This window comes from Theropithecus gelada, chromosome 20 (assembly GCF_003255815.1).
Source record: "Theropithecus gelada isolate Dixy chromosome 20, Tgel_1.0, whole genome shotgun sequence".
Classification (NCBI taxonomy): Eukaryota; Metazoa; Chordata; class Mammalia; order Primates; family Cercopithecidae; genus Theropithecus; species Theropithecus gelada.
Window position 1 is genome coordinate 72,002,195 of NC_037688.1, and position 101,574 is coordinate 72,103,768.

Consider the following 101,574-nt stretch of genomic DNA (forward strand, 5'->3'; position numbering starts at 1 on the left):
GTTAACACTAGACATAAATATGTAGATAATATTTTATTAATATAGTGATTTAACACTAGACATTATAAATATGTAGATGATATTTTATTAATATTATAGTGTATTAACACTGTGTTAACACTAGACATTATAAATATAATATAGATTATATTTTATTAATATTGTAGTGAGTTAACACTAGACATTATATTTTCTGGATATTTTATTACTATCATAGTGTGATAACACTAGACATTATAAATATCTAGATATTTTATTAATATAGTGTGAACACTAGACATTACAAATATAATATGGATGATATTTTATTAATATAGTGTGTTAATACTGTGTGTTAACACTAGACATGATAAAATCAGATATATTTTATTAATATAGTGTGTTAACACTAGACATTATAAATATCATCTAGATGATATTTTATTAATATCATAGTGTGTTAACATGACATTGTAAATATCTAGATAATATTTTATTACTGTCAGTGTGTTAACACTAGACATAAATAGCATCTAGATGATGTTTTATTAATATCATAGTGTGTTAATACTGCATGTTAACAGTAGACATTATAAATAGGTGATATTTTATTAATATAGTGTGATAACAATATACATTTTGAATATAATATAGATATTTTATTAATATGTATTAACACTAGACAGTGTAAATAAATGATATTTTATTCATATCATGGTGCATTAACACTGTGTGTTAAAATTAGGCATAAATATCTTATAGATGATATTTTATAAACATCATAGTGTGTTAACACTGGATATTATATAGATCATATTTTATTATTAGAGTGTGTTAATACTAGATATTATAAATATATAGATGATATTTTATTAATATAGTGTGTTAACACTGTGTGTTAACACTTGGTATTATAAATATCACATGGATATTTTAATATAGTGTGTTAACACTATTATAAATATCATGTAGATATTTAATATAGTGTTAATATTTGATATTATAAATATCATTTATGTGATATTTTGTTAATATAGTGTGTTAACACTAGATATTGTAAATATCGTGTAGATGATATTTTATTAATGTCATGGTGTGTTAACACTAGATATTATAAATATCATGTAGATGATATCCTATTAATATTATAGTGTGTTAACACTATGTGTTAATACTAAATACTGCAAATATCATACAGATAATATATATATATTTTTTGAGACAGAGTTTCACTCTTTTTGCCCAGGCTGGAGTGCAATGGTGCAATCTTGGCTTACTGCAAACTCCGCCTCCTGGATTCAAGTGATTCTCAGGCGTCAGCCTCCGAAGTAGCTGGGACTGCAGGCACACACCACCATGCATGGCTAATTTTTGTATTTTTAGTAGAGAGAGGGTTTCACCATATTGACCAGGCTGGTCTCGAACTCCTGACCTCAGGAGATCTGCCCACCTCAGCCTCCCAAAGTGTTGGGATTACAGGCATGAGCCACTATACCCAGTTGTTAACACTGTGTTAACACTAGATATTAGAAATATCATCTAGATGATATTTTATAAATATCATAAAGTGTTAACACTAGATGTTATAAATATCATCTAGATATTTTATCAATATCATAGTGTGTTAACACTAGATGTTATAAATATGTAGCTAATATTTCGTGGATATCATTGTGTGTTAACACTAGATATTATAAATATATAGATGATATTAACATCCTAGTGTGTTAACACTAGATATTGTAAATATATAGTTGATATTTTACTAAAATCACAGTGGTTTGACACTAGAGAAGATATAATAAATATCATAGCAATATTTCATTAATACCATAGTGTGTTGACGTTAGATATGATATGACGAATATCACAACAACATTTCATTAATACTATAATGCATTGACACTAGATATAAATATTACAGCAAAATTTTATTAATACCGTAGTTCGTTGACACTAGATATGATATCACAGCGATATTTCGTTAATACCATGGTGCGTTGACAATAAATATGATAAATGTCACAGTGAGATTTCATTAATGCCATAGTTCATTGACACTAGGTATGATATATGTGACAGTGATATTTCATTAATATCATAGTGCATTGACACTAGATATGTTATGATAAATGCCACAGAGGTATTTCATTAATATCATAGTATGTTGACACTACATATGATCAGATAAATGTCATGGCGATATTTCACTCATACCATAGTGCATTGACACTACATATGACAGTATAAATATCACAGCGATATTTCATTAATAAGATAGTGTTGACACTAGATATGAGAAATACCACAGAGATATTTAATTAATACCATAGTGCATTGTCACTAGGTATGATAAATAATCACAGCGATATTCCATGAATACTATAATGTGTTGACTTAGATATGATAACTACCATGGCGATATTTCATTCATACCGTGGTGCATCAACACTAGATATGATACATATCACAGCGATATTTACTTAATACAACAGTGCATTGACACTAGGTACGATAAATATCACAATATTTCACTAATTTCATTAATAATATAGTGCGTTGACACTACGTATGATAAATATCACAGTGATATTTCATTAATACCATAGTACATTGACACTAGATATGATGAATACCGTGGCGGTATATCATTAACGCCATAGTGCATTGACACTAAATATTGTAAGTATCACAGCGATATTTCACTAATATCACAAGGTGTAAACACTGTGTGTAAACACTGGTTACTATAAATATCAGAACGATATTTCATTAATATCACAGTGTGTCACTGGATATTATCAATATCAGAGCAATATTTTATTAATATTACAGTGTGTAAACACTGGATATTGTAAATATCACAGCAATATTTCTTTTTCTTTCTTTCTTTTTTTTTTTTTTTTTGAGATGGAACTTTTGCTCTTATTGCCCAGGCTCGAGTGCAGTGGTGCAATCTCGGCTCACTGCAGCCTTTGCCTTCTTTCAAGCAATTCTCCTGCCTGAGCCTCCCAAGTCGCTGGGATTACAGGCACGTGCCACCATGCCCAGCTAATTTTTTTGTATTTTTAGTAGAGACGAGGTTTCACCGTGTTGGTCAGGCTGGTCTCGATCTGCTGACCTCGTGATCCACCCGCCTTGGCCTCCCAAAGTGCTGGGATTACAGGCGTGAGCCACCACGCCGGGCCCTTCACAGCAATATTTCATTAATATTACAGTGTGTAAACATTGGATATTATAAATATCAGTGATATTTCATGAATATCACAGTGTGTAAGTACTGGATATTATAAATATCAGAGCGATATTTCATTAGTATCACAGTGTACAAACACTGGATATTATAAATATCAGAGCGATATTTCATTAATATCACAGTGTGTAAATACTGGACATTATAAATATCAGAGCACCATTTCATTAATATCACAGTGTGTAAACACTGGATATTATAAATATAAGAAGGATATTTATATCACAGTGTGTAAACAGTAGATATTATAAATGTCAGACTGATATTTCAATATTATCACAGTGTGTAAACACGGGGTATTATAAATGCCAGAGTGGTATTTCAGTAATATCACAGTGTGTAAACAATGCATATTATAAATATCAGAGCAATGTTTCATAAGTATCACGGTGTGTAAACACTGGATAATATAATAATATAAATAGAGTGATATTTCATTAATATCACAATATGTAAACACTAGATATGTATATATGAGCAATGTTTCATTAAAATCACAATGTGTAAACACTAGATATTATAAATATCAAAGCAATATTTCATTAATATCATAGCATGTAATTATTGGATATTATAAATATCAGAGTGATATTTCATTAATATCACAGTGTATAAATATCCTTGAGATATTGCTGCTCATATCATAGTGGGTGTAATCCTCTGTTATTATGCATAATTCCTTGAGATATTACTGTTAGTATCACCATGGGTGTACACCCTGTGATATTATGCATAGTGTCCTTAAGATATTACTGATAATATTATCGTGGGTTTACACACTGTGATATTATGCATAATATATCCTTGAGACATTACTGGTAATATAAAAGGGAATGTACACCCTGTGTGTGTACACCCGCTGTGATATTATGCATAGCATATCCTTGAAACATTACTGTTAAGATCAGAGAAAGAGTATACCCTGTTTGTGTACAACCCCTGTGATGTTATGTATAATATATCTTTGAGGAATTATTGCTAATATCATAGGGGGAGTACACCCTGTGTGTACACCCCCAGTGATAGTATACATAAGATATCCTCGATACGTTACTGGTAATATCACAGAGGTGTGTACACCCTGTGTGTGTAAACCCCTGTGATGTTATGCATAATATATGTTCAAGACATTAAGGCTAATATCACATGGGGTGTAAACCCTGTGTTATTATGCATAACATATTCTCGAAATATTACTGCTAATATCACAGGAGGAGTACACCCTGTAATATTATTCAAAATATTGTAGAAAGATATTACTTCTAATATCACAGTGGGTGTATACCCTGTGATATTATTTGTCATATTTTACGGCGATATTACTCATATATCACAGAGGGTGTACACCGTGTATACACCCAGTGGAATTATTTATAATATCAAAAACAGATATGACTCTTAATATCACAGTGGGTATACACCCTGTGATATTATTTGTAACATCATAAGGAGATACTACTCCTAATATCACGGTGTACACCCTGTGATATTATTCATAATATTGTAGAGAGATATTACTCCTGATATCACTGTGGGTGTACACCCTGTGTTATTCATAATATCAAAGAAAGATATTACTCTTAATATCACACTGGGTGTACATAATATGTGTATATCTTCTTACCCTTCAAACAAACAACCTAACACTAATAATTAGTACAGCCCTTATATTCGTTATCATTTTAATCCTAGGCTTAATTTATGAATGAACCCAAAAAGGATTAGATTGAGCTGAATTGATAAATAGTTGAAGTTAAAATAAATGATTTTGACTCATTAGATTATGATAGACCATATTTACCAAATGCCCTTTATTTATATTAACATATTAGCATGTACCATAGCACTGCTCTGGGAATATTAATCTATCGATCCCATTTAATATCATCCCTATTATGCTTAGAAGGCATAATGTTATCAATATTTATCTTAAGTACTCTTATAACTTTAAATATACATTTTATTCTAGCATCCATAATGCCCATTATCCTCCTAGTATTTGCTGCCTTACGAGTGGGCCTCGCCTTACCGGTTTCAATCTCCAACACATATGGCCTAGATTACATACAAAATTTAAATTTACTCCAATGCTAAAAGTTATTATTCCGACAATTACACTGTTAACCAATAACATGACTCTCAAAAAACTCTATAATCTGAATTAACGTAACTATTCAGAGCACATTCATCGGCCTCATTACTATTTTTTAACCAGTTAAACAATAATTCATCTAACTTCTCATTAACCTTCTCTCCTGACCCGCTAACGTCACCCCTTCTAATCTTAACAGCCTGATTACTACCTCTTATAATTCTAGCAAGCCAATATCACCTGTCCAGTGAATCACTTCTACGAAAAAATCTCTACATTTCCATATTAATTTCCCTATAAATTTTTTAATTATAGCATTCACAGCCACAGAACTAATTATATTTTATATCGTCTTTGAAACTACACTTATTCCTACCCTAATTATCATCACCTGCTGAGGTAACCAAACAGAATGCCTCAATGCAAGCTCATATTTCTTACTCTTTACACTAGTGAGATCCCTTCCCCTTCTTGTCACACTTATCTATACTCAAAATGTCTCAGGTTCACTAAGTATGCTAATAATGATGTTTACCACTGAAGAACTATTAAACACATGATCTAATAACATTATATGACTAGCATGTATCTTGGCTTTTATAGTAAAAATACCTCTATATGGACTTCACCTATGACTTCCCAAAGCCCACGCAGAAGCCCGTATTGCTGGCTCAATAGTACTTGCAGCGGTACTCCTAAAACTAGGCAGCTACAGTATCATATGGCTTACCCTTATCCTTAGCCCCCTAACAGAATATATAGCCTACCCTGTCCTCATATTATCCTTATGAGGGATAGTCATGACAAGCTCAATTTGTCTACCACAAACCGATTTAAAATCACTTATCGCTTACTCCTCCGTAAGCCATATAGCACTTGTTATTATGGCTATCCTCATCCAAACCTCTTGAAGCTTTACAGGCGCAGTCACCCTTATAATTGCCCATGGATTCACTTCATCCTTACTCTTCTGCCTAGCAAATTGGAACTATGAACGAGTCCATAGCCGAATTATACTACTTACCCAAGGCCTTCAAACATTGCTCCCACTAATAGCCTCCTGATGACTTCTAGCAAATCTTACTAACCTTGCCTTACCCCCTACTATAAATCTAGTAGGAGAACTCTTCATTACTATGGTTTCGTTCTCCTGATCAAACATCACCATTATGCTTATAGGACTTAATATGCTAATCACAGCCCTTTTACTCCCTGTGTATGCTAACCATGACACAATGAGGGACACTTGCATATTACGTTAACAGTATTAAACCCTCCTTTACATGAGAAAATACACTAATAGTTATACACCTTGCACCTATTTTTCTATTATCCTTAAACTCTAAAATTATTATGGGATTTGCATGCTGTAGATATCGTTTAACCAAAACATTAGACTATGAATCTAACAATAGAAGCCCGCAACTTGTTATATGCCAAGAAAGTATGCAAGAACTGCTAACTCATGCCCCTGTGTCTAACAAAATGGCTTTCTCAACTTTTAAAGGATAAGAGTTATCCATTGGTCTCAGGAACCAAAAACATTGGTGCAACTCCAAATAAAAGTAATAAACATGTACTTTTCCACTACTATAACAGTTCTAATTCCCTTAATCTTACCAATTTTTGTTACCTTGGCCAACTCCTGCAAAAAAGATTCATACCCATACTATGTAAAAATATCTATTGCAAGCGTCTTCATTGTTAGCCTCATCCCTACGGCAATATTTATTTATACAGACCAAGAAGTAGTTATCTCAAACTGACATTGATTAACAATCCAAACTCTTAAACTCTCACTAAGCTTTAAACTAGATTACTTCTCCACGATATTTTCCCGGTAGCACTATTTGTTACTTGATCTATCGTAGAATTCTCAATATGATAAACTCAGGCCCTAATATTAATCAATTTTTCAAATACTCATTTTCCTCATCACAATATTAATTCTCGTTACTGCCAATAACCTCTTTCAACTTTTTATCGGATGAGAAGGCGTAGGAATCATGTGCTTCTTATTAAGTGGCTGATGATATGGCCGAGCGGATGCTAATACAGCAACCCTCCAAGCGGTTCTGTGACCGCATCGGCGACATTGGCTTCATTTTACCTATAGCATGATTCCTCTTGTCCTCCAACACATGGGAGCTTCAACAAGCATTTATTATAGATTCTGCCACCAATTCCCTTCCGTTAATTAGTCTTCTCCTAGCAGCAGTAGGAAAGTCAATTTGGCCTCCATCCCTGACTTCCTTCCGCCATAGAAGGCCCAACCCCAGTCTCAGCTCTACTCCACTCCAGCACCGTAGTGTAGCTGGAGTTTCCCTGCTCATCCGCTTCTACCCTTTAATAGAAAATAAACTCTTAGTTCAAACCTTTACATTGTGCTTAGGGGCTATGACTACCTTATTTACAGCAATCTGTGCTCTGACACAAAAGGGCATCAAAAAAATCGTAGCGTTCTCCACCTCAAGCCAACTAGGCCTTATAATAGTCACAACTGGCATGAATCAACCACACCTAGCATTTCTTCACATCTGCACCCATGCCTTTTTTTTTTTTTTTTTAAAGCTGTGTTATTTATATGTTCAGGATCCATGATCCATAACCTCAGTGATGAACAGGTCATCTGAAAAACAGATCTACTCAGGACTTTACTCCTCACTTCCTCCTCCCTAATTATTGGTAGCTTCACACTTACAGGTATGCCTTTCCTCACAGGCTTTTATTCTAAAGATCTTATTATCGAAACCGTAAACACATCATATACCAACAGCCGAGCCCTCTCTATTACTCTTATTGCAACCTCCCTAACAGCTGTCTATAGTATACAAATTATTTTCTTCGCTCTGATAGGACAACCCCGCTTTGCAACCCTGATCACTATTAATAAAAATAACCCCTTCCTAATTAACTCAGTTAAATGCCCAATAACTGGCAGTATCTTCTCTGGATTCCTTTCCCCAACAGTATTATTCCTATGTCATCCCCCCAGACAACTATACCGCGTCACCTAAAACTAACAGCCCTAGCTGTAACCACCCAAATAAATTAAAAACACTATAAACCCCACGAAAGTTCAACACAATACCACAGCCTACAGCACCACTAACAATTAACCCTAAGCGCCTATAAATAGGAGACGATTTCAAAGAAAAACCTACAAACCCTATAACCAAAAGAATACTTAATAAAAATAAAGCATATGCCATTATTCCTACGTGGACTATAACGATGACTAATGGTATGAAAAACCATCATTGTACTTCAACTATAAGAACACTAATGACCAAAATACACAAAACGCACCCACTAATAAAAATTATTAAGCATTCATTCATTGATTTCCCCACGCCATCCAACATTTCCACGTGATGGAACTTGGGCTCACTTCTTAGTGCCTGCCAAATTCTCCAGATTATCATAGGATTATTTCTCGCCGTACGTTATACATCAGATACCTCAGCTGCTTTCTCTTCAGTCGCCCACATCAGCGGAGATGTAAATTATGGCTGAATAATCCACTATTTTCATGCTAACAGTGCCTCAGTATTCTTCATCTACCTCTTCCTACACATTGACCGAGGCTTATACTACTGGTCATTTATATTTCTAGAAAACTGAAATACTGGTATTATTCTCCTACTCACAACCATAGCAACAGCATTTATAAGCTACATACTTCCATGAGGCCAAATATCATTCTGAGGTGCTACAGTAATTACAAACCTATTATCAGCCATTCCATATATTGGAACTGACCTCGTACAATGAATCTGAGGTGGATTCTCAGTTGACAAAGCCACCGTTACACGATTTTTCACCTTCCATTGCATCTTACCTTTCATCATTACAGCTCTAGTAACTGTTTACCATTTATTCTTATATGAAACAGGATCTGACAACCCTTCAGGAGTCTCATCAGAGCCAGATAGAATCACCTTCCACCCCTACTGCATGATCAAAGATATTCTAGGTTTAATTTTTCTCCTCCTCCTAACAACTCTAACACTATTGTCACCTGACCTTCTAAGCAATCCAGATTATTACACTTTGGCCAGCCCCCTAAATACCTCACCCCACGTTAAGCCAGAGTGATATTTTTTGTTTGCATATGCAATTCTACGATCCATCCCTAACAAACTAGGTGGTGTACTAGCCTTTATATCCTGCTTTCTCATTCTAGCGATTATCCCATACTTCACATGTCTAAACAACAAAGCATAATATTTCTTCCATTAAGTCGATACCTATTCTGAATCTTAGTAGCTGACCTGCTCACACTCACATGAATCGGAGGACAGCCAGTCTACTACCCTTTCATTATTATTGGACAAACAGCATCCATTATGTATTTCTCCACTATCCTCACCCTTATGCCACTCATTGCCCTAATTGAAAAATAAGCTACTTAAACTATCCTTGTAGTATAATTCAATACTCTGGTCTTGTAAACCAGAAATGGAGAATTCCCTCCGCAGGACAACTCAGGGAAAAAGCATTCCCACTTCACCGTCAATTCCCAAAGCTGAAATTCTAATTAAACTATTCCATGTACTTTTCTCAGCACACATTTTAACTACCACATCAGTATTAATAAACTAACACTAATACATTAGTGCTTCTGTGTACTTCGTGCATTACTGTTAGTCCCCAAGAATAATATATTGTACTATATATGCTTAATCGCACATAGTGCATTCATATATTAGAGTACATAAAAAAGTTAGCCCACACACATATAAGGATGTATCAAAATTTCTTAATTAACTATAGAACATATACTATTATTAACTGGTCAATAAAATCTAGCCAACACGAATATTCAACCATATGAAGAACCCTTAATATTACATAGGACTATTACCCCACAATATAGTTTGCAATATCCTGGGGGGAAGATGAGGGTGATATTACTCTTCATATCGGGGGAGGTGTTCACCCACCCACGATATGGTTCATAATATCCAGAGGGGGAGGTGGGGTGATATTACTTCCCATATCACGGGGGGGTGTGATATGGTTCATAATATCCAAGGGGGGACAGGGAGGTGATATTACTCCCCATATTGCAAGAAGTGCTCACCCTCCTGTGATATGGTTCATAATATCCAGGGGGGAAGATGGAGGGGGTATAACTCCCCATATTGTGGGGGTTGTGATAAAATTCGTAATATCCAAGGGCAGAGAGGCGGGTGATATTACTCTCCATATCGTGGGGGGGTGTGATATAGTTCGTAACATCCAGGGGGGAGAGGGTGGTAATATTACTCCCTACATCGTGGGGGGTGTTCTCACCCTTCCGCGATATGGTTGGTAATATCCAGGATGGTAGAGGGGGAGATATTACTCCCCACATCTCAGGAAGTGTTCACCCCTCTGCGATGTGGTTGGTAATATCCAGGGGGAGAGGGCGGTGACATTATTCCCCATATCGCGGGGGGTGTTGACGCCACTGCAATGTGCTTCATAATATACCATACTGCATGGTGTATACCTTCATATGATATTGTTCATAATATCCAGGGTGGAGAGGATGACGTTGCTACCCATATTACAGGGGGTGTAACCTCCTTGCGATATTGTCGGTAATATTCAGGGGTGGAGAGGACGACGCTACTCCCCACATCGCAGTGGATGTACAACACCCTGCGATAATATCCTTAATATCCAGGGGATAGAGAATGATGTTACTTACCATATTGTAGGAGGTGTACACCCCCCTGTGATATTGTCTGTAATATCCAGGGTGGAAGAGGATGATATTACTCCCAATATCACAGAAAGTATACACCCCCTTGTGATGTATTTCGTAATATCCAGGAGTGAAGAGAATATTAATCCCCATGCCACAGGGAGTGTCCACCTCCCTGTACCATTGTTCATAACATCCAGGGAGGGAGAGGATGATATTACACCCAATATCGCAGAAAGTATATGCCTTGTTATGACATATTTCCTAATATCCAGGGATGAAGAAGATGATATTACTCCCCCTACCTCAGGGGGCGTACAGCCCCCCGTTTTATTTTTCATAATATCCAGGGAGGGAGAGGGTGATGAGGGTGATATTATTCCCAATATCGCAGGGAATGTACTGAAGACGATATTGCTCCCCATATCACGGTAGGTGAACACCCCCTTGTGATATTGTTCATAATATCCAGGGGGTGAGAGGATGATGTTACTCTGCATATCGCAGGGGTTGTACACCCCCCTGAGATATTGTCCAGAGTATCCTGGTGAAGAAAGGATAATGTTACTTCCCATATCACAGGGGGTGTATATAGTCCCTAATATCCAGCGGGAAAAAGGATGATATTACACCCCATATTGCAGGGAAATATTATTCTCCTAATATCACAGTGGGTGTACACACCATGTGTACACCCAGAAATATCCGTAACATCCTAAGGATATATTACTCTCCTAATAACCCAGTGGGTGTACACTTTAAGATTATATTCATAATATTCTGAGGAAATATTACACTTCTAATATCACAGTGAGTGTATGCCATGTTTGCTCACCCTGTGATATTACTTGTGATATCCTGGGGAAATACTTCTCTTCGAAAATCACAGTGGGTGTACCCCACGTGTGTGCACTCTGTGATATTATTCATAATATCTGAGGGAGATATTATTCATAATATCATAGGGAGATATTACTGCTAATATCACAGTAAATATACCCATGTGTGTACACCCTGTGATATTATTAATAATATCCTACGGAAATATTACTTCTAATAGCACAGGGTGTGTACAACGTGTGTGTACAGCCTGTGATGTTATTTGTAATATCCTAGAGAGGTATTTCTCCTAATAGCACAGTGTGCGCACCCCTTGTGATAATATTTGTAATATCCTAGGGAGATATTACTCCTAATGTTTCATTGAGTGTACATCCTGTGACGTTATTCATAATATCTTTGGAATATATTACTTCTAATATCACAGTGAGTGTACACCTTGTGATGTTATTGTTAATATCCTCTGGAGATATCACTTTTATATCACAGTGAGTGTACACACATGGTGTGTACTTTGATATTTGGTGTAATATCTTTGGAGGATATAATATCATAATATCATAATATCCTCCAAAGATATTACACCAAATATCAAAGTAGGTGTGCACCATGTGTGTACACTCTGAGATATTATTTGTAATATCCTCAGATTTTTTAAAATATCACAGTGTGTGTACACTCTGTGCTATTATTCATAATATTCTTGAGAGATGTTATTCCTAATATTGCAATGGGTGTACACCATGTGTGTACACCGTGGGATACTATTTGTAATATCCTTGAAAGATATTACTCCTAATATCAAAGTGTGTGTTCAACCTGTGTGTACCCCCTGGGATTGAATTTGTAATATGATGCAGAGATACTACTTACAGTATCACAGCAGGTGTACAACATGTGTGTACACCCTGGGATAGCATTGGTAATATCCTGGAAAATATTACTGCTAATATCACAGTGACTTGGGGAGATATTACTCCTAATATCACAGTGCATGTACTCCATGTGTGTACACACTGGTATAGTATTCATAACATCCTGGGAGATATTACCCTTAATATCACAGTGGGTGTACACCATGTGTATATATCCTGTTATTGTATTCTTAATATTTTGGGGAGACATTACTCCAAATATCACAGTGGTTGTACATCATTTGTGTACACCCTGTGATAGTATTCATAATATCCTAAGAAGATATTTCTCCTAATATCACGGTGGGTGTACACGATGTGTGGGATAGTATTTGTAATATTTTCTGGAGTTATTACTCTTAATATCACAGTGGGTGTACACCATGTGTGTACACCCTGGGATATTATTCATAATATCCTGTTGAGATATTACTCCTAATATCACAGTGGTTGTACACTCTAGGATAGTATTCATAATATCCTAGGGAGATATTACTGTTAATATCACTGTGGCTGTACACCATGTGTACACACCCTGGGATAGTATTTGTAATATTTTGGGGAAATATTACTTTTAATATCATGGAGTATTATTCGTAAACTCCTGGGGAGATATTGCTCCTAATGTCACTGTGGATGTACACCGTGTATTTAAACCCTGAGATAGTATTCATAACATCCTGTGGAGATTAGTCCTAATATCACAGTGTGTGCACACCATGTGTGCACACCCTAGGGAAGTGTTTGTAATGTCCTGGAGCGATATTTCTCCTAAAATCACAGTGAGTGTACACCATGTGTGTACACCCTGGGGTAGTATAGTATTTGTAATATCCTGGGGAGCTATTACTTCTAATGTCACAGTGGGCGTACATCATGTGTGTACACCCTTGGATAGTGTTTTTAATAAACTGAAGAGATATTACTCCTAATATCACAGTAGTTGTACACTATATGTATAGAGCCTGGTATAGCATTCGTAATAACATTGGATGGTATTACTGGTGATATCACAGTAGTTGCACACTATGTGTGTACATCCTGAGATAGTATTCATAATATTCTGAGGAAATATACTACTAATATCACACACATGGTGTACACCCTGCGACAATATCCATAATATCCTAAGTGGATATTACCCCTAATATTATGGTGGGTGTAAACCATGTGTGTGCACCCTGGGATAGTATTCATAATATCCTGGAAAGATATTACTCCTAATATCACAGTGGGTGTACACCAGATGTGTACACCCTGGGATAGTGTTCACAATATTCTGGGGATATGTTACTCATAACATCACAGCGGTTTATGCTATGTGTGTACACCCCCAAGTAGTATTCATAGTATTCTTGGGTGATATTTCTTCTAATATCACAGTGAGTGTACACTATATGTGTACAGTAGGCATAGTATTCTTAATATCCTTAGGAGCTATTACTCCTAATATCACAGTGGTTGTATACCATGTGTGTACACCCTGTTATAGTATCTGTAATATTTTGGGGAGATACTCCTCCTAATATCACAGTGGGTGTACATCATGTGTGTACACCCTGTACACCCTCGTATAGTATTCATAATATCCTGGGAAGATATTACTCCTAATATCATGGTGGGTGTACACGACATGTTGGATAGTACTCGAAATGTCCTCAAGAGAGATTACTCCTAATATCACAGTGGGTGTACACCAAGTGTCTATACCCTGTAATAGTATTCATAATATCCTTGGGAGATATTACCGAAAATATCACAGTGGCTGTACACCATGTGGGTACACCCTGGGAGAGTACTTGTAATATCCTGGGAAAATATTACACTTAATATCACAGTGGGTGTACACCATGTGTGTACACCCTAGGATAGTATTAGCAGATATATCCCTAATATCTCAGTGGATATACACACATGGTGTGTACATTATTTGTAATATGCTGGGCAGATATTTCTCCTGATATCACAGTTGGTTGACACGATGTGTGTACACCCTGGGACATTATTCATAATATCCTAAAAAGATGTTACTCCTAATATCACAGTTGTTGTGCACCACATGTGTACACCCTGGGACATTATTTGTAATATCCTGGGGAGATATTACTCCTAATATCACAGTGGGTGTACCCCGTGTCTGTACACCCTAGGACATTGTAATATCCTGGGAAGACATTACTCCTAATATCAAAGTGGGGGTAGGTACACCATGTGTGTATACCCTGGTATATTATTAGTAATATCTGGGGTGATATTACTCCTAATACCACAGTGGGTGTACGCCATGTGTCTATATCCTGGGATAGTAATCATAATATCCTGGAGAGATACTACTTATAATATCACAGTTGGTGTACACCATGTGTGTACACACTGGTATAGTATTCGTAATATCCTGAGGAGACATTACTCCTAATATTACAGTGGATGTACACAATGTGTGTACACCCTGGGATACTATTCGTAATATCCTGGGGAGGTACTACTTTTAATATCATAGTGTGCGTACACACTGGTATAACATTTGTAATATCTTGGGGAGATATAACTCCTACTATCACAATGCTTTGACACCATGTATGTACACCCTGGAATAGTATTAGCAATATCCTGGCAATATATTACTCCTAATATCACAGTGGGTGTACACCATGTGTGTATACCCTGAGATAGGATTCATAATTTCTGGGGAGATATTACTTTTAATATCACAGATGGGGTACACCATGTGTGAACACATTGGGATATTATTTGTAGTATCCTGAGGATATATTACTTCTAATATCACAGTAGATGGACACCCTGGGATATTATTTGTAGTATCCTGCAGAGATATTACTCTTAATATCACAGAGGGTGTACACCATGTGTGTACACCCACTGTGATATTATTTGTAATATTTTAGGGAGATATTACTCCTAATACCATAGTGGGTGAATGCCCTGTGATATTATTCATAATATCCTAGAAAGATATTACTGTTCATATCACAGAGAGTGTATACCCTGTGATAATATTCGTAATATCCTAGAGATATATTACTTCTAATATCACAGTGGGTGTACACCCTGTTATATGATTCATAATAGCTAAAGGAGATATTACTCCTAATATCACAGTGGGTATAAACTCTGTGATATTATTTGTAGTATTTTAGGGAGCTATTACTTTTACTATCACAGGGGGTGTACACCTTGTGATATTATTAATAATATCCCAGGGAGATATTACTCCTAATATCACAGTAGATGTACACCCTGTGATAATGTTCATAATATTCTAGGGAGATATTACTCCTAATATCAAAGTGGGCATAAAACTTGTGATATCATTTGTAATATCCTAGGGTGATATTATTCTATTCCTAATATGACAGTGAGCATACACCATGTGGTATTATTCATCATATATTAGAGAGGTAGTACTCCTAATATCACAGTGGGTGTACACCCTGTAATATTATTCATAATTTATTAGGGAGATGTTACTCCTAATATCACAGTGGGTGTACACCCTGTGATATTGGTCATAACATCCTAGGGAGATATTACTGCTAATATCACAGTGGGTGTACACCCACTGCAATATTATTTGTAATATCCTATTGAGATATTACTTCTAATATCACAGTGTGTGTACACCATGTGTTTACACCCTCTGATATTATTCATAATATCCTATGGAGATATTACACCTAATATCACAGTGAGCATATGCTCTGTGATATTATTCATAATATCCTAGGGAGATATTACTTCTTATATCACAGTGGGTGTACATCCTGTGATATTATTAGTAACATTCTAGGGAGATATTACTCCTAATATCACAGTGGTTGTACACTCCATGATATTATCTGTAATATCCTTGGAAGATATTACTCCTACTGTCTAGGTAGATTTCCACCCTGTGATATAATTCGTAATATCTTAGCGAGATATTACTCCTAATATCACAATGGGTGTACACCCTGTGATATTATTTGTAATATCCTCCTGAGAGGTTACTCCTAATATCACAGTGGGTGTACACTCTGTGATATTATTCCTAATATCCTAGGAAGATGTTACTGTTAATTTCACATAATATCCTAGGGAGGTATTACTCCTAATATCACAGTGGGTGTACACCCTGTGATATTATTCATAATATCCTACAAAGATATTACTTTTAATATCACAGTGTGTGTACACCATGTGGGTACACCCTGTGATATTATTCATAATATCCTAGGTAGAGATTACTCCTAATATCACAGTGGGTGTACACTCTATGATTATGATATTATTCATATTAACTTAGGTAGATATTACTCCTATTGTCACAGTGGGTGTACACCCTGTGATATTATTTGTAATATCCTAGGAGGATGTTATTTCTAATGTCACAGGTTGTGTACCCCCTTTTGATACCATCAGTAACATTTTAGGGATATGTTAGTCCTAATGTCACATGGGGTGTACACCCTGTTATATTATTTGTAATATTTTAGGGTGATGTTACTCCTAATGTCGCAGGGGATGTATATCCTGTGATATTATTCATAATGTTATAGGGGAATTTTAGTCCTAATGTTACAGGGGGTGTACACCCTGTGATATTATTTGTAATCTCCTAGGGGGATGTTACTCCTAACATCACAGGATGTATACAGCCTGTGATGTTATTCGTAATATCTTAAGGGAATGTTAGTTCTAATGTCACAGGGGATGTACACCCTGTGTATTATTCCTAATATTCTAAAGGGATGTTATTCCTAATGTCACAGGGGGTGTCCACCATGTGTGTACACCCTGTGATGTTATTCATTTTATCCTAGGAGGACGTTAAACCTAATGTCACAGTGGGTGTACACCATGTGTGTACTTTCCCTGTGATATTATTCCTAATATCCTATGGGGATTTTACTCCTAGGATATTACTCACAGGATGTACACTCTGTGATATTATTCATCATGTTCTAGAGAAATGTTACCCCTAATGTCACAGTGGTTGTATACCATGTGTGTACACCTTGTGATATTATTCGGCATGTCCTAGGGGGATGTTACTTCTAATGTCACAGTGGGTGTACACCACGTGTGTACTTTTTGTGATAGTATTCATAATATCCTAGGGTAATATTACTCCTCTGGTCACAGTGGGAGTACACCATATGATATTATTCATAATGTCTCAGGGGGATATTAATCCTAATTTCACAGTCGATGTACATCCTGTTATATTATTTTTAATATCTTAGGGGGATATTACTTCTAATGTCACAGTGGGTGTACACCCTGTGATGTTTTTCAGAATATCCTAGAAGGGTATTAATCCTAATATCACAGGAGGTGTACACACTGTGATATCATTCGTAATATTATAGGGGGATATTACTTCTGTAATATTATAGGGGATTACACCTTGTGACATTATTCATAATGTCCTAGGAAAATATTACTCCTAATGTCACAGGGAGTGTACACACTGTGATATTATTCATAATATCTTATGGAGATATTACTCCTAATCACAGAGGGCGTGCACCATGTGTGTACACCCTTCGATATTATTTGGAATATTCTAGGGAGATATTACTCCTAATGTCACAGAAAGTGTACACCATGTGTACACCCTGTGATATTATTCCTAATATCCTAGGGAGATATTACTGCTAATGTCAAAGGAGGTTTACACCGTGTGTGTACACCCTGTGCTATTATTTGTAATATCCTAGTGAGATATTACTCCTAATGTCACAGGAGGTGTACACCGTGTGTGGACACTCTGTGACATTACTCGTAATATCCAAGGGAGACATTGCTTCTAATGTCACAGAGGTGTACATCATGTGTGGGCACCCTGTAACATTATTCATAATATCCTAGGGAGATATTACTCCTAATGTCACGGGGGGTGAGATATTATGAGTATTTCATTAATATCCTAGTGTGTTAACACTAGATATTATAAATATCATGGATACTTTCTTAGTGGCATAGTGTGTTAGCACCCTGTGATAACATTAGATATTATGAATATCATAGATATATTATTAGTATCACATGTGTTAATACTAGATAGTATAAATATCATGGATATTTTATTAATGCCATAGTGTGTTAATACTGGGTATTTTATTAATAGCATAGTGTGTTAACACTAGATATTATAAATATCATGGAAATTTTATTAATGTCATAGTGTGTTAACACTTGATAATATAAATATCATGTATATTTTATTAATATCATAGTATGTTAACACTAAATATTATAAATGTCATAGATATTTTATTAATAGCATAGTGCATTAACCCTGTGTGTTAAGACTATATATTATAAATCTCATGGATATTTTATTAATATCATAGTGTGCTAACAGTGTGTATTAACCCTAGCTACTATAAATATGATAGATGTTTTATTAATATCTTAGTGTGTTTTAACACTAGATATTTTCGATATCATAGATATTTTTAATATTATAGTGTGTTAACACTGTGTGGTAACACTAGATATTATAAATATCATAGATATTTTATTAATATCATTGTGTGTTTACACTAGTTATTATAAATAGCATAGATATTTTATGAATATTATAGTGTGTTAACACAGTGTGCTAACTTTAGATATTATAAATATCATAGATATTTTATTAGTATCATAATGTATTAACCCTGTGTGTTAACACTAGATATTATATTTATCACAGGTATTTTATGAATATTATAGTGTGTTTACACTGTATGTTAACATAAGGTTGTGTAAATATCACACATATTTTCTTAATACCATAGTGTGTTATGACTAGATATGATAAATATAAAGTTTTGGTTTTTTTTTTTTGAGACGGAGTCTCTCTCTGTCGCCCAGGCTGGGGTGCAGTGGCTGGATCTCCACTCACTGCAAGCTCCGCCTCCCGAGTTTAGGCCATTCTCCAGCCTCAGCCTCCTGAGCAGCTGGGACTACAGGCGCCCGCCACCTCGCCCGGCTAGTTTTTTGTATTTTTTTAGTAGAGACGGGATTTCACCGTATTAGCCAGGATGGTCTCGAACTCCTGACCTCAGGTGATCCGCCTGTCTTGGCCTCCCAAAGTGCTGGGATTATAGGCTTGAGCCACCGCACCCAGCCAAGATATTTTCTTAATATCACAGTGTGTTAACACTGTACACATCAGATATTATAAATATCATAGTTTGTTAATATCATGTGTTAACACTAGATATTATAAATATCATATTTTGCTGATATCATAGTGTGTTAACACTAGATATTATAAATACAGAGATTTTATTAATATCATTGTGTGTTAACACCATGTGTTAGCACTAGATTTTATAAATATAGATATTTTATTAGTATCACAGTGTGTTAACACTAGAATTTGTAGATGTATTAGTTTACTAATATCACTTTGCGTTAACACTAGATATGATAAATATCAATATTTTATTAACATCATAGTGTGGTAACACTTGATATTATTATAAATATTTTAGATATTTTATTAACATCATAGTGTGTTATATATGATATCATCTATATGTATGCGATATATGTGTGAATTATCTCTGGAAAAATCTGATAATATTAGTTATGTCTGGGGAGGCTACAAGAAGCCAAGGATGATGAGAAACCCTAAATTTCACTTTATACTTGTTGATGTTACACAAAAAACCTTTTTTCCCCTTGCCTCCCCCTACACTTCCCTCCAAAATAATACTTTACCATAACCATTTAGTGCTTAAAAAAATACCTGAATCTTTCTCGTCAATTTCTTGGCTGCCTTCTGTGTGCAGGCCTCTCCCGTATGTGACTCTTAGAAGATCCTGAGAGGTAAGGGTTGTGAACATCAGGAGGACCAGGGCCCACTTCTTTTCTGATCCCACACTAGAAGATGTGGGTGTGAAGCCTTACTTAGAGGTTTTCTGTGGGAATGAAATAAATGAGTCTATGTAAAGTGCAAGAGCATTGAAGGTGCTTACTAAATGTTATTTATCTTCACTTTCGCTGCCTTGGTCCTCTCATACCCACTCCTGATTTTAGGCGGTTGGGGGAAAATTGCCATTGAACATCATACTCTACTAACAAAGACCATCTGAGAGTTAGATTCATCTCTTTCCCATTTCAACAGCAGAAAGAAGCCCCACAAATCAAGCGCTCCTCTTGTTCTATGCCTTGTCACTTTGTTGCTACTCCCACCGGCCAAAGAGGGAGGAAAGTTTCTTGGTGTAATTAAAATATTGTTATAGGCTGGGTGGTGGTGGTGGGGTGGGGGTGGAGGGCTCATGCCTATAATCCCAGCACTTTGGGAGGCCAAGATGGGAGGATCGCTTGAGGCCAGGAGTTTGAGACCAGGCTGGGCAACATAGTGAGACCCCTATCTCTACAAAAAAAAAAAAAAAAATTAGCCAGGCATGATGGCATGCATCTGTAGTCCCAGTTACTTGGGAGGCTGAGGGAGAAGGATCACTTGAGCCCAAGGGTTTCAGGCTGCAGTAAGCTACGATCATGCAACTGCACTCCAGCCTAGGCAACAGAGCAACACTGTCTTTCTGAAAACAAAAAAAATTGTTACAGAATATAGAGTTAATAACTTCTCTGGAACAAGAAAGCTCTCATTTTAGATACCCATCCATTCACTCATTCAGTAGCGTTCTGGATGCCAGGAATTTAGTGGTGAGCAAAATAGACATGGTCTCTGCCTCCCGATGCTCAAGATCCCTCCCTCTATTTTTAGAAACCAGGTTTATTCAAGTATAATTGATGTACAGTAAAATTTACTCTTTTTAGTGGAAACTTCTATGGGTTTCGGCAAATGTGTAACCAACACAATTAAGATCTAGAACATACTGTCTTGCTCTTCCCAATTTTCTTGTGCTCCTTTGGAGTCAGCAACTCTACCCCAACCTCTAGACCCTGGCAGCCAGTGATCTGTCCTCTGTCCGTATGGATTTGTCTTTTCGAGAATGCCATATACATGAACTAATACACAATGTCATCTTTTGAGCCTAGCTGCTTCCACATAGCTTAACATTTGAGATTCATTCGTGCTCTTTTGAGTAGTATTGCTGAGTGGTATCCCATGGTACCAATGGTCCTTCTTTTTTCTTGGAGAAAGTCTTGCTCTGTCACCCAGGCTGGAGTGCAGTTGGAGCAATCACAGCTCACTGCCACTTCCACCTCCTGGACTCAAGTGATCCTCCTGTCTCAGCCTCCTGAGTAGCTGGGACTGCAGACACCAGCCACTGTGCCCAGCTCATTTTATTTTATTTTATTTTATTTTTTATTTTTTTTTTTTTTGAGACGGAGTCTCGCTCTGTAGCCCAGGCTAGAGTGCAGTGGCCGGATCTCAGCTCACTGCAAGCTCCGCCTCCCGGGTTTACGCCATTCTCCGGCCTCAGCCTCCCGAGTAGCTGGGACTACAGACGCCCGCCACCTCGCCCGGCTAGTTTTTTTTTTTGTATTTCTTAGTAGAGACGGGGTTTCACCGTGTTAGCCAGGATGGTCTCGATCTCCTGACCTCGTGATCCACCCGTCTCGGCCTCCCAAAGTGCTGGGATTACAGGCTTGAGCCACCGCGCCCGGCCCCAGCTCATTTTAAAATTCTTTTGTAGAGGTGGGGTCTCAATACGTTGCCCAGGCCAGTCTCCCATACTAGTAACTCCTGTACTCGAGCGATCCTCCAGCCGCAGCCTCCCAAAGTGCTGAGGTGACAGGCAAGAGCTACCATGCCTCACCTCAGATGGACCATTTTGATGCCATGTTGGGGACAAAGAAAGAAAGAAAGAAAGAAAACAACTCGCTTTGACCAAATTGGCCTGAGATGATTGAATTCACTGGCTAGACTACATTAATTTTCCTCCCATGGGGCCCAGTTAGGTCTGGGAACACAGTTCTGTTCTAATAGGAAGATAAAATGTCACTTCTTGCAACCGAATCTGTGGATTACGAAACTCACATTCATTTTGCCAATCATTGTTTTGTCTTTTTGTTTTGGACAATATGGCCCCAGCTGGCCTGTAAGTGAGCAAAGGCCCCGCTAAGAGTCCCTCTCCCCCGGCTTTATGACACCAGTGCTGAGTCATAGAGGTTCTGCCAGTTCCCAGGAGAAGCACTTTCCCCTTTCCTGGTGATGACTTTGGATCCTTGAGCAGAGTTTTGCCCGAGCAGGGCTCATGGAGGAAGATGGAGTTTCTTGGGACCACTCAGACTGCCAGTTACTGTGGCCCCAAGAAATGCTGTGGCTTGACCTCACTGCCAGCTGTACAAGCTCCAGTGATCCAGGAGTGCTATCAGCCCTACTACCTGCCCGGGTACCGCTACCTCAATTCATGGAGGCCTAGCCTCTTCTACAAGATATCCAACGTCCAGACCTGCCCGGACGAGAGCTCCAGCACCCTGCGGCCACCCACCACCCTGCCCGCGTTGCGCTCAGCGCTCTTCTCTCGCTATAGCCCCCATGACTGGGACCATTCCAACCAGCTGCAGGTGCGTGGGGCAGAGGCCTCCCGGCTGTGGGCCAGCCGGCTGACGGACGACTCCGTGAGGCTCTTGCAGGACAAGGACCAGTTGACGCAGCAGATGCAGCAGGGCACCACCCGGAACCTGGGCCAGAGACTGTCAGACATCGGTTTCTGGAAGTCGGAGCTGAGCTATGAGCTGGACAGACTTCTGACTGAGAACCAGAACTTGGAGACGGTCAAGAGGCGGCTGGAGTGCGCGGCCAATGAGGTGAACTGCCCATTGCAGGTGAGTACAGGGTTGGGGACAGGGCTGTGGCCATGTGATGGGGATACTGCACACTCATTCCACTTCCCTCGACTGAAGATTAAGGTGGCAGGCGCCTTGCAGGTCGGTTTGAGCTGCACCACCGAATGTGATCAGTAATACAATCTTAGTCAATTCAGGATAATCCCAGTCAAATCAGGGTTTCTTGGACTCAACAGAATTTCCTTTTCTCCTTGAAGCTACATCAAAGTTGCAGGGGTTTCATGAAGGTATTGTGTGCATACATATGCATGCCTGAGCATGTGTGTGTTCCGGTCCTTAAAGCACATACTTAAAATAACTGACTTATGTATTTATTTGTTTATTTATTACACAGAGTCTCCCTCTGTCACCCAGGCTGGAGTGCAGTGGCTCGATCTTGGCTCACTGCGACTTCCACCTCCTGGGTTCAAGCGACTCTCGTGCCTCAGCCTCCCGAGGAGCTGGGATTACAGGCGCCCGCCACCATGGCCAGCTAATTTTTGTATTTTTAGTAAAGACAGGGTTTTGCTATGTTAGCCAGGCTGGTCTCGATCTGATCTGCCTGCCTCTACCTACCAGAGTGCTGGGATTACAGGCGTGAGCCACTGCACCTGGCCCATAACTGCCTTATTTTTCCCCGTAATACTTATCCTCTAACATGATGTATACTTGATTGAATATTAGAATATAGGATCGTCTCCATCAAGGCAGAGACTTTTGCCTGTGTTGTCACTGATGTATTCAACACTGCTATTCAGTGCAGGGCACCTGTATGTCTGTGTGGGTCCGTAATGACCAATATCGGTGCTGATTGATGTTGTTTACACTAACGTTTTGAATGTATTCCCAGCCTAGGACAGGGCGAAGCACAGAGTAGGCATGCAATAAATACATGCTGAATAAATGAGTAAATATCTAAATGTGACTGGGCGCAGTGGCTCATGCCTGGGTCTGGATACAAAGGGGTCTGGATAAGTTAATGTTTCTCACAGCACCCAGGAGAAAGTGATGGAAGGGGTTGAGTGGACACTGGGTAAGGAACCAGCAGCACCTATGGGAACTGACTTTGACCGCACAGGAAGATGACTGGCTGCTCCCTGGAGTGTGTGGGGAACTCAGGACCTCTTGCCTGGAAGCCTCCTGCAGCTTCAGGGGCTTCTGTAGGAGAGATCCTGCCTCTGGATCCTCCTGGGAGACATGGCATAGGTTTCCATCACTCTGAGATGTCCAAACCCATGCAATGCAGGGAGCAGATTCCATACAACTCCAGATTCTCCCTGGGAAGGAGGATGGGCAGGGCTGCTTTTCAGAGCCCTACAGCAGCATCCCAAACCTACTGCTCTCCCTCCCACTCTCTTCTCACTCCCCCATCCTGTCTAGAAAGTCCAGCTCTGCCTGATCACATCTGGCTTTCTCTGATCAGCCACATGGTGGCAGGGGGACCATCAACATCTCAATTCCATCTCCCGGGCTGCCCCCACAGTCCAGGCAGCCTCTCCCTGCACAATGTCAACCACCTCCTTCCTGGTCTCCCAATTCCTGCTCCCTTCCAACCCATTGTCCTCACAGCAGCCACTGATTGCCTTGATGGCCTCCAAGAAATTAACATCTTAATTCCCGAATTCCTCCATTCCTCCCCATAACCCCTGTCCCTGCTATTGCTCCAGTCTCACTTCCTCTAATCCAATGCCAATGGCTTCCTGTCTGTTTCTCTGCCGACCTCAGGGCCTTTGCAGCTGCTGTTTTCCCTTCTGGTGCATTTCTATCCAGGTCTGCATCTCTGCTTCTCATGACACAGTCCTTCTCCTCCTTAGAGAATTCCTCCCTGACCACTCTGCTGGTTACTCCTCACCCACTCACATCACCCTGAATATTTTCATCCTGGCCCTTCACACAGTTGGAAATGATTGAGTTCCTGGTTTGTTGTTGTTTGAGACAGGGTCTTGCTCTGTTGCCCAGGCTGGAGTGCAGTGGCATGATTTTGGCTCATTGCTTGACCTCCTAGAGTCAAGAGATCCTCCAACCTCAGCCTCCCAAGGAGCTGGGAGACAAACACCACCACGTCTGGTTAATTTTAAAATTTTTTGAAGAGATGGGATCTTGCTATGCTGCCCAGGCTGGTCTCCAACTCCTAAGCTCAAGTGATCCTCCCCCTTGGCTTCCCAAAGCATTGAGATTACAGGCGTGAAGGAGGCACTGCACCCAACCTGATTTTCTTATGGGAGTTCTCTCCCCTAGTAGAACACAGGCTGCGTGAGAGCAGGGACTCTCAGCCTGGTTCATTGTGCTATCCCCAGCACCTCAGCAGAGCACGACTCACAGAAGGGGTTCCGGAAATCCTTGTGGCACGGGTCAGTGACCCCCTCCCGTTTCTGAGTTCTCACATATATTTGCATCGTGACATCCAGACCTTGATGTCCTGCTTCCTTCTGCTCCTGGGCCCTTTGTGACATCACGGGCTAGTATGCCAATCGCTGCTGTTCCTCAGCTTCCTGTCACAGAGCACCGCTGAAAAGCCCCCTTTCCTGTCCTCTCTTCTGCTCTGTCCTGGTCTGCGTGAGAGTTGTAAGACCCAGGGCTGTGTGGCAGGGTTGTCCTGACCACCTCCCCAAACTGTCCCTCCACTGGGAGATCTGCAAAGAGGGATTTTCATGCGTATTCACAGGTAATGTTTTTGGGCAGTGTTCTCAGTGATTCACACTTGTCAAGTCGACTTCACCTGCACAATGGACCTGCGAGATAGGCACCAATATGGCATCCATCAGCATAGGAGGAAACCAGCAGAGAGGTTAAGCAATTTGCCCAAATGCACACAATAGGACGGGGCCAAGCCCCGATTGAAGTCAGAAGAGAAGCTACATGGAGGATGGCAGCCAAAACCATCTTATCTGAAATTATTATGAAGTTTTACTCTATGTATTATTGTATTTGGGGAAAGCTTGGGGCTGCTGATGCAATTATGGGAATCCAAATTGGTTCTTGAGATGCTACCTTGTCCTGCCTTCTCTACATGGGCCTTGCATCTCCAGATGCATTGGTCGTGTGGCAACCCATAGCTCTCATCCGGTGAGAAGGGGAGGCAGAAGCCCATCCAATGCACAGTAATGAGGTCACATGAGGCACCCAGGTTTCCGGGAGAAAGGAACAGATTGTGGCAAGGGTGGATGTGAGTGCCTTCTGCTCAGGGTCTGCATACAGCTGCAGGAAGAATAAGCTCGTCATGCTGCTTCCCACAGGTGGCCTTGGAGTGTCTGTACCATCGAGAGAAGAGGATTGGGATTGATTTGGTCCATGACAACGTGGAGAAAAACCTTATCCGGGTAAGGTATCTCTTAGGTCTGCCCAGCCCCCGGAAGGAGGTGGGACGGCCAGCAGGTCAGAGAAATTACTGAGCTACCTGTCAGGAGCAGAAGCCACACGTGTCACCCTGTGGAAAGCTAGGGCTCAGGAAGCATGGGCGGAGGCCTAGTTTGCAATTTAGGAACAGGGTGAAATGGAGTTATCTGACTCTCAGTCTTTTCATCTCCAAAATAGACATGATAATAATATACCAATAACAATAATAAAAACTAGTGTTTATTGAGCACCTACTATATGTCATAGGCTATACCACTTCATATGCATTATTTAATGTAATGATAAAATAATCTATAAGTGAGTGCTTGGCACATAGTAGGTGCTAAATTTTCTTTTTTTCTGGGAGTCTATAAAAAGAAAGTAGGGCAATAAAAAGAAAAACAATGGTGGAGCCTCCATAATCAACCCTTAGCTGCCTGGCCCTGGGGTCACGTGGATTGAGGCAGGGGCCCCACGCTGACATTTCACTTCCTGGGGTCGAGGGTGGTCAGTGAGAGGGGAGGGGAGAAGTGAGGGCTGTGGCTTGAGAGAGAAGACTGAGGTTCTAAGAGGCACCACTCTTTCTGACATTTTTCATTTCAGGAAGTGGATTTGCTAAAATGTTGCCAACAACAGATGAGAAAATTAGCTCAAAGGATTGACCTCCAGATGCGGTAAGGGCTTTTTTTTTTTTTTAAATTCCCTCTCCTTGGGGTTTGTTTTGGGACTCCCAGGTTTCTGGGGGACAAGCCAGAGGGGCCCACTTGTCTCTGTGTGGTTCTTTTGGTCAGTGGTGTGCTGGTAAATGTTCAACAACCAGCTTTCTGGGGGAAAAAAAAGAGTCCTGAATGTAGGATCAGCCAGTTTGGGTGGTGTAAATGCTACCACAATGGCTGATTTTAAGCTGCTAATATGATGTTACTGAGACGTGCACAATTGACTCTCACAAGCCGGTGCGTCACTTGTTACTCTTGTTTACAACGAGAGCCCTGGCAAGAGGCAGCTGGCCTCCTTGAGGCCCCTCTTAGCCTGTGGTTTCCCCATTTGAGTTCTAAACCTTGGGAGATGACAGAGGGTGGGTGGTATTAGGTAGCAGGGCCAGGGGCTGGGCACCTCTGCAAGGGAGCTGGTGGACGCATTGAGCCAGAAGTCTTCGAAAGAAATCAGCTTTTTGTTCTTACAAGATTATGTAACCAGTATCCCGACAAGCCCGGGGACCCCCCTCATAATTAAAGGGAGACAAGTTTTACAGGGCTTAGGGCCCATAGCTAAGCCCTTGGCACCAGCTCCCCCTGGAAGCAGCTGCCTCACCTCTACCTGTATCTGGCACTCACCTTTAACTCTTTCAGGGCACGCTGCTCTGCTGGTTTTTCCACTTCATTCACTCTTGACACAGAGACACAGAAAGCACGGGACAGGCTGGCAACCTGGCAGTGGCTGTCCGTCCCGCGGCCTGGTGCACGTGGTCGGCTGGGGTGGAAGCAGAGGGGCTGGGCAGCTTCCAAAGCAGCCCTGGGGGCACACGTCTTGGTTTGCTGTACCCCAGAACCCACCTCCTCCTCTAGGAGCCCTTGGAGCCCCCGAAGTGGTTAGTGCTGGATGTTAGGAAGAAAGACATCACAAGCAAGTTACCCTTAGAGCAAAGAGCTTGGTCAGGGACAGACACATTGGAGACCCCTAGAAAGACATCAGGGGTGGAGGTATACAGAGAAGATGCAAATATAGCGGGAGGGATGATGGCTGAAAGGACAAAAACAGAGTTGAAGTTCGATGGTTTGTGTGCCCCTGTCCTAATTTCTCACAATTCCACCTGTCACCGGGACTTCTGTTACCTATAGTTTGTCTATAAATTGATTTGCTTAAAAAAACCTTAAGCACACCAGGGCGACTACAGTCAACAGTAATTTATTGCACATTTAAAAATAGCTAAAAGAGTATAAATGGGAATGTTTGTAACACAAAGAAATGATAAATGCTGGAGGGGATGGATACCCCAGTTACCTTAATGTGATTGTTACAAATTGCACGCCTGTATCAAAATACCTCCCACAAATATATACACCTACTATGTACCTGCAAAAGTTCAAAAAAAAAATAAAAATAAAAAATCAATTCAGTAAACAAAATTCCTTAAATATTCATATTTATTTGTTTGTTTGTTTGTTTGAGACGAAGTCTCACTCTGCTGTCCAGGCTGGAGTGCAGTGGTGCGGGCTCAGCTCACTGCAACCTCCACCTCCCAGATTCATAAGTATCTCTGGCCCCAGCCTCCCGAGTAGCTTGGATTACAGGCCCATGCCACCACACCTAGCTATTTTTTTGTATTTTTAGTAGAGACAGTGTTTCACCATGTTGGCCAGGCTGGTCTCAAACTCCTGACCTCAGGTGATCTGCCCACCTCGGGCTCCCAAAGTGCTGAGATTATAGGCGTGAGTCACTGCGCTCGGCCTAAATACTCTTATTTAAACAGGCAAACTTTAACAAAGGGAGAATTGGGGCAGGCCAGTGTCTTTGTTTTATTGCATTTTTCTTGCACTTTTAAAAAAATTACTTATTCATTTTTAATTGACAAAAGTGGTATATGCTGTATCATATAAAACATGATGCTTTGAAATTACATGTATGTTTCAAAACATTGAACTAATTTGAACTACTTAACATGTATGTTACCTCACGTACTTATTTTTTGTGGTGAGAACAGTTAAAATCTCAGTGATTTTCAAGTACACAGTACATTGTTATTAACTATGGTCACCATGTCTTTGGAACTTATTCCCCCTAACAAACTGAAATTTGTACTCTTTGACCAGCGTCTCCTCAATCCCCCACCCCCAGCCTCTGGTAACCACCATTCTACTCTGTGCTTTTATTAATTCGATTGTTTTAGATTCCACATATATGGGGAGATCATGAGATATTTGTCTTTCTGTGCCTGACTTATTTCACTTTACATTATGTCCTATAGGCTCATCCTTGTTGTCGCAAATGACAGGATTTCCTTCTTTTTCAAGGCTGAGTAGTATTCTGTCGTGTATACATGCCACATTTTCTTCATCCATTCATCTATTATGAGACACCTAGGGTGATTTCATGTCCTGGCTGTCGTAAATTGGGCCGCAATAACTGCCCATTTTAAAGCTAGGTTGTTTTCTTGCTATTGAGTTCCTTATATATTTTGGATAGTAACCCCTTATCAGAGGTATAGTTTGCAAATATTTTCTCCCATTTCTTAGGTTGTCTCTTCACTCTCTTGATTGTTTTGTTTGCTGTGAGAAGCTTTTTAGATTGATGTAATCTCATTTGTCTATTTTTGCTTTGATTTCTTGTGCTATTGGGGTCATTGTCCAGACCAATGTCATAGAACTTTTCCCCTATGTTTTCTTCTAGTAGTTTTACCGTTTCAGGTGTTACATTTTAGTCTTTAATCTATTTATTTATTTTTTTTTTTGAGATGGAGTCTGCCTCTGTCACCCAGGCTGGAGTGCAGTGGTGCAATCTCAGTTCACTGCAACCTCCTCCTCCTGGGTTCAAGTGATTCTTCTGCCTCGGCCTCCTGAGTAGCAGGGGTTACATGTGCCCGCCACCATGCCCGGCTAATCTTTAATCTATTTTGAGTTGATTTTTGTCTACGGTGTGAGGTAGAGCTCTAACTTATTCTTCGGCATGTACATTTCCACTTGTATCAATACCATTTTTACATGGTATTGGGAAAGAAAGAAAGGAAGAAGCTGTCCTTTCTCCATTGTGTGTTCTTGGCATCTTTGCTGAAAATCCATTGACTGTAAATGCCTGGATTTATTTCTGGGCTCTCTATTCTGTTCTTTCTTCCAGTTATTTTTGTGATCTTCTATTTATGGCAAGAGAGAGTGGTTTTCCATTTGTAACTGCCATGGGATGTGACAAACCATGGCGCTGGTGGGGACAGGAGGGCTGACGTTTGGGAAGTGGTGTAGTTTGAGCCGGCAGAGTGAACCAATCACAGATTTGAAGTGGGGAGCTGGACCTCAGAGGAGAAATCCTGAGACTGAGGTCAGGAGGCTGCTTGTGCAACCCCAGATGATGCAAGCAGAGACCGGGGGAGCTGGGAGAACCAGGGAGACTGAGACAGATGGAGACAGTCCCAGAGACTGAGAGACACACAGAGAGAGATGAGCACTGACATCAAAAGAGACAGACATGAAGAGATAAACAGAGACAGGGATGGGGAGTAGGGAGACAGAGGGACAGAGAGGCACAGATTCAGATATGCCAGAAAGTGAAATCAAGAGACGAGATAGAGACAGAGAAAGGCAAAGAGATGAGGAGAGACAGATATGGAGAAAGAGGACAAGAGACCGGGTATGGTGGCTCATGCCTGTAATTCCAGCACTTTGGGAGGCTGAGGTGGGTGGATCACTTGCGGTCAGGAGTTCGAGACCAGCCTGGCCAAAATGGTGAAACCCCGTCTCTACTAAAAACACAAAATTAGCTGGGCAGTGATGCATGTCTCTAATCCTAGCTACTCGGGAGGCTGAGGCAGGAGAATGGCTTGAACCCAGGAGGTGGAGGTTGTAGTGAGCCAAGATCACGCCACTGCACTCCAGCCCAGGCCACAGAGCAAGACTGTCTGAGAGAGAGAGAGAGAGAGAGAGAGAGAGAAAGAGAAAGAGAGAGAGAGAAAGAGAAAGAGAGAGGGAGATGTTTGAGCTTGGATAGAGACTGAGAGAGATGAGAGCAACTGAGACAGACAGCAAGAGCAAGAGAGAGAGAAAACAAACACAGAGTGAGTGAGGGAGAGGATGAGAGCAGGTGAGGGCAGCATTTCGCTTTGTGGAGACTGGAGGCCGAGCCACCCTGGATGGAGACTGTTTGTCGCTGGACAGTGGCTGTGTGTCAGATGACTCCTGCCATCTCACGGGGAGGCAGCTTGTGCTGCCAGAGGGATTGGGATTATACTGATTAACTGAGAGCTGGCCAGAACCTCATTAGCCAGGCAGAGTCTGGTGTGTCCTCACGTGCTTGGGGAAGCTCTGCCACTGAACTGCTCAGGTGGCCAACACCAGGCTGCTGGCTCATGGTTTTCTGCGAAGCCTGAGGCCTGCATCTGGGCAGGGTGGTGTGCTTGCCGCACCAGGTGAGAAAAGGCTCTTCCTGACAGAGGAAGTCACGTTTGGGCTTTTCCTGGTGGGCTGACAGCAGGGTGAGCTTGGCGCTGATCCGGCCCTTGGTTGTGGGCCAAGTAGGGAGGACAGGACTGCCTCCTCTTTCCCTAGGCCTCATGGCAAGGGCCAGGCAGCTGGACACACTGGACTCTGAGGCCCCCAGGTTTCCCTCTAATTCTCTGCCATGTTTGCTTTCCACCTCCTGGCCTCGCTTCACATTCTAGCTAATTCGGCAGGACAGGGCCCCATTTCTCCAGGGCTCTGCCAATTTGGAAACCCCAAGGGCCCCGGGTCAGGGGTTCCTCCTGCTCCGATGTGACCCATGCTTCCTGATAGGTGGGAACCCCCACTACTGTCAGGATTTCACTTCCTGGCTCCTGGCCTGCTGGAAATCCCTCACCCGCAACCAACATCCATAACAGAAAAAAAAAAAAAAAAAAAAGACATAGATGGAGGAGAGGGAGAGAGACACCCAGAGAGACACACAGAGGCTGAGACAGAGAGAAATCAAGAAAGAGACAAAGGTTGGAGAGACAGAGACATAGACACAAGAAGGGAGGGAGAGAGAGGGAAAGAGAACAGAGACACTCAGTTTAGCTGGTGTCTGACATACCCTCACTTAGTGGAAGTTATTCCCTTCTCTGCTCTTACAATTCTTCTAAACACTCCAAGGCAAAGTTTCAGCTGCGGCTTATGTGTCTGTAACATCAACTGATCTCTCTTTTTTCAGCCAACAGGGAAACAGAAAAAGGTCTAGGCTTAGAACCTTCTGGAGGAAGTAGATTCTAGCTAGGATTTAGTAAGTGCCTACTTAGTATTAATATTTATTAATATTTAGTGAGTGCCTACTTAGTATTAATATTTAGGTCTGAGGTGATCTTCTATCAATGGAAAGGGTGACGGGTTTTTCTTTAAAGTCAGGGATGTAAAATTTCATTTTATCATACATTTATTTACATTTTAAAAGTGATTTTAGGCTGAATGCGGTGGCTCACGCCTATAATCCCAGCACTTTGGGAGGCCAAGGCAGGCGGATCGCCTGAGGTCAGGAGTTCAAGACCAGCTTGGCCAACATGATGAAACCCCGTCTCTACTAAAAAAATACAAAAATCACCCAGAAGTGGTGGCGGGTGCCTGTAATCCCAGCTACTAGGGAGACTGAGGTAGGAGAACCCCTTGAACCCAGGAGGCGGAGGTTGCAGTGAGCTGAGATCTTGCCACTGCACTCCAGCCTAAGCGATCAGAGGGAAACTCCATCTCAAAAAAAATTAATTAAATAAAAGTGATTTTAAAAAGGAAAAATAAGTAGAGTTTGGTATTTGACAAGAATCATGGAAGTGGTTCTCAAATGTCTGGAATTTGGCAGTAATCTTTAAGTCTAAGTTTCTTAGCCAAGATACCAACCAGCCCTCCTGGCTTAAGCCCTGGCCCTGATCCATTGTCCTCTCTTTACCTCAGCCCAGTCTCTGACCCCACCCAGCCCCAACCCTACCCAATTCCTGTCTTCACCTAGCCCCCGACCCAACCCAGTCCCTGAACCCACCCAATCTCTGTCTTCACCCAGTCACTGACTCCACCTAGTCCCTGTCCTAACGTAGCCCCTGACTCCCCCCAGTTCCTGATCCCGAGGTCCCTAAACATCTGGTGTTTCTAGCTTCTCTGCCTTGGCACGTGTGATGTTCTCGGCTTGGAATTCTCATTCCCCCAGCAGCAATTCCCCCATAATGTCTACTCCAATTTATTGTGAAAACCCAGCTCAGACACCTCCTTGGAAAGCCTTCCCTGACCACCCTCTCATCCTCAATTAACGGTTTCCTCCTCTGTGTTATTTTGTATTTTCAAACCTGCACAATGGCCTTACCCTTCTGAGATATATATATATATGTGTGTGTGTGTGTGTGTGTGTGTGTATAGTATTTGTTCACACAAATCTGTGAGCAACATGAAGGCAGTCACTGTGTCATCTTATTCATGTCTCATCCCTTGGTGTGCAGCATAGGGTCAGACACAATGATGGATTTACGAAGTGATTTGACTTGCATCAGACGTTGGCCAAAGTATGGATTGATATCTTCTAAATTAGGTCAGCAAGCTACAGCTGGAGGGACAAATCTGGCCCACAATCTGTTTTTTTAAATAAAGTTTTACTGAGATGAAGCCGCAACCATTTTTACATATCTGCGACTGCTTTCGTGCACAGTTCAGTAGTTGCAACAGAGACCATATGACCCACAAAGCCTAAAATATTTATCATGCAACACTTTACAGTAAATGCTTACCCATCCTTCTTCTAAAGGACAACAGGGGCCAGGTGTGGTGGCTTACGCCTATAATCTCAACACTTTGGGAAACTGAGGCAGGAGGCTCACTTGAGCCTAGGAATTCAAGACCAGCTTGCACAACACAGCAAGACCGTGTCTACAAAATATTTAAAAAGTTAATCAGGCTGGTGGCTGCATGCCTGTAGTCCTAGCTACTCAGGAGACTGAGGTGGGAAGAGTGCTTGAGCCTGGGAGCTCAAGGCTGCAGTAAACCATGACTGCACCACTGCACTCCAACCCGGGTGACAGAGTGAGACTCTGGGGAAAAAAAAAAAAAAAAAAAAAGAATAAAGGGCAAATCTGTTTGGATTGGGGGGAGCCTCTGGGTATGTGGTGGGGCATTGAGGTGGGAAGAGGACTGAGAAGCTACTGGGGGGCTTCCTGGGGGACCAGGGCTTGTAACACACACCTGCTGTGTGGCCCAGGCTGGGAATTCTGGGCAGGTGCACAGTCCAGGAATGACTCCTCCCTCCCTGCAGGGATAACCGAGATGCTCAGCACGCCCTGGAGAGGGACCTCGAGGATAAAAGCTCGGCGCAGTGCATCGATGAGAAGTGCTTTAACCTGAGAAATACGTCAGACTGCATCAGCTTCTTCCACGGCATGGAGAAAATTGATGGCACGTAAGTATTAGACACCCCCTCCCCATCCCTGGCGTGTCCAACTGGAGTGAGGGCTTCTGCTCCTGCCAACGAATGGCGAAGTGGCATCGTGCGCCAGCTAAGTGGGAAGTAGTGTGGTCGAACGGGGATCCTCCAGTGCAGGCGGCAGAATCCAAGTTGGGTTAACTTAAGACAAAATGGATTTACCCAAGGGGTTATGGGGGAGCCACGAACTCAAGGGGAAGGCTGGAGAGGAAGGTCCTGGCAGGGGGAGCTGTGTGGTCAGAGTGCCTTCATCTTTCCATCCTTGCCCCACTGTTCAAGATCCAAATTTCGAGAGAGCATGCCATTGGCTTAGTGAGGGTGGCACAGCCACTGCCGCTCAGCAGTTTCACCAAAAAAGAAATTCCCAAACGAGTGACAAACTTGGCAGGGAGGCCACCTGGGGTCATAGTGGTTTAAGAGAGTGAATTCTTGCCTGGCCAGGTGTGGTGGCTTACCCCTGTAGTCACAGCCCTTTGGGAGGCTGAGGCTGGAGAATTGCTTGAGGCCAGGAGTTCCAGGAGTTTTCCAGACCAGCCAGAGAGAGAGAGAGAGAGAGAGAGTGGAGTCTGGAGCCAGGTTGCCTGGCTTCAAATCCCAGCCTCTACACTAACACTGAGCAAGTCACTTCATTTCTTTGGGCCATTTCTGAATCTATACCTCTGGGAGAAAATTAGTACTCAATTCCCAGGGCTGCTGTGAGTATGAAAAAGGTGGGTGTATGAAGTTTTAAGCACAGAGCCTAGTATAGAATAATAACAGCCAACATTTATCGAGTGCTTACTGTGTGACCTCATTTTCTCGTCACAGCAGCTACGAGGTGGTGCCTTCTGTGAGCCTGTCATGATCCTGGGCATATCACAGAATTGTGAGATTTTATGCAGAATGAAAACATGCTTCCCACTTGGTAGTCTGAGGTCTGAGAGATGCTTAGGATGAGGAAGAAGGTGGGGTCTATCTTAGTTCCGCCTTCTTCTGTTTAAAAAAAAAAAAATCTCTAGTACATAGAATTGTGCTTGGCACATGTTGGTATGCAATAAATTTTTATTGAATGGAAGAATGAGTGTAAGGAGGAAGGGAGGGAAAAAAGAACCACAGGAAGGGAGGAAGGGGAGCAAGAAGGACGGTATTCCTTGGCAGTCTCCTTGGCCCAAGCCTGGGGTCACTTTCTGGATCTTACAAATGTCGAAGTGCTGAGGTGACCCTTTGGGACTTACGGTAATGACAACTCCTGGGGACTTTCTTCCTCTTCCTGACAAGGTGCTGTCCCCCATGGCACTGGCAAGGTGAGCAGGACTTTGGGGGCTTGGCCCCGCTCATCTACACAGGGAGTCCAGAGGGTCTCTCTTCCCAAACAGATTCCTCTCCAGAAACCTGGCAGCCCCAGAGCCTCCAATTTCTACACCCAGGAGGGACCTGCTACTTGAAGTCCCCCATCTAGAGACTCCATCTGCAGAAGAGAGCTGCTGTTTGTGGCAATTAATTGCTTCCCAGATGTGCTAGCTTGGGGCTTTGTATTTGTGGTTTTCTTATTTATTTACTTATTCAAGACGGAGTTTTGCTCTTGTTGCCCAGGCTGGAGTGCAATGGTGCGATCTCGGCTCACCACAACCTCCACGTCTCGGGTTCAAGAGATTCGCCTGCCTCAGCCTCCCGAGTAGCTGGGATTACAGGCATGCGCCACCACGTCCAGCTAATTTGTTTGTATTTTTAGTAGAGATGGGGTTTCTGCATGTTGGTCAGGCTGGTCTCAAACTCCTGACCTCAGGTGATCCTCAGGCCTTGGCCTCCCAGAGTGCTGGGATTACAGGTGTGAGCCACCACGCCCAGCCTTGGAGTTTTCTTAAAGCAGGGCTATGTCTGGGCAGATGAAAGAGGATGTTTGGTGACTGTCTGAATTGCAGTATCTCTATTTTCTAGATTAACAGTGATGATGATGATGATGATGATGATGGCAGTAGACACCTTTTTTTTTTAAGACAGAGTCTCGCTCTGTCACTAGGCCAGAGTGCAGTGGCACGATCTCAGCTCACTGCAAACTCTGCCTCCCAGGTTCAAGTGATTCTCCTACCTCAGCCTCCCAAGTAGCTGGGACTGCAGGCACGTGCCACCACGCCCAGCTAATTTTTGTATTCTTAGTAGGGACAGGGTTTCACCATGTTGGCCAGGAAGAGACACCTTTTACCTGGTGTCTGCTGTGTGCTAGACATTCTGCTGACAGCTTCATGTGCAACATCTCATGAATAATAAATATTTTTCGGGCGCTTACTCTGTCCAGTGCCGTGATAAGGACTTCACATTTAAACACTTAGCAACCCTGGGGGTTAGTACCATTATCTCCATTTTACAATGAGGAAACTAAGGCTCAGAGAGGTGAATCGATTGGCTCAAGCTCACACAGCAAATGACAGAACCGTGATTCTGAATCGGCACTGGATACTGAGCCTGTGTGTTTTACCAATGGTGCCTTCCTGCGTCTCCAGCAAGGCCAGCTGTCCTCTCCATCTTTAGTGGACATAGACTCCAGAAAGCACTTCCCCCTCCTGAGGCACACTGCCTGCTGAGGAGGCAGACTGTCTTTGGCAAATTCCTCCCCAGGGAGAATGTCATTAAGCACGTTATTTTCTCTGGGGAGCTCAGCTGTCTGTTGCAGGGGAGAACAAGGGCTTAGAGGTTACTGTTCATGACATTGACAGTGTCCCCCCGTTCAGAGGCAACAGAGACACTCAAAGTAAATCTGCGTGTTTCTCTCTGCTGTCCTTGTCGTCTCCTCTTTCCTCCGTGTTCTGGGATGGGGCGTTGTTGTGCGGCTTTGAACAAGATGCCTCACTCTCGGAGCCTCAGGTCTTGGTGGGGTGAAGCTCTGAACCTGACATAGTACCACTCCTATCTCCAGAAGCCCGAGATGCCTGTTTATTGCTTGATTTTTAACTCCTACAAAAGCCGGGCAAAACAATCACACACACTATATGATTTTTAATACTTTCTATGCACCATGCAACCTAAGTGTGCTTTAAAATGTCTGAAAAGAAGCCGGGTGTGGTGACTCACGCCCATAATTACAGCACTTTGGGAGGCGGAGGTGGGCGAATCACGAGGTCAAGAGATCCAGACCATCCTGGCCAACATGGTGAAACCCCATCTCTACTAAAAATACAAAAATTAGCCAGGCGTGGTGGTACTCGCCTGTAGTCCCAGCTACTTGGGAGGCTGAGGCAGGAGAATTGCTTGAACTTGGAAGACAGAGGTTGCAGTGAGCCGAGATCCTGCCACTGCACTCCAGCCTGGCAACGGAGCGAGACTGCGTCTCAAAAAAAAAAAAGAAAGAAAGAAAGAAAGAAAGAAAAAAAAAGTCTGAAAAGAGAGTTTTATTTCAGAAATATGAGTTCAATTCCTGCTGGCTGAGTATAAAAATCTGCTTTATTTAAGAACTGGAGACTTCCTGGACCAGAAAAGACCTTGAGAAATTACCTAGTCTGGTTTATCCAGGACCTGAAGCCAACTCAAAGAAATGCATGCCCTTCCTCAAAGCCTTCCCAGATGAGAAAACCCCACGTGGTCCATTGGTTGCTTGTTGCAGGGATTTACATGCTCTGCCAGGAAGAACTTTACTGAGGAGTTGCTCATGTGTCACCACCTCCGAGAAGCCTTCCCTGCCTGCCTTTGCTAATGTAGCCTGTGTCCCTGTCCATTGATCTCCCCAGATCCATTCTCCAGCTGCCACACTGTGTGTCCTGCACAACAGACTCTCCTCTGCAGACCTCCTCTCCTGGGCTCTCTGTCCTTTGATTTCCAGATGGGTTCAGCCAGGAGGAGGGGCACCAGCAGAAGACAGAGTGTGGGAGGGGAGAGGCTACGATTTCTTCCCCTGCTACCTCCCTCCCAGACACTGTAGTCGACCATGGTTCCTTCTCTTCTGGGGCTGTTATAACACCTACTGCTTCCTTTTCTCTTGCCCGTTACAGCTGGGATAGTGACAACGTCATGCGGTTTCTTTTTATTTTTTAGTGGTGGGGATAGGGTCTTACTCTGTTGCCCATGCTGGAGTGCAGCAACGTGATCTTGGCTCACTGCAGTCTCTGACTTCCAGTTCAAGCGATTCTCCTGCCTCAGCCTTCCGAGTAGCTGGGATTACAGGCACATGCCACCACACCCAGCTAATTTTTGTATTTTTAGTAGGGACGGGATTTCACCATGTTGGCCAAGCTGGTCTCGAACTCCTGACCTCAAGTGATTCTCCCGCCTTGGGCTCCCAAAGTGCTGGGATTACAGCCATGAGCCACCGCATTCAGCACTTCATGCATTTTCTAATCCCTGACCATCTCAACACCCTTCCGAGTATTCATCTATTCCCGTTTACAACCCTGACCAACACATAATGACACCACTCCGTTTGTCTCTTTCATCCTCCTCCTGCTGCTGCTGCTGCTGCTTTTGAGACAGGGTCTTGTTATGTTGCCCAGGCTGGAGTGCAGTGGTGCAATCATGGCTCACTGCAACCCTGAACTCCTGGGCTCAAGAGATCCTCCCACCTCAGCCTCCCAAGTAGCTGGGACCACAGGCATGTACCACCACACATAGGTACTTCTTTTTGGCATTTTTTATAGAGATGGGGGTTTCACCACATTGACCAGGCTGGTCTTGAACTCCTGGGCTCAACTGATCTGCCTTCCTCGGCCTCCCAGCATGCTGGGATTAGAGGCATGGCTGGCCCAGCCCTCCAGTTTCTAAATCCCTTCCCAGCACATAACACAATGTGTAACTATCTCCTCATTCACTGTCAATCTTCCTTCTCTGGCAATTAACCGCCACGAGGACATGGATGTTGCTGTTCTTGTTCATGGCTCTCTCCTAAGTGCCTGGAACAATGCGTGGCATGTGGTAGAAGTTGAAGAAATATTCCATGAATGAATGGCAGTGAAAGTAGCGTGGCCACATTCTCATTGCAGAGTTGGAGGGTCCCTGAACCCTCTCTGTGCCCAATGCCTGCTTCTTGGCTTGTCCGTGTTGTGTTTCTGGTGGCAGTGGTGTGGGTGTTAGGGAAAAGAGCTCTCTGAGGGAGCCTCTCTCTTTGACCCACTCACTGAGTGCCCTTCTGCCGACCAGCTGCTCTCTTTAGGGTTCTCTTGCCTCCCCTGTAAAATGAGGGTGTTGGATCAGGACAGTGGTTCTCAGCAAGGGGTGACTGTGCCCTCTCCCAGGAGGGTACTTGGCAATGTCTGGAGCCATTTTTTGGTTGTCACAATGGGGTGGTCCGGGAGCTGCTGGCATCTAGTAGGTAGAGGCCAGGGATGCTGCTAAACATCCCACAATGCACAGGAGAGAGAATAATCCCGATCCAGAGGCCAAGACTGCCAAGGCTGAGAAACCGCAGATTGTGAGGTCTCCCAGGGCTGCAGCAACTCGTCCCTGTGCCTTTGCAGGATCTCCGTACCCGAGACCTGGGCCAAGTTCAGTAACGACAACATCAAGCACTCTCAGAACATGCGGGCCGACTCCATCCGGCTGCGGGAGGAGGCGGAGCACCTCTTTGAGACCTTGTCGGATCAGATGTGGAGGCAGTTCACAGACACCAACCTGGCCTTCAACGCCCGCATCTCCGAGGTGACGGACGTGAAGAATAAGCTGCAGACACAGCTGGCGAAGGTGAGCAGATCCTCCCAGGACCCCTGCCTTCTCTGCCAAGCCCTCACCCTCCTCCCGTGAATCTGAGCAGTTTCTGGGCCAAGCTGGCCCTGCCCCTGGTGCCAAACCAGTACCCTCCCTCCCCAAGGTCTGTGGTCTTGTTCTTTCTGAAAGCGGCCAAGGGCTGAGCTTCCTGGGGGGATTTAAGCATCCAGGGTCCATCCTCTCTTGCTCACTGGAGGATGGAGCCTGGAACTTGGCCTGGCTGTCCCCAAGAGGCTGTGACGCTCCCAGGACCCCTTATTCTCCATCTAAAACCCATGTGACTGAGCATGACAGGTGCAGAGAACGGAGCCCGGCAGCGCATTGTCTCTGTCACTCCAACACGTCTTCTCCGCCCACAGCAGCATCTTTGGAAGTGTAACCTTTGACTTCCAAAGGCCTCAACAGAACCATAACAGTCTAAAGGGATTTCCTGCTGAGGGATGGGGTGCTTTTTGGATCTGAGGAGTCTGCAGCACTGCCCGATTCTGTCGTCAGCCCGCTATGCCCACACCAGCTTGCCCTCTAGGCATTTTGCGTCATGCTGTTTCACACCTCCGGGTTGGCTCTTGGAGTCCTGTTTGGATGGAATCTATACTCCCTGCTCAATGCAAATTTAGATTCCCACTGGGTGCCAGATGCTGCGCTAGGCACTAGGAATAAAATGAGGAGCCGTATAAACACGGGCCCTGGCCTCTGGGGATTTGACATTCTCCTGGAAGAACAGTGGTGGCTGTGAAATTTATATACACAGAAAGAACTTGGATGATAGTCAGGTCAGAGGGAACTTGCCTTGAATTTGTATTTGCAGAACAGTACGCCTTTTTAAGGCCAAGCACAGTGGCTCACGCCTGTAATCTCAGCACTTTGGGAGGCCAAGGTGGGCAGATCATTTGAGGTCAGGAGTTTGAGACCAGCCTGGCCAACATGGTGAAACCCTGTCTCTACTAAAAATACAAAAAACTAGCCAAGTGTGGTGGTGCATGCCTGTAATGCCAGCTACCTGGGGAGGCTGAAGTGGGAGAATCGCTTGAACTTGGGAGGCAGAGGTTGCAGTGAGCCAAGATCACACCACTGCACTCCAGCCTTGGCAAAAGAGTGAGACCCTGTCTCAAAACAAACAAACAAACAAACAAAAAAAAACTGTGCCCTTTTTTATCGTGTCTGTATCTTTGGGGGGATTCGTGGGCTGCAGGCAGGGTTTGATGGAAATTACAGTGGTAGCTTCAGCCCACCTACATCTGCCACCCTTTAGTCTGGTACTCCAGAAGAGACAAAAAAATAAGTAAAGTTTATTTTTCTTTTCTTCTCTCTCTCTGTCTCTTTTTTTTTTTTCCTGAGATGATCTTGCTCTGTTGCCCAGGCTGGAGTGCAGTGGCACAATCACGGCTCACTGCAGCCTTGAACTCCTGGACTCAAGCGATCCTCCCGCCTCAGCCTCCCAAGCAGCTAAGACTACATGTGTGAGCGACTACACCTGGCTAAGTTTTTTAGTTTTTTGTAGAGACAGCGTTTCGCTGTGTTGCTTAGGCTGGTCTCAAACTCCTGGGCTCAAGCAGTCCTCCCACTTCGGCCTGTCAAAGTGTTAGGATTACGGGAGTGAGCCACCGTGCCTGGCCTCGAAACAGAAGTTTCCATGAAATCATTCCAACATTTTTATAGGGAGGGAGCAAGGGTGGATGAGCCAGAGATTCTCATGGGACCCACACTGGGTAGAGCAGAGAAGCAGGGGACATTGCCACCCAGGACAGATCAACAGGGAGTTGAGTGGCTGAAAGTTGGTGGGAAGAGGATTCCAGAGAGAGCAGCAAGGCAAAGGATGCATCCGGGACGAAGCTGGAAGAAGGGGCAGGTGGGTCTGGGTAGGCCTGGTGAAGGGTTTGGATTCTCACCTAAGAACAATGGGGAGCCTTTGAAGGTTTTAAGCAGACAGTGTTTGGGTCCAAGCTTGTCCTTTTGTTGATTTCTTTTCTGCCTGGGTGGCAGACGGGATGCAGCAGTTAAGAATGGATGCAGGGGCCGGACGTGGTGGTTCACACCTGTAATCCCAGCACTTTGGAAGGCAGAGGCAGGAGGATCGCTTGAGGTCAGGAGTTAGAGACCAGTCTGACTAATATAGTGAAACCCTGTCTCTACTAAAAATACAAAAAATCAGCTGGGCACAGTGGCATGCACCTGTAATTCCAGCTACTCGGGAGGCTGAGGCAGGAGAATAATTTGAACCCAGGAGGCAGAGGTTGCAATGAGCTGAGATCTTGCCACTGCACTCCAGCCTGGGCGACAGAGTGAGACTCTGTCTCAAAAAAAAAAAAAAAGGAATGGATGGATAGAGTGGTTAGGGGGCTCTGGAAGAGGCCCAGAGAGTGGGGAAGGCTGCCTGTGCTGTGGTGGTGACATCAAGTGGAAGAAGGACTGGAAGAGGGTAAGATATCTAGAGAAGGCAAAGTTGGCACCGAGTTGGCCTGTGCACCTTCCCTTTATCTTTCATGAACTATTTTCCTATTAATTCTCTAGAACAGGGTTGGCATACTTCTTCTGTCAAGCGCTAGATGATAACTGTGTTCAGCTTTGCAGGCCATATGGTTTCTGCCCCTATACTGCAAAAGCAGCTATGGACAATCTGTACACAAATGAGCACGGCTGTGTTCCAATAAAACTTCACAGAACTAGGCAGTGGGCCGGATTTGGTCTACAGGTTGTGGTTTTGACAACCCCTGCTCTGGAACTTAGCTCAAAAGCCTCTTCCTCCAGGAATCCTTCCTAAACTCCACGGCCTATTTGCACTCACCATCTCTGGGTGGCCACTGCGTTCTGAGACTGTGTTTTTCATTGCTTCTTCCATCTCATACCTTTTGGCTAGAACCACTGACCTTGAGCCACACTGCATGGGTGTGATGAATCCTCTATAACCTTGGCCAACTTTCTTAACTTCTTTGAGCCTCAGTCTCCTTGTTTGTAGAATGAGGATAAGAATGACTGTCACAGGAGGCTGAGGCAAGGAGGATCGCTTGAGCCTGGGAGGTGGAGGCTGCAGTGAGTTGTGATTGCACCACTGCACTCCATCCAACCTGGACGACAGAGCGAGACCTTGTCTCAAAAAAAAAAAAAAAAAAAAACCAAAATGACTGCCATGAGGATTATTTGAGTTAATGCAGGTATAACACCTGAAGGAGTGAGGGCACGTAGTAGGCACCATGTCTGTACTAGTGGCTGTGATCTTACTGTATTAGTTTATTTACTTGCCAGTATGTCTTCAGAGCACTGCTCCTGATTTAACCTTGTCCCCCTACTGCTTAGTAACTGCCTGGGACTGCTCACATCTTTGTGCAATGAATGGAAGGACTCTACAATGTTGAGGTGGCTTTTTTGAGACAGTCTCACTCTGTAGCCCAGGCTGGAGTGCAGTGACTCAATGTCAGCTCACTGCAACCTTTGCCTCCCTGGTTCAAGCGATTCTCCTGCCTCAGCCTCCTGAGTAGCTGGGTTTACAGGCACCCCGCACCGCCACCACACCCCAGCTAATTTTTGTATTTTTTGTAGAGATGGGGTTTTGCCATATTGCCCAGGCTGGTCTTGAACTTCCAGGCTCAAGTCCCCTGGTCTCAAGTGATCTGCCTGCCTCTGCCTCCCAAAGTGCTGGAATTACAAGTGTGAGCCACCATGTCCAGCCTACAATGTTGAGTTTTTTATTGAGGTTTTTTTTTTTTAAGAATGAAGCATGCATGAATGAATGCTTTTAATGTCTCTTTTTCTTTTTTCATGCAAAAATCCATTTTTTATGGTAAAATATGCATAACATAAAACTTAGCATTTTAACCACTCTTAAGTGTACAGTTCTGTGGCATTAAGTACATTCACACATTGTGCATCCATCACCACCATCCATCTCCAGAACTTTTCCATCTTCCCAAACTGAAACTCTGCACCCTTTAAACACTCCCTTTGCATTTCCATCTTCCCCCCTATCCATGGTGATATGGTTTGGTTGTGTTTCCACCCAAATCTCATCTTGAATTGTAGCTCCCATAAACCCCATGTGTCAGTGGAAGGGACCCGGTGGGAGGTAATTGAATCATGGGGGCAGGTTTTTCCCATGCGGTTCTTGTGATAGCGAATAAGTCTTGTGAGACCTGGTGGTTCTATAAAAGGGAGTTCCCCTGCACGTTCTCTTTTGCCTCCTGCCATGTTAGACGTGCCTTTGCTCCTCCCCTGCCTTCCATCATGATCGTGAGGCCTTCCTAGCCATGTCGAACTGCGAGTCCATTAAATCTTTTTTTCCCAGTCTTCGGTATGTCTTTATTAGCAACATGAGAACACATGAATACAAGTAACCTCCATTCTACTTTCTGTCTCTGAGAATTTGACTCCTCTATGGACCTCATATAAGTGGAATTATACAGTAGTTGTCCTTCTGTGACTGGTTAATTTCACTTGACATAATGTCTTCAAGGCTCATCCATGTTGTAGCATGTGTCAGAATTTCCTTCCTTTTCAAGTCAGAATAATATTCCGTTGTCTATACCACATCTTCTTTATCCATTCATCCATTTATGGACACTTGGTGGTGTCCGTCTTTTGGCTCTTGTGCATTTTCTTTTAATGAGGCATCTCATACGGTGGATCAAATGTAGTTCATTGTCATGTTTCATTGCCTGAAGTTTGTGGTCTGGGGATGACTTGGGAAGGCTCTTTTGGTTGGCTCTTGGTGCCTGGTTTCTCACCTGTGAAACAGAGATAAAAATTTCTACATGGTAACATTACTGTATTAATGAATTAATCTCTGGAGCTCTTAAAACAGTGCTTGACAAATGATCAACAGTCAGTAAAAGGTAACTGTAAGTATTAATTCAATTATTGATGGAGAGAGAAAGGATCTTTTGAGTGGAGGTGGAGAGAGCAAAACCTTTTCCCTTTCAAAATTTCTCTAGTGAGGATCCCTTGAGTCCAGGAGTTTGATACTGTAGTGAGCTATGATCGCAGCACTGCACTGCAGTCTGGGTGACAGAGCAAGACTTTGTCTCTAAAAATTAAAATTAAAATAAGTTGAAATAAATAAATAAAAATAAAAATTCCTCCAGGGAAGTTTTGAATTGTTACTAACAACCTCATCACTGCAGACCAGAGGGTTTTTGCAACCTCATGGATTTTTATTAATAGTCATAATTTAATCACCAGCTGTTCTGCAAATAAGCTAGCACCCGTCTGAAATGCGCCAAACTCCAACCCTACCCTATTGACATTTTCCTGAGCAAGGATTTGTCTTCTGGTTGGTGAATTTCACATGGTATTTTTCTAAAATAATACAGGAATTTGACTCAATGAAGATAAATATATAGCAACCATTTCACCTTTCGACAGTTTACTTTGGCTGGAGGATTTGAAATGCTCTCTTCTTTTATTGAGACGGAGTCTCACTCCGTCGTGCAGGCTGGAGTGCGGTGACAAGATCTTGGCTTACTGCAATCTCTGCTTTCCAGGTTCAAGCAATTCTCCCTCCTCAGCCTCCTGAGTAGTGGGTGGTGCCCGCCACTATGCCCAGCTAATTTTTGTATTTTTAGTAGAGACGAGTTTTCACCATGTTGACCAGGCTAGTCTCAAACTCCTGATCCCAGGTGATCCACCCGCCTTGGCCTCCCAAAGTGCTGGGATTACAGGCTTGAGCCACCGTACCTGGCCTGAAATGCTCTCTTTAAAAATGTAACTGTTATTAGTCGAGCTCAGCCTGATTCTCCTTGGCAAAAGGCATTTCTGGAAAATTCCAAGTGCCCATCCGTACCTGTGCTGCAAGGCAGTTATTTCCCAAGCGGTCATAGGAATCCACCTTGTAAGGCCAGATCTACATGGCTCCACATGCAGACAGTGGTTTGGGGCTGTGCAGACAGCCTCACCTGTTCACTGGGATCCTAGAGTTCTGTCACCTCGGCCACACTCCAAGCCTCCTAACTTGCCCTGGGACCTCATCCTTGCACTTTGAGGCTCCAGGCATCACTGTATCATACTGACCACTGCTAGCAGAGGAGCTGGTGACTTCTGTGGACTAAAGAAGTTGGTGGCCACAGAGTGGGTTGCTGCCTTTGAGTGCTGATTTCTCTGAGACATAGGGCCCTGGAAACTTCTAGAAAAACAACCCCTCACTTACATGCAATTACCCACGTGAATGTGCATTTGAGTGGGGGATCTCTTCATGTGTGGGGGGAAAAGATGCACAAATATGGCTTTTGTGGGTAGGATGTGTGGGGTCAGGGATCCTTCTATGGAGAAAGTGCTTATTCTGACGTGGGAACTAGATCCTGGCAGGTGAAATATTAGATGTGTTACATGGATGTAGCATTAATATCATTGAATCATACAACGGGAAGATTATTCCTTCTTCATTGCTTCTGACTATCCCAAAGGTGCTACAATGCCTTCCTTACCTCTTTTAACACCTGCCAATCTTCCTTTTATAATTTTTTTTTGGAGACCGGGTCCCTCTTTATTGCCCAGGCTGGAGCACAGTGGCGCAATCTCGGCTCACTGCAACCTCCACCTGCCAGTTTCAAGCATTTCTCCTGCCTCAGCCTTCCGAGTAGCTGGGATTGCAGGTGTGCACCACCTTGCCCAGCTAATTTTTTTGTATATTTAGTAGAGATGGGGTTTCACCATGTTGGCCAGGCTGGTCTTCAGGTGATCCACCAGCCTTGGCCTCTCGAAGTGCTGGGATTGCAGGTGTGAGCCACTGCACGTGGCCTCACCTACTGATAAGCATTTGGGTTGTTTCCATTTGGGGTGTTACAAGTAGAGCTGCTGTGAACCCTCATGTACACATATTTGTATGCACTCTCACAGAGTTCAAAAAATATTTGGTATAAAATGGGGATTTCACATAAAAATTTTTCAGATTTCCAGCATCTCTTGAAAAATTAGTAGCTCTAGCAATTCAGAGCCCATGTTTCTACAAGGAACAGTGGCTAAGGGGTGAGTGGCTGCTGCCTCTCTTTGGGGTCAGGTGCTCCAATTAGCCTCAGGCCCCACCACTCCCTATTACAGCACACTTCCCTCATTTGCATTATTTACTTGATCCTGTAGCCCTGTATTTGTGCACTCTGCTTTATATATCAGAGGAAATTCAGAGAGGCAGATAAACAGAACATCCAGGCATAGGAAGAGTTTGAACAGAACAGAGAAGGGCTATGAATTTTAACCTTGAAGGGCTTTGGTTTCATTCTGAAGTTTCTTTGGGGTTTTGACTCCCAAGCAGCCATTATTAGCATCAGCAAAACCACCCCTTCCCAGGAATGCCTGGGCAGGAAAGTCTGGCGTCTGAGGGGTGAGGGGCCCTGCTGGTGATCTGAGGCCCTGTGTGCCTACTGCCAATCCCTCTGTTTGTCCAAGGAGGTCTGGAACCCATTGTGCACTGGGAAATGCTTTTGTGCTTTGCAGCCGATTCTTTCCAGCGGCGGAGCCTGCAGCCAAGCTACTGATGGCTGGTTTCTAAAACTGGCCCAGCCCTGGGGAAGTGGAGCTGGCAGTGTGGCCCTGTGCTACCCTCCTCATAAAACACCACTGCATCCCGGGGAGAAAGTCTCTGTCTTTTCTGATGGTGTCACAGAGCAAGACTCATCATGATGCCGACTTCTCTTTAACACATGTCCTTCCTTTGCTCATCTACCTTTCTAGCAAAGGCATCAGGCCTCAGGCTTAGAAGCTTTGGAAAGCAATAGAACCTAGAGAAAATTATTAAGTTCTTTTTCCAGCTAGGCGTGGTAGCTCGCATCTGTAATCCCAGCACTTTGGGAAGCCGAGGCAGGCAGATTACCTGAGTTCAGGAGTTCCAGATAAGCCTGGCCAACATGGTGAAACCCCATCTCTACTAAAAATACAAAAATTAGCTGGGTGTGGTGGTGCATGCCTGTAGTTCCAGCTAGTCCGGAGGCTGAGGCAAGAGAATGACTTGAACCTGGGAGGCAGAGGTTGCAGTGAGCCGAGATTGTGCCACTGCACTCCAGCCTGGGCGACAGAGTGAGTGTCCATCTCAAAAAAAAAAAAAAAAAAGAATTATTAACTTATTTTTCCCATTTTCCCTATTGTTATGGTACCCTCTATTAGTGGAAAATAATAGTAGCTTTCCACTTGTGGAAATAATTTAAAGATTTCATTTCAAATACATACGTTAAAGGCCGAAACAGGCTGATTTGAAGAAAAATATTAAATGATTATGTAGATAGTATATGGATATGGGAAATGTGATGACAATGCTGCCCAGTACCTGAAATTTGGGAGTGTTAAAAGGAAAACTTAAGGCAGATTAAATTTAACAGAATTTAATTGAGCAAAGAGTGATTCGTGAATCGGGCAGCGCCCTGCACCAGAATAGATTCAGAGCAGCCCCAAAGCTGCCACGTGGTCGGATGATATTTACAGACAGAAAAAGGCAAGTAAGGCACAGAAGGCGGAAGTCAGGTGCAGAAACAGCCAGATTGGTTTCTGCTTATTGTTTGTTTGCCTTATTTGAACAGGATTCGAACAGTTGGCTGCCTGCGATTGGCTAAAATTCTGTGATTGGTACAGGAGTCGGTTCCAGGCTGTTCACACATCCAGTTAGGTCACAGTTCGCTGTGTACGGGAGAGACCGTTAAGATATGTAAGGAAGGAAGCTGGGCGTGGTGGCTCATGCCTGTAATCTCAGCCCTTTTGGAGGCTGAGGTGGGAGAATAGCTTGAGCCAGGAGTTTGAGACCAGCCTGGGCAACATAGTAAGATCTTGTCTCTACAAAAAACATAAAAATTAGCTGGGCATGGTGGCATGCGCCTGTAGTCCCAGCTACTTGGTAGGCTGAGGTGGGAGGATCACTTGAGCCCAGGAGGCCAAGGCTTCAGTGAGCTGTGGTTGTGCCACTGCACTCCAGCCTGTGCAACAGAGCGAGACCCTGTCTCAAAGAAAAAAGAAAATAGTAAGGAGCCAGCGTTAGGCTGAATGAAGTTTAGTTCGTTTCATAGGAATCCCTGGCAGAATAGTTACCCCTGCACCAGTGTAGATAGTTCATATGGGCAATTGTGCCCTGAAAGTGACTGCCATGTTTTAGGAAAACACACCCACATCAGTATTCAACTAAGGAAACAGCCGTATGTCCTGATGGAGGGATGACCAGGTTTCAAGGGCACTTTTGACCAGACGCAATTTTCATGCCTTGTATTGACTTCAGAACAACACCCCATCCCTAGCTTCATAAGATGAGCCGCCCTTGCAGACACTCAGTAATCAACGGCCACTGTCCATTCCTGTGCAGGCGCTCCCCTCTCTCTGCAGGCTGCATTTTCTTAGAAGGTTGTGACCTGAGTAATTCTTCAATGCGGTGGTTGTCAGCTGAAGGCAGTTGTGTTCCCCAGAGGACATTTGAAATGTTTGGAGGCATTTTTGGTTGCTATAGTTGGGTGAGGGGGTGCTGCTGGCATCTACTGGATAGAGGCCAGGGATACTGCTAAACTTCCTACATGGCACAGGACAGCCCCCCACAGCAAAGAATGATTGGGCCTGAATGTCAGTAATGCTGAGGCTGAGAAACCTTGTTTTAAAGGAATTCCAGGCACCACTGAGGAATGGAGGGGAGGGTTTGAGGAGGTAGAAGACCTCTAGAATTCTTCAGATCTGCGTGAGTCCTGAACTCACAGACTGTTGTCTGAAGGAGCCAATTGCCCTCTTATAAACTACAAGATTCCAGAAGGGAGGAAGAATTTGGGTGTATAAAACCTGGGGTGTGCCTACTCCCCGTGGCTTGGTGAACAGGGTGGTTCTTCAGGGCATCCACACCCCTAAATGCCATCCCTGATCTGTTTTTGTTTTGTTTTGCTTTCGAGACAGAGTATCCCTCTGTTGCCCAGGGTGGAGTGCAGTGGCACGATCTCGGCTCACTGCAACCTCTGCCTCCCAGGTTCAAGCGATCCTCCTGCCTCAGCCTCCCGAGTAGCTGGGATTACGGACGTGCACCACCACGCCCGGCTAATTTTTGTATTTTTAGTAGAGACGAGGTTTCACCATGTTGGTCAGGCTGATCTCGAACTCCAAGGTCCACCAGCCTCAGCCTCCCAAAGTGCTGGGATTACAGGCCTGAGCCACCGTACCCGGACCCCTGTTCTATTTAAGACTAGGTTCCTGTAGGTCCTGGACTTGGTGTGAATGTGACTTTCAGAGGCTCTGCTGTCTATGGGTTTCCAGCTATCTCAGGCTGTAGCTCTCAGGAAATGGCTCAGCATCATATGCATGCATAGGTAGGTCTCTACCTGATGCCCACCTTAGCACCAGGAGGAATCAATAGCCCTTCCAGTGTCACGTGGGCTCAGGTCTCATCATAGTACGTATGTGACTGGACGGACCCAGCATGAGGGCTCCCTGGGAGCTCAGACATGGGAAACTCTGAGAGCTGCGCCAAAAGGTGGGCTGGTCAGGGGGACTGTGTCACTGGTTATCAGTTCATGGGAACACTGTGCCAAAAGGGAGAGGAGTTGCTGGAATCAGGAAGGTGGAGCCAAGGTCCAGAGCTGGGGAGGTAGCCGACAGATGCAGGAAGTTGGAGGGACCAGACAGGAGATGGAGAGAACGAACATGGGAGAGGGCAGCACAAATGAGGCTGTTTCTAGCTCATTTTGTGAGCACCACCTATGCTCAGGGACGCTAGTACTTCCTTCCTCCCATGGCTGGCTTCAAATGGTGACAGCCAATCATATGCTTTGCCTGGAAGCCCTGGGAAGGACAATCACCGGGATTGGTTCCTGGTGAGATGAGAAGAATATAAGGTGCAGCCTGGCCAAGGCAGAGGGTTGCAGTGGCATCTCGCGTGTACTGTTATGCCTCAGCAGTCCCCTAATTTTTTCCAAGTCATGCCTCGTGTACCTTTGTGTCTTTGTCTGCTTGCTAGCATGGGACCTACTGGCTAGCCTCACCTATGCTCCAGCTTTGACATCTGCTGGCCTCCTCCTTGGTCCAGCCTCCCCTTCCATCTCCACCTTCTGTGTCCTCACAGGTAAGACCCATAGTGTATTGCAGAGGGCTGGGCTCAGTTCTGGCTTTAGCACTTCCTGGCTGTGTGACCAAAGTCAGGTTTCTCTACCTCTCTGTGCCTCAGTTTTTTCCTCTGTCAAATGGGAGTAATGATGTTTGACAAGCAGTTGTGAGAATAACAGCAGCTGTGCCCATCCCTTAGTGATCAATGACTATTAGTTATAAAAATAGTACAAAGCTATGGTCTGCTTTCTGATCTGCTGAAGTGGGAGGGACGACAAAGTAACTGAAAGAACCTGGCACCTGGTTTGAATTTTAGTACGACTAAGGGGTCTTGAGGAAGTAACTAACCCTCCTGAATCTGTTTCCTAATCTGTAAGAAAGGAACAATGCTACCAGCTGTGAGGAACAAGTGAGAAGGTGCAGGTGAGCTGCTCTCAGCCTTAGTGCCGCATTGGAATCTCCCAGATGCCTGGGCCTCACTCTAGGGATTCTGATTCAATTGGCCAGGGTGTGGCCTGCAGCAGATCTTTTTAAAGCTCTCCAGGTGACTCTAATGCACAGCCCAGGACTGAAAGTTAGGTCTTCAGACCAGTGGTTCTTAAAGTGTGGTCCTTCGACCATCAGCATCAGCACTACTTGGGAATTTGATAAAAATGCACATTCTCAGGCTCCATCCGGGACCCACTGAATCAGAAAGTCTGCAAGCGGGGTCCAGTGATCCGAGTTTTAACAAGCCCTCTAGGTATATCTTCCAGGTGTAGACATGCAACAATTATCTGTTGTTCCCTCCCTCCCTGTTCCTTTCCTCCCTGCAGCAGATATGTACTTAGCCCATCCTATGTGCTAGACTGAGTGTGGCGCTGGGGATACAACAGTGACCAACAGACAAGATCCCTACCCTCAAGGGGCTTACATTCTAGAGGGGGAAACAGAGTTTAAAAAAATAATCAAACACACAATTAATTAAAAACGGTAATAAGTGTTAAGAAGGAGGCCCTCAAAGGCCTGAGATGGTGAATTTCCATCAGTTTTTTTAAGAACACATTGGTCTCTCAGGCAAGAAAGCTTCTACCCATTTCTAACCCCATTCAGGACTTTCAGGACCTCTGACCTCAGACAGCCTCTCAACAGCTGATGCATGTGCTGGCTTGACATTTTCTGAAAGCAGCTGGGCCACCACTTGACAGAAACAGCTGTGAGCAGGACCTGCTCAACATTTATCTCCTGGAGTACTGGTTCGCAACCAGGGTGAATTTGCACTCCACTGGCATTCGCCAATGTCTGGAGACATTTTTGGTTGTTGTAACTGCTGGGGGTGGAGAATGCTATTAACATTTAGTAGGTAGAGACCAAGGATGCTGTGCTAAATAGCTCCCAATGCACAGGACAGTCCCCACAGCTGAGATATATCTGGGCCCAAATGTCAAGAGTGCTGAGGGTTGAGAGTCCCAGCTCTGGGACGTTCATGTTCTGAATCCCTGGCCAGATCCCTCCGGAGTGCCCTTCTCCACTTTATCTCTCTCCTTGCTCCTGAATTTGGCTGAACTTGAGAATCTTCCACCATTTGACCAGAAAAGGATTTCAAGCTGCCTTCCCCCTTCCTGAGCTGGGGATCTGCACTGAGCTAAGCATCTCCTTGGAAACTCCTTGGCTTCGTGCACTTTGGAAAACAATAAATTTGCAAGGTTGCACAAAACATCCAGAACCCTAAAGCTGGGTGGAATTGCTAAATCCATTTTTTTTTTCCCCTTCCACATCAAAAATAATTTCTTGGCCTTAGAGGCTTTCTCCACTGTCACAAGACACAGGCAGATAGTTTTACATGGCGAACAACCCTGCCAAACATATCTCTGCTTTCAGAGCTGCTGGGTGGATTTCTAGTCCAGCCAGGACTATCAGCACACTTTTCCACCGAGCCGAGGTTGGTTTTATCTGAGGCAGACCTGGTAATTGCCTTTCACACCCCATGCATGGCCAGAGACCATTCCCAGTGCTGACCTCAGCCCTTTCCATATTCTGGGTGCAGGGTTGAGGGTGAGTGGGTGGGTGGGTGGAGTGGAGATTTGCTTCTGGCTTCTCCTCTACTGGAGGTGGGAGTGGGTGATCATAATCGAGTTTTCCATCCTGCTGCAAGCAGAAGGAGAAAGAAGAAGATAACTTACTGTAACAACAAAAGACATATTAGCTTTACTGAGTGCTTTACTTAGGTGAGCTTATCTTTCCCTCCTATGAAGAAGGGGTTATTATTAGACCTATTTTACAGATGAGGAAACTGAGGACTCATCACAAAAAGTGATTTACCTGAAGTCCCCACCACTAACCACTCCAACTAGGAAATGGCAGAGCTGTGATTTTACTCCAGGTGATCCTGTCATGGGTGCAACTGACTGGGGCCAGTGTTGTGGGTGGTAAAAGAATTTACCAAGATGGTCATGGGTAAAGAAAGGCAGATGTATTGGAGAAAGTAGAAGGATACGTTGCAAGAAAGCAATGGGTAGCACAGCACAGAAGGGGCTGTCTGCAAAGAGGCAGGAGCTGGAAGGAAGTTTTACAGGGTTGTGCTGCTGGGGGTACGTGCAGAACAAAGTATTTGGGAACAGAATGCTGTGCAAGTGGGTTGTTTGTGGTTAACCGTCTCTCAGAACAATTGTTCTCCCCAACCTGGGGCCCCCTCCTAGTTGTTGCTAACTTATTAGGATGCCACAAGTCCAGCTATAGATTCTGGGCTTCAGGTTAATAGGGATGCTTCCCCCGCTACCCAGCCTAATGATAACAATAACAGGTCAACATCTAAAGCAGTAGTTCTCAAACAAGGTGATTTGCCTCCATTTCCCCCAGGGGCATTTGGCAATGTCTGAAGACATTTAGTTGTCACAAATGGCGGTGCGTGCTACTCATGATTGGCATCCAGTGAGTAGAGGCCAAGGATGCTGCCAAACATCCCACAGTGCACAGGACAGTCCCCACCCCCACCATGGAGAATCACCCAGCCTCAAATGTCAATAGTGCTAAGGCTAAGAAACCCTGATCTGCTAGCATTAAGGTTTAATTTAAAAAGACAGAAAGGAAAAAAGATAGTAGATAGGTAGATGGCTAGGCAGATGGAAGGATAGATAGTGTGGAGGCTGAGGGACCCAGGCTCTGGAAGGCTTGCTATATGCTGGCCGCAGGGCTGAACGCATTACACGGGTTACCTAGATCCATCCTAGAAGTCATCTTGTGGGAGAGGTGTTATTATCATCCTCTTTATACACATGGGGAAACTGAGGCTCAGAGCGATTTGGTGATTTTCCAAGGCCACACGTTTGGCAGTGGCTGGTGGCTCCCCAACCTCTCTTCTAGAAGGTTCCTCTGGATGGTAGTGAGGTGGGCACACTGGAATCCGAATACCACTGGCCTCTCCTCACTCCACACATTCCATAAGTTCTCAAGTCCTTCCTACTTCAACTTCTGGATACTCTGGTGACCTCATTCCTTCTGCAATTGTCCACACTGCCTAGGTGTGAGTCTTCCTGTCTCTCAGCTTATCCAGATTGTCCCCTCTGTCCGTCCTCCAAATGGCAGCCAGAGAGATCTGCATAAAACTACAAACATAATCATGTCTTTCTCTTGCTTTAAAGCTTTACTATGCACATGAATAGCTTGGGAGTTTGTAAAAATGTAGATTCTGTGCTGAGATCTGGGGTGGGGCCTGGGTTTCTAACAAGCTCTTCAAGTCCAAAGATGCTGGTCCATGGACCACACTTTGAGTAGCGAGGCACTGGAGAAATTATTCTCTGAACACAGAAACCCCAGAGGAGCAGCAGACTTGTATGAGATGGGTGGCTTTCGGGGATCATGATTTCCCCTGGAATAGTTTATAACAGCGGTTGCAAACTCACAGCCCCAAGGGCCAAATCCCCGCCCCGCAACCTATTTTTATAAATAGTTTTATTGGAGCACAGCCATGCCCAATACATTTTTTTGTTGTCTGCGGCTGCTTTTGTGCTAGAAAGGCCAAGTTGAGTAGTTTCAACAGAGATCATAAAGCTGTATATTGAGACTTGCAGCAATTTAAAGAGGATGGACTTCAAGAAGTAAAAACAAAACACAGCCAGGCATAGTGGCTCACGTCTGTATCCCAACACTTTGGGAGGCCAAGGTGGGTCAATCACTTGAGGTCAGGAGTTCGAGACCAGCCTGGCCAACATGGCAAAACCCTGTCTCTACTAAAAATACAAAAATCAGCCAGGTGTGATGGTGTGGGCCTGTAGTCCCAGCTACTCAGGAGGCTGAGGCAGGAGAATCTCTTGAACCCAGGAGGTGGAGGTTATAGTGAGCCGAGATCGTGCCACTGCACTCCAGCCTGGGCAACAGAGCAAGACTCCATCTTCAAAAAAATAAATAAAAACAGACACACACACACACACACACACACACCCCCTTACACTCCTGCTGGTAACATTCTCAGACTGGCTTTTGAAGGAAGTGGCTCCAGGCATGTGTGGGAATTTGAAGATGGAATTCTTAGAGAACATTACCTGGCCAGTCTCTATTTCCCGGATGAGGAGATAGCGGCTCAGAGCAGTCAGGGGTTCTGAGTGGGAGTCTGGGCCCCATAGTTGGTTTGTGTTAGGGCTGAGATGGGAACCTGGGCCTCCTGACTTCCTACCTAGGGTTTCTACCTCCAGGACGCCCTGCACAGAATTCTGCCAGCAGGTGGGGGTGGGGTGGGGGGAGTTACTTAACACGAAAACCTTTGGTCAGCCAAAGGTGGGGGCATGTGGCCCAAGGAGCCACCTGCCACCTGCCTTGGGCAGGCTTTTTTCTGAGCCACATTCCAAAGACTGTGGAGAGCCCTTTTCCATCACACAGGCAACCCCCATCTTGACCCCTTACACGGGAATAAGTGGGTTGATGGAGGCTAGGCTGGGATGGGGGGGCGTTAAATTGGAGCCCATACCGGAGGTCTGGGGATCTGCTTCTCTCCATCTGTGACCTCATCACGTTGCCCTAATGTCTCAGAATGTTGCCTGTGATATCCAGGGAACTGAATTAAATGCTTCTGAAGGTGGATTCCTTTTAAATTAAAGTAGTAATAGGTATTGGGGGTGGTGGAGACAAAAATGAGTTTTTTCCTTTATTAAGGTGAAATTCACATAACATAAAATTAACTACTTTAAAGTGAACAATTCGCCGCTATTTAGTATTCATAATATTGTACAACCACCATCTCTACCCAGTTCCATTTCCGTCACCCCAGAAGAAAACCCTGTGTCCATTGAAATCTATCCTCCCCAAACTTCACCCATTCACCTTTCACCTTTAAGCTATCGTAACACTAATAATGAGCATACAGGCCTTTCATGGTCTTCTTATCTTGAATGTAAACACATTGATTTGTTTTCTCTGCAGTTGCCTTATTAAAACTTTTTTTTAAAGTGAGGTATTACTGGGCATGGTGGCTCATGCCCGTAATCCCAGCACTTTGGGAGGTCGAGGTGGGCAGATCACAAGGTCAGGAGGTTGAGATCTTCCTGGCTAACATGGTGAAACCCCGTCTCTACTAAAAATACAAAAAATTAGCCAGGTGTGGTGGCGGGCAACTGTAGTCCCAGCTACTCGGGAGGCTGAGGCAGGAGAATGATGTGAACCCGGGAGGCGGAGCTTGCAGTGAGCCGAGATGGCGCCACTGCACTCCAGCCTGGGCGACAGAGCGAGGCTCCGTCTCAAAATAAATAAATAAATAAACAAACAAACTGACATATAACACAGCAAAGAACACAACTGTATTAATCTTCAAATTTAAAAAAATGTTTAGTTATTATGGGGACATAGTTGTACATATTCATCAGGTACATGTGACATTTGACTGCATTAATCTGTGTACAGCTTGAATTTGATTTTTACATGTGTGTGCACATGTGTAACCAGTACCTAGTTCAGTGGCTGTCAGTCATGGGGTGATTATGCCCCTCAGGGGATATTTAGCAATGTGGTTGTCACAACTTGCGGGCTGGATGCTACTGGCATTTAGTGGGTAGAGGCCAGGGATGCTACTAAACATCCTTCAATGCACAGGACAGATGCCACACACAGAATTATCTGGTCCCAGACCAGGCACCGTGGCTCACATCTGTAATTCTAGCACTTTGGGAGACTGAGGTGGGTGGATCACTTGAGGCCAGAGGTTTGAGACCAGCCTGACCAACATGGTGAAACCCCATCTCTATTAAAAATACAAAAATTAGCCGGGTGTGGTGGTGCATGCCTGTAATCCCAGGTACTCAGGGGGCTGAGGTACAATGATTGCTTGAACCCGGGAGGCAGAGGTTGCAGTGAGCTGAGATGGCACCACTGCACTCCAGCCTGGGTGACAGAATGACTCTGTCTAAAAAAAAAAAAAAAAAAAGAAAAAGAAAAAGAAATATCTGACCCTAAATGTCAATAGGTGATGAGGTTGGAAAACCCTGTTCCAGATCAAAGCCTAGGACATTTCTAGTTCCAGGAGCCCCCCTCTTGCCCCCTCCCAGTCTACACCCTCTCCCAAAGGAACCATCATTCTTTTTTTTTTTTTTTTTTTTTTTTTTTGAGACGGAGTCTCGCTCTGTAGCCCAGGCTGGAGTGCAGTGGCCGGATCTCAGCTCACTGCAAGCTCCGCCTCCTGGGTTCCCGCCATTCTCCGGCCTCAGCCTCCCGAGTAGCTGGGACTACAGGCGCCCGCCACCTCGCCCGGCTAGTTTTTGTATTTTTAGTAGAGACGGGGTTTCACCGTGTTAGCCAGGATGGTCTCGATCTCCTGACCTCGTGATCCGCCCATCTCGGCCTCCCAAAGTGCTGGGATTACAGGCTTGAGCCACCGCGCCCGGCCCATCATTCTTACTTCTATCACCAGCCATTAGATTTGCCTGGTCTTGAAATTCATGTTGATGGAATCATGCAATATGTTCTTTGCTTGGTGCTTGGCTGCTTCCACTCAATATAATATCGGTGAGGGTCATCCATTGTATTGTTGTGTGTGTGTTAGAAGTTCTTTTTTTACTGCTGGATAGTAGTCTATTGTGGGACTATTCCACAACTGATCCATCCTCCTGATGACAGATGTTTAAGTTGTTATGAACATTCTTGCACAAGTCTTTTGGTGGACATATGGACTCCTTTCTCATGGGCGTTCCCAGGGATTCCCAGGAATCCCTGGCTCATAGAGTGGGTGTATCTTCAACTTCAGTAGGTTCTGTCAAACGGCTTTCCAGAAGTTGACAAATACTGACTTCCACCAGCCGCATATAAGTGGTCCAGTTTCTCTGCATCCTAGTCAACACTTAGAATTGTCATCTCTTTCATTTAGATTACAAGACAATAATCAGATTCAAAGACAGGGGATACAAAGTTTCTTTTGTGGGTGGGTAATGAAAATGTTCTAAATTAGATTATAGTGATGGCTGGACAACTGTAACTATACTGAAAACCACAGTACATTTTAAGTGGGTGAACTTTTTGGTAAATTGTATCTCAATAAAGATATTGAAAAAATTGAAAGGGGAATGACTTTCCTACAATGTGACTTATGTTATCATTTACCACTTAAAATCACTTTGGAAGTCATTGGTTACAGCATTGGCTTCACTCCTTTTTCTGTACTGTCTTATCCTATTGATTCCTATCCTAAATACAGTTGTTTAAAAGCAGCTCTAGGCTGGGCATGGTAGCCCACGCCTGTAATCCTAGCACTTTAGAAGGCTGAGGCAGGTGGATCACCTGAGGTCGGGAGCTTGAGACCAGCCTGGCCAACATGGTGAAACCCCATTTCTACTAAATATACAAAAAAATTGGCTGGGCATGGTGGTGCGCGCCTGTAATTCCAGCTACTCAGAAGGCTGAGGCAGGAGAATCGCTTGAACCTGGCACGCGGAGGTTGCAGTGAGCCGAGATCGCGCCACTGCACTCCAGCCTGGGCAACAAGAGTGAAACTGTCTCAAAAAAAAAAAAAAAAAAAAAAAAACCAGGCAGCCCTAATTTTTGGCTTTATATACAACTAATTGTCCATGAATCTGAGTCTAGGCTTGAACTTCAAGTCAAAAAGGTAGGCTGGGCGCAATGACTCAGACCTGTAATCCCAGCACTTTGGGAGGCTGAAGTGGGAGGATCACTTGAGCCCAGGAGTTCAAGACCAGCTTGGGCAATCTAGCAAGACCCCATCTCGACACAAAATAATAAATTAGTCAGGCATGGTGGTGTGCATCTGTAGTCCCAGCTACTCAGGAGGCTGAGGCGGGAGGGCCACTTGAGCCCAGGAGATTGAGGCCGTAGTGAGGAGTGATTGCACCATTGTACTCCAGCCTGGGCAACAAAGCCAAGACACTGTTTCAAAAACAAAACAAAAAATAATTTGCGTGTACCCTGTTGAATACTTTTCTGGAGAGATCTGTATAACCCAAATGTTTGTGCCTTTGATTACCTTTTCCTCTTATCAGTTTATTATATCTCAGGTGTTTGTTCATTTCTAGGGGTTCACTTCCATAGGCCTTACCTCTTTGGCTTCCAAATTTCTCAGCAAATAAATCAAGATGGCTGGGCACAGTGGCTCACAGTTGTCATCCCAGCACTTTGGGAGGCCAAGGCGGGTGGATCGCTTGAGCCCAGGAGTTAGAGGCCAGCCTAGGCAACAAAAAAATAAGAATAATTAGCTGGGCGTGGTGGCACACGCCTATAGTCCCAGGTACTCAGGAGGCTGAGGTGGAAGAATTGCTTGGGCCCAGGAGGCATAGATTGCAGGGAGCTGAGATCACGCCACTGCATTCCAGCCTAAGGGATGAGCAGGACTCTCAAAAAATAAAAACAAAAATAAATAAATCAAGGGCAGTGGTTCTCAACACAGGGCAATTTTTTCCTCTAGGGGGTAGTTGGCAATGTCTGGAGATGATTTTGGTTGTCACGCTGGAAGCGAGTACTACTGGTATCTAGTGGGTAGAGACCAGGGATGCTGCTAAACATCCTTCAATGCACAGGACGGCCTCCTCTACAAATTTTATCAAAGAGTCTATCAAAATGTCAGTAGTGCTGAGGTCAAGATACCCTCATCAGGGATGATTTGCTATGAACTCTTTGGTCATATATGACAACTCATTTGGGATTAGGTTCAGCCACATATAATAGAAAACCTCAAATAGCACCAATTTAAGTAAGTTAGAAGTCTACTTTCCTCTCACATAAAATAAATCTTGGGTTGGCAAGTTGGTTTCATGGTGTTATCAGATGCCCAGGCTGCTATTTTTTCACGTCACCATCCAAGCATTTATTTTTCACACTTAGACCTCATGGTCCAAGGGGGCTGCTGGAGCTCCACCATCACATCTTAAGTTTGAGCTAGCAGGAAGATACCTGAGAAAGAGAAGGGCACAACCACCCCCTTTTAAAAGAGACTTCCCAAGAGTCCCAAACAACATTTTGATTCCTTTCTAGTGGCTGGAATTAGTCACATGGCCTGGAGCTACAAGGGAGCCTGGGAAATGTAGTCTTTTATAGTGTTCCACAGGTTAAGAGAAAATGGGTATTAATATGGCCCTTTCTATGTGTCAAGTAGCCACAATGCCACCCACATATAAACATATATAATCTTACATAACCCTCACAATAATCCTATATGGCAGGCATTAAAAATATTTCATAATTTAAAAAAAATACTGAGGTTTAGAGAGATTAGGTAATTTGTACAAGGTTGAATAGGGGTTAAGTAGTGGAACTGGGATTGGAACCCAGGAGTTCTGCTGGGTTCTGAAGGCCTACTTTTTCCAATGGACTACACTCCCTCCGTTTAGACTGGGAGCAATAAGAATGTGTAAATATGGTTGGAGGCTGTTTGTAAAGGCAACATTTTTTATGTAATCGGCTTTCGAGTTACCTGTTCAGCATTTGTGTATATGTAAAAGAGATAACAATTCTTGAAGGATAAGTTTAGTCCTCAATTTTTTTTTTAGGAAAGGTAATTATTTCTCCAGCAGTAAATCTCTCTTCCTGCATTACACAATTTAAGTTGCCTGCAAAGACAAATTCTTTCAAGCGAATCTGAATTTCCTATTGTCTTACATTAAAAAAAAAAAAAAAAAAAAAAAAAAAAAAACCATAATGATCCCAAATGAAAAATCTCATCACAGACTGGGGGGGGTTGGGGAAGGTAGGGTGGGGAGCAGGACAGTCCATGGCATGGTGGCAGACACTGGACTAAGCAATGTACACACTGTTTTAGGGGTCTCCAGAGAAACAGAAGCAATAGGATGTACAGAAATATATCTGAGAGGAGATTTATTATAGGAATTGGCTTGTGAGGTTATGGAGGCTGAGAAGGCCCACAACCTGCAGTCTGCATGCTGGAGACCTGGGTAACCTGGTAGTATAATTCAGTTCCAGTCCTAAGGTCTAGGAGTCAGGGGCTGAGGCTGTAAGCCTCAGTCTGAGTCTGAACCAGCAACTCTGATGTCCAAGGGAAGGAGAAGGTGGATGTCCCAGCTAAAGCAGAGAGAGCAAATTCACCCTTCCTCTACCTTTTTGTTCTATTCGGACCCTCAGTGGGTTGGGTGATGCCTGCCCACATTGGACATGACCACTGAGTTCATCCATTCAAATATTAGTTTCTTCCAGAAACACCTTCACAGACACCCCTCAAAATAATGGTTTACCAGCTAGCTACCTGGGTATCCCTTTAAATTAACATATACAATTAACCCAGTCAAGCCAGTCAAATTGACATATAAAATTAACCACTGGCTGGGTGCAGTGGCTCACATCTGTAATCCCAGCACTTTGGGAGGCTGAGGTGGGTGGATTGCTTGAGCCCAGGAGTTTGAGATCAGCCTGGCCAACGTGGCAAAACCTCATCTCTATGAAAAACACAAAAATTACCTGGGTGTGGTAGCATGTGCCTGTAGTTCCAGCAACTCGGGAGGTTGAAGTGGGAGAATCCCTTGAGCCTGGGATGTTGAGGCTGCAGTGAGCCGTAATAGTGCCACCGCACTTCAGCCTGGACAACGGGGTGAGAACCTCTCTCAAAAAAATAATAGAGCAGCCACCACACACACACACACACGTGCACACACACACAGTTTTACTTAGTCCCCCCAGTAACCTTGTGGGCAAGTGTTTTTGTTTTTATTTTTTTGAGACAGAGTTTCACTCTTATTCCCCAGGCTGGAGAAAAATAGGTCAGTCTCGGCTCACTGCAACTTCTGCCTCCCAGGTTCATGCGACTCTCCTGCCTCAGCCTCCCAAGTAGCTGAGATTACAGGCACCCGCCACCACACCTGGCTAATTTTTGTATTTTTAGTAGAGACGGAGTTTTGCCATGTTGACCAGGCTGGTCTCAAACTCCTAACCTCAAGTGATCTGCCCGCCTTGGCCTCCCAACATGTTGGGATTACAGGCATGGGCCACTACACCTGGCCAGGCAAGTTATTATTAAGCCAGCTTTTATAGACAAAAGAACAAGTGCCCTACACAGTGTCTGGCAGCTAGAAAGGGCTCAATTGTTGTTGAGTGCAGATTGCATGAGGCACAGAGAGGTTGTGATCCATGCAAGGTCACACAGCAGGAGGTGGAATTGAACCTACATCTGTGCAACTATAGAGAGGCTCAGGAAGGTGAAGTAACCTGTCCCCAGGTGTATAGCACGTGGGAGGCTTAGGACTCCTGCTCCCCAGGCTCGCCTCATCTCCACTGGCAGGCAGCCTGCTATATGCAGAGCACAGAGTTTGGGCGGGAAAGGGAGTGAGGTGAGTCCTCTACTCCACCGCCCTCTTCCCACCAGAGTTCCAGTTCCCAGGCAGGGCTGGGCGGGGAAGGCAGGGCTGGCTGCCAGACACAGGATGCCAGGACTCCTCCCATGGGGTGACCCCCTGAGCCAATCCCCAGCAGCCTCACCCAGCCACTAGGATATGCCAGGCTGTGCCCCAGAAGCCTCTTTTCCCCAGATTCCTCCAGCTTCGTGGGAACAGGAAGGTTAACATCCCGGCGGAGGGGGCCTGCAGTGGGGGAGCCCCTCAGAGCTTGGGGGATGGGCAGAGAGATGCCAGCTCTGTCTGTGCATGTGTGTGTCTCTGCCTGTGTATATAACAGATCATTCTACCTGACCTGGAGAGGGTGGGGGTGTGTGTGCGTCTCTGCCTGTATATACAAGGGATAGTTCTACCTGACCTGGAGAGGGTGGGGGTGTGTGTGCATCTCTGCCTGTGTATACAAGGGATAGTTCTACCTGACCTGGGGAGGGTGGGGGTGTGTGTGCATCTCTGCCTGTGTATACAAGGGATAGTTCTACCTGACCTGGGGAGGGTGGGGGTGTGTGTGCGTCTCTGCCTGTGTATACAAGGGATAGTTCTACCTGACCTGGAGAGGGTGGGGTGTGTGTGCGTCTCTGCCTGTGTATACAAGGGATAGTTCTACCTGACCTGGAGAGGGTGGGGTGTGTGTGCATCTCTGCCTGTATATACAAGGGATAGTTCTACCTGACCTGGAGAGGGTGGGGTGTGTGTGCATCTCTGCCTGTGTATACAAGGGATAGTTCTACCTGACCTGGGGAGGGTGGGGGTGTGTGTGCATCTCTGCCTGTGTATACAAGGGATTGTTCTACCTGGCCTGGAGAGGGTGCAGTGTGTGTGTGTGTCTGCCTGTGTATATAAGGGATCGTTCTACCTGGCCTGGAGAGGGTGCGGTGTGTGTGTGTGTCTGCCTGTGTATATAAGGGATAGTTCTACCTGGCCTGGAGAGGGTGGGAGGGCAGGTGGGGAGAGGAGCAGGACTTTCCTTTGGCATTTTTCAGATTGTGTGGGAGAAAAGCATGCACTGTGGGAAGAGCTGCGTGCCACCTTTGCTCTGTGAACAGAGAAGTGTCTGCGTCTGCCAGCTCTGTGTGTCAAGGCAGTGAAGGGGTCCATACCTGCTAAGGTTTTCAAGAGTTCCTTCTCCCAGGCCCTGTGCTAATCACGTTGCTGGATTGTCTCACTAAACCTCGCCTCCAGCCCATGGACTAGGAATGATTATGACCCCTGCTGTAGTAGAAAGGCTCAGAGAGGGTAGGACATTGGCCCAAGGACACCCAGCTTGGATATGCTGGAGCTGGGATTCAGACAGTCTGGTGCCAATGCTTCTCCTCTTGTCTTTTTCATTTTTTGGAGTCTTGCTCTATTGCCCAGGCTGGAGTGCATTCGTGCCATCTTGGCTCACTGCAACCTCTGCCTCCCGGTTTCAAGTGATTCTCCTGCCTCAGTCTCTCAAGTAGCTTGGATTACAGGCGCCCACCACCACACCTGGCTATTTTTTTTCTTTTTGTATTTTTAGTGGAGATGGGGTTTCGCCATGTTGGTCATGCTAGTCTCGAATCCCTGATCTCAGGTGATCCTCCCGCCTCGGCCTCCCAAAGTACTGGGATTACAGGTGTGAGCCACCGCACCCGATTGTGTACTCTTGTCTTAAACACACACCCCATGGTGTGTATTTATCCATCCAGAGAGACAGTGTTCACTGAGCACCTACTAATTGATTAATATATGCAAAGTCCTTGGAAAAGTGCCTGGTACACAATAGCAGTATGCTAAGTGTTGCATATTATCATCATCATCATCATTAGTATTTACTGTGTTACCGATATTGATCCCATGTAGGCACTGGGAATTCAGAAGTGAGCAAAACAGACCAAAACCCCTTCCCAGAGGAAAAGCTTGCTTTTTGGTTAGGGGAATTAACAACAAAATTAATGAGTAAAACACACAGTATGTCAGGGATAAGGGCTAGAGAGAAAGTGAAGCCGGGAAGCAGGCGATTGGGGGTGCTGGCTGGTTTCGGGCTGCAATTTAAACTGGGATGTCAGGGAAGGGCTTCTTGACTTTTTAGCCATAGTCTGAAGGAGGTGGGAGAATAAGGCATGTGGATACCTGGGGAGGTACATCCTAGGTGGAGGGGCAGCTCCCCTATTTGATCTTGTTGCTTTGGATTGCCCTGTAGAAAGACCGTGTCACTAAACTGTCCCTCCAGCTCGGGATGAAGGTCCCCTGGGTTTCCTCCTCAGCAAGAAGCTTCAACCTGCTCTGTCTCCAGCCCCTGCCCCTGGCCAGCCCATGCAGCCATCTGCCTCTCCGGCGTTGGGAGTCCCATTCCTCAAACTTCTGGAAGCTCTCATGGTGCCCCAGTGTTTCTAGTGCACAAGCAGGGGCTGCCCCCAAGACAGAGTGGGTGTGGCTTTTTTTTTTTTTTTTTAAGATGGAATCTTACTCTGTCACCCAGGCTGGAATGCAATGCTACAATCTCGGCTCACTGTAACCTCCGCTTCCCAGGTTCAAGCGATTCTCGTGCCTCAGCCTCATGAGTAGCTGGGATTACAGGCTCAGACCACCACGCCTGGCTAATTTTTGTATTTTTAGTAGAGACTGGGTATCACCATGTTGGCCAGGCTGGTCTCAAACTCCTGACCTCAGGTGATCCGCCTGCCTTGGCATCCCAAAGTGCTGGGATTACAGGTGTGAGCCACCTACCTAGCCAGATTTCCTCCCTTCTAATGAAGATGACCCTGGCCTTGAGTGACAGAGTCTGGACAAGATGTTAAGGGGCATGTTTTTTGGCAGAGGGCATACCCACATGGACAGATTTACGTTGGGTGTGAGTCATTGATAGGTTCTAGGGAAGCCAATTCTGGAAAACCTGCAGACAGGCCCTGTAAAGAAATGGGAGGGGGGCCGGGCGCGGTGGCTCAAGCTTGTAATCCCAGCACTTTGGGAGGCCGAGACGGGCGGATCACGAGGTCGGGAGATCGAGACCATCCTGGCTAACACGGTGAAACCCCGTCTCTACTAAAAAAAATACAAAAAAAAATTAGCCGGGCGTGGTGGCGGGCGTCTGTAGTCCCAGCTACTCGGGAGGCTGAGGCAGGAGAATGGCGTAAACTCGGGAGGCGGAGCTGAGCTTGCAGTGAGCAGAGATCCGGCCACTGCACTCCAGCCTGGGCGGCAGAGCCAGACTCCGTCTCAAAAAAAAAAAAAAAGAAAAAGAAATGGGAGGGGGACCAGGCACAGTGGCTCACACCTGTAATCCCAGCACTTTGGGAGGCCAAGGTGGGCAGATCACCTGAGGTCAGGAGTTCAAGACCTGCTTGGCCAACATGGTAAAACCCTGTCTCCACTAAAAATACAAAAATTATCCAGGCCTTGTGGCACACACCTGTAATCCCAGCTACCGGGGAGTCAGAGGCAGGAGAATTGCTGGAACCCGGGAAGCAGAGGTTGCAGTAAGCCGAGATTGTGCCACTGAACTCCAGCGTGGGCAACAGAGCAAGACTTAGTCTCAAAAATAAAAATAAAAAATAAAAATAAAAATAGGCCGGGCGCGGTGGCTCAAGCCCGTAATCCCAGCACTTTGGGAGGCTGAGACGGGCGGATCACGAGGTCAGGAGATCGAGACCATCCTGGCTAACACGGTGAAACCCCGTCTCTACTAAAAAAAATACAAAAAAAAATTAGCCGGGCGTGGTGGCGGGCGTCTGTAGTCCCAGCTACTCGGGAGGCTGAGGCAGGAGAATGGCGTAAACTCGGGAGGCGGAGCTTGCAGTGGGCTGAGCTGAGATCCGGCCACTGCACTCCAGCCCGGGCGACAGAGCGAGACTCCGTCTCAAAAATAAAAAAATAAAAATAAAAATAAAAGAAATGGTGGGGGGAGGAGGAGGGGACTACAGGGGGAGGAAGAAAGTGGAACGGGGTGGGGGTGATGGAGAAACAGGCAGCTGTCAGTTCCAGTCTCAACCTGGGAAGGATATGGGGTGGGAACAGGCTCTGCAGTGGTCTCTGCCCCTCAGTGTCCTCCTCCTAGCTCTGCTTCAATTCTCTTTCACCTGTGTTATCTATGTACCAAGTGCAGCAGCGCCATGTTCTCAATTTTACTGTGTTCATGTGCCACCTGGACTATTACTGACTTTGTATTTCTATTTAAATTGAGTCACCTAAAAATTTCAAAAAATAGGCCGAGTGCAGTGGCTCATACTTGTATTCCCGGCACTTTAGGAGGCTCATATGGGAGAATCACTTGAGCCCCAGAGTTCGAGACCAGCCTGGGCAACAAGGCGAGACCCAGTCTCTACAAAAAAACACTAAAACTAGCTGAATATGGTGGTGTATGTCTGTAGTCCTAGCTACTCAGGAGGCTGAGGTGGGAGGATCATTTGAGGCCTAGAAGGTCGAGGCTGCAGTGAGGAGAAATGGTGCCACTTCCCTCCAGCCTGGGTAAGAGACCCTTTGTTAAAAAGAAAAAGAAAATTAAAAAAAAAAAAAATGTATTTAAAAGAGACACAGCTGGGTGCATTGGGTCATGCCTATAATTCCAGAACTTTGGGAGGCTGAGGCAGGAGGATGGCTTGAGGCTAGGAGTTCAAGACCAGCCTGGGCAACATAGCAAGACCCCATCTCTACAAAAAATTAGCCAGGCATGGTGGCACACACTTGTAATGCCAGCTACATAGGATGCTGGGTTGGGAACATCACTTGAGGCCAGGAGTTCTAGGCTGCAGTGAGATACGATAGTGCCACTGCACTCCAGCCTGGGCAACATAGTGAGATCCAATTTCTACAAACAAAATAAAAATAAAAAAATAGCCAAGTACGGTGGCATGTACCTGTAGCACCCGTTACTCAGGAGGCTGAGGCAGGAGGATCACTTGAGCCCAGGAGTTTAAGGTTGCAGTGAGCCATGATCATGCCATTGCACTCCAGCCTGGGCAACAGAGAGAGACCTTGTCTCTAAAAATAAATATAATTAAAAATGAAAATAAAAGAGAAACTTCAGGTCACAGAAATGGAAAACCATCAGCACTTGCTGTAACCTGAGGGTAGCTAGAAAATAAATATAAGGAAAGCAGAGCCAACCATTCAAATGCAGTCTGAGCCTGTGGCCTGCAGAAACTGCTCAATGCTGAAGCTGCTGTTTGTGAACTATGCAACATGGCCAAGGGCTAGAGAGACAAAGATAGGCTGGCACCACGTGGGGCCTCTTGCCTGGAAATGGTCAGCAGGTTTGAAAAAGAATTGACAAGGTGGTAACTGTCTCACTTCTCTCATCTAAAAACCAGGGAATGCAGGCAGGGTGTGGTGGCTCATGCCTGTAATCCCAGCACTTCGGGAGGCCGAGATAGGCAGATCACTTGAGGCCAGGAGTTTGAGACCAGCGTGGCCAACATGGCGAAACCCTGTCTCTACTAAAAAAATAAATAAATACAAAAACTAGCCAGATGTGGTGGCACACGCCTGTGTCCCAGCTACTCAGGAGGCTGAGGCAGGAGAATCACTTGAACCCAGGAGGTGGAGTTTGCAGTGAGCTGAGATCCGGCCACTGCACTCCAGCCTGGGCGACAGAGCGAGACTTCGTCTCAAAAATAAATAAATAAATAAATAAATAAATAAATAAAATAAAAATAAAAGCCAGGGAATGTTGCTAGAACCTTCTGCATAGGATTGGTTTGGTCCTATAATGAGATGATTCATGTGAGAGTCTTGGCGCAGGACCCGGCCTGGAGTAAACACTTGAGAAATGGTCGTGTGTGGCTGTGCCCTTGTTCCTCTGCTTACACAGGAATTCCAGGAGAACTAACATGGTGCCTTTTTTTGTGGCCCTGTCCCCCATCCATGTGCTGTACATCAAAGGCATCTAATAAATGTTTTTAACAGGAGGTGGAAGGGACTTGAGTTCCTGTGATGCTGGAGGTGACCATTTGTCTCACTTGTAGCATGCACTCATATACGCTTAACAAGTGTTTGTTGCATAAAAAGCAAACAGAGTGTAAAGTCCACCCGAATGTCCACTCCACAAGGACAGGGTTTTCCAGCTGTTCTGCTTACTGCTGGATCCACCGCCTGGAACAGTGCTTTGCACTAAGTAGGTGCTCAGTGAACATTTGTTGCGTCGACACATGAATCAGTGACTCTGAATGAACGAACGAATGAATGAATGAATGAATGAATGAAGAAAGGATTGAGCTTATAAATGAGTATTAGCTCTTCCTTTCCCAGACCCAGGAGACAGGCCTTTTGTAAAGTTTCAGGTTCCTATCAGAGGCTGGCTGAGCCCTAAGCATGGTGACCAGGGAGTGGAGAAAGTGAACAAAGAAAGAGACAAAGTGGGCTCAGGTCACTGGCCTGTGGCATCTCTAGATTTCTCTAGCAGCAGCACCTATTGGTGGAGAGGAGCATCCTGGGAGCTGCCCTGGATGGGCTCAGGGTGAGGCAGGGCCGGTGCGTACCACAGGCAGCTGCTGCTTTTTATTTTATTTTATTTTATTTTATTTTTGAGATAGGGTCCCACTCTGTCACCCAGGGTAGAGTGCAGTGGCGTGATCACAGCTCACTGCAGCCTCGACATCCCAGGCTTAAGCGATCCTCCTGCTCGGCCTCCTGAGTAGCTAGGACTACTGGTGTGCACCACCACGCCCAGCCCACTGGCAGCTTCTTATCACCCGCTGAACTCTCAGTAATGTCCTCTCCACCCCAACAATAGGCTCTTCAAGTAAGGACGCCTAGATGGTAGGGGCTGTTTTCCATGACAGGGCAAACACTGGGCAAAGTGGCACCAAGAAGCATTTTTCATCTATATAAGGCTTTATTTTCTTCTGCGCTGGGCTGAAGTGGTGCATTCTAAGGGTTCTACATCCCACCCACTGCCCCCACAAAGGGGAGGTTTCTGAAGAAAATCCCCAGGGCTTCCAAGAGAGGTGTTCCCCCATTGAGTGTTTATATGCCACTCACTCGCTGGGCACAGAACATTCTTATGGGATAATGTTTAACCTGCGTGTGGGCTGAGTTGCTGTGGCTCACGGAGGACCAGGTGAGGGGCTGGCCTCCTTCCTAGGTGGGCTCCGGAGGAGGCTGGGCCTCCCTGCCTCCCATAACCCAGCTTCCTGTCTTGACTCCACCAGTAGGAAACAGGCATGCTTTTGTCGTCTTTAGGGAGCAAACTGCTATCTGTTTTTTCTGGATTTTTTCGTAAGCTAATAGAGAAGCCAGGACTTTTATTCTTTGAAAAAATTCTGTTTTAAGCAATTTCTTGGTGTCCATAGGGTATGGACCCAACCTCACTAAAACAGTCATTCCTGCATATGAAGATGTGTGAATGTTTTACAGCTTATGAGAAAGGAAAAAAACAAAGTGATTGTAAAATCCTTGAAGGCAGGGACTGGGTGTTATACTTGCAATCCCACCTTGTTCAGGAGCAATATACTGTGTAATCAGTTTTCCCCTATCTTAAAATCTGAGATGGGCAGGACTCTATAATTTGTAGGGCAGGTTGTTCCCAAATTTGAGTGTGCATAAGAGTCACTGGGGGGAGGCTGGTTAAAAATCTAGACTTCCAGATCCCACTGTGATTCATTCATTCAATTAATGTTTATTGAGCTACTACGGTAAGTAGGGTTTCCAGATTTAGCAAAGACAAATACAGGATGTCCATTTAAACTTGAATGTCAGATCAACAAGATTTTTTTTTTCTTTGAGACAGAGTCTTACTCTTTTGCCCAGGCTAGAATGCAGTACAGTGTTGTGATCATAGCTCAGTGCAACCTCGACCTTCTGGGCTCAAGCAGTCCTTCCTCAGCCCCCCAAGTAGCTGGGACTACAGATGTGCACTATATGCCTGACCAATTTTTCATTTTTTTTATAGGGATGGGGTCTCACTATATTGCCCAGGCTGGTCTCAAACTCCTGGGCTCAAGCAATCCTCCCACCTCAGCAACCCCCCGAAGTGCTGGGATTACAGGCACAAAGGCACCATGGCCGACTGACAAATTATTTTTATTTTATTTTATTTATTTTTTTGAGACAGAGTTTCGCTCTTCTTGCTCAGCCTTGCAGCCCAGTGCAATGGTGTGATCTTGGCTCCCTGCAACCTCTGCCTCCCAGGTTCAAGCGATGTTCCTGTCTCCGCCTCCCAGTAGCTGGAATTATAGGTGCCTGCCAACACGCCTGGCCAATTTTTGTATATTTAGTAGAGGTGGGGTTTTATCATGTTGGCCAGGCTGGTTTTGAACTCCTGACCTCAGGTGATCTGCCTGCCTTGGCCTCCCAAAGTGCTGGGATTACAGGCGTGAACTGCTGCGCCCAGTCAAATTATTATTATTTTTCGAGACAGGATCTTGCTCTGCTGCCCAGGCTGGAGTGCAGTGGTGCATCATGGTTCACTGCAGCCTTCACCTCCTGGGGTCAGGCTAATCCTCCCACCTCAGCCTCCTGAGTAGCTGGGACCACAGGTGCATACCACTACACCTGACTAATTTTTTTGTATTTTTTGTGGAGATGGGTTTTCACCATGTTTCCCAGGCTGGTCTCGAACTCCTGAGCTCAAGCAATCCTCCCACCTCAGCTTCCCAAAGTGTTAGGATTATAGGTGTGAGCCACTGTGCCTGACCTACAAATCGTGTTTTAACATCAGCATGTCTCATGCAATAACCGGGGCTTGCCTCCATGCATTCATGCTACTATAACCAAGTACCATAGGCTAGGTGGCTTGTAAACAGCGAAATTTATTTCTCACAGTTCTGGAGGCTGAAAGTTCAAGGTCACGGTGCCAGCACGAGCGGGTTCTGGTGAGGGCCCTCTTCCAGGTTGTAGACAGCCTTTGTTTTTTTCTTCACCTGGCAGAGAGCAACGTAGCTCTTTGGCCTCTTATAAAGGCACTCATCCCATTCACAAGAGCTCCACTTCTCACCTAATCGCCTCTCAGAGGCCCCACCTCCAACACATTGGGACAGATTAAGCTTTCGATATAGGAACTTTGGGGGAACACAAACATTCAGACAGTCCGTTATAGAACATACATGAGAAAGTGCTTTGCTGTTTATGTGAAATTCAATTTTAACTAGGAGTCCTGTAGTTTAACTGGTAACCCTAATGCTGCACCAAACACTGTTCTAGGCGATGGGAGAACAGCGTGAACAAAACACAGTCCCTGATTTCTGACAGCTTATGTTCTAGTGAGGAAGCAATTTCCTGGTGACCCCATAGGGTCTGGAGACAAATCAATCCACATAGACAAATAGATCCAGGAAGGAAGGGGGAAGCCAGGTGAGGGGTGGAGTGATAGAGGTGGCTGTCCATTTTTAATAGAGTAGACAGGGAGGCTCTTTCTTTGGAGGTGACATTTAAACAAGGACCTGGGGAGGTGAGATTTAGATGCAGTAAGTATGTAAGGCTCAAGGATCCGCATAGATAATAAGCCCTTCTGGAAGATTCCGATGTGGGGGTCTGTGAACGCCACTTGGAGAAAAATGACTTTAGGGTTTCAAGGCTCATGTCCACCTCTCATGATGCACTGAGCTGTTCACTGCCCTTCTCTGGGCCTCAGTTGACTTCATATGTGCAGTGGGGATAGTAGCCACTGACTAGCTTTCTCACAGGGCTGTTGTGGGTATCAAATGACGTAAAAGATGGGAAAGGACTTCATAAACTGAAAAGCGCTCAGCAGGGTCTCGACTAGCGCTGTCCAATAGAAATACAATGCAAGCCCCTTGTGTAACTTTAAAGTGCCTAGTAGCTGCTTGAAAAAGCAAAAAAATGAAATTTATTTTATTTTATTTTATTTATTTTTTGAGACAGAGTTTTGCTCTTGTTGCCCAGTCTGGAGTACAGTGGAGCGACCTCGGCTCACTGCAACCTCCTCCTCCCGAGTTCAAGCGATTCTCCTGCCTCAGCCTCCCCAGTAGTTGGGATTACAGGCACCCACCACCAGACCCGGCTAATTTTTTTCTTTTTTTAGTAGAGACGGGGTTTCATCATGTGGACAGGGTTGGTCTGGAACTTCTGACCTCAGGTCATCCACCTGTCTCGGCCTTCCAAAGTGCTGGTAAAACAGGCGTGAGCCACCCCGCCCAGCAGGAAATTGATTTTAATATGTTTTATGTAATACATAATACTTTGATAATATACCAAAGTGTTATTTTTACATGTTGTCAATGTAAAAATTACTACAGAGATATTTTATAACAATTTTCTTGTGCTAAGTCTTCAAAATCTGGTGCATGTTATATGCTTACGGCTCACTTACGCTCATCTCGATTTGCACTAGCCACATTGAAGTGCTTAACAGCCATGTGTGACCCTTGGCCTCATGTTGGACAGCACAGCTTATATCATGAATATTATGTGAAGAGCCAGCCTCATTGTTTTAAAACACAGTGTATTAGTGGAAATTTTGAGGTATAATCATACAGCAAATTTTTAAATATTTTTATATTTTACTTTTCCTTTTTTTTTTTTTTAAGAGATGGGGCCAGGCGCCGTGGCTCACACCTGTAATCTCAGTACTTTGGGAGACCAAGGCGGGCGGATCGCAAGGTCAGGAGATCGAGACCATCCTGGCTAACCCGGTGAAACCCCGTCTCTACTAAAAATACAAAAAATTAGCCAGGCGTGGTGGCAGGCACCTGTAGTCCCAGCTGCTCAGGAGGCTGAGGCAGGAGAATGGCATGAACCCAGGAGGCAGAGCTTGTAGTGAGCCGAGATGGCGCCACTGCACTCCAGCCTGGGCGACAGAGCGAGACTCTGTCTCAAAAAAAAAAAAAAGAGACAGAGTCTCGCTCTGTCACCCAGCCTGCAGTGCAATGCTGCCATCACAGCTCACTAGAGCCTCAAACTCATGGGCTCAAGCCATCCTCTCACCTCAGTCTTCTGAGTAGCTAGGACTATAGACATGAGCTACCAGGCCCAGATAATTTTTTTTTTTTTTTTAGAGATGGTGTCTCACTGTGTTGCCCAGGCTGGTCTCAAACTCCTGGTCTCAAGTGATTCTCCTGCCTTGGCATCCCAAAGTGCAGGGATTACAGGCATGAGCCACTGTGACTAGCCTTTATTTTATTTTTTAAATTGACACAATAATTGTGCATATGTTTTGATGCACACCATGTATAGTGATCAGGGTAACTTGCATTTCCATCATATCAAACATCATTTCTTTGTGTCAGGAACATCCACTATCCTCCTTCTAGCTATTTGGAGCTTATGTCATAGTCATCCTACAGTGGCATAAAACACTGGAACTTATTCCTGCCACCTTGCTGTAACTTTGCATCCTTTAAGAACTCACTCTCTATCCCCCGCCCTTTCCCTTCCCCTTCCAGGCCTGTAGTATCCTCTGTTCTACCATTTACTTCTATGAGATCAACACTTTAGATTCACATATGAGTGAGAGCATGCAGTGTTTAACTTTCTGTCCCTGGTTTACTTCGATGGTAGAATATTGAACAGTAAAGTGAAACAGACCAGTGACACAATAATATGAATGATTCTTACAATAGGCTAAGTAAAAGAAGCCAGACTAAGTGCAACAGATCAACAGATGATCACCATTGAAATGATAGTTCCCAAGAAGAGGGGGCATTCCACACCATAGGGGTCCACAGGGGGAGCACTGGGGTGGCTCAGGAAGGAGGGAGGGAGGGGGAGAATTGTGGGCAGGAGCCTGTTATGGTTTCCGTGGGAAGGACAGGGTGGGGCAGGGTAAGAGGCTTAGGAATGGCTAATTAGGATCATTTCAATGGGCTCTGGGGAATAGGGACTGTCCCTAGTTGAATAGTACCTGGCCTGGGGTGATTAGAGCAGGTGTATGGTGGCCTGGTGGACAGTGAATGCCCAGTAAAGGAGGTGGTTGGGCTGTGGGCTGTAGGTTGGTTGCTTTGCATTTGAAGAGTGTGTTCCAGGGTGACTTGTCTGCTTATCTCTAGGAACTGGCTAACCCTGGGAGGGCCAGTGACTGTAGGGTCAGCAAGGCCTCAGATATCAAAGCTCCAGAACACAAAAGATAAGACATATGTCATGCACTCATACAGCAAGAGGTTTGGCCGGGGGCATGACAATCCAGATTGGTTTGGGTGAATGTCAGTCGCTCTGTCATTTCTCGGCCCTGACAGCCTGCGGCCAGCCCCTTAGCTTTTAACGGGAAGAAAGATTTCAAGGAATTGCCTGAACTGAGCTTCTTCAGAGCTTGTTTCTTGTGCTAGAAGTTGTGAAGGCTTTGCCTAATTCCAGTTGAGACATTCAAGGGACAGGATCCCTTTCTCCTCCTTTCGTGTGATTATTTATTTATTTTTTTAGACAGTGTCTCACTCTGTCACCCAGGCTGGGGTGCAGTGGCATGATCTCAGTTCACTGCAGGCTCGATCTCCCCTGCTCAAGTGATGCTCCTGCCTCAGCCTCCCTTGTAGCTGGGACTACAGGCATGCATCACCATACCTGGCTAATTTTGTCTATTTTTTGTAGAGACAAGGTCTCACTATGTTGCCCAGGCTGGTCTCAAACTCCTGGACTCAAGTAATCCTCCCACCTCATCCTCCCAGAGTGCTGCAATTATAGTCATGAGCTACCACGTCAGGCCTCTATGTGATATTAATGCCCAACTCCAAACATGGTGGGGTCTGGGGGAATCTAGGGGTTTCTAGTGCCTGCTGATAATCACCCAAGTGTATTGGGAGATGAGGAGTGGTATTTTCCTCTCCCTTGGAAATACCAGGTCCCTCTTGGCTGCAACATCTCAGTGGTTGGTGCTTGCGGACCATGGGAGGAGAGTGTAGGGATAGGACCCTCTTTCGGTTAATATCTCTGATGCCCACCCCTCAGGCCCCACCCCAATCCACCTATCCACCTGTACCACCTGGGCTAATCCATATGCTTCTCTGAAGACCTGCTCTTCAAAGAGACAAGCACAATGCAAATGAAAACCATAATATACCACTACATTCACAAGAACAGCTGAAATTAAAAAGACTGACCACACTAAGTACTGGCGAAGGTGTGGAGCAACTGCACTCTTGAATACTGCTGGTGGGAATGAAAACTGGAAACTTGGGGGAAAACTTTGACAATTTCTTAAAAAGTGAAACATTGACCTAGTCTATGATCCAGCTATTCCACTCCTAGGCATTTACCCAAAAGAGATGAAAGTACACATCTCCCCAGAGACTCAAATACAAATGCTCATAGCAGCTCTTATTTGTAATAGCCCCAAAGTGGAAACAACCCACATGTCCATCAACAGGTGGCTGGATGAAAATTGTGGTGTCGGCCGGGCACGGTGGCTCACGCCTGTAATCCCAGCACTTTGGGAGGCCGAGTCGGGCAGATCACGAGGTCAGGAGATCGAGACCATCCTGGCTAACACGGTGAAACCCCGTCTCTACTAAAAATACAAAAAATTAGCCAGGCGTGGTGGCGGGCGCCTGTAGTCCCAGCTGCTCAGGAGGCTGAGGCAGGAGAATGGCATGAACCCGGGAGGCGGAGCTTGCAGTGAGCTGAGATTGTGCCACTGCATTCCAGTCTAGGCGACAAAGCGAGACTCCGTCTCAAAAAACAAAAAAAGAAAGAAAATTGTGGTGTAGCTATGCAGTGGAATATTGTACAATGAAATGAAACAGATCACTGATACATACAATAACATGCATAATTCTCAAAGTAATTATGCTGAATGAAAGAAACCAGACCCACCCCCCTCCAAAAAAAAAATAATATATATATATATATATATAGAGAGAGAGAGAGAGAGTCAGATTCTGATGCTAGAAAGGCAAACTAATGCATTGTGGCAGAAGTGTTTATCTGTGATCAGTGGTTGCCTAGGGTAGGAGGGAGGGATTATAAACAGGTATACAGAAACCTTGGGGAGTGATGGATTCATTCATTATCTTGATTATGGTGATGGTTTCATGGGTATATACATAAGTCAAAACTCAGCTAATTGTAAACATTAAACATCTGTAATTTATTATATATCAACTCTGCCTCAAAGCTATAAAGCTTTAAAAAAAAAAAATCTGTGTTTTAAAAAGTCATGTACAAGCCAGTCATGGTGGCTCGCATGCCTGTATTCTCAGTGCTTCAAGAGGTCGAGGCAGCAGGATCACTTTAGGTGAGGAGTTTGAGACAGGCCTGGGCAACATAGCAAGACACCCTCTCTAAAAATATAAAAAGAAAGTTAACTGAGTGTGGTGGCATGCACCTGTAGTCCCAGCTACTGAGGAAGCTGAGGTGAGAGGATCCCTGGAGCCTGGGAGGCAGTAAGCCATGATCCCGCCGTTGCTCTTTAATCCGAGCAACAGAGACCCTGTGCCACAGAGGAGGAGGAGGGGAAGACGGGGGGAGGAGGAGGGAGGGAAGGAAGGAAGGAAGGAAGGAGAAAAAGAGAAAGAAAAAGGAGGAGGAGGAGGAAGAGAAGGAGAAGGAGGAAGAGAAAGAAGGAGAAGGAGGGAGAGAAAGACTGAGGAGGAGGAAGAGGAGGAAGAAAAAGAAGAAAGAAGCATGCGTAAGCTTTAGGGGTGGGCTGGCGGGAGATCAGACTGTGAGGCAGTGCCAGCCTCCAGTCCCAAGGCAGATCTGGGAGCAGGCGCTAGGATGCAGAGGGGACACAGAAGGGGACAGGTGGGCCTGGACCCTCCCCCGGAGTGGCTCACACTCTGATTGGGGGACCCAACCTACCCTGCTGTGAACCAGTCTGTCTGAGGTGTGTTAGAGGAGACACAAACCTTTGCTTATGCCAGAGATGTGATTTGTTTCAATTGGGAGGATGGGATGAGGCTTCTTGGAAACAATGGTATTTCAATGTATTGGTCTCATATTTGAAAAATAGGGCTGGGCGTGGTGGCTCAAGCCTGTAATCCCAGCACTGTGGGAGGCCGAGATGGGCGGATCACAAGGTCAGGAGATCGAGACCATCCTGGCTAACATGGTGAAACCCCGTCTCTACTAAAAATACAAAAAACTAACCGGGCGAGGTGGCGGGCGCCTGTAGTCCCAGCTACTCGGGAGGCTGAGGCAGGAGAATGGCGTAAACCCGGGAGGCAGAGCTTGCAGTGAGCTGAGATCCGGCCACTGCACTCCAGCCTGGGCGACAGAGCGAGACTCCGTCTCAAAAAAAAAAAAAAAAAAAAAATAGAGTGTGATCATTGGAATAGCTGGCCTCTGTTGAGCACTTAGTATGTGCTAGGGACTCTTGGAAAGCTGTACATGCAGTATTCCATTTTATTCTTGTCACACACTTACTGTGTGGACACTTTTATCACCTCCACATAAGGACATGGATGCCCAAGGTCTTATAGGTATAGGTCTTATAGGTATAGTGGTGATACCAAGATTTGGCCCCTGGTGGTCTAGTTTCCAATTCAGCACTCCTATTATTCCCAATCTGCCTCTAGTGTGTGCGTGTGTGGATGGAGAATATATTGGAATGTACAACTGTTTGAGTTTTTTGTTTTTGTTTTTTGGAGATAGGGTCTTGCTCTGTTATCTGGGCTGGAGTGCCATGGTGCAATCATAGCTCACTGCAACCTTGAACTCCTGGGCTCAAATAGTCCTCCAGCCTCAGCCTCCCAGGTAACTGGGACTACAGACTTGCGCCACCATGCCTGGCTAACTTTTAAAATTATTTTGTAGAGATAAGGTATGTTGGTATGTTGCCCAGGATAGTCTCGAACTCCTGGGTTCAAGCAATTCTGCCACCTTGGCCTCCCAAAATGTTGGGATTCCAGGTGTGAGCCACTGCACCCAAACTTGAGTGTGATTTGAAGGTGCATTTGGGACCCTTCAGTTGTAAATCATTATCACTTATCACTAGTCTAAAATGGAAAAGGTAGACGGTATTGAACAAATATTGAATGAATTACCCCACGTCACTTGCAGATAGTATTTTTTGTTTCACATCATAGTCTTGTCTGTCTCTTTCCCCAAACCCCCATGGTTTTGATGATGAACTTTAAAGTAGGGATTCACTGGTTGTTTCTTTGAATTATCCTCTTCATTAATTACGTGAACAGGGTAGAAATGGTCATAAATGTTGACTTCCCATGGTCTTGTATCAAGGTAGCAATCACATTCACAAAGCAGATGCCCTTATACGGAAGAGCATGTGCATCTCCAGCAGTGACCCCATGAAGATGTTCCTGGTGGAGCTGATGAATGGCTTCTCTAGGTGGTATAGAGTCTCTGGGAAAATGAAATTGAACTCTTCATGGTCATCAGTTGCTCGGGCATATCCTTCTGAGCGCTGGAGGCCATCATGGCAGGACATCACTGCATCATTTCTAGGCTTCTCAGGGACTGAGCACATGCAGCCTCGCCATTGTGTTCTGCTGAGTCTGGGAAGGGGTGTCAGGACAGCTTGTCCTCAAAGGGCCTTGTCACAGGAGAGGGACACCGTGACCAGCAGAACTGCTCACAGGTCGAGGGCCACTGGGTGACAATAGGGCGGAGAGTGGATGTTTCAGTCATGGGGATGTGACATCGTTTAGTGCCAGTGTCTCAGTTCTGGGTGTGTTTGTGGTTGGCCAAGTGCGTAAGGATGGGTTCCTTCTGGAATAAATGCATAGGCTTTTGAGCCCATTCTTTGTTCATGCTCTCATTCTTTTATTTTCTGTTGTGGAAAGTTTCCAGTACACAGAAGTAGAGAGAATCATATCAAAGGCTCGCACCAGGTGCTGTGGACCACACCTGTAATCCCAGCACTTTGGGAGGCTGAGGCATGATGGCTGCTTGAGCCCAGGAGTTTGAGACCAGTCTGAGCAACATAGCGAGACCTTATCTCTTGAAAAAAACTAAACAATTAGCCAGGTGTGGTGGTGTGTGACTGTAGTCCCCGATACTTGTGAGACTGAGGTGGGAAGCTCATTTGAGCCCCGGAGGTCAAGGCTGTGGCGAGCTGTGATTGCACAACTGCACTCCAGCCTGAGTGACAGAGCAAGACCCTTTCTCAAAAAAAAATAAATAAATAAATGAAAGACTTTCATATACCCAACACAAATGTTGACATTTCACCAATCGTGCCTTGTATTTGACTTTTTCTGATTTTCATTGAATTTTCTGTTGAGGCATAACAGTCAGTAAAGCTCACAGCTTGATGGATTTTGAAGATGAATTTTCATCTATGTTTATATCTGTGCAACCTTCAGATCAAGATGTAGAACATTCTCAGACCTCAGCAGGCTCTTGCCTGCGTCTCCCTGAGATCTGCATTTTCATAAATTGTAGGATACAACAGTGACATTGTATTGGGAAAAATATTTTGACAGATAAAAACTTGTTTTCCTTCTTGCCTTCCTGCCTTCTTTTCTCCCTCCCTTCCTCACCCCTTTCTCCCTCTCCCTCCCCTCCCTCCCTCCTTGCATTCTTGTTTCCTTCCCTTCTTCCTTCTTTATTCACTGATTTAGTTGCTAAGAGGGTAAAGTCTGGATTTGTTTAAAAAAAAAAAAAAAAAACAGACTGGGTGTGGTGGCTCACGCCTGTAATCCCAGCACTTTGTGAGGCTGAGGCAGGTGGATCACTTGAGGTCAGGAGTTTGAGATAAGCCTGGCCAACATGGCAAAACCCCATCTGTACTAAAAATACAAAAATCAACTAGGTGAGGCAGCAGGTGCCTGTAATCCCAGCTACTTGGGAGACTGAGACAGGAGAATCACTTGAACTTGGGGGGCGGAGTTTGCAGTGAGCCCAGATCATGCTGCTACCTGGGCTTCAGCCTGGGCGACAGAGCGGGACTCCATGTCAAAATAATACTACTAATAATGGAAAATACATACAGATCCAGAGTTTACCTTCTTAGTAATTACCTTCTTAATTACTAAGAAGGTAAACTCTGGGTCTGTTTGAATACATACATACATATATATATTATGGAATATATAATACATACATACATACATATATATATTATGGAAAAAGCCAGATTAAGTGCAACTGGCTTAGAGATTGGCTTAGAGATTGTTTCAGATGAACAGTCTCTGTCAATCTGAAAGGCCTGCCTTCCTCCTTCCCTTCCTCTCCCTCTTCCTCTCCCTCACTCCCTTCGTTTGCTTTCTTCCTGCTGAGCACTGACAGGCAACTCTAATGGTTATTGGAGATTCAGAACAAAACTAACCATTGTACTGGCCCGTCTTCCATGTCCACAGTGCCCCGGTGACTAGAGGTTACCTGAAGCGGCTTCTCAGGGTTTCTAACCCATTTTTTTTTTTTTTTTCCTGAGATGAAGTCTCACTCTTGTCCCCCAGGCTGGAGTGTGACAGCGTGATCTCGGCTCACTGCAATCTCCGCCTCCCGGGTTCAAGCGATTCTCCTGCCTCGGTCCCCCGAATAGCTGGGATTACAGGCGCCTGCCACCATGCCCGGCTAATTTTTGTATTTTTAGTAGAGATGGGGTTTCACCATGTTGGCTAGGCAGGTCTACAACTCCTGACCTCAGGTGATCCACCCGCCTCGGCCTCCCAAAGTGCTGGGATTACAGGCGTGAGCCACCGCGCCTGGGGCCTCAGGGTTTCTTAGGAAGGGTGAGCTCCCTGCCCCACAGGTACTCAAGGCCAGGGAAGGGGTATCGTAAGTGCCTGGCTGGAGGCTGACCTAGTTGACTTGAGCTGCCCCCAGGTCCCCAGTCAGAGGAGGTCAAAAGGGCCTGGTGGGTGGTGACACCTGTGTGTTCCCTCGCAGACGCTGCAGGAGATCTTCCAGGCCGAGAACACTATCATGCTGCTGGAAAGGTCCATCATGGCCAAGGAGGGCCCGCTGAAGGTGGCCCAGACGAGGCTGGAGTGCCGGACGTGGCGCCCCAGTGTGGAGCTGTGCAGGGACATCCCTCAGTTCAAGTAAGTGAGGGAGGCCAGAGGAGGCAGGAGAACCCCTGGCAATCCAGGAAGGTGGAAGGGTGGGTCTCAGGAGCTCCCAGGTGCACTGGGTCTGAAAAACGGACCCTCCCTCAATCAGGACATCCAGTGGCACAACTCAATAGAGTGCAGGGTGCGGGTAGAGTTCTGAGATGCAGCTCGGGCTGTACCACTGCGTGGCTTCCTCATCACTGGGAGCCCCACCCTGTGCACTGTGGTCTTCTCACTTGCCTAAACTAGCGGTGGTTTTGTAACTCGGTTGTGCTCTAGAAACCCTCCTGTTTCCCTTGAAAGCCAAGGCAATGAATGGTAGCCTCCCAGGCGGTGGCTTTACCTTCTCTCTCCAGGCTCCCATGAAAGAGGCACCTGGCTCATTCCTCACTCATTTCCCACCTCCTGCTTTGTGAAGTTCTCACCATGAAGCCCTGGAAGAGCCTCATGAGCTCCTGGCTGATGGATTCCACCCATCCTGCTGTGCTAAGGAGGCTGGTGTCTGTTGACGAAGGGCTTTCTCACAGGACGGGGTGAAAAGCTCATTCCAGCCTAGAAAGGAGGTTTGTGGAGGGCGGAGGGCGGGGATTGTGATGGCCAGACCAAGAAGGAACAGGTCATCAGACTTGGGGATTATTTCCCATGAACATGCTGTATGACTTGGGGCAAACCACCTGGCCACTGTGTTCCCCTATGCTAGGGGTATTATCTTAGTTGTCTATTGCTGTGTAATAAATTATCCCAAAAGGTAGTGACTTGAAAGAACCACATTTGTTATCTCAGTTTCTGTGGGTTAGGAATTAGGCTAGGTTCCTTGCTAGGTTCCACATGTCAGGGTCTTCCAGAGGTTGCAATCAAGGTGTCAGCTGGGGCTGTGGTCTTATCTCAAGGCTGGACTGGGGAAGGTTCCACATCCAAGCTCACTCCCATGCTTGTTGGCAGAACTCAGTTCTTTGCTGGCTGTTGGCTGGCAGCCACCCTCACTCACCCATGGGTCTTTCCAGCATGGTGGCTTGCTTCAACAAAGCATGCAAGCCAGAAGGACAATAACAGTACCAGGAGCAAGGACGTCACAGTCTTTTGTAACCTAACCGTGGAAGTGACACCCATCACTCTTTCTGCATGCTCTTCTTTAGAACCAAGTCTCTAGGTTCAGCGCACACTCAAAGGTGTGATACCAGGAGATGGTGATCATTGAGGGTCATCCTTGGAACATCCTCCTATGGGCACTAACAGGGTTTCTGGTGGAGTGGGAGGAGACTGAGTTTGGCCCCATTTCAGCTGCTCATTTGCTCCATAAACCTTATTCTGCATTCACTGTGCCCAGGGCTGTGCTCACCGGGTTTCATAGTAGTACTTCTTTTGACAAGATACTGAGTTGATATCCCCCATGAGAAGAAGATGGAAAGGACCATCCTCAGGCTTCCTTGTGCACATTATTTCAGCCCTGGCCTACAGCAAGGGAAATTCACCCTGATGTCTAACTGCAATCCCTTGAGCTTCTTTTGAGTTCTGTCCCTTTCAGTCTTACTCCTAGGGGAGTTGGGAAGTCTGTTACTCCTACTATTGTCAAATGGGAAGATAAATTGAGGTCCAGAGAGGTTGAAAAAACTGTCGCAGTCACACAACACGAAGCCAGGGCTTCACTGGGCAGGGAGTACAGGTCTTGGTCCAGCGATGGACCCTGCTTCCTCCATCCTGGTGTGGAGACCCCACTGCTAGAAGTGAAAAGATGTCAAGAAGAAAGCTATCAGTTAGGAGAAAGAGGATAGATAATCCAGAAAAAGTGTTGGGTGGTGTCCAAGCGATGATTTTTGCCCAGCCTCAGTTACTGCCTAAGTAACCATTTAGGAAATGGAAAAAGCAGGGTATGTGTTGGTGTGGGGTGGAGGGGCAGGCAACATGATTCAAGGCTTTGAACTTGAGGGCCTGGGGTCCCTCCCACTTTGGGAGGCTGAGGCAGGAGGATCACTTGAGGCCAAGAGTTTGAGACCAGCCTGGACGACATAGCAAGACCCCATCTCTAAAAAAAAAAAAAATACAAAAATTAGCCAGGGATGGTGGCATGTACCTGTAGTCCCAGCTACTCAGGAGGCTGAGGCAGAAGGATTGCTTAGGCCCAGGAGTTGGAGGCTGCAGTGAGTTATGATTGCACCATTGCACTCCACCCTGGGCAACAGAGCAACACCCAGCAGGCCTGCTACTGGCTTGCTAGGTCTTCAGCTCTGGAAGTGGGCTGGATGGGGTCTGGGTCCTGCTGCAGAAGAGTGGGGGCTGGGCTCTGCTGACCTGTCTTCCACCTGCCCCTGCTTCTTCGATGCTCAAGCTGAACCCCAGCACCTCCTGGAGTGGAGGGCTCAGGTGATCCCTTTGCCTCCTCAACAGGACTATTTTTTTTTTTCTTTAAATTGAGTCTCACTCTGTTGCCCAGGCTGGAGTGCAGTGGCACGATCTCGGCTCACTGCAACCTCCACCTCCCAGGTTCAAGACATTCTCATGCCTCAGCCTCCTGAGTAGGTGGGATTACAGGTGCCTGCCACCATGCTCGCCTAATTTTTGTATTTTTAGTACAGACAGGGTTTCACCATGTTGGCCAGACTGGTCTCGAACTCCTAACCTCAAGTGATCCAGCCACCTCCACCTCCCAGAGTGCTGGGATTACAGGCGTGAGCCACAGTGCCCGGCCCCCACAGGGGACTTCTACAGAACAGGGCTTCTGGGGGAGTTGCCTGGAGGACCTACCGCTTTGGGGCAAGCTCTCTGCCTTTCCGTTTCCTGTTCAACAGTCGTACCACTGAGGAGGACAGACAGAGAGCAAGAAGGTAGAGCATGTTTGGTTCAGGAGTCGGGCCGTGTGTGTGTGTGTGTCTCTGTGTGTCTGTATGTTTGTACATGTTGTGTTTTGGTTTGTATGCATGGCTGTCTTGGGAACTGAGCAGATGATAGGATTCAGGCTGTCTCCCTTCTCCAGTGGCTACATTGTCCCATCTACGCATGATCTTCCTTGTCCCCATCCCCTCCATTCCTGCCTTTGGGCCGTCTTTTTCCTTTTCCTCCTGCAAGTGGTCTCTCTTCTCCTGACCTACTCCAATCACTGGGGTCCCATCCATGCCTATCCCCCAGAAAGAAAGTCCATTTAAAATTGAACTTTAAAGGCTAGGTGTGGTGGTTCAGACCTGTAACCCCAGTACTTTGGGAGGCTGAGGTGGGAGGATTGCATGAGGCCAGCAGTTCGAGACCAGCCTGGACAACATAGCAAGACCCCACCCATCTCTACAAAAAATACAAAAATTAGCCAGGCGTGGTGGCGTGCCTATAGTTCAAGCTACTCAGGAGGCTGAAGCAGGAGGATTGCTTAAGCACAGAAGTGGAAGCTGCAGTGAGCTATAATCGTGCCACTGTACTGCATCCTGGGCAACAGAGCAACACCCTGTCAAAACAACAACAACAACAACATCTGATTTTAATTAAAATTAAATAAAGTTAAAAAATTCAATTCCTTATTCACACTAATCGCATTTCAAGAGCTCAGTATCCACATGTGGCTAGGGTCCACCATATCAGACAATGTAGCACAGAACATCTCCCTTGCTCTAGAAAGTTCTATTGGACAGTGCTGGTGGAAGTTTCCAGGCTGCTGCTGTCACTTGTCTTCGCTTCTCTCTAGCCCAGGCTCTCCATGGGGAAGTTCACCCAGCTTCATGTTCTCTGGTCCTGAGCACGGTTTCATTGTCTCTTCTCCACAGAGGTGGGACCCCCAGCGCAGTCCCACAGCCAAGCCACCGTCACAGCTCAGCTTGCTGCCTTCATTTCCCAGGGCTGCTATCACAAATTACTACAAACTGGGTGGCTACAGAGAACAGAAGTTTATTCCCTCACAGCTTTGGGGGCCCGAAGTTCCAAATCAAGGTTGCTCTTCCTGGAGGCTCTGAGAGAGGCTCTGTCCCCTGCCACTCTCCCGGTTCCGGGGGACTGTCAGCAATCTTTGGCGTCCCTCAGCTTGTACCCGCATCGCTGCCATCTCTGCCTCCGTCTCCACATGGCCTTCTCCCCTGCATGTCTCCGTGTCTCAAACCTCCCTCTCCTTTCTCTTACGAGGAGATCAGTGATTGGATTTCAGTGTCACCCTAAATCCAGGATGATCTCATCTTAAGATCCTTAACTTCATTACGCCTGCGAAGACCCTATTTCCTAATAACATCACACGCCCACCAAGGCTTAGGACTTGAACATATCTTTCTGGGGAACACCATCCAATCCGCTCCGTGTGGATTCACAATAACCTCCTAACCTTTCTCCTGCCTCTACTCTTGCCCCTTCCAATCTCATCTTACACAGCCACCTAGAGGTTATCCTGAAACTCCAATCAGCATGTCATTCCCTGTTTCAACCCCCCCGCCCCCACCCCATGGCTTCCCACAGCGCTGAGAACAAACCCAAGCCCTTAATTTTGCATGTGCTTTTCTCTCTTTTTTTTTTTTTTTGAAATGGAATCTTGCTCTATTGCCCAGGCTGGAGTGTAGTAGCATGATCTCAGCCCACTGCAACCTCTGCCTCCCGAGTTCAAGTGATTCTCCTGCCTCGGCCTCCTGAGTAGCTGGGATTACAGGCACATGCCACCACACCTGGCTAATTTTTGTATTTTTTTTTTAAGTAAGGACCAGGTTTCACCATGTTGGCCAGGGTGGTCTCAACTTCTTGACCTCAAGTGATCTGCCCGCTTCAGCCTCCCAAAGTGTTGGGATTACAGGCTGCAACCTCTGCCCCCTGGGTCAGCCTCCCAAGTAGCTGGGATTACAGGTGTGCACCACGACACCTGACTAATTTTTTGTGTTGTCAGTAGAGACGGCGTTTTGCCACCATGTTGGCCAGGCTGGTCTCGAACCCCTGACCTCAAGTGATCTGCCCGTCTCAGCCTCCTAAAGTGCTGAGATTACAAGTGTGAGTCACCACGCCCAGCCAAAATTTAAATTTTAAATTAAAGTAATACAATTAAAAATTCAGTTTCTCAGTTCATTAGCCCTGTGGGGCTGGTGGGTACCATACTGGATGGTGCAGATATAGACCTTCCCATCTTCACAGAAAGTTCTACTCCACAGCACTGCTGAAGCCCACTTTCCCTCTTGGCCTTCACATGTCCAGCTCAATCTCATCTTCTTCTCTGGTCAAAGTCATCTCATGGGAGGCTGAGGGAGGAGGATCACTTGAGCCCAGGAGTTTGAGACCAACCTGGAGGCAAAAAAAAGAAATCCCATCTCTATAAAACCTTTTTTTTTTAATTAACCAGGTGTGGTGGTGCATGCCTGTAGCCTCAGCTATTTGGGAGGCTGAGACAGGAGGATCTCTTGAACCCAGAGGTTTGAGGCTACAGTAAGCTATGGTGGCACCACTGCACTCCAGCCTGGGTGACAAGGGAGACTTTGTCTAAAAAATTAAAATTAAAATTAAAATCAGCTGGGTGTGGTGGCTCATGCCTGTAATCTCAGCATTTTGGGAGGCCAAGTCGGGCAGACTGCTTGAGCCCGGGAGTTTGAGACCAGCCTGGGCAACATGGTGAAACCTTGTCTCTACAAAAAATGTAAAATTAGTCAAGTGCGGTTTTGCACACCTGTAGACCCAGCTACTTGAGAGGCTGAGGCTGGAGGAACGCTTAAGCCAAGGAAGTGGAGGCTGCAGTGAGCTATGACTGTGCCACTGCACTCTGGCCTACACAGAGTGAGACTCTGTCTCAAAAAGAAAAAAGAAAAAAAAGTCCTCTCCTTGGAAAGTTCTAGAAAAGCAAAGCCTCAGAAGGAGGGGGGTGGGGAAGTAGTACGGGGCAGCTCAGCCCCAGCTGATCCTGCAAGGGGCTCCAGACGGTGAAGTGCATCATGGAGATGTCTGCACCAGAGGCCCTTTGTACCTGAGTCAGCCAGTCATTGCCTGTGGCCACTGGCAGGGACTCTCCTCCCAGGTGAGATAGCTCTGACTGGCTGAGCAACATAATTCTCTGGAGAAGTACAGACCTGTGGGCCGCTAGTATAGCAGCTGGGGATGGTGCACTGGTCAGTAACAAAGACTGAGTGAGGCTCTTACCTAGACGAGGCTGGCCCTGTTATCCTGTTTAGGAAAAAAATTATAGGGCCGGGAGCGGTGGCTCCTGCCTGTAATCCCAGCATGTTGGGAGGCTGAGACTGGCGGATTGCCTGAGCTCAGGAGTTCGAGACCAGCCTGGGCAACACGGTGAAACCCTGCCTCTACTAAAACCCAAAAAAATTAGCTGAGTGTGGTAGCGGGCTTCTGTAATCCCAGCTATTTGGGAGGCTGAGGCAAGAGAATTGCTTGAACCCGGGAGGTGGAGGTTGCCGTGAGCTGAGATTGCACCACTGTACTCCAGCCTGGATGACAGGGTGAGACCCCGTCTCAAAAAAAAAAAAAAAAAAAACAGAAAAAATTGTGATAAAGTACGCATAACATAAATTTTATCATCAGTGACATTTGGTACATTCACAGTGTTTGTGCAACCCTCACTACTCTCTAGTTCTATGACATTTTCATCAACCCAAAAGGAAACCCCGTACCCATTAAAGAATCTTCTACATTCTCCTCACCGCCTGACCTTTGGAAGTCACCAGTTAACTTTCTGTCTGTGTGGCTTTGCCTATTCTGGACGTTTCCTATGAATGCAGTCATGCAATATTTGTCCTTTCGTGTGTGACTTCCTTTGTTTAGCATCATGTTTTTCAATATTCATCCATGTTGTCACAGGTATTAGTATTTCATCACTTTTTTTTTTTCTTTTTTTTGGGACGGAGTTTCGCTCCGTCGGAGTGCAATGGTGTGATCTCAGCTCACTGCAACCTCCGCCTCCCGGGTTCAAGAGCTTCCCGCGCCTCAGCCTCTCAAGTGGCTGGGATTACAGGCACGCGCCATCATGCCCGGCTAATTTTTTGTATTTTCAGTGGAGATGGGGTTTCCCCATGTTGGCCAGGCTGGTCCTGAACTCTTGACCTCAAGTGATCCACCTGCCTCGGCTTCCCAAAGTGCTGGAATTACAGACGTGAGCCACCACACCCAGCTGTATTTCATTCCTTTTTATTATAGCTGAATAATCTCCCATTTTGTGGCTTGATTACATTGTGCTTATCTACTCATCCATCCATCCATGGACATTTGAGCTGCTTGCACCTTTTGGCTATCGTGAATAGGGCTGCTGTGAACATTCATGTACACGTTTTGGTTTGAACACCTGTTTTCCGTTCTTTTGGGTATATACCCAAAAGCAGGACTGCTGGACTGTATGGTAAGTCTATGTCTAACTTACCAAGGAATCTCCAGATTGGTCTCCTGTTCCGTTTTACCATCCTGTTTTATTTCTTCCTTTGTGTACATTACCCTTGACAGTTCTCTTGTGTATTTACTCGTCTACCTATTCTGCCTCTGCCTTCCCAGGGAGGGCTGATGAGCCTTGCCTGTCTTGCTTGCTGCTGTCAGGCACAGTTCCCAGTGCACAGTGAGTACATCTACCTTGAACCTAATAACCTGTGCCAGGCTGGGCACCATGGCTCATGCTTGTAATCCCAGCACTTTGGGAGGCCAAGGCAGGTGGGTCACTTGAGGTCAGGAGTTCTTGGCCAGCCTGACCAACATGGTGAAACCCTGCCTCTACTAAAAAAATATATATATATATATACAAAAATTAGCTGAGCGTTGTGGTGCGTGACTGTAATCCCAGCTACTCGGGAGGCTGAAGCAGAATTGCTTGAACCTGGGAGGTGGAGCTTGCAGTGAACCGAGATCATGCCACTGCACTCCAGCCTGGGCGACAGAGTGAGACTCTGTCTCAAAAAATAAACATAAAAATAAATGAATAACCTGTGCCTTCTCCTCTTCCCTCACCCCAGGCTGGTTAACGAGGTGTTCACCATCGACGACACCCTGCAGACCCTGAAGCTGCGGCTGCGGGAGACGCAGGACATGCTGCAGCTGCTGGTCATGACCAAGTGCCGGCTAGAGCACGAGCTCGCCATCAAGGCCAACACCCTCTGTATCGACAAGGAGAAGTGCATGGGCATGCGTAAGACCTTCCCCTGCACCCCGCGCCTGGTGGGCCACACCTGAGCACCGCCCTGGCGCCTCGTTCCACGCTGGCATAAAATTGGAAAAGGCTGAGAAACAAAGTAAAACAGTTATTTTGTTTGGAAGGGGCCGAATTTCTCTTTTTCGTACCTATTTGTTATCTGCATTTTTCTCTCTCTCTCTCACTCTCTCTCTCTGTTACCTGTTTGTCACCTTAGGAGCACAGTGTAGACCATGGTGTTTTAAGATTAGACTTGATAGCTCAAAATCTAGAGCCCAGCACTGTCACTTAGGACCTGTGTGGCCTGGAACAAGTTTCTCACCTGTGGTCCTCATCTATGGAATGAGGATAGTCCGAGGTGCAGGGGATTGCCAGCAGTGTGGGGCAGAGAGAGAGAGAAAAAAAAAAAAACCACAAAAATAACCAGGATTTGGAATCAGAAGTTCTGGGTATGAATCCCAGCCTTGGTAGATGGAGTGTTTGTTTATGTATTTATTTATTTGACATGGAGTTTCACTCTGTCACCCAGGCTGGAGTGCAATGGTGCAATCTCGGCTCACTGCAACCTCCACCTCCTGGGTTCAAGCAGTTCCCCTGCCTCGCTAGCTGGGATGACAGGCACCCACCACTACGCCTGGCTAATTTTTGTATTTTTAGTAGAGAGATAGGTTTTCACCATGTTGACCAGGCTGGTCTCAAACTCCTGACCTCAGGTGATCCACACGTCTCAGCCTCCCAAAGTGTTGGGACTACAGGCGTGAGCCACCACGTCTGGCCGATGGAGTATTTTAGAAATAGCTATGGGAGGCCAGGTGTGGTGGCTTACACCTGTAATTCCAGCACTTTGGGAGGCCGAGGTGGGTGGATCACTTGAGGCCAGGAGTTCCAGACAAGCCTGGCCAACGTGGGGAAACCACATCTCTACTAAAAATACAAAGATTTGCCAGGTGTGTTGGTGGAAACCTGTAATCCCAGCTACTGGGGAGGCTAAGGTGGGAGAATCGCTTGAACCTGGGAGACGGAGGTTTCAGTGAGCCAAGATTATGCCACTGCACTCCTCAAAAAGTAGTTAAACATAAAACTGCCCTATGACCCAGCAATTTCACTCCTAGGTGTTTACCCAAGAGAAGTAAAAACGATCCTCAAATACTCGTGCACGAATGTTCACAGCTGCACTGATCACATTAGTCAAAGGGTGGAATGACCCAAATGTCTATCCATGGATGGATGGGAAAACAAAGTGTGCCGAATCCATACGAAGGAGTCTGATTTAGCCATAAAATGGAATGAAGCACTCACTGATCCACGGTGCAACGTGGATGAACCTTGAAAACAGGATGCTAAGTGAAAAAAGCTAGACAGAAATCCCACATAGTGTATGATTCTATTTATATGAAATGTCCAGAATAGGCAAATCCATAGAAATAGATATGGTTGCTGGGAGAGGGGAACAGGGAGTGACTGCTTAGTGGATGCAGAGTTTTACTTTGGAGTGATGAAAATGTTTTGGAACTAGAGAGAGGTGGTTGCATGACATTGTGAATACACTAAATGCCATAGAATTGTTTGTTTATTTTTGAGTTGGAGTTTCTCTCTGTCACCCAGGCTGGAGTGCAATGCTGCAATCTTGGCTCACTGCAAACCTCCGCCTCCCGGGTTCAAGCGATTCTCCTGCCTCAGCCTCCCAAGTAGCTGGGACTACAGGCGCCCACCACCATGCCCAGCTAATTTTTTGTAATTTTAGTAGAGACGGGGTTTCACTGTGTTAGTCAGGATGGTCTCGATCTCCTGACCTCAAGATCCGCCTGCCTCGGCCTCCCAAAGTGCTGGGATTACAGGCATGAGCCACCGCACCCAGCCAGGCCTCAGTTTCTTAATATATCTCTTCCACAGGGGATTTCACTCCTTCCCCTCTTATTTATTTATTTTATTTTTTTCTTTTCTTTTGAGTTGGAGTTTCGCTCTTGTCACCCAGGCTGGAGTGCAATGGCATAATCTGGGCTCGCTGCAACATCTGCCTCCCTGGGTTCAAGCGATTCTTCTGCCTCAGCTTCCCAAGTAGCTGGAACTACAGATGCACACCACTGTGCCCAGCTAATTTTTTGTATTTTTAGCAGAGATGGGATTTCACCATGTTGGCCTGGCTGGTCTCCAACTCCTGACCTCAGGCGATCCACCCACCTCGGCCTTGTAAAGTGCTGGGATTACAGGCATGAGCCCAGTGTACCTTCCCTTCCTTTTAATCCCATTCATCCCCCCACTGACTCCCAAATTTCTGGCTTCTAAATCCAGGCTCCTGAACTCAGCTCCTGACGACATTTCTAGCTTTACCTGCCCAGTTCCAGGCCACCCTCTGTTCTTCCCCAGCCGATCCCCAACCTTAGAGTCATCCTTGATCCCTGTCTTTCTCCCACACCCCACATTTAATTCATCAGCAAGTCACGTGCATACTACCTTCCGAATCTTTCCTGAACTTGGCCACTGCTCGCCTTCTCTTCTGTTACCATCTGAGATAAGCACCTATTATGTCTCACCTGGGCAACAGGTACAGTGGGGAAGGAAGATGAGTCAACTTGGACTGTGGCCCCCCTGGCCCTTATAGGTGCTACAAGGAGACACAGGGACTATACACCACCAGATGCAGCTACATTTAGGCAGACGGGGGCCAGTGATCTTTCAGGAAAAACCAACCTTGAAGTCAGGCGCTTGAGTTGGCAAGGTTCCTGCACTTCAGTGAGCCTCAGTCGCCTTGTTTGTATAATGGGTCCCCCAGCACGAGGATGTCTAGGAAAACCTCAGCATTATTGGGACAGAATCCTTGAGCCCATGTGAGCACCAAAACATGGGTAGAAAAAAAAAATAGATCTCCAACACTTTTTAAGCTATGATTGAAATGTTCGTGGATGCCATTGGGTTCAACCAATATATTATTGAATTGATACTGGCCTTCTATTATTGTAGATTTTCTTTGACAAATCCTGAAAATATAAAGAAGGAGGCCACCTAATCTCATGTGGAGAAGGGGTTCTCCTTCTCTGTCATTATTTAAAAGAGGTGGTGGGATGACACCATGGTCAAGAGCAAGACCCTCCCTCCCTCCCTCCCTCCCTCCCTCCCTCCCTCCCTTCCTTCCTTCCTTCCTCAGGGTTTTGCCATGTTGCCTAAGCTGGTCTTGAACTCCTGGCCTCAAGTGATCCTCCTGCCTCAGTCTCCCAAAGCACTGGGATGTCAGGTGCTAGCCAGTGATCCTGGCATGAGCAGAACTTTCACACTAGATCTAATTTGACTCCACTCCCCACTAGCTGTGTTGCCTTGGGAAAGTCACTGAGTCACTGAACCTCAGTTTCCCTATCTGTCAAAGGGGGCCAATATTCATTTCCCCCATTCATGGGTGACTGTGAGGACTAAGTTAGGATGATAGGACTAATACCTCCATATCTGAGGGGTATTCAGTAATATTTTAAGAATAATAGCTCATATTTACTGAGGATTTGCTCTGTGCCAGGCAATTCTAAAAGTACCATCTCATTTTAATCATCACCAGCCCTGAAGCATGGAAATGGAAATTAAGGCACAGAGAGGTTAAGAAACTTAGCCATAGTCACAGCATCTCCTTATCTATATAATGGTCCCCCTAAGTGAGGATTTGCAAATAATAAATGACTGAGACAGTTATGTCCAGTTATGAGAATCCTGGGTCTGAACTACTACGGACCATAGCTTCCCAAAATAAAGAAAAAACTATTGTTTAGGGTGGACCCACAGACCAAAAAGGGTCAGGCAAAGGCCGGCCCCACAGCGGCATCTAAAGGAGCAGAGGACCTCACAGCTTTGCTCTCAGAGGGGCCGACTTGATTAAACATTTCTTCATTCTCTGGAGAAGAGAGTAATGATAACAATAACAATTGGAGGCCAAGGTGGGAGGATTGCTTGAGGCCAGGACTTCGAGGCCAGCCTGGGCAACACAGCAAGACCCCATCTCTAAAAAAAAAAAAATTCGCTGGGCACAGTGGTGCGCACCTGTGGTCCCAGTTAGTTGGGAGGCTGAGGCAGGAGAATCACTTGAGTCCAGGAGTTTAAGGCTGCAGTGAGCTATGATGGTGCTACTGCACTCCAGCCTGAGTGACTGAGCAAGACCCTGTCTCTAAAAAACAAAAACAAAAACAAAAAACTGGCACTAACAGCTTGAATGCTTGGGACATGCCAAGTGCTCTATCTCAGATAATCCCCACGCTCATCCCCACTTTACAGATAAGGAAACTGAGGCACAGAGAGTCTAGGTCCCTTGCCCACAGTTACACAGCTAGGATGGGTTGGCCCTGGCCTTCAGTGCTTATGCACCCACCCAGGTGGCCCCCCGCTGGCGCTTTTGCCCCCACTGCTCTACTCCCAGCCAGTGTCAGTGACAAGGCACTGCCTGGGAGGGAGGCGGCTGCATTTTTTGCCTGGTCCAGAAATGTCAGTGTGTCACTATCACACAAAGTCCTGGCTGTTCGCGCCTGTGATTTCCAAGGCACTCTAAACAAGTGTCCCTGCTCCCAGGGTGAGGGGTGGGAGGAGGAGCAGGAATGGGAGACAGGTTTAAAGCACACAATTAAAATTCCTAAGCTGCGATATGGAGTCTTATTCCACATGCAGAGCATTCTTGGTCTGCGTATGGCACAGGGGGCTGGGCTGGAAGCCTCTTGCCACACCTTCTCCCATCCCATGTGACCCCAGACATGCTCCCCGGTGGAATTCTCTGTGTCCCCCGAGACAGCCGGCCCCTCCCTCCGCCCCCCACCCAGCAGGGCTGCTTGGGATTCCTGGCGCTCCTCCGGGGGCAGGCACGGGTGTGGGCACCCATGGGCCGCAGAACCCTGGACAGCCTGAGTCGGGGATATCTGAGGGGCTGCTGGCCCAGGCCACATGCCTGGTAGGTCAGCACCTGGCAGTGTGTGCGTGTGCTGGGAGTGGGTGTCTGCAGCTGCCTCTGCTGGGACCTGGGCTGTTGGTGGTCTCCGAAGATAAGGGAGACCCTTCGCTGAGGTGTGAATGAGAGAGGCCTGCCTTCCCCAGGGGTGTGGACCTCCTCTGCTGATAAGGGGCTTCCCTTATCTAGGAGCTGAGAGCAGATAAGAGGCTGTGGTTATCGATGAACTGAAAGGCAGATCAGGGAGGACCAGGGCGAGGCAAGGCCGGCAGGACACTGGGGGCGCAAAATCTAAGAAGTCTTCACTTCGGGTCACTTCAAGTTTTTTTTCTCTTTTCTTACTTTTTTTTTTTTTTTGAGACAGGGTCTTACTCTGTCCCCCAGGCTGGAGTGCAGTGGCGTGATCTCGGCTCACTGCAACCTCTGCCTCCCAGGTTCAAGCGATTCTCATGCCTCAGCCTCCCAAGTAGCTGGGACTACAGGCCCACGCTACCCCACCTGGCTAATTTTTGTATTTTTTGTAGAGACAGGGTTTCACCATGTTGCCTAGGCTGGTCTTTGAACTCCTGAGATCAAGTGATCCACCTGCCTTGGACTCCCAAAGTGCTGGAATTACAGGCGTCAGCCACTGAGCCTGGCTTTTTTTTTTTTTTTTTCCAGACAGAGTCTCACTCTGTCACCCAGGCTAGAGTGCAGTGGTGTGATCATGGCTCACTGCAGCCTCCAACTCCTGGACTCAAGCAATTCCCTGCTCTCAGCCTCCAGAGTAGCTGGGACTATAGGGCTACAGGCACACACCACCGTATCCAACTAATTTTCTTTATTTTTTATAGAGAACAGAGTCTCACTGTGTTGCCTAAGCTGGTCTCCAACTCCTGGCCTCAAGCGATCCTCCTAAAGAGCCTCCTGAAGTGCTGGGATTACAGGTGTGAGCCATGATGCCTGGCCTCATTTCACCCTTAATGGTCTGGGAGAAGGGACTGGGGAGCAACTGCCCAAGGGTACATGGTCTCCAGTTGGCAATGAAAATGTTTTGGAACTAGATAGAGCTGATGAACATTGTGAATTCACTGTGAATACTCCTGAACACTTTAAAATAGTTAATTTTATGTTATGCTAATTTCATGTTTTTTTTTTTTTTTTTTTTTTTTTTGAGACAGAGTCTCACTGTGTTGCCCAGGCTGGAGTGCAGTGGTGCAATCTTGGCTCACTGCAACCTCTGCCTCCCGGGTTCAAGCGATTCTCCTGCCTCAGCCTCCTGATTGCAGGTGCATACCACCATGCCCGGCTAATTTTTGTATTTGTAGTAGAAACGGGGTTTCACCATGTTAGTCAGACTGGTCTCGAACTTCTTGACCTCGTGATCCGCCTGCCTCGGCCTCCCAAAGTGCTGGGATTACAAGCGTGAGCCACCGCACCCAGCCTTCACCTTGACTTTTTAAGAAAGAGAAAGGATTCGTTATGACTGGTGCAGCCCATTCTCTTCCTTCCTGTGATCTTATTCTTAGACCTTTCTAAGGAAATTTCTGCACGGAAATTTCCATTAGATACAAGAAAACTTAGTGATTAAAAAATTGGAAAATATCTTGAAAATTTACGTAATAAATCTATGTACACATAAGAAGGACCTGCTCTCATGGCCTTTCAACTAAAGGGTCTGCATTGGCACAAACCCAAGGACCTCATCACATTATATGCCTCCCTTGGCTCACCTTAGTCCCGATTCAGGCCCCTGTCACCTTTTAAGGGTGCTCTGTGCTTTTGCATCCAGTCACCCTATGTCCCTCCCAGCACAGATGACACCTTTTCACCCTCTTTGTGGTCAGCACATGAGTTGAAAGCACCCACTCTTACGTCTGAAGCCCCTCTGCCTGGATTTAAATCCGAGTTCTTCAGCTCCCCCTCTGGGGGCCTCCGCAACTCACTTACACACTCCAAGCCTCGGTTTTCTCATCTGTAAAATGGGGACAATGACAATAGTCTCTACTCATAAAGGCTTACTTAGCAAGGGTTATTTGAGTGAATGTATATGAGGTCGGGGTCACAGAGACTGGCACATAGCGGGCACTCACTAGCTGGTCCTGCTGGCCTAGGAGCTGTTAGGTACTCCCTGCTTCAAAATGGAGAGCGACCCTGCAGGGGCCTTTCCCACGTAGAACTCGCTGACTGGCACTCAGATTTAGCAAGACAGTGGTGCATGCTGGGTGAAGGGGCTTCTCACTCAGCGCTGCCCCTGGAATAAGAGGAGGAGGAGGAGAGAGTTTGAGGACCCCAGGAGTCTGGGGAAGAGAGCAAATGACCCTTGTTGGGATATGACCCCTCCCTGTCGCACCTCCCCATACTGGTTTCTCAGAAATGCCAGTGGACTTGATTTTTTCCAGAAGTGGAAACGGGAGCAGTGTCATCAGTTTGCAGGGTGGGGTTCATTCTGTCCCCAACCCCCATCTATCTTCCCTGAATTCCAGGAATTTGGTTCAGGAGCATTAAATCTAATCAAAGAGGAGATAACGAGGCTGGGTGGGGGGAAGTCTGGCTGCTGCGGAGGTGGGGAGATCGCAGATCAAGAATTATGGTAGGCGGCATGGCCCCGCCCCTCACGGTTGTATGCAAACGAAGCCACTCTGTAACCCCGCCCCTCGGTGCGCACCACACCCGCCACACCCCTGCACAGACCTCGGGCACCTGGCCAGCTCTGTTCCAACCCAGCCCAGCTCACCGTGGATCCTGCCCCCCTGCTCCCCCCACTGCCACTGCCTCCTACCCACCAGCTTCTGCGGGATTGAGAAGTGGCTGGGGATCCCCCTGCTCCCCGTTTGCTCCCCAAGACTTTGGAGCATATGAGGAGGTGGTGGTGGGAGCGCGGGGCTGAGTCAGGTGCAGGGATGAGGACTCTGCCCGAGGGGCCGCATGCCTGCTCCTCTGAGCTCCCCGTGGCCCATCTGTTAGTGTCTTGGCAGGTGACCCCTTCTGGTCTGGAGGAGGGGTGGAGTGTGTGTCGGGGGATGGGGGGTAGTCCTGACATCACCTTCTGGAGAGCAAAGGGGTTCTTGGCAGTAGGGCCAATGGGTTCCCTAAGGGGTGCCCACCCACCGCTGGGTCTGGGGGGATGCTGAGGCAGACACAGCCGGTGGGAGATGCCAAAACCCAGTCTATAGCTTTCTGTCTGCCAAGACAGGGAGAGGAGCGGAGCTGGGGCCTCCAGGCCACTTGGGCTTCCCCTCCTCCCTCTGCCAAGGCCTGCAGAAGCGGGGCTAGCCAGGGCCTGACAGGGAGAGGGAATTGGGAGAGAAGCCTGATTCTGCCAGAAGCTGGCACGGGGCCTGTATGGCTCAGTACAGGCATCTGCTGAATGAGAAACCTTTTCAAAACAACGATCACAGCAGGCCTTTTGCACAAAACCCTCCCAGGGCTCCCTAGGGCTCCTAGGATACCTCATCTCCATCTCTGACTCCAACTCACAGCCACCTCTCCAGCTCCCCATTACCCCCAAGCTGCATTTACCCACATCAGGGTCTTTGCACACGCTGTTCCCTCTTGGAACGTTGGTTCCTGTCCCTCCCTTCTTTCCCCAGTTCACAGCCTTGACCTGTAGTCACAGGTCACAGCTGTCAGTCAGTTTCCCAGGAAAGCCTTACCGGATCTCGCTGAGGGGTCCTCTCAGCTTCTTTTTTTCCCCAGTCCAGTAGATTTCCTTTCCTTAGGATGCAGTTTCCCGAACTGCCTTGAAAATAGTCATGTGAAATATACATGTTTTAAAAATACGGATTCCTTGACCCTTTCCTGTCCCTAGAGTTAGAAGCTCCGAGAGAGGGAGCTGGGTGATGCCGAACCACCACCATGGGCTGGCAGCAGAGGGACGCCCCTACCCCAGGTTCTGAGCACCAGGAAGTGAGCACCGCCGTTTCTTTACCGTTGCAACCCCATCTCCAGTACAGCGTCTGGCGTGGGATCTGGCTCAAGATATACTTAAAGTGGACGGATGGCTATAGAATGAATGAAATTAGTCGCAGTAACTAACTGTGATTCAATTCTGAGCATACCGTACTTCTTACCCGGCCTACACAAGACTAGTCCACAAGAAGAATGCCAAGGTGAATGATGTGGGCGCTGGGAATCAGAGCTGAGACAGTGTGAACAGGATGTTAATAAAACCCAAAAGGGGTCCAGGATTGAGGCGAGTATGGGAAGAGGACTCTGCCTGCGCAGTGAGCCCTGAGCAGAGGACAGGAGTACCCACCCTGATGTAGCTGGACCCACCTCCTGCTGGGAGGGCATCTCTCCCCCAGGTCAGGTGGAGGCAGAGAATTGGTTACACCTGTGGGGAGCTGATGACCCAGACAGGACAGGGTAACAACGACGGCAATGAAGATGTGCCTTTTGGGCATCCGGATAATGCTAGGCACTGCTTTGAGCATTTTGCACTGCAGGTCATGCAATCTAGTAGCTGCACCTGCTCCCTTGCTCCCTCTCCCTCTCCAGTTCCTGCCAGGCACCAATTTCCTCTCTTCTCCCTCCCCTTCCAGTTCCTCCAAGTGTTAAACTTGGAATTGAAGTATTGCTTCCACCATGGCATGTCCTGGATTTCAAACAGCTCCTCTCTCCCTGCCAGTCTCTCCACCGGAGCCCCTCTCCATCTGTATTTGCTGATTTCAGGTTCTGTGAACATCGCCCCTGCTCTGGAGGCCAAGCGTAGTGGTGGGGCTCCTCCATCTGCTGCGAGAGTATAGGGGTGAAGGGAGGAGGGACTGGGGGTAGCAGAAGGAGCCAGCCCCTTTCCCCAGCTCTCCTGCCTCTTGGCTTCCTAACCTGCACCCACAAGAGGCTGCAGCCTGCATTTCAGGATTTCTAGCTTGGCAGGGTGCCGGAGGGGGCAGGAAATGGAAAGAGAGGGCGGGAGGAGCCAGAGGCTTTCCCAATGCCCTGCCCAGGCTGGGATGAACAGTATCTTTGAGATCAAAAGCCAACTGGCCCACACCCTGCAGAGCTGGCCTTGTCCTTGCCGCTTGATGGGAGGGGAGGGCTGGATCTGCAAAGTAGGAGGAGTAGGAGGTGGGGGTGCTAGGGAGCGGGTGGCCCCTGCAGTCACTGGGCCCCAGGGGTTACTGTCAGGCCCCACCCCTGGGAGACAGAAAGGACGCATTTCAGAGCTGGGTGGGCTGTGCTGACACTGAACGCTTGTTTGTCTGCCGCCCACACTCTCTGGGAATCGCCTGTGTGGCCGGGCACCCCAGGCGGAGGTTGCCGCTAACACCAGGCCTGTGCCCATCTGCTCCCCCTCCCCAGAGTGGCAGCTCTGAGAGTGCCCCAAAGGACAAGGCACTGGGACCCTGGGTGGTGACCTTTGGGGCAGGACAAGGAGAGACCAGGGTAAGCCAGAGCCCTGGACTTTGCCAGGCCTGGTAAACAAAGCACCCAAAAGGTTTTAATAAAAGGCTCTGAAGACTCTGCCAACCTCCACCCCCGCCCCCCAGGAGAGTGTGGCCAACTGGGTGACTTGAGGGTGAAGGGGGAGTGGGTGAGAGTGTTGGACAGGCCAGGACTCGCTCCTGCTGCTGCTGGCTCCCTGGAGCAGGCGTCCCAGGAAACCAAAAATTCTCAGCCCACTCCTGAGCGCATTTCTCAGAAGCAGTCTGAGCTCTGCCCTTCCTTTCTCCAAAACTGGCCTCCAGCCCAGGGGAGCCCAGCCCCCAGCGCCCCGGAAATCCTGGATCCAGGATTTCACAAGACAGCCAGCATTAGGGCTCCACAGAGCATTTGCTGAAGTTCTTTTTTTTTTTTTTTTTCCTCAAAATGTGCACCTGGGCTGGGATTCCCTGGGGGCAGAGAGGTGAGATGTGTTCACAGCCAGGAGGTCACGGCCCTCCAGACTCAAGTGGGGTGGAACAGACTGGGTAGTTGGCATCTTGGATTCTGACTTTGCCCTCTTAGTCTATAGTCTTATTCACGGCTGGCTTCATGGACATTCTACCTGTACTGTCACACAGAAGTACCATCTTAAAATTCCTTGTAATATTGAACAAGGGACTCTGTTTTCATTTTGCACTGAGCTCTGAAAATTATGTAGCCAATCCTGATCTTAAAACACAAGGGGCCGGGTGCAGTGGCTCATACCTGTAATCCCAGCACTTTGGGAGGCCAAGGTGGGTGGATCACCTGAGGTCAGGAGTTTGAAACCAGACTGACCAATATGATGATAAAACCCTGTCTCTACTAAAAATACAAAAATTAGCTGGGCGTGGTGGCATGCACCTGTGGTCCCAGCTATTTGGGAGGCTGAGACAGGAGAATCACTTGAACCCGGGAGGCGGAGGTTGCAGTGAGTTGAGATTGCGCTACTGTACTCCAGCCTGAGTGATAGAGTGAGACTGTCTTAAAAAAAAAAAAAAAAAAAAAA

The 101,574-nt window shown here is 45.9% G+C and overlaps 1 protein-coding gene across 1 annotated transcript; it reads left to right on the forward strand.

The window, feature by feature from the left end:
* The first annotated feature begins 22,876 nt into the window (after positions 1–22,876).
* On the forward strand, positions 22,877–90,389 carry TEKT5 (tektin 5). Its single transcript, XM_025370924.1, has 7 exons — positions 22,877–23,513; positions 26,750–26,833; positions 27,453–27,523; positions 34,791–34,934; positions 40,379–40,601; positions 82,046–82,200; positions 90,093–90,389. Exons 1-7 carry the CDS (start codon positions 22,950–22,952, stop codon positions 90,307–90,309), a joined length of 1,458 nt encoding a protein of 485 aa, XP_025226709.1. The 5' UTR covers positions 22,877–22,949; the 3' UTR covers positions 90,310–90,389.
* Positions 90,390–101,574: the final 11,185 nt, after the last annotated feature.

What these genes read in the sequence shown, in the direction of transcription:
- TEKT5 (XM_025370924.1), top strand. Translation starts at nt 22,950, where the DNA reads ATGGAGTTTCTTGGGACCACTCAGACTGCCAGTTACTGTGGCCCCAAG. An exon ending in TGCAGACACAGCTGGCGAAG is followed by an intron (nt 40,602 to 82,045) that starts GTGAGCAGATCC and finishes GTTCCCTCGCAG; the next exon opens with ACGCTGCAGGAGATCTTCCA. An exon ending in AGGGACATCCCTCAGTTCAA is followed by an intron (nt 82,201 to 90,092) that starts GTAAGTGAGGGA and finishes CCCTCACCCCAG; the next exon opens with GCTGGTTAACGAGGTGTTCA.